Source organism: Patiria miniata, unplaced genomic scaffold, assembly GCF_015706575.1.
Source record: "Patiria miniata isolate m_02_andy unplaced genomic scaffold, ASM1570657v1 HiC_scaffold_3, whole genome shotgun sequence".
Lineage (NCBI taxonomy): Eukaryota > Metazoa > Echinodermata > Asteroidea > Valvatida > Asterinidae > Patiria > Patiria miniata.
In genome coordinates, this window is record NW_024037069.1 from 2,933,503 (window position 1) to 3,054,127 (window position 120,625).

Genomic DNA, 120,625 nt, shown 5'->3' on the forward strand with positions numbered 1-120,625 from the left:
GGATTTGGTGTAAAACGCGAATACGTGTACCATTATATACATGTTTGAAAAGCTCCCCATAGAGTCAGGTGGCGTCGACCCGCCCCCCCCCCCCTCGCTTTACGAATGCCCATGCTACTTGCCCCCTCAATGTTGACAAGACATCACCGCCGGTGCTTGAGTGTAAACGGATGTCGCGACCCGAGCTTAAGTCAAAGGAAATGCAGATCAAAGGTTTGTTTAAATTTACAACGACACGTAATTTGACATCATGTATGAGACCCAATCGTTTCAGGTTTAAAAGAAAAACTTTTTTTAACGTAATACTTTATAGGCCTACCTCTGCAAATTAATGCAACTAGGGCCGAAACGTTTGCGAAATGACGCACTAGCATAAACGCGTGCGAATTAACGCAATATTTTTTAACAGTTAACGAAATAGGCGTGATGGAATCGTTTAGCAAAATTTATTAAAAGCAATAAAACTTTTACAGATTAACCCAATAGCTTTGCAAACTAACTCGATATAGTTTTTTTTTTCCAACACAAAAATATTGCATTAAACGCATAGCGTATAAATACATCAAGTTCTGTCGCAAAACTTTTGCTATAATAATATCACAATCAAAGCAATACTTTACTTATTTAAACAACGACACGTAATTTGACATCATGTATGAGACCCAATCGTTTCAGGTTTAAAAGAAAAACCTTTTTTAACGTAATACTTTATAGGCCTACCTCTGCAAATTAATGCAACTAGGGCCGAAACGTTTGCGAAATGACGCACTAGCATAAACGCGTGCGAATTAACGCAATATTTTTTAACAGTTAACGAAATAGGCGTGATGGAATCGTTTAGCGAAATTTATTAAAAGCAATAAAACTTTTGCGAAGTAACGCAATAGCTTTGCAAACTAACTCGATAGTTTTTTTTTTCAACGCAAAAGTATTGCGTTAAACGCATAGCGTATAAATACATCGAGATCTTTCGCAAAACTTATGCTATAATATTATGAAAAAAAGGAAGACTGCTGCAAACTGCTTACTGACTGGGTGGACCTGACATATATAAATCTAAAAATTAATGTGGCCTGACGTTGCGAACTTAGCAAGTTCTTCTTCAGAGGCTAAAACAGAAATGACAGAGGTACATACATTAACATGGGGGTGCACACAAACATGCAGGGCTGAAAGAAGAAACACAAAAGGAGGATTAGGTGGGAAAGGTGTGGAAAGATGCAGGGGAGGGTGGATGAGAGAACAAAGAAACAAAGGGAGATGGCAAACCACAAGGGGTCTTGTGTAACCAGGGGAGGGACCAGAAAGGGGAAGGATCAAAGGTCACAGGGAGTTGAACGGACAAAAGAGTGTGAGAGTGAAGGGGGATGATGCGGGGGGGGGGGGAGGGACAGTATAGAGGCGGAAAGGGATGAAAGATGGGGGAAGATGGGTAAACACAAACAAGGAAGACCAGGTGGATTATCTGTAACAGAAGACAATGGTGGAAGAAAAGGATTAGTCATTTCCAAGTTGGATGTTGAGACCATGTGGTTGAATAGTTCGAAGACGATTCATCCACACTTTCTCTCTGCTGAGGCGAACTGAGTCCTTGCGATGGCCAAGAGATTCAATGCCCTGCAAAAATCATATCAGAAATGGAGTGGTTAGGCAGGTTGAAGTGATGACCAACAGGGGTGTCTATTTTTTTGGTGTTGAACGTTGACCGGTGGGCATAGAAACGCTTCTTGAGCGTATTCTTAGTCTCACCTACATACTGCACTCCATAGACCCTGCAAGAAATGAGATATATGACATTAGAGGTGTTACAAGTGATGTTACCAATGGTTCTGTGGGTAGTGACAGAAGAGTGGCCAGAAAAGGAGTCAGACTCCTGGATATGAATCTGGCAGACAACACATCTGGAACTGCACTTGAAAGTACCATGCTGGGTGGCAGGGGATGCATCTAAGGATGGGACTTCAGCTCGAACAATCAAGTCCCGTAGATTTCGAGGACGCCTGTAAGCCTATGTGGGGCCGTTGGGGATGGCGCAGGCAAGGCGATCTGAAGTATGGAGGATATGATGATTGTCATTAGTGATTTTGCGAAGGGGAGGGAGATTGGGGTGAAACGTGGTAACCAAATGAATCATGGGTTTGGCCATGGCATCAGGGGCCTTTCCCGTTGTATATCTCGACAGAAAGTGCATGTGGGGTCAGAGTCAAGGCGGGTATAGTTAGTGCGATTATCCAATTGGCGGTGGGCCTCATCAATGTACTGCTAACGATCCATGATGACCACAGCTGAACCTTTATCTGCTGGCTTGATGATGATGTCGGTGCGAGAGCGCAAGGAGTTGAGAGCCAGGCGCTCCTCTCTGGGGAGATTATCATGAGTCCTGTGGGGGAAGTTGTTCGGGTTAGTGACTTGGGAATTGATAACTTGAACGTATGTCTCTATGGCTGGCACACGATTCTTGGGGGGTACCCATGAACTCTTGACTCGAAAAGGCTCTGGCTCACACGGTTCACTGTCCAGGAAAAACTCACGCAGACGGATTCTACGGTAGTATTCCGTGAGAACTTGGCTGAGCTGAACCTGGTTCACAGAACGGGGAGCGGGACAAACATTGAGACCCTTGGAAAGAAGTTTGTGCTCTGCGTCAGGTATTGATGAGGAAAAAAAGATTAACTACAGTGTTGACAGTGGGTTCTGGCGGTGGCGTGGTAGATGGGGACCTAGGACGTCTGAAACGTCTGTGTCTGCGTTGCTGTTGCTTGGCAAGCAAGCCACCATTCTTCTTGTTTCTCCTGTTGAGTAGGACAGAATCAAGGTTAGACAAACCCCTTTCAATCTCATCATGGAAATTCCTGTACGTGGAATCAGAGCAACTGGATTTGAGTTGGGAGTCAAAGCGGGAAATATTCTGATGGAGGTCCTCACGTGTAAATTGACACTGCTGAGAGAGAATATTGATGAGTTTAATAGAGGCACCATGTATAACTTGATTCCATCTCCTTTGAAGGTGTGGTGGGAGGTTTCCTTAGCAGGGAGTGTGAGACAGTTATAATATTATCACAATAAAAACAATACTTCACTTATTAAACCTGGAACGATTGAGATTCAGTACGACAGCGGCGGCGGAACGGGTTTGAAACTGGAAGGGGGGGGGGGCATTACCAAAAAGGGGAACTTGCTCAGCATTTTTTTTTCACATCCGTGCTGAAAGGTCGACACGTGTTTTTTACCGGACACTTGGCCTCAGTAAAATCAAATAGTGAAATTGTCTTAAATTCCCTATGTGGACTTGTGAACAAAAGATGTCCACATAATGCAGGTTGTGTTAATGTTATGTGGACTAGGCCGTGTCCACATAACGTTTTGCGCTTTCTGGAAAACAGGTTTAGAGGCATTTTTGGGTTAGGTTTATCAGTAGCAGAATGAAGAGAAACACTATAGGGAATCATAGAAAAAAAATTGGGTTAAAAGAGTTTTCACAGTTTAAGTAAAGTTGTTTTTTTGTACCGAGTTTTCTTAACTACACGAAAACAAAGCAATGTCCACACAAGGTATGTAACGTAAGTCTGGGTGCGCGCGTGTGTGTGTGTGTGTGTGTGGGGGGGGGGGGGGGGGGGGGGGCTTGTACCATCTTCCAACATAGGGGGCGCTCTTCAAAACTGATGATTATATGCTAACTAGGCATTATGTGCCCCTGTGCCCCTTTTCAGGGCGTATTGTATGGGTTTTGGGGGCTTTGTTTTCATATTCCTCGTTTATATCAAAACTATCTATATCATTATTGGGAAATGGTTACTTCTAAGACATAGAAATATACTTTGAGGCTTTTTTTTTTCGAAGGGGCACTTTTCTGCTGGAGGCGAGGGGGCACATTATTTTATGACCGCAAAAGGGGCACCCAGCCCCCCCCCCCCGGTTCCGCCGCCCCTGCCGTCCGATTGGCCTTCTGTTATTCACTGTCCATTTTGAATGTGAAAACTGGAGAATAGATCTTGACAGGATCCTAGGCTCACCTGTACGGTCTGTCCTCTGTCAGTTAGTTTCTGCCAATCATTGGACTCGCCGGTATTACTGTAGTTTACAGCAAAGGTTCGGATATGTAGCGTACTGTGTCCCTGTACGATGACCCCCGTGATGGCCGTGTACTGACCGAGGTCTACCTGGATCCATTGACCCTCGGGCTTTCCACGCGGGCATACCCACCAACCAGTGCCTGTGGGGAATAAAACAAAAGACCATGGCATTCAAAATAAAATAGAACCCAATACTACAGGGTTTCCTTAAGAAAAGTACAACCGTTACGGAGTGATTATGACAATTATACAGTGGTAGTTTTACGGGGGTCGGTGGCGGCTGGATGGGTAAGCCCCCCCCCCAAAAAAAAAAAAAAATCGTCGTGAGAAGGGTGCATTTGTACACTTTTAGCAGGCGTGGTTCTGGAGCCAATATTTTTGGGGGCTAGCAGGTTGGATCTATATTTTTTTCAGGGAGACGTGCTGAAAAGTAGACCGTTTTTTTTCTTCGGACACTTAGGCCTCTGAAAATCAATAAGTGGGTGGGTGGGGGGGGGGGTCTCGTGCCATATTTTTAATGGGGAGTGCTATAAAATCCTACAATCAGGCACACTATATTAATTACAACTGTACAATTGTACCCTTCTCACGACGATTTCTCTAGGGGGAGACCGTTCCCATGTACGTCACATTCTTACATTTCGCTAGTGCAATTTTGTTTTGATGGATTTTTTTTCGGGGGCGGGGGGCTAGTCAAAATTTTTGGGGCTAAACTCCCCCCCCCCCCAGCCCCCACCCCCTAGAACCGCCACTGACTTTAAGTTAATATAGTGTGCCTGAGGCTGATTGTAGCATTTTATCAGCGCTCCCCATTGGAAATATGGCACGAGCCGCCCCCCCCCCCCCTCCCCGCCACACCTATTGATTTTCGGAGTCCTTAAGTGTCCGGAGAAAATAACCGGTCTACATCTCAGCACGCCTCCCTGAAAAAAATCTGGATCCACTTTGAATAGCCCCAAAAAATATTGGCTCTAGAACCGCGCCTGCAATAATGCAAATGTTGTATTGGAAGTTGCGCCTGTATTAAAATTGGTTTTAATTTGAAGTCATTCCTGTTCTGGAGGACCGAGTATAACTCTTTGTTTATCCTGAGGGACCCGGACCCCCAGTGTTTTTGTTAGATGTTAAATGAGGAGAGTGAGGTTTTGCCAGAGGCTGCTCGCAAGGCCAACACGATTCTTGAACGCTTCATAATTAGCGATGAGGCAGGATTTTCCATGAATGACGAGGTAAATACCCAGAATGTAAGACAATATTCTCCACAACCGACGAAATACACAACCGTTTAATTCTGAAAGGAATTTGAGGTAATGTTCTCATGATTGGCCCTTTTTTCATCGAGGAAAACATACAAACTAACATTTACTTCGATATGATAAATAATGGGGTCGATCCAATCCTTGCAGCATTTTTTCATCGTCTGATTGGAGGAACTTGTCAATATCTGTGATGAGCACAATCATAAAGCGTTTCCTGTACAGTCTTCGCCAAAATGCGAATGCGCATCGAAGCAGAGGCACGCCAAACTTATTAGGCGCGCAGTGGCACAGCATAGACGGGCCTAGGAATGCATCATCAGGGACGGAGGACTATATGGAATGAGTTGGTCAATACGAACAGTCAAATTGTTGTATGAGCATGAACAATGCGGCCGCCAAGGAAACAACCAAGAAGTTGACGATACAATGTGAAATTTAAGTTTATTCAAAATTAAATGTTTGTGAAATCAAGGGTTTTGTCATTACTTAACATGTATTAATTCACAATTAAGATCCCACAGAATAAACAAAGATTACTTATCCAGAACAGAAATGACTTGCAACAGGCATGACCTGTGTACTGACGCAACTTCAAATACCAAATTTGTATTATTGTCCTTTATTTCAAGGTCTTTGTTATCACAATTTTCCTAACTTTTTCGTTGTTGCGGAGCCTAAAGGATCAGTGACAGGAATTCACGCTAGAGACTTGAGTTAGAGATGTTGATTTTGTTTTAATGACAGTTACCCAGCTGGGGCATGAGAACACTGTTACAGAACAAGTTAATGCAATGTCAAATAAATCGCAGCACGGACAGAGTGACACACAGAATCGGTTTTTATTTGGTTAAGTTTATGGTGAATGCATGGACTTTTCTGGGGACAACCTTATCGCCCATCCCTGGCCAAAAAAAGTGTGCAATAAATTGCTTGGATTTAAATAAGCACTTGAATACAGGATATACGCGGTCTGACTGTAGCATGAGTATTGCTGCTTTCATGTAACGGGAAATTGTCATATACATGCGGCGTGGTGTGCTCACACACAATCACTTCCATGCATCTTTCTCTCAATGTCAAGAACAGTTTCAGATTATTCAAGCTTTCTAGGAATACAGGGTTCAAGCAATAGTTCAAATAAAATATTGAAGAAAGTAAGCTGACTTGCGGAGATTATCCGGAATCCACGGAGGCTTTTTTTTTCTTGTTGGTTGACCTCTTTTTATATTTAGAAACTAGACAAAACAACATTTTATGGGTTAAAGACAGGTAGGATCATTTGCATGTATCTCAGAAGTAACCAACCGAATTATTATCAAATATTTTTGGCTTAGAGAGCGTAGGGTACTTACCACCACGTGATATTATTTCGTTTGGCTTGCTGCCATAGCGAAGAAGTCAAGAAATGGTGGTGACTTCCAACGATCAGTCAATCGCCTTTTTTTTTTAAATACAGAGTACCATGGGCGAAATCGTGTTTTTCGTGGTCAAAAGTTAGTGCATGGTTTTTCAATGTTTTTGCGAAAAAAATTAGCTGAAGCTTAAACTGGTTAGGTTTAACGTTCAAACATTCATCTTTTAAATTTGAGAGGTGTTATTATTGAAAACGAACAACGCATGAAAAGCAAATGAGCCTAAAGCCTTGAGAAAGAAAGGGGCTGGTCATATTGACCAGGAATGGAATCCATAATTAAAACATTCAAAATGCATCGATAATTAGTATTTTTTTTTACAAGTTTCTAGTTGTTTTTAGAATCGGGCTTATACAATTCCTATGTCTTAACTCACAAAAAGGGGGAAAAACACAAAGTAAGCAACAGTTGCAGACTATGGCAATAAGAGACTGAGTAGCAATCGATGAGACTTACTATTCAGTCGGGCCTTGCTTGGGAGATAAGATGAGCTGGATGAGCCTGACGCCGTCAGGCTGGAATCAGGGATGGCCCCACTGGCCATCCCCAGTGGAGAACTCGTACACGAAAGACCTGAAATGACACAAAATATATCGAATACAAGATATCGTTTTTTCATTCTCATTTTGCCTGCCAAATAAATTTGTTTATGGGACCACAGCATGAATTTTACACTGGAACATATTTTTTCGCAACCTTCCGTTTCTCTAAAATGCAAGAAAACCATAAAACATCATTTCTAGTTTAACAGTTTTGCATTAAACATTCAAGTATTCAATGTTTTTCCTGACAACTGATTGCGATGTTGCAAACCGCTTCAGCCCGAGTTTAGGGAATTTCTGTCCAAATTGAGATAGGAACCAACGAATTTGCTCATTGAATGATGAGTGCAGAACGTTTGCTCATTGACTTACTGTTATTTACTGAAACAATCACGAATTGCACCAAACACCCAAAATTTACTTCTGCAAAAAGTCCCAAATTCTGACATCTTGTCGTGCTGAAGCAGCTTTATAGGGAACGGACACCATTAATTTTTGCAAAATTCAAGAAGAAAAATAAAAGAAATTATTAAATATCATACTTGATTGTAAGTAAATAATAGGATCATGCACCGAGTGAAATCAGTGCGCTTAGTTTGCTATCATTTTCGAGAAAAGAGTCATTATCATCATTTAATCGGAATGGTTACGACAAAACCATTGCACTTTTACCGGGAACCTATGCGTCGAGAAAAATGAAGTTACATTTTCAAGTATATTTACTTTGCTTGGTTTTTAATGACCTTCTTCAGATGGATTGTATCGGTATTTCTTGAATGTGATAGGGCCTATATCCCCGCTCCATTCCCTTTCTTGTTTTCTATTCCGATCAAATCCAGAGAATTGGGACTGCATAAAGCCACGGTATAGCTTCATATTTGTAGATATGGTTTAAATTACAGGGGTGGGGATAAAATGGGTCATTATATTTGTTCTTGCACAGATAATAACTATTACTGCATGTGTTCCCTCACTCAAAGGAATACGAGAGGAGTGGAACACCCCCCCCCCCCCCACCCACCATCGGAACGCCACACGGCAAACACAAAGGGGTACAGACAAAACATTAATGTTACAATTAAATAATTATCAGCAGTTTCATGTGCTTACCTGATATGCTTGAGCTGCTTGCCTGGTCTTGTGACGTCACATCTTGCACTACAGGATGGGCCGAGCATAATTCTAAAATACAAAGTCGAAATTGGGATACTTTAATTTTCATTCTTTTTAACTGGAATAAACATTGACAGACAAAAAGGTAGGCGCAAAATGCGTCTCTTGTTTTCAGGCAATGGTTTGGGCATTCTGACAGCGCCGAATCCAATGGATTCACTTATATTGTACATAAACTATACGGATACAGTAGTAAAAGTGATGAGGCATCAACTAGCGAAACTATGTTCAATACAAATAAACTATGAAATGAAAACTAACATGACGAAAATGTTTTCAAAATGTACCGTCCCAGTTATTTTCAATTTTCAGCCCAAAAATAGATTTATTGTTACGTGTGCACACGTTTTGTGCTGGGATCGTGATGCTTGTAACTGTAAACCGCAGACATAGCCTACACAGTTTCAGCTATAGAAATCAGTTGCCTGCTTACAGATTTCCATGTGTTGGTTTTTGTTTTGTTTGCAACAGAAAATAATCTGTAAAATTACAGTTGACAACGAAAAGTTCAATTCAATTTCACACTTACGTGAGGGCGCAGTGATGGTGATCAGCGTGGCAGCCAACACCAGCAGATTTGATGCAGAGCAAGACATTGTTTAGGAATACGATGAGAGAAAGGAATACAAACGTCTTCAAGAGAGATCAGCTGGAGCCGAGTGTGAACCGACGGAGGTTGGTTGATCTGTTTATATATCATGGTGCTGGGCATGATGTGTCGGGGTTAAAAGGTGCCGTTAGCTGAGCAGATATATAATCCGTCTGGCTTCCATGGAACGAATCCCCCGAGACGTTGTCTACGTGGGTCTATTTGTGTTGCTGAGAAGCTATATCGGGGACTTACGACTTGGGTTAAACGAGGGCGTAGTATCCGGGGGGGGGGGTTACGGTGGCATTTACCATCCCCTTCCCCAACATTTCGCAACGAGTGCCCTTTTTAACATTCTGCGAACGTCGAACGATTGATCAATATTAAAATCTACGATCCTGCATTCTAAGGCAGTTCAGTAACTTTAGCATTCCATTCATTATTTTGGACCCCATTTTACTAGTATCAACATTAGTCAGCGGCTAGCGGTTGGGGTTGGGCGGAGGGATGGGTATTGCAAGCCCCAACCCCCTCTAGATCCGCTACTGGATTACGAATACATATGTTTCATCTATTATCACTCAGTTGCACAAAATCGCCATGACAAGTCTGTCATATAGAAACCTGACTATAGGGACGATTTAACTTGTTTTTAAAAATCTGGTCACACAGTGAAATTTCACGTGAAAAGTATGTCTACTCTAGATCTATACTTTTTATTATTATGATAATGGTTTTTCAAAGTTGAACATAGAAACTGACTTGAGCAGGGTTGCACCTGCGACCTAATTTCATTAAAATTGAATAAATATACTACAGAACAACCTAATAAGGAAAGTTATCAATGTGTTATACAACATTATAATTCATTGATGTGCAGCAGAGCTGGGCGGGACCAATATGGCAAGGTCAAATGGGTGAACATTGGAAGTCATTTCTTCATTTTCTTGTGACGCATGTGTTCTGGCACTAGATCCAACGCGCACATTAAGACAAGCCAGCAACTAAAAAGTTCAAGGATCTTTCGCAAAGGTTAACATTCATTTCCTTGTGACGCATGTGTTTTGACACTGGCTCACAGTTACCCTATGTATGACGATCCTGTAACGAACATGCATGTTCAAGATCGACGTTCATCCAAAATAGACTTAACCTCTGACATTGTCTGGGCAATGTATCAAACATCTGGTAGTGGCGTTGCTGTGTAGAGTACCAATGCACCAAATCGCTCACGTAAGGAGCTAGGGCAAAAAACAAGTCCCGGCTTCAAACATTCATTTCCTTGTGACGGATATGTTTTGACACTGGCTTTCTGGTTCATAGTTACCCTCATGTATGACGAGCCTGTAACTAACATGCATGTTCAAGACGTTCATCCAAAACAGACTTAACCTCTGACATTGTCTGGGCAATATATCAAACATCGGGTAGTGACATTGCTGCGTAGAGTACCAATGCACCAAATTGCTCACGTAGGGAGCTAGGGCGGAGCCGAAAACAAGTCCCGGCCTAGACATTCATTTCCTTGTGACGGATATGTTTTGACACTGGCTTTCAGGTTCATAGTTACCCTCATGTTTGACGAGCCTGTAACTAACATCCATGTTCAAGACGTTCATCCAAAACAGACTTAACCTTCAAATGTTCTGGGCAATATATCAAAAATATCTGGCAGTGACAATGCAGCAACATGTGGTTGCAGAGCAGTAAGTAGGCCCCAGATCAGTTGCCCCCTTTATTCAATTAATTTCAAACACATTTATTACCTGTTCATGACAGAAATGGAAAATAATATAAGTATTGAACAGGATATAAAGGCGGCTAAAGGTGGCAAAACCTCGAAAGAACAGCTTGTATCAGGCGCGCCATTACACATCACGATTGGTTATATACTGCCAAGGGGGGGGGGGGGGGGTCATCAGCAAATCAATGCTAAAAATGTAACACAGGGTTTTTTCCTCTGGACACATTATTGGCCTCCGTAAACTTTCAATGGAGGCGCTGTTTAAATGCGATGATGCCCCCGTATCCCAGCTGGCTCAGTCCGAATGTTGTGCACAAGCGGACATTATTACCGGTATATAGTCACAGACTAGAGGTTTTACATTATTCATAATATATTTCTATGCAAAACATAAAATGTGAGTCAGAGCTGGGGTTCCCCACTCCCCCATCGGCATGAAATTGGGTGACTTTTCATGTAACGTTTATCAGGGGTCAATGAATATGGTATCAAAAGCAATTCTGTGCGATGGTCATGGTTGGGATGGCAATCGATTTAAAAACATTGGTAATCAATTAATTTTGGTCCTTTTTGTAGTCCCCGAGGGGCCAACCTACAATCTTCTTTGTGCTTGACTCACTGTCTCTCACTTGTGAAATAGACTTGCATGAGTCTCACCTTGGTCCCCAAAAAAATTACTCTGCTGGTCCCAGAGGGCCTGACTACGGTCTTCTTTGTACCTAACACACTGACTGACCCACTCACTGACCCAAATTGTTCAACTAGTAGTTCATAGAGACCCCAAAGTCAAAATTTGTATGCTGTATTCACGCACGGTTATTGCATTAAAAAGAAAGTAAATAATCAATATTATAAAACAAGACAAGCATTTCAACGTAATGAATCGTAAACAAACCAACAATTATAAGAATCCACCTGGGGGTCTGGCTATGACAAGGCAAGGAGGCCTCTTAAGTGTGTCCAGTTAATTATTTTTTCTTTTTATTTTGGTAATATGATAATCAAGTACTAGGTCTATAACAAGTGCAGTTATAAAGTAATTGAAAATCTAATAAATATTACTCCTAGATAAAAAGGACAGGTTTATTCTAACATACGATTAAGGCAAATATTATACATGGCACAATAACACAACAATTATTAAGTTTATCAACCATAGTATTTGACAAAGTTTCTTCACCGTCACGTATTCTACCTCAAACGCAACATCGTAGCTTTTCCTGAAATAAAAATTAAAGTTTATCGGTGTATCAGAGTGTAAGAGAGTCCACAATTTTCACCCTCACTACTTATCCACTGTGCTTTGACTTTTCGTTCCCCAATTTCATTTGAACGTATTTATATCAATGGACTCATTCTACTGAGTAGCTGACTTTGAAAAATATCTAAATTGATGCAAGTTCAAAAATATAATTGATTATCGATTCCACTCCTGTTCCGTTTTTCGGGTGGTCTTTTGTGTAGTTTTTTGGTGTTTTCTTATTATCATTTTGTATATATATATTTTTCAAACAAACAAAGAGACTATGATTGTTGCATGCTTTTTATGCGCATTGTATATGCTGCACACAAACATACATTGACAACAAGAAAGCTTCTGCCTCTGACTCAAAACTACATCTAGCCAGTACGCACTGTTAACAAAGACTGGTGTCATAGATTGCGCAGTCATTAATATTCTGTACAATGCCAAGAGAAGCGAGTTACCACTCTCCATATAATTTTGTTACAGCATGCACGGGTTATAGGCCCAGGCCAGTCACGTGACTATAGACGAAGTCGACCAGCAGTTCACGAGGGGCGCTTTGATGGTCCGAAATACCATGGAAGAAATAGTGTCCCTTTGCAAGGACATGAGTGTGTATGATGATGTATGGTGCCCTATCCCTCCTGATTGCTTAGCTTTCGTCACTTGTTGGTTGTTACGGGGTTTTCTGCAGTAATACAAAATCGAGAAACAAAAACTTTGCAACTAAGGTTGTTGAAAATTACTGAAAAAATCAAAACAATTTTCAATTAAAAAAACTTGAGTCCTAACAGAAACCTTGATCTACAATCATGAGGCCGTAGCACAGAAGTCAATAAAATATTCTTTCTGAACGATTTTCCAGATGCGCAGACGTAAATGAAATAAACAATCTGGACTTGTTCAAGAAACCCATGCAAATATTGATTAAGGCATCAACCGATTATTGCTAGGCCACCAATAACTTGAACACACATTTGTACTATTCGAGCTTTTGTTCATTCGGATGAATGCACAATGATAATTTTTACTGTCAAATTGGATGGATTGTTAGTTCTTGAATGACGCAAGAACAAATCCATCTTTCTAATAATAGGAATACGCAGAGTATTTTCTATGATGATTTGAATCCTTGACAAGGTGGTGTAGGTTTCGTTACACTGCCCTCATTGTTCGCTTACCATCACTACAGATCACTCCAGCATCGTGTGAGTGGCTACAACTTGTCTCTTCCCAGCAGTGGGAAGGGCAGTCGGTAATTTTCTCTTCGGAGCCTTCGCACGCCACACCGTCCATATGGACGGGTCCGCTACCCTGCCCGAAGTGGGCAGCGGACTTGGCCTCCAGTACGCCTGAAAAACCGAGCTGTCGGCAGACGATCCCCGCATCAGTCTGGTTCCAAGTTGTATCACAGATGGTGCCCCAGCTGCCGCCACGGTATATCTCCACTCGGCCGCTGGTGCGAGATCCGCCGACCAACCGAAGCTCATCTGATCATTTCACAATAAAGACATCATCTCAATTTAGAAAACAAGGCGAGTTACAGTCTGACGCCTACACTGTGGAGTGGTGTAATGGAAAAGGGACGGATAGGTAGCCCGCCCTCATGGTTAGAAGACCTCCAAATCCCCTCTTCAGCTGGAAATACAGGCTGATAAAAATATGTCACGTAGCGATCAGAATCAAATTACCTGTCTGTCAGTGACAGTGCCCCAAAGAACCCATAGGCCTACTGAGGACATCAAGTGGGCCTATATTCAAGAATCGTTCCCCGTGCTATTAACAAGTTTTATCCAAAAAAATAGATTCATTTTCTAAGTTATTGCTATTTTTTTTTATAGCAATACGAATGTTATTAACTTTTGAATGAGACGTCGAGCAAAAAAATCAGCCCGTTTAGTTGTTGAATCATTATTACTTCACAGTTTCGAATTATTTCCTTCCAGACAATAATTTTATTCTCGCGGGTAGGCTGGTCCCCGTCCCACAATAAGCCTCTGTACTAATGACGTCACACTTTGTTTACATGTGTGCTTTCCTATGGTGCTCAGTGGACCATGGGACCCCACTGGCTCCATAGGAAAGTGCACATGTAAACAAATGTGACGTCATTAGTACAGAGGCTTATTAGTATGGATAATGTACGGACCGGAAGCCAGTCTGTTCGCAAAGTGAATCTGTTTGAGTCCAAAGCAAAACCTGTTTTTTTTCTTTAGAGGGTTGCAAATAGTCCAAAAAGTGAAAATGAAAATTTTGGTTGGAATTAAACATGTAAGTTGCAAATTTATTTATAGAAAAAATATATCATATGTTGGCGAGCAAGGGGAATGCAACCTTAAAAGAATGTTTGGTCCAAATAACCAGCATTGGGAGGCACCAGTAAGGTTTTGAATTCCTATTTTTTGTCTATTTTGTGGGTGTAAGATCTAACAATAAATATTTCAGATTTTTCATTGAGTTCATCAGTATATTTTTTAGGAAGTGCTTTTGTTTGAAGAATGGGGTTGAGTACCTCCTTAATTTAGTGGACTTTTATCATCAGAGAACGCTGAAATGTCGTAAATATCTGGAGATGATTTGATAACACAAAATGTACTTGTGTAATAAGCTGACGTTTAGGACACAAAGTCGGATGTGAATGACAGGAAACTAAAGAGGGCGGAGTATTTCTTACCAGGTCTTGGTTTACAAACGACTCCTGCTACAGTTGAGCTGCTGCATTGCTGAGAGCCGGTACAGACAAACGGACAGTCAGCCAGCCGTCGTTCAGTTCCAGTACAGGCGACTCGATTCATCACGATCGGCCGGTCACTCTCTCGGCTGGACAACCCCGTTTTAGCCTCCAGAGCCTCGATGAAGCCGAGCTGATGACAAACGGTGGTGGCGTCCTTCATATCCCAACTGCTATCGCAGACTGCACCCCAAGCATCATGGCGGTAGATTTCCACTTGACCGCTCCATTTGTCGTCACCGCTCACCAATCGAATCATGCCGCTAGTGACTGTTGGGATCGAGAATTAGTTTCTTTCAGAATTAGTTCGCGAATGACATGTGTGTTCCGATTTTGAACAACAATAAAACGTAGGTCTAACTCTCGATAACAATAAGTCTTGTAAGTTTCAAACTCTTTCATTAGGTTCACTTCTTGGCCGACTGTTTGTGAACGACAGCCTCTATAATCGTACTATAATTTAAACACAAAAACGCGCAAAAGATGCTTGTGCAAATACATATCGTTCGTTTAACTTTTTTCCCAAACTCGAGGTGCCATATCATGGCCCAAATCGTGTAATCAGACGTATTCACCCTTCCAATGATGACTGTTGTCTGGCAATAATGACCATTCCTTTGTCTTTGTCTACATGCATCCAGGCAACTCAACTCGGATCCCCCACTCAGTTCGCAGTATGAAGGTCTTTATCCAATTTGTGATCCAACTCCATCGTTTCTTATGATTTGTACTGGGCATTGTCAGAATGCAACAGCGCTGGACCAGCACGTGTCATCAATCAGAAAAGAAACGAATGAACACACCCAGCAAGTGATATCAGCTGACAATACCATCATCCCAACTCCCAACCCTCTAACTTCCATGACCTGAATACTGACACAGGTTTTATGAGAGTCGAAGAAACAGACACTGCCAAAACAGCAGTGTTAGATTTAACACCGGTGGTATCTTTGTTGGACCATGAGTGTTATATATTCACACCGTACCTTTGATTTTTTACAGGGTAGACGACCGGAAATAACTGAATGAAAACAGTCAAATATGATCGTTCGGCCTGCATCTGAGTCGCACTGTCACAACGAATGAGTTCAAAATAATTATACATATGACTTGAATTAATACACCTTCCCCTGAGTTCTAATGACGGTTCATCCCAACATGAAACTCTAGTCAGTGCTCGAATTTGGTTCTTACAGAGTTGGAAGAAGCCTGGACCTTCCAAAACTAACAATTTCCCAACATTTACACCGTGAAATAACAAGTGGTATCATTGCCTTTCTATTCATGACGGCGACGTAGATAATTTAGATGGACATATTTTTATTACCTCGACATCCGAGCACTTCGAACCTCAGATAATAATAAGGATTGTTACTCCATGTGAGTGGAAGTATGCGGAGGAATCTTGCCATCAGTACCACGGGGAACGTCACATTCACAGGTTGGCTATCACCATTGTGCCCATTCAACTGAAAAATATAACGATTTACTATATGACCACCAACACAACATCCGGTAGTTCAAATATTCGTCAGACGTCTTTGCTATTGGAAGAGCTAACTGCACCCATGTAGGGAGATACTAAACTTTAATGGCTTTATTACCTTTTAACATGAAAGTCCATTGCGTGCATGTATATACCTCGGGTGAACGAGGATGCAATTCAGAGTGGCTTTTGACAAATTAACAATCGTTACTCTTTTTGATGGTGTATGCCGATGGCGATGCCCCCCTCCAATAATTTGTCCCAATGAATATAGATTGTTTTACCATTTACAAATCTTTATAATATTATTCTGTACGTGTAATAGCGCTAAAAGATATTGGTCTTGAATGGTCTTCCAACACCCATTTTATGTAAATGTACACACTGGGAGCAATTGGCGCGCAACACGAATGCGTACATAGCTCCTGCTAGAGTCAGGTGGCTTAAAACACCCCCTTACGAATTTTCTATACTGCTTTCCCCCCCTCAATGTTGACATGAAACCGTCGTCGGTGCTTGAGACTAAAATGGATTCTGCGACCCAAGCTCCAGTCAAAGGACATGAGGTTTGTTTTTAATTTTTAAACAATGTTATTTGACATTAATCCATTATACGGGAGCCCAATTGACTCAGGTTTGCCCGACATGTCTATTGCCCTGAAAGATGTCAACCAAACTTTGTCAAACGTATCAGTAGCCACGTACGCCCCAACATGTCACATGACCAAACTAGGGTCAAAGGTCATCATGGGGTCAAGGTCAAAATAACGTCAAATTTCAAATAAGCTGAAATGACAAAAGTAACGCTGTCAACATGTTGGCCTTGGTCAAACATTAAAAAAGTGTCCATGTTGACGGTCGTCTGACCTACAGTTATGGGTCAAAGGTCAAAATAAGGTGAACACGCCTTCGTTGGCCGGCTGCACTTAGCTTCTGAGATCCGATCGAGCTGGTCAGATACCAAGCTAACGCTATGCCATTTCAACATAACGCAATTAAACCGTCACCGACACCACGAAGTAACACTCCATTGTGTTAACCATATTTTTTTCCTCGATTTTCAGGTTTTTTTTTTTTTCATTTTTCATCAAGGCCTACCATTGCACGAAGTTTCAAAGCTTCAAGAGCTTTACTTTCATAATTACGCAAATTATCCATGGAAATTTTTGCGCAAAAGTGACAATTTTCGTTTTCACGAAGTAACACTCAAGTTCCATTTACCATTGCAATGCATGGCGTGCACTCTGCTCAAATGTGAGCAAAAACGTTTTCATGAAGTAACACTCTCCTTGTATGAGCGCGCGCGCGCTGACCTAAGTTGCACTTTCCTCGTGTTGATGTATGAGCGCGCGCGCGCGGACCTAAGTTGCATTTTCCTCGTGTTGATGTATGAGCGCGCGCGCGCTGACCTAAGTTGCACTTTCCTCGTGTTGATGTATGAGAGCGCGCGCGCGGACCTAAGTTGCACTTTCCTCGTGTTGATGTATGAGCGCGCGCGCGCTGACCTAAGTTGCACTTTCCTCGTGTTGATGTATGAGCGCGCGCGCGCTGACCTAAGTTGCACTTTCCTCGTGTTGATGTATGAGCGCGCGCGCGCTGACCTAAGTTGCACTTTCCTCGTGTTGATGTATGAGCGCGCGCGCGCGGACCTAAGTTGCACTTTCCTCGTGTTGATGTCATAGATATAGAACTTAAAAAAACTAGATCGGACGCGCGTATGATACGCGCGTTTTGACAGGACGCTGCCATTGGTCACGTGAATAGGGTCAAAAATTTAAACGCGCATTTCTTCGGCATGACGATCACTTGTACTCCATCACTGCTTGAAAATGGTGGCAATCTGTGCGGCAGCAAAGTTCAACTAAGACGGAGAAGGGGACCCGGAGGACAGTCTCTCAAGAAGTTAACATCATGTGTGAGTAACTTTATACACAGAATTTATCTCTTGAGAGTACATTTCGAACAAGACAGCTTTTATAAAAAATAACTCAATATAGGCTACGTTACGCAATGCCGAATGGGCATAAATCACAGGAATGGGTGTGGAGAAAAATCCCCCATGACTTTGTGTGATCCAAAGGATCCTCCGAATTTTGTAGTAACCGCGCAGGGCCTACTTAAAATATTTTCAGTGTTTTGTTTTAAAAGTTAAGATGGTACTTCTGATCCTGAACATTGAATAACAACATTAGGGCCTATTTCTGGCCTAACATCACCCTCCCCTCTCCTGCTTTTCAATAATAGTCCGAACGAGGATTGCGGGGGAACGAGGATTGGGAGTCACTTTTTGTTGTGGGATGTGGGTGATTAAAGAAAATGCACCATTCTCCTAGAAATATTCCAAATGGCAGCAAATGGAATCCAACAAAGCACGATCGTCTTTGCAGGGTGTCGATGCCATACCGTCAATCTTTGAAGACTACCCGACTCATTTGAAGCCTGTAAGTATTACAATGAGCCTTGGGGCCAGGATAGGCTATCGATAATTACTGTCATGTATTTAAAGGCCTATCATGTGCTTTATTTGTTTTATTTCGTAGAAAGACTACAGTCTCGTGTATGGACTTCAGCACGAGAGAGAAAAGCTGCCAACGGCAAGGAAAGAACCGACCCAAGCCCCCGTCGAAGATATTGCTTCAGTGCATGGCTGTACCGGCGAAACAAACATCAGCGATAGAGCATGCATACAGTCTACCACCAGAAATGGATCTACCCTCGGAAGTAGCAGGAAGGCTATATAATCCAAGCTTGAACAGGAAAACAGACAACTCCGGCAGGAAAATCGACGATCATGTCAAAAAAGATCTTATCCGTCAGAGAGGTGGTAAAAGGCCTGTAAGAGGAGCAACTTGTTACTCCAGAGACGGCCGACCAGATGGAAACACAGTTTCCTATTCTGCAATTGAAAGTCACTTTGCTGGAGCTTGGAAAACTGCGCCTTGCTCAACGAATCACAATCATAGTGAACAGATGAAGAAGTTTGCACTGCTCGACAAAAGCGTACATCTTCGTCAGAAAGAAGATTGCACTGCCGACTGTGCGTACAGTGAGGAGATAGCTGGCAACGCATGCATAACTGGGCCTCGTGCGTGGACCATAGCTAAAATTTAACAAGTTTCGCTTAGTATTTCGTTATCGTCTTATTGTTGCCCCTCAGAAATTGAAAGATTGAATAGCCCTCTGTTGGCGTTCATGCATATGAGGAAGATATATTGGATTACTTATTCTGGTTCATAAATTTATGGGAAGCAATACTCACCTGCTGGTGGTTGCATAGGCTAGACCTTCACATAAATATTCGAATGGTGACAACCAAATGTATTTTTTTCATGAGCAATGATATTCTTGACATCTTGATTAATGGAGGATATGGATATGGAACTGCCATTTCATCAGATTATTTATTAGCTAACGAGTAAGTTTTCATTGTATATAAATTGTTTATTACCTAAAAGTTATTTAAGTATTAGTTTGTTCAGTACTCACAACAGATGGCCAGAGACTTGTTTTTGTAGTCATCCATACATTTCAAATGTAATGTTCCTATTGAGGTTAGCAGTATTAATTGATGGCCCATTGAAAATCATCTGTCAGGTGACATGGCTACCCTCTGTAAATAAAGCTATTATTATTATTAAAGCAACGCAATATTTCGAGTGCCCGTTTTTATCGTTGCTCATTTACAGAATGATTTTCTGTTATTTCATTTTGATGTTGGTAAAATTAAAAGTTTATGTTTTGTCTTTAAAAAAGAGGGGAAAATCTCATGAAACAGGTTGACATTTAACTACGCCTTTGACATTTGCCTTTGTTAAAGATATAAGAACACAATGTGGCTACTTTTCGGTACAAATTGGTATTCTTGGCTGAAAATCAATTACCTTCAACACAGTCGCCAATTTGGCCCCAAATAAGACACAGAGGCAAACTCATGTGTAACTTTTCAAAGGAATATGAAATGTCACATTGTCAAAAATCGTAGTTAAAAATGTCAACCTGTTGTTAAGAACTTCAACGCATAGCTGAATTCAGGTGGGGGTGTTGGCGATATTTTTCCGTCCAGGATTCACCAGCTGCCCTTTGCGCGTGGCCCTATTCACATGACTTTGCAGCGCGTCCATGAAGAACCCAGAAGTTTTGTGCACAGTGAATGGCGCGTTCGAACGCGCGTCCGATCTAGTTATTTTAAGTTCTATATCTATGGTTGATGTATAAGCGCGCGCGCGCTGACCTAAGTTGCACTTTCCTCGTGTTGATGTATATATATTGAAGAGTGTTACTTCGTGAAAACGAACATAACAGTTTCGCAGCTTGTTTCACGGACTAACACTCACCTTTTTTCTCTGATTTCTTGTTGATTTATTACACAACGAATGAAAAACAGTAGATTTAATAAATTCAATTCATCAAGTGTCCACAACGAGAAACCAACTGAAAATACTCTGCTGTTTTGACGCAAAGGGTTGTTTAAGAAGTCGTTCAACTTTAGATGCCGTTTTCTCCGATTGCTAGTTTTACTGGTATGTACATGGGTGTTACTTGCCAAACAATGCTTGACTACATAGCATTTTACTATTAGCGCAACAATTGTTTACGAATAAACGCAATAATTTGCGATTTAACGTAAAGGTTTGCGGGAAAAGGCCTAACAATGCAACACTTTAAGCGATATTTAAAGCAATGCAACTTTTACAAATTAGCACAATAGTTTTGCAAACTAACTATAATAGTTTTTTTCTTTATTTCTTAAAAGCATTGTGCTATTTTACAATCTTATTGCGTTAATTAATAAAAGCATTGTGTTATGTCGCCAATATGTAATGAGTTTATTTCACAATGTACCAAAATTCACTAGTTTAAACCTGGAACGATCGGCTTCCGTATAGGATTGGCTTTCTGTGATCCACTGTTCGTATGGAATGTAAAAACTAGAGAATAGTTCTTGACGGGATCATTGACTCACCTGTACGGTCTGTCCTCTGTCAGTTAGTTTCTGCCAATCATTGGACTCGCCGGTATTACTGGAGTTTACAGCAAAGGTTAGGATATGATTGCCTCCCGGATATCCCTGTACGATGACCCCTGTGATGGCCGTGTACTGACCGAGGTCTACCTGGATCCATTGACCCTCGGGCTTTCCATTTGGGCATACCCACCAACCAGTACCTGTGGGGGATAAAACAAAATACGGAAGAGGGATAGTGCCAATCAATAAGTCTGTATATATTTTTCTGTACGTGTGAAATATTTTTCTGTACAAAAAAAATATTTTCACACCTCCAAAAAATATATTCCGACTTATTATCTGGCGGCCGCCACTTATCACGTGGCGGCCGTCACTTATCACGTGGCGGCCGCCACTTATTATCTGGCGGCCGCCGCTTACTGAGTGCGTTCGATTACTTGCGCCTGTCTCCTTGCGTGATGACAGACATGCGCAGTGGAGCTAAATACGGGTGTTTAAAAAAAAAGGAAATCCAAATTCAAAGAATGAGTATGGACAGACCATATGCTTACTGGCTATAAAACATCTGAAAGCGTAATCTCTATGCTTTTCAATGATAGGGCCCTGTCACACTTCTGCGTATCCTAATTCCTTATGAGATGCGCATTGACATTTTTTTCATACGCAGTCGTACACACAATACGCACCTCATATACATCTCTATTGTTTTGTGTAGGTTTTATGTACGCAGGCATACGCTTGTTACGGTCCAGTACGCCGTATAGTTTTGGGCATGCACAAAACTACGCTGCGTACGCTGTTACGCAGGTCATATGTTATAAATACGCAGTGCATCGGTCCCGCATCGTCGAGCGCGGTACGAGTACGTTATGTGTTCGTGGGGATAAGCGGTTCATACGCGGTAATACGCTGACCTCCCGGCACGCACCCCGATACATGGCGTTCTTGCATCGCAGATACAACGCACGCTGAACGAACCCATAGCGAATGCCGACGTATTGCACGAATTAGTACGGCTGGTCCTGCGAGCGGGCAGCGCATTGTACTTATTCGTAACTTATGAGAAACGCACAGATAGCAACTCATACGCATCTCATACGCAATGGGTGCGCTGAATTCGTTACTTCTACGCTGGATGTGCGTCGCACGTAAGTCAAAGTAATCAAAAAAAAAATTCGAGGTTTTGAGCGTGCGGCTGCGTATTGAAAAAAAATTGATAAGGAACTCATAAGGAATTAGGATACGCAAAAGTGTGACAGGGGCTTTAAGGTTTTCTGAGTCATGCATCACTGAGCACCATTGTCTTGAAAACTGGATGCAAAAATGCAGTTGGTTCACTTTCATAAAAAGAAAAACCACTAGGCATGGTGTGCCTATTGTTACAAAAATGTGTGTGAAATGGCTTGAATGTTAAAACTCGGGAAAATGGCGCACTGTTTTGAACGTGGCTTGGTCAAAACGAGAAATTCATGACGAACAATAAAATCCAGTTTTGAAACCAATCCGACTTGTTTTTGGTTTATCTTTTTATGCACTCGTGTCTTCTTCTTGATTACTTATTCTCATGCACACCACGCCTATTGTGTTTGACATGAAAGTGAACCAACTGCAATTTTGCATCAAAATCTCATGACAATGGCGCTCTGTGATGCATGACCCTGGAAATGTAAACAATGTATCATTGAAAAGCATAGAGATTACATAGAGATTGCGTTCGATTACTTCCCCCAGCTTACTCGCGCATGACTCCTTCGCTCGTACCCCCCGCCCTGCAAACAGGACGCTGGGATACTCTGATGAGTTCACGCTCTGATTGGTTGGATTTTGCGTGACCTGTGACCTGCGCGTCATCACGGTCATGACTCTGCAAAGTTTGAAACGGCCGTTAAGAATGACTCATTACTCTTTTATTCCAGTTTAGAGATGTTTGTTTTTCGTTGAAAAAGCGTAATAATGTAGGAAATTCTGTAAAACTTATATGTGTTGTAAATGTACAATTCCCGTCACATCCCGGATCGAATCTGATGTACATAGCAGCGGGTACCGCATAAACTGTTATCTTATAATAGTTTATGCGGTACCCGCTGCTATGTACATCAGATTCAAACCGGCCACCCGATCCTGTTAGCTCGGTGGTCGAGCAGTAAGACATCTGCACTAGAAAGCAGGAGGTCGTGGGTTCGAGTCCCACCCGAGTGATTTTTTCCAACTTTCACTCGGGAGGTAACATACTGAGTATACAGTGTTTAAAAAACGTCGGTGAAGGGCAAAAAACCTAATTTGAGTTTCAGATTATTCAAGCTTTCCATGAATACAGGGTGCAAGCAATAGTTCAAATAAAATACTGAGAAAAGTAAGCTGTCTTACGGAGATTATCCGGAATCCATGGAGTTTTTTTTTGGGGGGGGGGGGCTGACCAATTTTTGTATTTAGAAACTTAGACAAAACGACATTTATGGGTTAAAGACATGTAGGATCATTTGCATGTATCTAAGAAGGTTTTTTTTTGGATTAAAGATCGTAGAGTACTAACCACCCCGTGATATTTTTTCGTTTGGCTTGCTGTCATTGCGAAGAAATCAAGAAATGGTGGTGATTTCCAACGATCAGTCAATTGCCTTTTTTTAAATACAGCGTACCATGGGCGAAATCGTGTTTCGTGATCAAAAGATAGTGCATGGATTTCAATGTTTTCGCGAAAAAAATTAGATGAAGTTTCAACTGGTTAGGTTTAACGTTTAAACATTCATCTTTAAAATGAAACGAACAATGCATGAAAAGCAAATGAGCCTAAAGCCTTGAGAAAGAAAGGGGCTGGTCACATTGACCAAGAATGAAACGAATAATTAAAATAATCAAACTACATTGTTAATTAGTAATTGTTTTTAGAGTTGGGGTATACATTTCCTATGTCTATAACTCACAAAAGGGGGAAAAACACCAAGTAAGCAACAGTTGCAGACTATTTGCAATGAGAGTAGCGATCAATGAGACTTACCATTCAGTCGGGCCTTGCTTGGGAGCCAAGATGAGCTGTATGAGCCTGACGCCGTCACGCTGGAATCAGGGATGGCCCCACTGGCCATCCCCAGTGGAGAACTCGTACACGAAAGACCTGAAATGAAACAAAATATATCGGATACAAGGTGTCGTTTCTTTCATTACTATTTGGCTTGACAATGAAAAATGTTTGGGCGGTTTTTAGGACTATGTCAAGACTTTTACACTTAAACATTTATCTTGAGCAACTTTCTCTAAAATGCAAGAAAACCATGAAAAAAAAGGTTTTAGTATAAAACGTGTGTAATGTTCAATTTACAAACCCACACATTTGCTGATTGAATTAATATTTAAAATATTGACTATTGCCAAAAGAAACAGGAAATTCTGGCAACTTTTCTTGTTGAAGCAGTTTTAACATCGAAGTTTCTGCCTCGAATGGCATCACAATTTTGCTCATTATGGAAATACACATAGCATAAAAAAACCTTGCAAATAGCAAGAAACTATGAACATTGAAAATAAAGTTTAACAGGACACAAAGGTGCATTTTCAAGGATTGCATTCAAACGTTCCATTAAATTGGCTCTTAGAGTGTCATGAGATGTAAGAAAATGTCAAACGAGCAGTGGTGATGATTACCTTCGGTGATGAAGGATTGAAGGATTTTTCTAAGGTATGTATTTCATCCAAATAACCCCGGCTAAAAAAAAATCATCCCCCATCAATTCCTCTGCAGACGACAAAGTGTTTTAGTAATATATGTGTGTAAGTTTGTTTCTGCATTCAATAGGGGTCGTTGAACAATATGGAGGACAAAAGGGTCCACGGTCCCCAATTTGGATTCGTGTACAAAACATTATGGGAGGAATTATACATTGTAGTACAAACAAAAGAGGGACAAGGGGTCCCAGATTGCAGTCAAATACACACTCGGTTGAGTTTGTGCTGGTCCCTGAGGGGCCAGCCTATAGTCCTCTTTGCACCAGACTGACTAACTGACCGACCGACCAACCGACCGACCGACCGACCGACTGACCGACCGACCAACCGACTGTCACTCGTGAATTAGACTTGCTTAAGTCTCACCTTTGACAAAAAAATTGCACTAGGATTACATCGTAACGCATAAAATTGTCTGAATCCGGCCAAATGATCTAAATCCGGCTTGCCTTGTTTTGTTTGTAATTAGATTTTATGTGATTTAATGCAATCGGGTATATATTCCTTGTTTCATTCCTTTTTTTGACCATCAAATTAAGAAAATCAAGACTGCATAAAGACATGGAATATAGCTTCATAATTATTTGTAGAGATCGTTTGAATGTTTTTTTTTTGAGAGTTTGATACAACCTGCCATTTATCACACACAGTTAACAATGTCAACGAAGGTGTCCCTTCATTTAAAGAATTGTGAAGGGTATACCTCCCCCCCCCCACCCACCCACCATCGGATCGCCACACGGCAAACATAGGGGTGCCAAAATATATTACATTTTACAATTAAACATTAGCAGTTTCAAGTGTCATTTACCTGATATGTTTGAGCTCCTTGCCTGGTCCTGTGACGTCACATCTTGCACTACAGGATGGGCCGAGCATATTTCTAAAATACAACGTCAAAATTGCGACTTGTTAATTTTCAGTCTTTGTAACTGGAATCAACATAACCAACAAAAATAAAGGCACAGAATCGTCTCGTGTTTTCAGGCTAAGATATAGTTTGGGCATTCTGATAGTGCCGAGTCCAGTGCGTTGTTAATATTGTACGTACGGATACAGCAGTAACACTGATGAGGCATCAACAAGCAAATTACAATGTGGCCAATATAAAAATATGAAACTGTCAGTAAATGTTTCAAGATGTATTGTGCCAGTTATTTTTTCAATTTTCAACCCCCAAAATAGATTTCTTGTTAAATTCAAATTGCTATTTTTGTCGAAATAAAAAAGCTATTTACTTTTGAATAAAAAAAGCCATCGATATGCAGTGGTTACTTTTAAAGTTTGAATTGGTTTCGGCCAACAATTAATAATTCAGTTCTCGAAGGCTAAACAGGTCCATTAGGACGGGCATTAGTACATTCACATGGATTTGTTTGTGGAAAAATAAAAGCTTGCCGTTCAGAGGATTGCGGACGCTCAAGGGAGGAAAAACAAAGTAGTTTGTTTTATTAAAATAAACAAATGAGTTTTAAATTTCGTCAGTAGAAAACCAATACTTAATTCTTTGAAAAGCACAGACGGCATTATTAAAAAGAAAATATATTAACAAAAGATGCACACCATAACTTTTGTCAAATTCTTTATCTAAAAGAGACGTTTATATATCTTATAACGTAACAATAATTTGAGCCTTCTGTTTGCTGGTAGTTTCTCGGAAAGCACTGAAGAAATATATCCAAGTAAAATCGCTTGGGTACACTGTTGAATATTGAAGCCAGACATTCAAGTTACTCACTGTAGACATATTCAAGGCCAGGTCAGACCCTGGATGACATTGTTAATATTTAGTGCTATATATAGTGCGGCGCTATACATACCAATGCCAAGCGCCAATGCCAATGCCTCACGCACGCATACGCTGAATGCCCAGGGTAGTAATGTTATCAATAACAACTGCAAACGCACGCGTGATATGAATCAAATAGCCACTTTAAAATGATATGCGGGGACTTTGACGTCAACTCAAAATGATGCTCTACAATTTACATAAACAATAACATTTGATAAAAACGCGCAAAATCCATCACTAACATTGCGAGAATAACTATCACGTTTTGTTTGTAAATAGTAAATACGAAGCATTAGGCTAAATACACATTCTTGACAAATTAAAGGGTAATGCCGAACTGGAACGCATTTCTGTAGCGAAATAATACCGGTAAAAGTTGTGAGAAGATTTTTCCAAAAGTTTAAAACTTCCATACAGCTTGAAAAATTGTTGTTTTCATGAAATCATCACACGAAGGAATTTCGATCTTCAGAACATCGAGCCATTTCAGCGCTAGTTGTCATTCCAGTTACACATGATTCATAAACAAAGTACGTGTGCACAAGATTTGAGCTAAGTTGTTTGCAACCTGCAAATCTTAGAAATTCAAAGTTTCAGCTATAAAAATCAGTTGCGTGCTTACAGGTTTCACGAGTTGTTTGCAAAATAATTTAACCACAGTTGATTCAGTTTCACACTTACGTGAGGGCGCAGTGATGGTGATCAGCGTGGCCGCCAACACCAGCAGATTTGATGCAGAGAAAGACATTGTTTGGGAATACGATGAGAGAAAGTAACACAAACGTCTTAAGGAGAGATCAGCTGGAGTCGAGAATGAACCGACGGAGGTTGGTAGATCGGTTTATATATCATGATGCTGGGCTTCCCGATAAGGGTGTGTCGGGGTTATTGGTGGTGTTAAATGTCTGAGCAGATATCCGTCTGGTTTCGATGCAACAAATCCTCCGAGACATTGTCTCCGGGTCTGTTTGTGTTGACAGGAAGCTAACAATCTGTATCGTACAGGGACCTGGGGTGCAAGGGCGTGATAGCATATGTGGGGGTGGGTGGGTGTTAGGAAGGTATTGACACCCCCCCCCCCCACCCAATATTTACCTTTATTTTTAACATCCCGAGAACGTTGATCGATTTCGACTCGAGATATCTCAAGACGGATTTCAAGACATTTCTTATTTTTTGAGAGATATATCTAAATGAATTTAACAACATCGTTGGTGTGGATAAGTGTCACATATGCGCGCCGTCAATCGGTAATAACCAGACCACGATATTGAACTTGGCAACAGATCAAACATCTGGCAGTGACATTGCTGTGCAGATCAATGCACCAAGGGCGGAGCCGAAAACAAGTTCTGGGTTAAACATTCATTTCCTTTTGGCGGATGTGTTTTGGCGCTGGCTTATAGTTACCCTCATGTATGACGAGCCTGCAACTGACATGATCAAGATGATAATCCCAGACAGTCTTTAACTTGAAATGTTCTTGGCAATACATCAAACATCTGGCAGTGACATTGGGCCTCGTCGGGTCCGCACCCCCCCCCCCTCCCGCTTCCTGTGAGTTGTCTCGATCTGCCACTGCAATGCAGTAATATGTATCGTGTAGACCCAATAAATAGACAACTGAACCCAAACTGCGTCTTATTACACCAATTACATCAAAATAATAATACATAAATAAATAAATATGCCAAAACATTTCATAAATTGTCATTATGATTCGTATTCATGTGCCATGAGATTGAACTTAACAAGCATCCGTTATTGGGCTGTGCGGACTGTGTAGTGGCGTAACTAAGGAAGGGGGGGGGGCATAGGGGCAACTTCCCCTGTTCGAGGCCAGTGCCAGCCGCTTGTGGTCCTTAACTCAGAATTATCCACACTTATGTGACTTTCGTATTCCGACCTTTAGTTGCCGGATTTCATTTGAATGCGTTTCTATCAGTGGATTCATTATACTGCGAGTAGCTGACTTTGAAAAATATCTAAATGGATGGGAGTTCAATAATATAATTGTTTATCGATTGCACTCCTGTTTTCCGTGTTTTTTTTAATCATTTTGTATAATTTTTTCAACAAATAAAGCCACTGTATGTATAGAGTATTCCTCATTTGCAGTATACGTGTTCAAAAACTTTGCACATGCAAACGATCCAATACCAGGCCGAGAGAGCAGGTAGTGGTGGGCTCGTACTGGTCGACACCCTGGGGTCGAAGTTGCCGAAGAGTCGATATAGGAAGCGCCCGCTTTGCAAGACTAGCTACTACCGAGAACTGGGTGGGACCAACTATGGCAAGGCCAACATGGGTGAACATTGGAAGTGACGCGTGTGTTTTGACACTGGCTCATATTTACCCTCATATAAGAAGATCCTGTGACGAACATCCATGTTCAAGACGTTCATCCAAAACAGACTTAACCTTTGACATTTTCTGGGCAAAATATCAAACATCTGGTAGTGGTCGACATAGTTGTGTGGAGTACCAATGCACCAAATTGCCCACGTAAAGGCGGGTGTCCCTTCATTTAAAGAAATGTGAGGGGTGGACTCCCCCCCCCCCCCCCCCATCGGATCGCCACACGGCAAACATAGGGTTGCCAAGATATATTACATTTTACAATTGAACATCAGCAGTTTCAAGTGTTTATTTACCTGAAATGCTTGAGCTCCTTGCCTGGTCTTTTGACGTCACATCTTGCACTACAGGATGGGCCGAGCATAATTCTAAAATTGCGATTTGCTAATTTTTTGTCTTTGTAACTGGAATCAACATAACCGACAAAATAATAGGCACAGAATCGTCTCGTGTTTTCAGGCAAAGTTAGGCCCCCCAAAAAAGTCTCCGGTTTCTGGTATGGAGCTTGACCCAAAAGTGGTGCGACGACGCGGCTTTTTTTTTTTTTTACCTTTTTTTTTTTTTTTGGCTTCAAATGTCGGCTGATGACTGCAAATGGTGCCCGACTCAACTTAGTGCAAATATATGGGAGACCAGAGAGGCCACATAAAGCTTATTCTCGATCATAACCCCATCTAAAAACACGTTAAAATTGTGCAGCAGCAGAATTCCAGTCAAACCAGTGAGTTTGGCGGTTTTGAGACATCATCTTGTATTGAAAAAAAAAACTTTTTCATTTTGCCGACGCGCTTGGCTGCGGCGACGCGCGCGCATACCAGAAACCGGAGACTTTTTTGTTTTGGCCTTAGTTTGGGAATTCTAATAGCGCCGAATCCAGTGCATTCGTTTATATTGTACGTACGGATACAGCAGTAAAACGGATGAGGCATCACTGAGCAAATTAAAATATGGCCAATATAAATATATGAAATTGTAAGTAACATGACTAAAATGTTTCAAGATGTATTGTGCCACTTATTTTCAATTTTCAACCCCAAAATAGATTTCTTGTTAAATTTAAATTGCTATTTTTGTCGAAATAAAAAAGCTATTCACTTTTGAATGAAAAAAACGATCGATATGCAGTAGTTACTTTTAAAAAGTTCGAATTGGTTTCAGCCAACAATTAATAATTCAGTTCTCGAAGGCTAAACAGGTCCATTAGGACGGGAATCAGTATATTCACAGGGATTTGTTTGTGGGCAAATAAAAGCTTGCCTTTTCAGAGGGTTGCGGACGCTCAAGGTAGGAGGAACAAAGTAGTTTTTTTGATTAAAATAAACAAAATGAGTTTTAAAATTCGTCAGTAGAAAAACAATCTAATTCTTTGAAAAGCACAGACAGCATTATCAAAAAAAGATGATTAATAAAAGATTCACACCATAACTTTTGTCAAATACTTTATCTAAAAGAGACGTTTATATATCTTATAACGTAACAATAATTTGAGCCTTCTGTTTTTTTTGGTAGTCTCTCGGAAAGCACTGAACACATATATCCAAGTAAAATCGCTTGGGTGCACTGTTGGAATATTGAAGCCAGACATTCAAGTTACTCACTGTAGAAATGTTCAAGGCCAGGTCAGACCCTGGATGACATTGTTAATATTTAGTGCTATATATAGTGCGGCGCTATACATACCCATGCCAAGCGCCAATGCCAATGCCTCACGCATGTATACGCTGAATGCCCAGGGCAGTAATGTCATCAATAACAACTGCAAACGCACGTGTGATATGAATCAAAGTAGCCACTTAAAATGATATGCGGGGACTTTGAAGTCAACTCAAAATGATGCTCTACAATTTACATTAACAATAACATTTGATAAAAACGTGCAAAATCCATCACTAACATTGCGAGAATAACTATCACGTTTTGTTTGTAAATAGTAAATACGAAGCATTAGGCTAAATACACATTCTTGACAAATTAAAGGGTAATGCGGAACTGGAACGCATTTCTGTAGCAAAATAATACCGGTAAAAGTTGAGGAAAGATGTTTCCAAAAGTTTAAAACTTCCATACAGCTTGAAAAATTGCTGTTTTCATGAAATCATCACACAAAGGAATTTCGATCTTCAGAAAATTGAGCCATTGCAGCGCTATTTGTCATTCCAGTTACACATGATTCATATACAAAGTACGTGTGCACAAGATTTGTGCTAAGTTGTTTGCAACCTGCAAATCTTAGAAATTCAAAGTTTCAGCTGTAAAAATCAGTTGCGTGCTTACAGGTTTCACAAGTTGTTTGCAAAATAATTTAACCACAGTTGATTCAGTTTAATACTTACGTGAGGGCGCAGTGATGGAGATCAGCGTGACAGCCAACACCAGCAGATTTGATGCAGAGTAAGACATTGTTTTCGAATACGATGAGAGAAAGTAATACAAACGTCTTAAGGAGAGATCAGCTGGAGTCGAGAATGAACCGACGGAGGTTGGTAGATCGGTTTATATATCATGGTGCAGGGCTTCCCAATAAGGGTCTTTCGGGGTTATTCGTGGTGTTAAATGTCTGAGCAGACATCCGTCTGGTTTCGATGCAATAAATCCTCCGAGACGTTGTTTCCGGGTCTGTTTGTGTTGATAGGAATCCAACAATCTGTATCGTACAGGGACCTGGGGTGCAAGGACGTAGCATGATAGCATAGGTGTGTGTGTGTGGGGGGGGGGGGGGGAGGGGGGTGTTAGGAAGGTATTGACACCCCCCGCCCCATATTTACCTTTATTTTTAAACATCCCGCGAACGTCGATCGATTTCGACTCGAGATATCTCAAGGCTGATTTCAAGACATCTCTTATTTGTTGAGTGATATATTTAAACAAGCTGATTTACCCGATCATAGATCGGGTAGGGCGTAGTGTCGGGGATGAAAATTTGGGGAGTTAAATGTAAATGGGGATATAGTTAAAAGGACATGCAGTTATAGAAAAGCAATTTCTGAGTGGTGTGATCTGAGGCAATTTCTGACCACTAAAACCAATTTCAGCAAAAGATCCCAGAGGTGATCCCAGAGGTGATCCCAGAGGTGATCCAAGCGGAGAACCCAGAGGAAAACCCAGAGGAGACCCCAGAGGTGACCCCGGAGGAGACCACAGAGGAGACCAGGAGACCCAAGCGGATACCCCAGCGGAGGCGCCGCCTTGTTCGGGGACGAACAAGAGTCCTCGGAGGGGGCTGTGTAACGGCGGTACCGGGCCGCCGGCAGAGGGCGCCAGCACTGACCCACGGTGCAACCGTAGCGTTGGGACCCCTGCTGCTGAGCCAGGGAGACCCGTTGCCAGACTGCGCCGACTCAGTAGTGTGACTTTTATATAGCGTCTTTTTTGTTGTGAGTTGTATAAAGAGAGAGCCTCGTGTAAAGAAAGTGGCAAGCATAAATGGCCGGAGAGCCCCGAAACCCTGAAGAATAGTCGTCACCGTTTTCACGAAGAGCCACATATCTCCAAAATTACAATTTTGTTCGATTTTGATTTTTTTCGATATTTCGCATTAAAACAATGTACTTAACCATTTTGGCATGTTTCTGTAAGCAAAACATCATTAATTTCCAAGTTACATTAATGTTGCAAGGGGCAGAAATCTCCATAACTGCATTTTGCGTTTTCACGAAGAGCCACATACATTTTGGCCCTTTGAACGCGTACAAACCCATTGCACGGAAATACGTAAAAGTAGGTCAAATGAGATTTGCGTTTTCACGAAGAGCCACATATCTTTGTTACATTTTCAGGCGCGCGCGCGTACTCACGCGCGCCTATGGAAATACACGTTGAACAGAAAGGGCCAATATGTCGGAAACGTGAATTTGCGTTTTCACAAAGAGCCACATATCTTTACTAATTAATTTTCACTAATTAACTGCTTTATTAAGTCTTATTACCGGGTTTATGTAAAACTTCAGCTCACGTAGAATCGTGTGATGGTTTTCTTGCTCCACAAAGTTGTTGCAAAGTAGTATTTCTTGCAGTTTTAAAATATGAGAAACTTCTTTTGTGATTATCTCGAAAACACTTTACTTCAAAATCAACATAATATATATAGTATGTGGCTGTTTGTGAAAACGGTGACGTAGTGTCCGTGGTTTCCTTCGTCTGGCGTGTGAGAACCCCAGATTCGTTCTATGTTACAATAGGACACAATCAGATGATTCTGGAAAATTGCAGATTGTTAGGGCTTAACCCTGTATTTCTAGCAAAATTGGGCAAAAAGAAATGTTTATGAAAAATTTTAAATTGTAAGAGGTGTACCTTGTATATTTAGTAAAATTTGGCAAAATCAGATTTGTATGAAAAATCTAAAATGGTAAGGGGTTAACCTTGCTTTTTTAGCAAAATTTGGAGCATATTTTACTAAAATTGGGCAAAATCAGATGCTTCTAAAAAATCCAGATGTAAAGTTTCCACAAAAACAGCTGTTGAAAAAGAGCCCAATGTTGAATTTTACTGAGTCTGAGGTCTATCCAGGGGACGATCCTTATTTCATCTCCCGGAGATTCGCTGACAGTCTCTATATTTCGAAAGTCGAAATAGCTGAAGAGGGAGGTGAGAATCTATATGTGCCCAGATACAAAGAGTAGAAATCTACGCGTCTGCCTTTTGAAAATACACAATTGCGGTGTTCATTGTTGCGTAATGATCCGCCTAGCACACGACTGTTTTGCACATTAGGCTGTGTTATGCAGCTTCCTAACAAACCAAACACACTGGGCTCATTATATTGACTTGTTTTTACCCATTAAGGTAAAGCAAATGGACCCGGTAATCTTACTGGCGCGTTTGCTCACCTATAAAGACAACTTTTCTCAGTTTAAGGAAAATTCTAAGGTAACGAAATGGCCGAGTGGTTACGACTCGTCGTCCACGGTTAGCGAGGTCCCGGGTTCGAATCCCGCTGGTGTCTTTTTGGTTTTTAACGTATGAGTTCAATTATTCACTATAAGAGATTTAATTTCCCGTCGTAAAGTACCAACAGTACCTTAGCTTAATCGGTAAGCACTGCTGCTGGTACTGTCCGCGAGTTCCAGGTTGGCGCCTTCGTACAGGTTCAGGGCATGTGGTCCACTCGGAGGATCAGGGCTTAGGGGCCGCCCTGTTCCTCCCTTAGCTCTTTGCTTTTACATGGTGCCTGGCCCTCCGGGGTTATATGGATGAATAGGGAAGGAAGTGTGTATTGGTCGGGGACGCCGAGACCCCGGAAGAGAACTAAGGGATCGGCTGGGGCATTGTTATGGCTCAGACCGATCCCTGAAAGCTTGACTAGCACATAACTTTTTGATTTTTTTTACCCTCTATCTTTTATACTTTGGTTTAGTTTGATATCTACAGCTGCTCGGCAGGTCTACGGGTAGTATCAAAATTGAAACAAAGGTGTATGTCATAAATCAATGAATATTTCATAATTGACTATAATCAAAACGGAGTTTCGTTTGATCAATTTGACTATCATTATATAATGACGCGATTGCCAATTGACGTAAGAAACGCCATAAATTATACCGGGAAAGAATAAAGATGTACATTGTAATATAAATATTATTTATACATCTTTCAAATAACGTGTCTTTAATTGTGAGCATTCCAAACAATACAGTAATTCGCAATAGTAATAGAATGGTATATGATAGCACGATCAATGCGTCTCTATTAAATTAAAAAAAATATAATTTAGGCCCCTATGTGTGAAATATTTTTTGATTGACTATGAGCATTCCATACGAATGAGTTTATTCGCAAAATATAGCAAAAACAAAAGAGAAGGGAAAAAGAGAAAATTCCTTTACCCTAAAAACTGGAAAAATAATTTGTTTAAAAAAAGTCAAATGGAACACTTCATGTATTGATTTAACAGTTTGCAAGGGGTTAACCTTACATTTGAGCAAAATTTGGAAAAATCAGATGTTTCTGGAAAATTGCAGCTTGTAAGGGGTTAACCTTGCATTTTTAGTAAAATTTAGATGTTTATGAAACATTTCAAATTGTAAGGGGTGAACCTTGCATTTTTTAGCGAAATTGGGTAAAATCAGATCTTTCTCGAAAATTTCAACTTGTAAGGGGTTATTAACCTTGCTTTTGTAGTAAAATTTGGCAAAATAAGATGTATATGAAAAAATTTCAAATTGTAAGGGGTTAACCTTTCTTTTTTAGTAAAATTGGGAAAATTTAAATGTTTATGAACAATTTCAAATTGTCAGTGGTTAACCTTACATTTTGTAGCAAAATAGGACAAAATCAGGTGTTTATGGAAAATTTCAGATGGTAAGGGGTTAACTTTGCATTTTTAGCAAAATTGGGCAAAATCAGATTTGTATGAAAAATCAAAAATTGTAAGGGGTTAACCTTGCCAAATTAGGGCAAAATCAGATGCGTCTGTAAAATTGCAGATTGAAAGGGGTTAACCTTGTATTTTTAAGCGAAATTGGGAAATATCAGATGTTTCTTGAAAATTGCAGATTGTAAGGGGTTAACTTGGCATGTTTAGCATAACTGGGCAATATCAGATTGATATGAAAAATCTCCAATTGTAAGGGGTGAACCTTGTATTTTTAGCGAAATTGGGCGGAATCAGATCTTTCTGGAAAATTTCAGATTGTAAGGGGTTAACCTTGCTTTTTTAGTGATATTTGGCAAAATAAGATGTGAATGAAAAATTTCAACTTGTAAGGGGTTAACCTTGCTTTTTTAGTAAAATTTGGCAAAATAAGATGTGTATGAAAAATTTCAAATTGTAAGGGGTTAACCTTTCTTTTTTAGTAAAATGGGGAAATTTAAATGTGAATGAAAAATTTCAACTTGTAAGGGGTTAACCTTGCTTTTTTAGTAAAATTTGGCAAAATAAGATGTGAATGAAAAATTTCAACTTGTAAGGGGTTAACCTTGCTTTTTTAGTGATATTTGGCAAAATAAGATGTGATTGAAAAATTTCAACTTGTAAGGGGTTAACCTTGCATTTTGTAGCAAAATAGGGCAAAATCAGGTGTTTATGGAAAATTTCAGATGGTAAGGGGTTAACTTTGCAATGTTAGCAAAATTGGGCAAAATCAGATTTGTATGAAAAATTAAAAATTGTAAGGGGTTAACCCTGCCAAATTAGGCCAAAGTCAGATGTTTCTGGAAAATCGCAGATTGAAAGGGGTTAACCTTGCTTTTTTAAGCGAAATTGGGAAAAATCAGATGTTTCTTGAAAATTGCAGATTGTATGGGGTTAACTTGGCATTTTTAGCATAACTGGGCAATATCAGATTGATATGAAAAATCTCAAATTGTAAGGGGTGAACCTTTGCCCAATTAGGGCAAAATCAGATGTTTCTGGAAAATTGCAGATTGAAAGGGTTTAACCTTGGATATTTAGCAAAACTGGGCAATATCAGATTGTTATGAAAAATCTCAAATTTTAAGGGGTGAACCTTGCATTTTTAGCACAATTGGACAAAATCAGATGTTTCTGAAAAATTTCACTGAGATGTAAGGGGTTAACCTTGCATTTTGTAGCAAAATAGGGCAAAATCAGGTGTTTATGAAAAATGTCAGATTGTAAGAACCCCTTACAATCTGACATTTTTCATAAACACCTGATTTTGCCCTATTTTGCTAAAAAATGCAAGGTTCACCCCTTACAATTTGAGATTTTTCATAAACATTTAAATTTGCCCAATTTTACTAAAAAAGCAAGGTTAACCCCTTACAAGTTGAAATTTTTCATTCACATCTTATTTTGCCAAATATCACTAAAAAGCAAGGTTAACCCCTTACAATCTGAAATTTTCCAGAAAGATCTGATTCTGCCCAATTTCGCTAAAAATACAAGGTTCACCCCTTACAATTGGAGATTTTTCATATCAATCTGATATTGCCCAGTTATGCTAAACATGCCAAGTTAACCCCTTACAATCTGCAATTTTCAAGAAACATCTGATTTTTTCCCAATTTCGCTTAAAAAAGCAAGGTTAACCCCTTTCAATCTGCAATTTTACAGACGCATCTGATTTTGCCCTAATTTGGCAAGGTTAACCCCTTACAATTTTTGATTTTTCATACAAATCTGATTTTGCCCAATTTTGCTAAAAATGCAAAGTTAACCCCTTACCATCTGAAATTTTCCATAAACACCTGAATTTGTCCTATTTTGCTACAAAATGCAAGGTTAACCACTGACAATTTGAAATTGTTCATAAACATTTAAATTTTCCCAATTTTACTAAAAAAGAAAGGTTAACCCCTTACAATTTGAAATTTTTCATATACATCTTATTTTGCCAAATTTTACTACAAAAGCAAGGTTAATAACCCCTTACAATCTGAAATTTTCCAGAAAGATCTGATTTTGCCCAATTTCGCTAAAAAATGCAAGGTTCACCCCTTACAATTTGAAATGTTTCATAAACATCTAAATTTTACTAAAAATGCAAGGTTAACCCCTTACTAGCTGCTATTTTCCAGAAACATCTGATTTTTCCAAATTTTGCTCAAATGTAAGGTTAACCCCTTGCAAACTGTTAAATCAATACATGAAGTGTTCCATTTGACTTTTTTAAAACAAATTATTTTTCCAGTTTTTAGGGTAAAGGAATTTTCTCTTTTTCCTTTCTCTTTTGTTGTTGCTATTTTTGCGAATTAACTCATTCGTATGGAATGCTCATAGTCAATCAAAAAATATTTCACACATAGGGGCCTAAATTATATTTTTTTAAATTTAATAGAGACGCATTGATCGTGCTATCATATACCATTCTATTACTATTGCGAATTACTGTATTGTTTGGAATGCTCACAATTAAAGACACGTTATTTGAAAGATGTATAAATAATATTTATATTACAATGTACATCTTTATTCTTTCCCGGTATAATTTATGGCGTTTCTTACGTCAATTGGCAATCGCGTCATTATATAATAATAGTCAAATTGATCAAACGAAACTCCGTTTTGATTATAGTCAATTATGAAATATTCATTGATTTATGACATACACCTTTGTTTCAATTTTGATACTACCCGTAGACCTGCCGAGCAGCTGTAGATATCAAACTAAACCAAAGTATAAAAGATAGAGGGTAAAAAAAATCAAAAAGTTATGTGCTAGTCAAGCTTTCAGGGATCGGTCTGAGCCATAACAATGCCCCAGCCGATCCCTTAGTTCTCTTCCGGGGTCTCGGCGTCCCCGACCAATACACACTTCCTTCCCTATCCATCCATATAACCCCGGAGGGCCAGGCACCATGTAAAAGCAAAGAGCTAAGGGAGGAACAGGGCGGCCCCTAAGCCCTGATCCTCCGAGTGGACCACATGCCCTGAACCTGTACGAAGGCGCCAACCTGGAACTCGCGGACAGTACCAGCAGCAGTGCTTACCGATTAAGCTAAGGTACTGTTGGTACTTTACGACGGGAAATTAAATCTCTTATAGTGAATAATTGAACTCATACGTTAAAAACCAAAAAGACACCAGCGGGATTCGAACCCGGGACCTCGCTAACCGTGGACGACGAGTCGTAACCACTCGGCCATTTCGTTACCTTAGAATTTTCCTTAAACTGAGAAAAGTTGTCTTTATAGGTGAGCAAACGCGCCAGTAAGATTACCGGGTCCATTTGCTTTACCTTAATGGGTAAAAACAAGTCAATATAATGAGCCCAGTGTGTTTGGTTTGTTAGGAAGCTGCATAACACAGCCTAATGTGCAAAACAGTCGTGTGCTAGGCGGATCATTACGCAACAATGAACACCGCAATTGTGTATTTTCAAAAGGCAGACGCGTAGATTTCTACTCTTTGTATCTGGGCACATATAGATTCTCACCTCCCTCTTCAGCTATTTCGACTTTCTTAAAAAGAAAAATAGAGACTGTCAGCGAATCTCCGGGAGTTGAAATAAGGATCGTCCCCTGGATAGACCTCAGACTCAGTAAAATTCAACATTGGGCTCTTTTTCAACAGCTGTTTTTGTGGAAACTTTACATCTGGATTTTTTAGAAGCATCTGATTTTGCCCAATTTTAGTAAAATATGCTCCAAATTTTGCTAAAAAAGCAAGGTTAACCCCTTACCATTTTAGATTTTTCATACAAATCTGATTTTGCCAAATTTTACTAAATATACAAGGTACACCTCTTACAATTTAAAATGTTTCATAAACATTTCTTTTTGCCCAATTTTGCTAGAAATACAGGGTTAAGCCCTAACAATCTGCAATTTTCCAGAATCATCTGATTGTGTCCTATTGTAACATAGAACGAATCTGGGGTTCTCACACGCCAGACGAAGGAAACCACGGACACTATTCTTCAGGGTTTCGGGGCTCTCCGGCCATTTATGCTTGCCACTTTCTTTACACGAGGCTCTCTCTTTATACAACTCACAACAAAAAAGACGCTATATAAAAGTCACACTACTGAGTCGGCGCAGTCTGGCAACGGGTCTCCCTGGCTCAGCAGCAGGGGTCCCAACGCTACGGTTGCACCGTGGGTCCGTGCTGGCGCCCTCTGCCGGCGGCCCGGCACCGCCGTTACACAGCCCCCTCCGAGGACTCTCGTTCGTCCCCGAACAAGGCGGCGCCTCCGCTGGGGTATCCGCTTGGGTGTCCTGGTCTCCTCTGTGGTCTCCTCCGGGGTCACCTCTGGGGTCTCCTCTGGGTTGTCCTCTGGGTTCTCTGCTTGGATCACCTTTGGGATCACCTCTGGGTTCTCCTCTGGGCCCACCCCGGGGTCTCCTCTCCATTGACTCCTGTGCGGATCAACTCCATCGGCTCCGCTCCATTGAGTCCCGTGCGGAGCAACTGCGCCGGCTCCACTCCATTGACTTCCGTGCGGAGCAACTCCACGGTTCCGCTCCATTAACTCCCGTGCGGAGCCACTCTGTCGGCTCCGCTCCATAGACTCCCGTACGTGCGGAGCAACCTCGCCGGCTCCGCTCCATTGAATCCCGTGCGGAGCAACACTACCGGCTCCGTCCCCTAGAGTCGTGCAGTGCGGGCCTGCTCCGAGTGGTTGTCAGGACTCGCCGTACTGCGATAGTGGGGATGAACGTACTGCTGGGGGAGATCCACTCCCGGTCGTGCCGCCTGAGGCGCGCTCGGACAGTTTCCCGCCCCCGGTATATGGGCAAATCCAGCCCGGGGGGCGCCCCGAATGGGAGGCCGCACCAGTCGTATCCATGTTAGCACTGAGTTGTGCTTCCATGTGGGGCCTAGCACTATTTTTATGAGCGTAGGGGTTGTGGGTTGCCCCAGGACGAAAACCCGCCCCCGCTGCATCAACCAGCACAGCTCGGAATCGCTCCGAATGGAACGAGACGTCTGCTGCGCCAGCGTCTACAGCACGGGGCGGCCCCTCGCGGGACCTGGCATGTACTGTGTTATTACCAGCAAACTGGGGTATGTCCCGACTAAGCCCCGCCCCCGCTGCATCGGACAGCACAAATCGGGATCGCTCCGAATGGAACGAACCGTCTGTTGCGCCGTCGTCTACAGCACGGGGCGACCCCTCGTGGGACCTGGCACGTGTGTTGATGCGGGGTGTCTCCGGACGATCAAGCCCGGCCAGCCCTGCTTTATTATCAACAGGCGCAACTCGGCAGTGTTCTGAGTGGAACAGAGCGTCTGTTGCGCCGTGGTGCACAGTAGGGCGCGATTTCCCATGGGTTTTAGCATGTGGGCCTAGCTGGCTCCCCGAAACCCTGAAAAAGTCCAACTCCGAGTCATCCAACGTGACGAACGCTTTGCTGGCCATCTCACCAGGTTGGTTACGCTCTGCGAGGCCCCGATCCAGCGTGCGTACCCGCCGCGTGGCGAGTCGGACGCCAGACTAACTCGACCCGGTGTATTCATGGCGAAAAACACTCCAAATTCTACCTGTTTTTCCTCCATCAGATATGCCATTGCTGCCACCAATGTAACGTAGAACGAATTTGGGGTTCTCACACGCCAGACGAAGGAAACCACGGACACCATTCTTCAAGGTTAACCCCTTACAATTTGAATTTTTTTTCATGAACATCTAATTTTACCAATCTTATTCAAAAAGCAAGGTTAACCCCTTATAATCTGCAATTTTCCAGAAACATCAGATTTTTTCCCCAATTTCGCTTAAAAAATGCAAGGTTAACCCCTTATAATTTGAATATTTCATAAACATCTAACTTTGCCAAATTTTACTAAAAAAGCAAGGATAATCCCTTACATCTGAAATTTTTCGGAAACATCTGATTTTGCCAAATTTCGCTAAAATATGCAATCATGATGTTCACCCCTTACAATTTGAAATGTTTCATAAACATCTAACCCCATACAATCTGCAATTTTCCAGAAACATCTGATTTTGCTAAAAAAAAAATGCAAGGTTAACCGCTTACAATTCGATTTTTTTCCATAAACATCTAATTTTGCCCAATTTTACATCAGCTTATGCTAACAAATTATCAGGTAACTGGATCATTAAACGGGACAGGTGCAAATCGGCCTTGGAGCTCAGACCATGTGTCATGCACTCCTCAATGCATAGATGATGCACATAACACTCTGGGTAGTACCAACCTCGTCCCCAGGGTATCGAGCAGTACGCGCCCACCACTACCTGCTCTCTCACCCTGGTATTGGATCATTTGCATGTGAAAGATTTTTGCACACGTGTGCAAATGAGGAACAGTCTGGTGCCTGGATATGCGTTACACATTAGCGTTTGTTTTTGTATGCGGTGTCTGGGGTAAAAACAGGGTCAATTCGTAGCAGCACGAGCACGGCTTGAGTTACGAAAACACAATTTGTGAAATCAAACTGTTACGATCTTATTTTCGAGAAGGCGTGGACGAATGATCGCGAAAACACGTACTGCACGTTTTGAATAATAGCACCAAGTACACGATAAAAATCCATTACTAGCCAATTGCGGTATCCAATCAGGATACAGGAAGAAAGTTTCCTATCCAGGGTTTACTATTGGAAACGCGGTTGGAAATAAAGTTAGCACTGGGGATGAGGTTGGGGTAGTACAGGCGCAGCTGGGGCAACCTCGTCCCCAGTGCTTACTTTATTTCCAACCGCGTTTCCAATAGTAAACCCTGGGTAGGAAACTTTACGTGCAGTACGTGTTTTCGCGATCATTCGTCCACACCTTCTCGAAAATACTAATTTTCTTTCCAATTTAATTGCTCATGTTAATATGAAATATGATACTGCATGTTGTCTCGATATAAGATCGTAACAGTTTGATTTCAAAAATCGTGTTTTCGTAACTCACACCGTGCTCGCGCTGCTACGAATTGACTCTGTTTTTACCCCAGACACCGCATACAAAAACAAACGCTGAAGTGTAACGCATATCCAGGCACCAGACTGTTCCTCATTTGCATACGTGTTCAAAAATCTTGCACATGCAAATGATCCAGTACCAGGGTGAGAGAGCAGGTAGTGGTGGGCGCGTACTACTCGACTACCTGGGGACGAGGTTGCAGCTGGGGGTACTGCCCGAACATTGATGAACGCATTGCGTATGCTTAAAGAATTACCCACAACTCCGGTTTTTACCGTTTAGGTCTGGCTCTTATCACTTTACGCGATCCCCTGACTTTCGCGGTCTAGTAACCAGACTTTGACTCTTAACGAAACATCGAATGAAAAGGGAAACATCAAATGCATATTGCAAAAGATCGAATGCAAACATACCGATGAAACATCGAATACAAATAGCTCGAAATGTCAGACATATGTGTAAAACATATTGCTCACATATTTGAGAATATCGCAAATATATTGTAAAACAACACACACAATTGTATCGAAAAGCATCGCACATTTAATGCAAAAAATCGAACATAATATTGAAAAAAATAGCACATATATATCGTCAAAAACATCGCACATATAAATTGAAAATCGCATATAAATTTTAAACATCGCACACATATATAGTAAAACATCGCACAAATATATTAAACATCGCGCAAATAATGAAAAACATCGCACACTTATATTGAACATCGCACATAAATGTAAAAGATAACAAACACATATTGAACATCCAACATATATATTGCAAAATATTGAATGATTGCAACGTTTGACACGCCATAGCGGGCAGCGAACTCACAACGCTCAGCCTTGGTGGTGGAAGCATGGAGCTGTAAACACATTATGGAAGCAACAGCATTCATCACGCGACGTCACATGCTTGCGCTTCAAATAGCGAGCACCGTAGACCCAACCTCGTTTCCAGGGTGTGGAGCAGGCTGCAGTACGCGTTGCCATCGACAGTTTTGCATAGCCCGGAAATACTACGCAGTGTAGACTTTCGATTGGTCAGACCGCGCAAGGCATACTAATGTGTAGTCCTTCTGAGTATTCGTTGCACTCGGCGCAGGGGCGGCAAGCAAAGCACATGCAAGAATAGGGACACTTGGTGGCCACGCACCATGCCAAGGTCACCCCATGCTACCGTTTGGTGAACACTTTTGCAGAACAGCCGAGTAGAACACGTAAACGCAACCCCTAATTCGAAGCCGCTGACCTCGCACAGTCTAGACACGCAGAAAAGCCAACACAGGGGGCGGCCAGGCAGTCAACGTGAAAGCGCACACGACGGCAAATTCCTGCGCAAAACGCAGTCACGAAAAATCGACGAAACGGATCGCCGGTCCGTACGGGAAAATCAGGACGACCCGAAGTGTCCGACCCGGCAGAAGACACCCTCCGCATTTTTCCACGGACGTTGATTTTGGCGCCGCGGGAGCCCGCGGTCTTGGATCCTTTCATGAGCAAACATCGTCTCGGAGGCCGAGGCTGGCTCATAGTTACCCTCATGTATGACGAGCCTGCAACAGACATGTTCAAGATGATAATCCCAGACAGACTTTAACTTGAAATGTTCTTGGCAATTCATCAAACATCTGGCAGCGACATTGGGCCTCGTCGGGTCCGCACCCCCCCCCCCCCCAACTTCCTGTGAGTTGTCTCGATCTGCCACTGCAATGCAGTAATATGTATCGTGTAGACCCAATAAATAGACACCTGAACCCAAACTGCGTCTTATTACACCAATTACATCAAAATAATAATATTACATATGCCAAAACATGTAATAAATTGTCATTATGATTCGTATTCATGTGCCATGAGATTAAAATTGACAGTCCAACAAGCATCCGTTATTGGGCTGTGCGGACTATGTAGTGGCGTAACTAAGGAAGGGGGGAGGGGCATAGGGGCAACTTCCCCTGTTCAAAGCCTGTGCCAGCCCCTTGTGCTCCAACTCAGAATTATCCACACGTATGTGACTTTTCGTTCTCCGACATTTCGTTTCCGGATTTCATTTGAATGCGTTTATATCAGTGGATTCATTATACTGCGAGTAGCTGACTTTGGAAAATATCAAAATGGATGGGAGCTCAATAATATAATTGATTATCGATTCCATTCCTGTCTTCCGTGTTTTTTTTATATTTTTTTTATCATTTTGTATATTTTTTTAAACAAATAAAGCCACTGTATGTATAGAGTATTCCTCATTTGCAGTATACGTGTTCAAAAACTTTGCACATGCAAACGATCCAATACCAGAGTGAGAGAGCAGGTAGTAGTGGGCTCGTACTGGTCGACACCCTGGGGTCGAAGTTGCCGAAGAGTCGATGTAGAAAGCGCCCGCTTCGCAAGACTCTACTACCGAGAACTGGGCGGGACCAACTATGGCAAGGCCAACCAGTGAACATTGGAAGTGACGCATGTGGTTTGACACTGGCTCACAGTTACCCTATGTACGACGATCCTGTAACGAACATGCATGTTCAAGACGTTCATCCAAAACAGACTTAACCTTTGACATTGTCTGGGCAATATGTCAAACATCTGGTGGAGACATAGTTGTGTGGAGTACCAATGCACCAAATTGCTCACGTAAAGGGAGGCGGAGCCGAAAACAAGTCCTGGTTAAAACTTCGGGGCCGTATCATAATTCCGACGCCTCATAGGTCCGACGTCGGAAAAACGAAGCGTACGAGGCGTCGGAGCTATGAGGCGTCGAACTTATGAGGCGTCGAACTTAAGGACCTTTATTTGGTTGGGGGATGCGATTTTGTCGGAGCTATGAGGCGTCAGACCTATGAGGCGTCTGACTTATGGGCAGACCCCAAAACATCATTTCCTGCAGTTGTGACGGAAATATTTTCTCACTGGCTTTCGGCTCATATTTACCCTCATGTATGACAAGCATATAACTAACATTCATGTTGAAGACAATCATCCAAAAGACTTATCTTTGAAATTGTCGGGACAATATATCAAACATTAATTTGGCAATGACACTGCAGTAATGTTTGGAAGGCAGGTTTAAGGCAACCCTCCTAATAGACGGAAAACTCTGATTCCAAACCCGTGCAGGTGGGGCTCGTCAGCCTTGGTTGGCTTCCCACCTAGGAGAAGGCTACCTCGGAAGTATAAAACCATACCGCTATTACTCCACTCCTGGGCGGCCTACCGGATGAGGTTGCGCGTTGGGCCAGCGGGCCAGCGACCCACCGTGTAAAAAAAAAACCACGCTTGCTACGAATAGCTTAGCTGATTCTAATGGTATGACCTCGGAACGTCTCGACCTAAGATGACGAAAATCCTCTTAACCACTTAAAATTGCGACCTGGAATGTCTTTTAGATTGTCCGCCGCCCCCTCCCACTCTCCCCTACTCCCAGTTTGACAAGAAATCACTGCTCCTGCGCTGAAAAACATATTGTTGGATATGGCAGTTAAGTATAGTTTTCAATGAAATCCGAGAAAGTCTGAGATTTTTTTAAATGCGCAGTTAGGCAACTCTCTGCCCGATTTTGTGCAAAGTTTATCCTGCACATCTATCCTGCTGATTTTTTGGACGAATCCTGGCTCACCTGATCACTGTATACACTCACGAGGCCCCCTTCAATGGAGAAACCATTACGCATGCTATTGCACAAAACAACTGCATGCCTCGTGCTGGATTATCTGAACAATAGCTAGCACAGGGCTTTCGCCATTGCAAGGGGCCTTCGTGATAGGATTGTTATCGTGCTCGGATATGTCTGTACACAACCGAGGGCGTAGGGGATGCTAATAATGCAATCCTTGAAAATGCACCTTTATTTTCAATTATGGTTTCGCAATTTGTAAGGCTATTTTGGTATCATTTTGCTCATGCAAATTTTCATATTCAGTAGCAAAAGTGTGATTTCAGGCAGAAAGCTCAATGTTACAGCTAGCAAAAGTTGTGCGAATTTGTGATGATTTGCTTTCGAAATCGTTCTTTCTTTGTCGATCCGTTATTGTGTCAGTACATGGCAGTAAGGCGAGTCAACTTTTCTCACAAATGTTTTCAATGAGCACATTTTTGAGTTCACGATTTTGAGCAGAAAACCCCACAACTGAGCAATGTCTTCCTAAAATGACATCACAGCAACAACGCTCTCGGTTGTCCGAAAAAGTATGGAAACATTATAAATGTTTAAAGAAGTGCACTTTTTGATAAAAATTAACCAACAAGGGATCATACAAGTGGTTTTCATGCATTTAAGAGGAGAAGAAAGTTTTAGTTTATTTTTATTTTTATTTTTATATTGGCAGCATGATAATCATGTAGGTTTACAAATTGCTTCAATAAGTGCTTTCTTGTGTGTTGATATAAAGCTATTAGAAATCTAATAAGTACTATCCTATTTAAAAATACAGGTTTGTTCTAACATAATATTATGGCAAGCATTATACATGGCTAAAACACACAATTATTCAGTTTGGCAGCATGATAATGATATAAGTCTTTAACAAGTGCTTTCTTGTGTGTAGTTATACATTTATTAAGTGTTATCCCCAGCTAAAAATGCAGGTTTATTTTTTAATACTATTACGCCGAATATTATGCGTGACAAAAGTCATACGAAATTATTTATTTTTAATTCAACGTATTTGGCAAAGTTTGTTCACCTTAAAGTAAGACTATTCTACGCCGTATATACGCAACATCCTTAGCTTTTCCTGAAATAACAATTAAAGTTTGTCGGTGTATCAGAAGTATAAGAGAGTCCAACATTTTCACCCTCAGTATGTATCCACTGCACTTTAACTTTTCGTTTCCCAATTTCATTTGAATGTATTTATATCAATGGACTCATTCTACTGTGAGTAACTGACGTTGAAAAATATCTAAATTGATGCGAGTCCAATAATATAATTGATTATCGATTCCACTCCTGTTCGCATATTTTGGGGGTTTTTTTGGGCGGTCTTGTGGTGTTTTCTTATTATCATTGTGTATATTATACAAATAAAGCCCCCATGATTGTTGCATGCCCTCTACATAATGCTGCACAAAAAAACATATATTGACAAATAGAACTCAAAACTACATCTAACCAAAATGCACTGTTAAAATAGATTGGTGCCGTACATTACACAGTCAGTAATATACAACAATGGCAAGAGAAGCAAGGTACCACTCTCCATAATTATAATGGCTTTACAGCATGCATGGGTTATAGGCCGAGACCAGTCACCAGACTACAGAAGAATTCGACCAGCAATTACGAGGGACACTTTGATGGTCCAAAATACCATGAAACAAATATTGTCCCTTTACAAGGATGATGTGTGGTGTCCTATCCTTCCTGGTTGCTTGAGCGGTTTAGCTTTCGTCACTTGTTGGTTGTTACGGTGTTTCCTGCAGTAATACAAAAGCGAAGAACAAACAGTTTGCATCTAAGGTTGTTGAAGAAAACTGGAAAAGTAAACAGTTTTCATTTTTAAAAAAATGTGTTCTAAATAAAATCTAAACAGGAACCTGGCTCTATACAATCATAAGACCGTCTTTACACAGAAGTCAATAAAATATTCTCTCCGAACGATCATCAGATTCGCAGACATATGCAAAATTTAGAATCGGGACATACTTTCATGCAAGAAACCCTTGCTAATATTGATTAAGGTATCAACCGATTATTGCTAGGCAACTAATAGTTTCAACACATTGTACTATTTCAGCTTTTTATCATTTAAATCAAGGTATACGGTTGCACAATAAAAATCGTTACTATCTAATTGAATGGAGCACTCGTTCTTGCATGACGCTAGAACAAATCCATCTTTCTAATGATAGGAATACGCGGAGTATTTTCTATGATGATTTGAATCATTGACGATGTGGTAAAGGAATCGTTGCACTGCCCTCATTATATGCTTACCATCACTGCAGATCACTCCAGCATCGTGTGAGTGGCTACAACTTGTCTCCTCCCAGCAGTAGGAAGGGCAGTCGGTAATTTTCTCTTCGGATCCTTCGCACGCTACGCCGTCCATATGGACGGGTCCGCTACCCTGCCCGAAGTGGGCAGCGGACTTGGCCTCCAGTGCGTCTGAGAAACCGAGCTGTCGGCAGACAATCCCCGCATCAGTCTCGTTCCAATTGGAATCACAGATGGTGCCCCAGCTGCCGCCACGGTATATCTCCACTCGGCCGCTGGTGCGAGATCCGCCGACCAACCGAAGCTCATCTGATCATTTCACAATAAAGACATCATCTCAATTTAGAAAACAAGACGAGTTACCCTCTGACGCCTACTCTGTGGAGTGGTGTAATGAAATAGGGACGGATAGGTAGCCCGCCCTCATGGTCAGTAGACCTCACAATCCCCTCTTCAGTTGGAAATACAGGCTGAAACAATATGTGACGTACCGACCAAAATCAAATTACTTGTCCGTCAGTGACAGTGCCCCAAAGAACCCATAGGCCTACTCATGACATCCAGTGGGCCTGTATTCAAGATTCGTTCATCGTGGTATTTATGAGTTTTATCCAGAAAAAAATAGATTCATTTTCTAAGTTATTGCTATTTTTTTATAGCAATACGAAAGTTATTCACTTTTGAATGAAACATTGAGCGAAAAATCAGCCCGTTTAGTTGTTGAATCATTATTACTTTACAGTTTCGAATTATTTGCTTCCAGACAATAATTCTATTCTCGCGGGTAGGCTGGTCCCCGTCCCACAATAAGCCTCTGTATTAAGACGTCACACTTTGTTTACATGTGTGCTTTCCTATGGTGCTCAGTGGAGCATGGGCCCCCACTGGCTCCATAGGAAAGTGCACAAGTAAACAAAATGTGACGTCATTAGTATAGAGGCTTATTATAGTATCGATAATGTACAGACCGGGAGCCAGTCTGTTCGCAAAGTGGGTCTGTTTGTGCCCAAAGCAAACACTAATTTTCTTCTTTAGAGAGTTGCAGACGTTCAAAAAGTTAAAAGGAAACATTTTGGTTGGAATGAAACATACAAGTTGTAAATTTATTTATAGAAAAAAAATATAGTATGTTGAAGAGCAAGGGGAACTCCACCTCAAAAGAATCTATGGTCCAAATAATCAGTATTTGGAGGTACCAGTAAGATTTTGAATTCCTTGTTTTGTCTATTTTGTGGGTGTAAGAGATAACAATAAATGTTTCAGATTTTTTATTGAGTTCATCAGTATATTTTTCCTGTATTTATTAGGAAGTGCTTTTGTTTGAAGAATGCGTTTCGGGGTTGAGTGCCTCCTTAATATAGTGGACGTTTATCATTAGAGAACGCTGAAATGTCGTAAATATCTGGAGATGATTTGATAAAACAAAAGTTACTTGTGTAATAAGCTGACGTTTAGGACACAAAGTCGGATGTGAATGAAATGGAAACTAAAGAGGGCGGAGTATTTCTCACCAGGTCTTGGTTTACAAACGACTCCTGCTACAGTTGAGCTGCTGCATTGCTGAGAGCCGGTACAGACAAACGGACAGTCAGCCAGCCGTCGTTCAGTTCCAGTACAGGCGACTCGATTCATCACGATCGGCCGGTCACTCTCTCGGCTGGACAACCCCGTTTTAGCCTCCAGAGCCTCGATGAAGCCGAGCTGATGACAAACGGTGGTGGCGTCCTTCATATCCCAACTGCTATCGCAGACTGCACCCCAAGCATCATGGCGGTAGATTTCCACTTTGCCGCTCCATTTGTCATCACCGCCAATCAATCGAATCATGCCGCTAGTGACTGTTGAGATCGAGAATTATTTCCTTTCAAAATTAGTTCTTGAATGAACTGTGCGTTCCGATTTTAAACAACAATCAAACGTAGGCCTAACTCTCAATAATAATGAGTCTTGTAAGATTGACACTCTTTCATGAGATTCACTTCTTGGCCGAATGTTTGTGAGTGATACGACCAGCCTCAATAATCGTATCTATAATTTGAACGCAAAACACGCAAAAGATGAGTGTGCAAATGCATATCATTCCTTTAAATTCTTTCCCTATCGCGAGGTGCCGTTTCATGGCTCAATTCGCCTAACCAGACGTATTCCCCCTTCCATTGATGACTGTTGTCTGACAATAATGATAATTCCTTTGTCTTTGTTTATTAAAGGCAACTTAACTCAAATCCCCCACTCAATTTGCAATATGAAGGTCATTATCCAATTTGTGATCCAAACCCATCGTTTCATGTATGATTTATACTGGGCACTGTCAGAATGCAACAGAGCTGGACCAACACGAGTCATCAATCGGAAAAGAAACGAATAAACACACCCAGCAAGTGATATCAGCCGACAATAACGTCATCCCAACTCCCAACTCACAACCCTCCAACATTCATAACCTTGATAGCCTACTGACACAGGTTTTATGAGGGTCAAAGCAACCCACATTGCAAAAATAGTGGTGTTAGATTTAACACCGGTGGTATCTTCATAGGACCACCGGTGTTCAATTTACACCGCAATTTTTATAGTGTAGACCTAAAATAAAATTAAAACAGTCAGATACCAACTTGATCATTCGGCCTGCATCGGAATCACTGTTGCATCAGTATGAGTTCAACGTAATTGTAGATATGGCTTGTATTAATACAACTTCCTCCGGGTTCTATTCATTTTTCATCACAATATGAACATCAAGTCAGTGCCCGCATTTGGTTCTTACAGCGTTGGAATGAGCATAGACCTCTAAACTGATCCAACCATCAAAACAATTTTTATTTACACCAAAATGACTAGCGGTATCATTGCCTTTCTACGGCGACTTAGATTGTTTAGATGGGCACATTTGTATTACCTCGACATCCGAGCACTTCGAACCTCAGGTAATAATAATCAGAGTGACTCCATGTGAGTGGAAGTATGCGGAGGAATCTTGCCATCAGTACCACGGGGAACGTCACATTCACAGGTTGCCCACTACCATTGTTCCCATTCAACTGAAAAAAAAATATAACGATTTACAATATCACCACCAACGCAACATCAGGTAGCTCAAATATTCGTTCTACGTACGTCGGGCTCCTTTGCTATCTGAAGAGCTGCGCTGATATAGGAAGATGCTAAACATGTTTTTGGCGCTATCTCCTTTTAACATGAAATTCCAATTACATGCCTGTAAACACCTTGGGTTGGGTGATGTGAATGATGATCTGATTTAGAGTGGCTTGTGACAATTAAAAAATATCACTTGATATAAGTTTCACTCTAGAAATTTTCACTTCAGAAATTATGTTCAAATTTCCATAATTCTTATGTCACTTCCGTTTCTAAGTCTGAGATGTACGCGACGTGAGGAAAACATAATTATAAACAATGTATTCGCCTTGATACCATTGGCGTCGATCTGGGGGAGGGGGGAGGCGCCGGGGAGGGGGTTGATCCAAATAATGTTTGCGCTGCAGGGGAAGACGGCGATGGCGCTGCCCCCCAATAGTTTATCACAGTGCATATAGATTATTACCAGTTACATAATTATTATATCTTACCAATATTATTCGGTACGTGTAATAGCGCAAAGATATTGGTCTTCCACACCCATTTCATGTAAATAAAAACACACTGGAAGGATTTGGGTTAAAACCCGAATACGTGTACCATTAAATACATGTTTGAAAAGCTCCCCGTAGAGTCAGGTGGCGTCGACCCCCCCCCCCCCTCGCTTTACGAATGCCCATGCTACTTGCCCCCTCAATGTTGACAAGACATCACCGCCGGTGCTTGAGTGTAAACGGATATCGCGACCCGAGCTAAAGTCAAAGGAAGTGCAGATCAAAGGTTTGTTTACGTTTACAACGACACGTAATTTGACATCAAACCAGTACGAGACCCAATCGTTTCAGGTTTAACAGAAAAAAAATGTGTCCCTTTTTAATTGCGAGTTAACGTAATACTTTATAGGCCTACCTCTGCAAATTAATGCAACTAGGGCCGAAACATTTGCGAAATGAAGCACTAGCATAAATAAAACGCGATAGTTTTGCGAATTAACGCAACATTTTGTAACAGGCAACGAAATAGGCGTGATGGAATAGTTTAGCGAAATTTATTAAAAGCAATAAAACTTTTACAGATTAACCCAATAGCTTTGCAAACTAACTCTATAGTTTTTTTTTTTTCGCATAGCGTATAAATACGCATAGCGTATAAATACATCAAGTTCTTTCGCAAAACTTTTGCTATAATAATATCACAATAAAAGCAATACTTTACTTATTTAAACCTGGAACGATCGAGATTCCGTACGATTGGCCTTGTGTTATTCACTGTCCATATGAAAAGTGAAAACTAGAGAATAGATCTTGACAGGATCCTAGGCTCACCTGTACGGTCTGTCCTCTGTCAGTTAGTTTCTGCCAATCATTGGACTCGCCCGTATTACTGTAGTTTACAGCAAAGGTTCGGATATGACGCGAACTGTGTCCCTGCACGATGATTCCCGTGATGGCCGTGTACTGACCGAGGTCTACCTGGATCCATTGACCCTCGGGCTTTCCATTCGGGCATATCCACCAACCAGTACCTGTGGGGAATAAAACAAAAGACCATGGCATTCAAAATAATATAGAACCAAATACTACAGGGTTTCCTTAAGGAAAGTACAACCGTTACGGAATGATTATGACAATTATACAGTGGTGGTTCTACGGGGGTCGGGGGGAGGGGCTAGGGGGGTAAGCCCCCCCCCCCCAAAAAAAAAAATCCATAAAAAAAATGCACTAGCAAAATGTAAGCCGAGAATGTGACGTTCTTGCGAACGGTCTCCCCCCAAATAAATAGTCGTGAGAGAGGTGCATTTGTACACTTTAGTTAATATAGTGTGCCTGATTGTAGCATTTTATCAGCGCTCCCCATTGAAAATATGGCACGAGCCGCCCCGCATCCCCCCCCCCCCCCCACACACACACACAGCTATTGATTTTTGGAGGCCTAAGTGTCCGAAACAAATAACCGGTCTACATTTCAGCACGCCTCTCTAAAAAAAAAATCTGGATCCACTTTGCTAGCCCCCCAAAAATATTGGCTCTATAACCGCGCCTGCAATAGTGCATATTTTGTATTGGGATTTGCGCCTGTAAATAGGTTTTAATCTGAATTCACTCCTGTTCTGGGGGACTGAGTATAACTCTTTGTTTATTCGGAGGGACCCGGACCCCAGTGTCAGTTGTTAGATGTTAAATGAGGAGAATGAGGTTTTGCCAGAGGCTGCTCGCAAGACCAACACGATTCTTGAACGCTTCATAATTAGCGATGAGGCAGGATTTTCCATGAATGACGAGGTTAATACCCAGAACGTAAGACAATATTCTCAACAACCGACGAAATACACAACCGTTTAATTCTGAAAGGAACGACAGTCGCACTTAACTCACTGTTTGTTTAGGAATTTGAGGTAATGTTCTCATGATTTGCCTTTTTTTATTTGAGAAAAAACATACAAACTAACATTTACTTCGATATGATGAATAATCGGGTCGTTCCTGTCCTTGCAGCAAATTTTCATTGTCTGATGTTGGAGGAACTTGTCAATATCTGTGATGGGCACAATCATAAAACGTTTCCTGTACAGTCTTCGCCAAAATGCGAATGCGCATCGAAGCAGAGACACGCCAAACTTATTAGGCGCGCAGTAGCACATTTATGCATAGACGGGCCTGGGAATGCATCATCAGGGACGGAGGACTATGTGGAATGAGTTGATCAATACGAACAGTCAAATTGTTGTATATGAGCATGAACAATGCGGCTGTCAAGAAGACTACCAAGAGGTTGACGACACAATGTGAAATTTAAGTCAATTCTAAATTAAATGTTTGTGAAATCAAGGGTTTTGTCATTACTTAACATGTATCAATTCACAATTGAGATCCCACAGAATAAACAAAGATTACACATCCCGAACAGAAATGACTTGCAACAGGCATGACCTGTGTGCTGACGCAACTTCAAATACCAAATGTGTGTTATTGTCATTTGAAGGTCGTTTGTAATCACAAATTTCGTAACTTTTTCGTTCTTGCGGAGCCTAAAGGATCAGTGACAGGAAATCGCGCTAGAGACTTGAGTTAGTGATGTCGATTTTGTTTTAATGACAGCAAACTAGTGACGATTTTTTGTTTTGTACCCAGCTAGGACATGAGAACACTAATGTTACAAAACAAGTCAATGCAATGACAAATAAATCGTAACACGGACAGAGTGATGCATAGAATCGGTGTTTATTGGGTCAAGTTGATGGTGAATGCATGGACTATTCTGGGATAGCCTTATCGCCCATCCCTGGCCAAAAAAAGTGTGCAATAAATTGCTGGGATTTACATAAGCACTTGAATACAGGATATACGCGGTCTGACTGTAGCATGAATATTGCTGCTTTCATGTAACGGGAAATTGTCATATACATGCGGCGTGGCGTGCTCGCACAGAATCACCTCCGTGCATTTTTCTCTCAATTTCAAGAACAGTTTCAGATTATTCAAGCTTTCCAGGAGTACAGGGTTCGAGCACTAGGTCAAATAAAAAATTGAAAAAAGTAAGCTGTCTTGCGGAGATTATCCGGAATCCATGGAGTTTTTTGAGGGGCCGACCTATTTTTATATTTAGAAACTTAGACAAAGCGACATTGATGGGTTAAAGACATGTAGGATCATTTGCATGTATCTCAGAAATAACCAACCGAATGATTATTATTTTTTTTTTTTGGATTAAAGATCGCAGGGTACTAACCACCCCGTGATGTTATTTCGTCTGGCTTGAGGCCATTGCGAAGAAATCAAGAAATGGTGGTGATTTCCAACGATCAGTCAATTGCCTTTTTTTTTAATACAGAGTACCATGGGCGAAATCGTGTTTCGTGGTCACAAGGTAGTGCATGGTTTTTCAATTTTTTGCGAAAAAAATTAGCTGAAGTTTCAACTGGTTAGGTTTAACGTTTAAACATTCATCTTTAAAATTTGAGAGATGTTATTATTGGAAACGAACAATTCATGAACAGCAAATGAGCCTAAAGCCTTGAGAAAGAAAGGGGCTGGTCATATTGACCAAGAATGGAATCCATAATTAAAACAATCAAAATGCATCGTTAACTAGTATGTTTTTTTACAAGTTTCTAGTTGTTTTTAGAGTCGGGCTTATACAATTCCTATGTCTTAACTCACAAAAAAAGGCAAAACGCAAAGTAAGCAACAGTTGCAGAATATTGCAATGAGAGACTGAGTAGCAATCAATGAGACTTACTATTCAGTCGGGCCTTGCTTGGGAGATAAGGCGAGCCGTATGTGCCTGACGCCGTCACGCTGGAATCAGGGATGGCCCCACTGGCCATCCCCAGTGGAGAACTCGTACACGAAAGACCTGAAATGACACAAAATATATCGGATACGAGGTATCATTTTTCATTCCCATTTTGCCTACTAAATAAATTTGTTTAGGGGACCACAGCATGAATTTTACACTGGAACATATTTTTTCGCAACCTTCCGTTTCTCTACCATAAAAGAAAACCATAAAACATCATTTCTAGTTTAACAGTTTTCCATTAAACATTAAAGTATTTAATGCTTTTCCTGACAACTGATTGCGATGTTGCAAACCGCTTCAGCCTGAGTTTTTGGAATTTCTGTCCAAATTTAGATAGGACCCATCGAATTTGCTCATTGAATGATGAGTGCAGAACGTTTGCTTATTGACTTACTGTTATTTACTGAAACAATCACGAATCGCACCAAAAACCCAAACATTTACTTCTGCAAAAAGTTCAAAATTCTGACCTCTAGTCGTGCTGAAGCAGCTTTATAGGAAATGGACACCATGAATTTTTGCAAAATTCCAGTAGAAAAATAAAAGAAATCATTAAATATCATACTTGATTGTAAGTAAATAATAGGATCATGCAACGAGTGAAATCAGTGCGCCTTGCATGCTATCATTTTTGAGAAAAGAGTCATTATCATCATTTAATCGGAATGGTTAGGACAAAACCATTGCACTTTTACCAGGAACCCATATACTTTGCGTCGAGAAAAATGAAGTTACATTTTCAAGAATATCTACTTTACTTAGTTTTTAATATTGTATCGGTGTTTCTTGAATGTGATAGGGCCTATATTCCCGCTCCATTCCCTTTCTTGTTTTCTATTCGTATCAAATTCAGAGAATTGGGACTGCATAAAGCCACAGTATAGCTTCATATTTGTAGATTATGGTTTAAATTACAGGGGTGGGGATAAAATGCACAGATAATAACTGTTACCGCATGTGTCCCCTCATTCAAAGGAATACAAGGAGTGGACCCCCCCCCCCCCACCATCGGAACGCCACACGGCAAACACATAGGGGTACAAACAAAATATTAATGTTACAATTAAATATCAGCAGCTTCATGTGCTTACCTGATATGCTTGAGCTGCTTGCCTGGTCATGTGACGTCGCATCTTGCACTACAGGATGGGCCGAGCATAATTCTAAAATACAAAGTCGAAATTGGGATACTGTAATTTTCATTCTTTTTAACTGGAATAAACATTGACAGACAAAATGATAGGCGCAAAATGCGACTCTTGTTTTCAGGCAACGGTTTGGGCCTTCTGATAGCGCTGAATCCAGTGGATTGGTTTATATTGTACGAAAACTATACGGATACAGTAGTAAAGTGATGAGGCATCAACTAGTGAAACTATATTCAATACAAATAGACTATGAAATGAAAACTAACATGACAACAATGTTTCTAAAATGTACCGTCCCAGTTATTTTCAATTTTCAACCCCAAAAGCTAGATTGATTGTTACGTGTGCACACGTTTTGTGCTGGGATCGTGATGCTTGTAACTGTAAACCGCAGACATAGCCTACAAAGTTTCAGCTATAGAAATCAGTTGCCTGCTTACAGATTTCCATGTGTTGGTTTTTGTTTTGTTTACAACAGAAAATAATCTGTAAAATTACAGTTGACAACGACAAATTCAATTCAGTTTCACACTTACGTGAGGGCGCAGTGATGGTGATCAGCGTGGCAGCCAACACCAGCAGATTTGATGCAGAGTAAGACATTGTTTAGGAATACGATGAGAAAAAGTAATACAAACGTCTTCAGGAGCGATCAGCTGGAGCCGAGTATGAACCGACGGAGGTTGGTAAATCGCTTTATATATCATGGTGCTGGGCATGATGTGTCGGGGTTAAAAGGTGCCGTTATAGCTGAGCAGATATATAATCCGTCTGGCTTCCATGGCACAAATCCCCCGAGACGTCGTCTACGTGGGTCTATTTGTGTTGCTGAGAAGCTATATCGGGGACTTCCGACTTGGGTAAACGAGGGCGTAGAATCCGGGGGGGGGGGGGTTACGGTGGCATTTACCATCCCCTTCCCCAACATTTCGCAGCAAGTACCCTTTTTTAACATTCTACGAACGTCGAACGATTTCTCAATATTAAAATCTACGATCCTGCATTCTAAGGCAGCTAGTTCAGTAACTTAAGTATTCCAATCATTATTGTAACGAGCGTTGCCCTCGTCCTCAGCCAGGCCCCTATGGCGTTTTAGCTCCTGCGGTTGTATGCCACAACACTGGGCGACGGTCCAACTTCCAGACCTTGGTAGCGTAAAGCAGACTTGGAAAAGTGCACCAGTGGAACTTTATTAGGGGGGTTGGGTGCAATACTGGTGGGTTGGGTGGATTACCTTGTGGATTTGGTGGATTACTTGTGGATTGGGTGGAATACTGGTGGATTGGGTGGATTACTGGTGGATGGGGTGGATTACTGGTGGATTGAGTGGATTACCGGTGGATTGGGTGGATTACCGGTGGATTGGGTGGATTGCTGGTGGATTGGGTGGAATACTGGTGGATTGGGTGGATTACTGGTGGATGGGGTGGATTACTGGTGGATTGAGTGGATTACCGGTGGATTGGGTGGATTACCGGTGGATTGGGTGGATTGCTGGTGGATTGGGTGGATTCAGTGGATGACCCGGCTGGTATAACAATTGATTGGACACGGGATACTGATTTGACTTCTCATTGGTCTCACTCCATCATAAGTCGAAGGAAAAGAAGAAGTGAGGTTTATTAGATCCTGCTCTTCCTTTTATACAGTCCTGATCATATGTCAGTCATAATATCTACATGTACAAACAGTGTATGGCATTAGCAAGTGCACAAAACCCATTAACCAATCAGAATCCAGTATTCCCACAGAGTGACTTAGAACCCGCCCCTTACACAATACAAGCCAATCAGAATCCACTGCTCATATGTGAGTGACTTAGCATGACTATTTGATCATACAATGCACGTTTGGCACATGTAACTTATTTATTTAAAGTTAATAAATGGCACATCACATTATTTTGACCCCATTTTACTAGTATCAACATTAGTCAGCGGCTATATTGGGTGGGGTGGAGGGTGGGGTATTGCAAGCCCCAACCCCCTCTAGATCCGCTACTGGATTACGAATCCAAACGTTTCATCAATTATCACTCAGTTGCACAAAATCGCCATGACAAGTCACTCATATAGAAACCTGACTATAGGGACGATTTACGAATAAAAACTTGAGCAGGGATGAACCTGCGACCTAATTTCATTAAAACTGAATAAATATACTACAGAAAAACCTAATCAGAAAAGTTATCAATGTGTTATACAACATTATAATCCATTGATGCGCGGCAGAACTGGGCGGGACCGATATAGCAAGGTCAAATGGGTGAACATTGGAAGTCATTTCTTCATTTTCTTGTGACGCACGTGTTCTGGCACTAGATCAAACGCGCACATTAAGACGAGCCAGCAACTAAAAAGTTCAAGGATCTTTCGCAAAAGGTTAACATTCATTTCCTTGTGACGCATGTGTTTTGACACTGGCTCACAGTTACCCTTATGTACGACGATCCTGTAACGAGCATGCATGTTCAAGACGTTCATCCAAAACAGACTTAACCTCTGACATTGTCTGGGCAATATATCAAACATCTGGTGGAGACATTGCTGTGTAGAGTACCAATGCACCAAATTGCTCACGTAAGGAGCTAGGGCAAAAAAAAACAAGTCCCGGGTTCAAACATTCATTTCCTTGTGACGGATATGTTTTGTCACTGGCTTTCTGGTTCATAGTTACCCTCATGTATGACGACCCTGTAACTAGCATCCATGTTCAAGACGTTCATCCAAAACAGACTTAACCTTCAAATGTTTTGGGCAATATATCAAAAATATCTGGCAGTGACAATGCAGCAACATGTGGTTGCAGAGCAGTAAGTAGGCCCCAGATCAGTTGTCCCCTTTATTCAATTCAATTTAAACAATTTTATGTCCTGTTCATGACAGAAATGGAAAATAATATAAGTATTGAACATGATATAAAGGCGGCTAGAGGTGGCAAAACATTGAAAGAATAGCTTGTATCAGGCACGCCATTACACAATCACGATTTGTTATATACTGCCTAATCGGGGGGGGGGGGGGGGTTCATCAGCAAATCAATGCTAAAATGTAGACAGGTTTTTTCCTCCGGACACATCATTGGCCTCCGTAAACATTCAATGGAGGCGCTGTTTAAATCCGATGATACCCCCGTATCCCAGCTGGCTCAGTCCGAATGTTGTGCACAAGCGGACATTATTACCGGTATCTAGTCACAGAGTAGGGGGGAGGGGGGTTACATTATTTATATTATATTTCCTATGCAAAACATAAAATGTTAGTCAGAGCTGTGGGTCCCCCCCCCCCCCCGCCCCATCGGCAAGAAATTGGGTGACTTTTCATGTAACGTGTATCAGGGGTCAATGAATATGGTATCAAAAGCAATTATGTGGGATGGTCATCAGTGGTTGGGATGGCAACCGATTTAAAAAAAAAAATGGTAATCAATTAATGTTGGTCCTTTTTGTAGTCCACGAGGGGCCAACCTACTATCTTCTTTGTGCTTGACTCACTGTCTCTCACTTGTGAAATAGACTTGCATAAGTCTCACCTTGGTCCCAAAAAATACTCTGCTGGTCCCAGAGGGCCAGACTACGGTCTTCTTTGTACCTAACACACTGACTGACACACTGACTGACCCAAATAGTTCAATAGTTCATAGAGACCCCAAAGTCACAATTTGTATACTGTATTCACGTACGTTTAATGCATTAAAAGGAAGTAAATAATCAATATTATAAAACAAGACAAGCATTTCAACGTAAGGAGTCGTAAAAAAAAAAAATCATAAGAATTCACCTGGGGGTCCGACTATGACAAGGCAAGGAGGCCTCTTATGTGTGTCTCGTTAATTATTTTTAGTTTTTATTTTGGCATTATGATAATCAAGTACTAGGTCTATAACAAGTGCAGATATAAAGTAATTGAAAATCTAATAAATATTACTCCTATTCCTAGTTAAAAAGACTGGTTTATTCTAACATACGATTATGGCAAATGTTATACATGGCACAATAACACAACAATTATTAAGTTTATCAACCATAGTATTTGACAAAGTTTCTTCACCGTCACGTATTCTACCCCGTACGCAACATCGTAGCTTTTCCTGAAATAACAAATAAAGTTGATCGGTGTATCAGAGTATAAGAAAGTCAACAATTTTCACCCTCACTGCTTATCCATTGTACTTTAACTTTTTGTTCCCCAATTTCATTTGAATGTATTTATATCAATGGACTCATTCTACTATGAGTAGCTTACAAAATGGATGCAAGTTCAATAATATAATTGATTATCGATTCCACTCCTGTTCCGTTTTTTGTCTTTTGGTGTTTTCTTATTATCATTTTGTATATATATTTTTTTCGAACAAACAAAGCCACTATGATTGTTGCATGCTTATTATGCGTATTGTATATGCTGCACACAAACATACATTGACAACAAGAAAGCTTCTGCCTCTGATTCAAAACTACATCTAGCCAGTATGCACTAACAAAGACTGGTGTCATAGATTGCGCAGTCGCTAATATACTGTACAATGCCAAGAGAAGCGAGTTACCACTCTCCATATATTTTTTTTACAGCATGCACGGGTTATATGCCCAGGCCAGTCACGTGACTATAGAAGAAGTCGACCAGCAGTTCACGAGGGGCGCTTTGATGGTCTGAAATCCAATGGAACAAATATTGTCCCTTTTAAAAAAGGAGATGAGTGTGTATGAGAATATGGTTGGTGTCCTATCCTTCTTGGTTGCTTGAGCGGTTTAGCTTTCGTCACTTGTTGGTTGTTACGGTGTTTCCTGCAGTAATACAAAAGCGAAGAACAAAAAGTTTGCAACTTAGGTTGTTGAAGAAAACTGAAAACAAAACAGTTTTCATTTTAAAAAAAATGTGTTCTACATAAAATCTAATCAGGAACCTGGCTCTATACAATCATAAGACCGTCTTTACACAGAAGTCAATAAAATATTCTCTCTGAACGATTATCAGATTCGCAGACATATTCGAAATTAAGAATCGGGACATACTTTCATGGGAGAAACCCTTGCAAATATTGATCAAGGTATCAACTGATTATTGCTAGGCAACTATTAGTTTCAACACATTGCACTATTTCTGAGCTTTTTATCATTTAAATCAAGATATACGGTTGCACAATAAAAATCGTTACTATCTAATTGAATGGAGCACTCGTTGTTGCATGACGCTAGAACAAATCCATCTTTCTAATGATAGGAATACGCGGAGTATTTCTATGACGATTTGAATCCTTGACGATGTGGTATAGGATTCGTTGCACTGCCCTCATTATATGCTTACCGTCACTACAGATCACTCCAGCATCGTGTGAGTGGCTACAACTTGTCTCTTCCCAGCAGTAGGAAGGGCAGTCGGTAATTTTCTCTTCGGATCCTTCGCACGCTACGCCGTCCATATGGACGGGTCCGCTACCCTGCCCGAAGTGGGCAGCGGACTTAGCTTCCAGTGCGTCTGAGAAACCGAGCTGTCGGCAGACAATCCCCGCATCCGTCTCGTTCCAATTGGAATCACAGATGGTGCCCCAGCTGCCGCCACGGTATATCTCCACTCGGCCGCTGGTGCGAGATCCGCCGACCAACCGAAGCTCATCTGATCATTTCACAATAAAGACATCATCTCAATTTAGAAAACAAGACGAGTTACAGTCTGACGCCTACACTGTGGAGTGGTGTAATGAAAAAGGGACGGACAGGTAGCCCGCCCTCATGGTTAGTAGACCTCCCAATCCCCTCTTCAGCTGGAAATACAGGCTGATAAAAATATGTCACGTAGCGATCAGAGTCAAATTACCTGTCTGTCAGTGACAGTGCCCCAAAGAACCCATAGGCCTACTGAGGACATCAAGTTGGCCTATATTCAAGAATCGTTCCCCGTGCTATTAACAAGTTTTATCCAAAAAAATAGATTCATTTTCTAAGTTATTGTTTTTTTTTTCTATAGCAATACGAAAGTTATTCACTTTTGAATGAGTTATTGAGCGAAAAATCAGCCCGTTTAGTTGTTGAATCATTATTACTTGACAGTTTCGAATTATTTGTTTCCAGACAATAATTCTATTCTCGCGGGTAGGCTGGTTCCCGCCCCACAATAAGCCTCTGTACTAATGACGTCACACTTTGTTTACATGACATCCTATGTTGCTTAGGGGACCGTGGGCCCCCACTGCCTCCATAGGAAAGTGCACATGTAAACAAAGTGTGACGTCATTAGTATCGATAATGTACGGACCGGGAGCCAGCCTGCTCGCAAAGTGGGTCTGTTGTGCCCAATTTTTTTCTTCTTCAGAGGGTTGCAGACGTCCAAAATGGAAAATTTTAGGTTGGAAGAAAACATACAAGTTGTAAATTTATAAAAAGGAAAAAAAATAATATGTTGAAGAGCAAGGCGAAATCAACCTTAAAAGAATAATGGTCCAAATAATCAGTATTGGGAGGCACAAGTAAGGTTTTGAATTCCTATTTTTGAATGAATGCCTATTTAGTGGGTGTAAGAGATAACAATAATTGTTTCAGATTTTTCATTGAGTTCATCAGTATAATTATTATTTTTCCTATACTCATTAGGGAAGTGCTTTTGTTTGAAGAATGTGTTTCAGGGTTGAGTACCTCCTTATCTGACTTTTATCATCAGAGAACGCTGAAATATCATAAATACCTGGAGATGATTTGATAACACAAAATTCACTTGTGTAATAAGCTGAGGTTTAAGACACAAAGTCGGATGTGAATGACATGTCATGGAAACTAAAGAGGGCGGAGTATTTCTTACCAGGTCTTGGTTTACAAACGACTCCTGCTACAGTTGAGCTGCTGCATTGCTGAGAGCCGGTACAGACAAACGGACAGTCAGCCAGCCGTCGTTCAGTTCCAGTACAGGCGACTCGATTCATCACGATCGGCCGGTCACTCTCTCGGCTGGACAACCCCGTTTTAGCCTCCAGAGCCTCGATGAAGCCGAGCTGATGACAAACGGTGGTGGCGTCCTTCATATCCCAACTGCTATCGCAGACTGCACCCCAAGCATCATGGCGGTAGATTTCCACTTGGCCGCTCCATTTGTCATCGCCGCCCACCAATCGAATCTTGCCACCCCAGACTGACAGTTCAAATGGAAATTGGGATTACTTTTGCTACTGATGCTTGAGGACATTTCTTGGTCAAATATTTGTGAATTTTAGATAAGCTTCTGAGGGAAGGACATAATATATGATTGCAGAAATCTTTCCCCAAACTACGTGTGAAACACAAAAACACGCACTAGATGATTGTGCAAATACCGTCAATTCTTTAACGTCTTACCCTATCGTGACGGTGCTGTTTCATGACTCAAGTCGCCTAACCAGACGTATTCCCCCGTTCAATGATGACTGTTGTCTGACAATAATGATCATTCCTTCGTCTTTGTTTACATCCAGGGAACTCAACTCAGATCCCCTCCTCAATTTGCAATATGAAGGTCATTTTTCAATTTGTGATCCAAACCCATCGTTTCATATATGATTTGTACTGGGCATTGTCAGAATGCAACAGAGCTGGACCAATACGAGTCATCAATCAGAAAAGAAACGAATAAACACACCCAGCAAGTGATATCAGCCGACAACACCATCATCCCAACTCCCAACCCTCCAACATTCATGACCTGGATACTGACACAGGTTTTATGAGGGTCAAAGCAACCCACATTGCAAAAACAGCGGTGCTAGATTTAACACCGGTGGTATCTTTATGGGACCACCGGTGTTCAATTTACACCGCACTTTTTTTAGTGTAGACCTAAAATAAAATTAAAACAGTCAGATACTAGCATGATCATTCGGCCTGCATCGGAATCACTGTTACATCAATATGAGTTCAGCATAATTATAGATATGACTTGTATTTGTACAACTTCCTCTGGGTTCTCATCATTTTTCATCACAATATGAAAATCAAGTCAGTGCCCGCATTTGGTGCTTACAGCGTTGGAATAAGCCTAGACCTCTAAATTGATCTAACCGTAAAAAAAAAAAAAAACATTTACACCAAAATGACTAGCGGTATCGTCGCCTTCATACGGCGACTTAGATTGTTTAGATGGGCACATTTGTATTACCTCGACATCCGAGCACTTCGAACCTCAGGTGATATAAAGGACGACTCCATGTGAGTGGAAGTATGCGGAGGAATCTTGCCATCAGTACCACGGGGAACGTCACATTCACAGGTTGCCCAGTACCATAGTGCCCATTCAACTGGAAAAAAATATAACGATTTACAATATCACCACCAACGCAACATCAGGTAGCTCAAATATTCGTTCTACGTACGTCGGGCTTCTTTGCTATCTGAAGAGCTGCGCCGATATAGGGAGATGCTCAACATGTTTTTGGCGCTATCTCCTTTTAACATGAAAGTGCAATTACATGCCTGTAAACATCTTGGGTGATGTGAATGATGCTTGTGACAATTAAAAAATGTGACTTGATATAAGTTTCACTCTAGAAATTTTCATTCTAGAAATTATGTTCAAATTTCCATAATGCTTTATGTCACTTTCGTTTCCAAGTCTGAGATGTACGCGACGTGAAGAAAACATAATGAACAATGTATTCACCTTGATACCATTGGCGTCGATCCGGGGAGGGGGAGGCGGGGGGGGGGGGGGGGGTGATCCAAATAATGTTTGCGCTGCAGGAAGAGACGGCGATGGCGATGCCACCCAATAGTTTATCACAGTGCATATAGATTTTTACCAGTTACACATTATATCTTACCAATATTATTCGGTACGTGTAATTAGTTGGGTCCAAAACATAAGTTCCGTGACCATTCTCTGGCTAGGATGGTTTGACGATGGATTTGACTTCTATGGACCATTTATAAAGAAATTAGCCCCCCGGTCCCTCCCAAAAATCCCGGCATTTTTCGCTAGGGGGCCAAATCCAAGATGGCCGCCGGCGCCATCTTGAAAAATTAACTTTTGAACCAGAGCACCTAGAATCATGTATGAAGACACTTTTTCAGGTAAGTCGACCATGAGGATTCCGATTCCGACATCAGTTTGACGCTATGGCATCATTTTGACCCAGAAATCCAAGATAACCCCCATTTGATAGAGCAAAAACATAACTTTTGAACGGGAGCACATAGGATCATGAATGAACACATTATTTTGACAAAATCGTTGCGCTGATGCAATTTAAGAAGGTCCTGGACCCATCCAACATAAGATGCAAGGTCCTAATGGGATCGAGGACCTTATCGGCTGGATTTTGTATAAACTTGTTTAGCACAACGACGTTCTGAGTTGTTTTAACAAAGCGCACTTCCTTTTTTAGGTTGTGTCCCTAATGAGGCTACGGCAATCATCATAATCATCATCATCATCATAATCACTACATATATGTTGGCACCAAATTATTCTTTTTTTTATATATTTTATATCACAAAACACTTCCGATACTTCTTACTGTTATACGTTTCCTGGAATTGTTACGCGTACTGCAATGATGCTGTAGTTTCGGTGGTTTGAGATGAATTGGGAACGTGCATGTATCTTACGACAATGTCCATCGTTCCATGTGCCCTCCAGTGTGGTAGGCTTTGCGACAAGGCCACCGATTCTATGACCTCAAATGAGAGGTTGGACAATGTCAAGAAAAAGGCCCTGTAATGGAGCGGTCTGGACAAGTTTGGAGATGTCCACGCAACTGACAATTCGGATAAAAGCCCTGTCGGACAATATGTGTCCGTGATGCATGTAGCTTGACCTTATGAAATACCAAGAAACTGGAACAGGCCAACAAAAGACAAGAAAAACAAGAGGGTGATGAATGCCAATTTCAGTCTTTGTCTATGTCTGTTGTCTAGTTCTGTTGCCCAGCTGCGGCTTCAGCTGCCAAGGAGCTGCAATCGAGTTTGGCGGCAATACATCATAAAACAAAGTGCCAATGGTGCTGTAAGACAGATTCAGCAAAGCACCCAGAATCAAAGCCAATCCTGATTTCGTACGATCACGCCAGCTTTCAAGAGACAGAGTGGCCTTGGAAGATCAGAGCCTGCAAGATAGAATCAACTGTCTGATCGATCCTGCAGCTGATCAGCCCTACGCGCTTGAAATCAGATATCACCTCAAATGTCGTTTGAAATAATGCGTTGCTATCAGAAAATAAGTGAAGATGACAAACTCCCACGCATGCTCAATGTAACTCTCTATAAGGTTCAGACCACCTTCTTTGGTTATGTAAGAACAGTAACCCTAACCCTAACCCTAATCCCAACATCCAGGGTCAAGTCATCCTATATAAAAGATATCCTAACCCAGGAGTTTGAGGGCAAGATCGGCTTTCGCTCCAACCCTCGGAGGAACCTGAGTGATCTAATCCATGACACGTCTGGGGGGGTCTTGTAGAAGTAGCTCTGTCCTCTATCGGTGTCGGCATAGTAGTAAGCAATTGGTGCGCAATGTGGCTGAGCGGCTCAAAGATGTCATCAGTTCAATCCAACTCGTCCCAGAGCTGGAAAAGGGGGAGCAACTCTCGCTTCTCATGGTGCAGCAGATATCTGCTTTGCGTGGGAAGAGGGGGTAGATCTGTCCCCAAGCACACTCTCTCTCACCTCTCTCATCACACAGTACGTCATAAAGTGACCAACCACATCCGCCATCAATGCCACCGTCACCCTTCGCGGGATGACTTACATGCAGCAATGAGCGTGTCGGCTCTTAGTAGAAGCTGGTCATGGGGTTCAGCTACCCAAGCGTGCTTCTCCTGCAAGACGTCTGAACCATGTATGACCTGGAGCGGTGCTCGGTCTATCCCAAGGAAATCGCTGATGAAGAACCAATCATCAGTGACATTGACACTGATGACTTTCTCAACAACAACTTTATAGGAGGAGGAAACGCACCGCTGTAACTTGATGTTTCTGCAGCGTCTAGAACCTCTTGTACATGAGAAAAAGGCAAATATCCAGGATGAGCTTATGCGCATCAAAGACGCAAAGACTGTCTCACAAATACTGGCTGATGAGGAGGCTGAGATGAAAGCAGGTACGTCATTAAGGACCACACGGCGCTGTGAGCCGCCCATCCACCCTAATCATGCAACAAAGAGCCATGCGCTTAGTGCCGATGATTAAGACAGCTTGTCTTTGACATGATTCACAACTGACTTGTTGAGCAGTCAGTGTAAGCCTTGCGCTTCCCCTGCTCCATATTCAAGCCATCATGACACCGAATAGTTTGCTCGGCTGCATCAGGTTGCTTAGTTCTCCTTCAGCGATCTCCTCAGGAGAGACCGAGCACCGCTCCAGGTCATGCATGGTCTAAAGGCCGCGGAGGAGAAGCACATTAGGTAGCTGATCCCCATGCCCAGCTTGTAGTAAGAGTCTAGTATAAGCTCCTTGCTGTAAGTCATCCCGAGAAGGGTGATGGTGGCACTTCTGGCAGATGTGGTTGGTAGCTTTATGACATACTGTGTGATGAGAGAGGTGAGAGGGGGAGTGCTCGGGGACAGATCTACCCCCTCTTCCAAAGCAAAGCAGATTGCAAGCAGAACTCCTTCTCCTCCTGCTCTAGCACCTTGACCCTCGGTGCCTACGGAACGAGTTTGATTATTCATTCCTAAGCCAATCAGCCACATTGTGCACCAGTTGCTATCTGCTATGCTGACACCGATGGAGGACACAGCTGCTTCGACATAAGAACCACCCTCCCCCCCCCCCCCACAGATGCGTCACAGTCTAGGTCGCTATGTCTCCTTTGAGGATGGGAGTGGAAGGCAATCTTGCCCTCGCATGAATAGGGTGACTTGACCCTGGATGTTGGGAAGCCATATACACAGAGAAGGTTTATCCTGTCATCTCTGAGGAGGCCCTTAGCTTATGTTCCTCAAAGATAACTGTTCTGATGTGGTCAAAGAAGATCGTTTGATCCTCATGGAGAAAGGCATAGTGCATTCGGGAGAGTTTGTCATCTTCACTTATTTTCTGATAGCTACGCACATAAATTCAACCGGCATTTGAGGGTGATATCTGATCTCAAGCGCATAGGGGTGATCATAATGCAGGATCGATCAGACAGTCGATTTTGTCTTGCAGGCTCTGAACTTCCATGGTTAATGTGTGTCTCTTGAAATCTGGCCATGCGTGATCATACAAAATCAGGATTGGCTTTGATTCTGGGTGCTTTGCTTAATTCATGTTACAGCTCCATTAACATTTTGTTTTATGATGCATTAAACCCAGACTCGATTGCAGCTCCTTGGCAGCTGAAGCCGCAGCTGGGCAACAGAACTAGACAACAGACATAGACAAAGACTGAGATTGGCATTCGTCAACCTCTCTTTTTCTTTTTTTGTAGGTCTGTTTTAAGTTTCTTGTCTCGTTTCTTGGTGTTTCAAAGGGTCAACCTAAATGTATCACAGACACACTGTCCGACAGGACATTTATTGCAAATGACAGTTTTGTGGACATCTCAAAACTTGTTCTGACCGCTCCATTACAGGGCCTTTTTCTTGATTTTCCCAGATCTCAATTGAGGTAATGGGGTCGGTGGCCTTGTCGCAAAGCCTACCACACTGGAGGACTCATGGAACAGTGGACATTGTCGTAAGCTATGTTCTCAATTCACATCACAAACCAGGGAAACCACAGCATCATTACAGTGCGCGTACCAATCCGAGGAAACAATAACAGTAAGAAGTAGCAGAAGTGTTTGTGATATAAAATATATAAAAAGCGAATAATTTGGTGCCAACATACATGTAATATGCAGTGTGATGATTATGATGATTGCCGTAGTCAGTAGGGACAAAACCTGAAAATGAAGTGTGCTTTGTTAAAACAAGACAGAACTTCATTGTGCTAATCATTTTTAAAACCAGCTGATATGGCCCTCGATCCCATTCGGACCTCACTCCTTAAGAACCATTGGCCATCATGTCTGGCTGCGGGTTCTCGCTCCATTTATGCTGGATGGGTCCAGGACCTTCTTAAATTGCATCAGCGCAACGATTTTGCCAAAATAATGTGTTCATTCATGATTCTAGGTGCTCCCGTTAGAAATTTATGTTTTTGCTCTATCGAATGGGGGTCATCTTGGATTTCTGGGTCAAAATGACGTCATAGCGTCAAACTGATGTCGGAATCGGAATTCTCATGGTCGACTTACCTGGAAAAGTGTCTTCATACGTGATTCTAGGTGCTCTGGTTCAAAAGTTAATTTTTCAAGATGGCGCCGGCGGCCATCTTGGATTTGGCCCCCTAGCGAAAAATGCCGGGATTTTTGGGAGGGACCGGGGGGCTAATTTCTTTATAAATGGTCCATAGAAGTCAAATCCATCGTCAAACCATCCTAGCCAGAGAATGGTCACGGAACTTATGTTTTGGACCCAACTAAATAGCGCTAAGATATTGGTCTTCCACACCCATTTCATGTAAATAAAAACATACTGGAAGGATTTGGTGTAAAACGCGAATACGTGTGCCATTAAATACATGTTGAAAAGCTCCCCATAGAGTCAGGTGGCGTCCCCCCCCCCCCCCTCTCGCTTTACGAATGTCCATGCTACTTGCCCCCTCAATGTTGACAAGAAATCACCGCCGATGCTTGAGTGTAAACGGATATCGCGACCCGAGCTTAAGTCAAATGAAATGCAGATCAAAGGTTTGTTTAAATTTACAACGACCCGTAATTTGACATCAAACCAGTACGAAACCTAATCGTTTCAGGTTTAACAGTTCCTTTTCAATTGCGAGTTAACGTAATACTTTATAGGCCTACCTTTGCAAATTAATGCAATTAGGGCCTAAACGTTGGAGAAACGGCGCACTCCGCACTAGCATAAACGCGATAGTCTTGCGAATTGACGCAGTATATTGTAACAGTTAACGAAATAGGCGTGATGGAATAGTTTAACGAAATTTATTAAAAGCAATAAAACGTTTACAGATGAACCCAATAGCTTTGCGAACTAACTCGATCGTTGTTTTTTCCAACGCAAAAACATTGCGTTAAACGCATAGCATATAAATACATCAAGTTCTTTCGCAAAACTTTTGCTATGATAATATCACAAAAAAAGGAATACTTCACTTATTTAAACCTGGAACGATCGAGATTCCGTAAGATTGGCCTTCTGTTATTCACTGTCCATATGGAATGTGAAAACTAGAGAATCGATCTTGACAGTATCCTAGGCTCACCTGTACGGTCTGTCCTCTGTCTGTTAGTTTCTGCCAATCATTGGACTCGCCCGTATTACTGTAGTTTACAGCAAAGGTTCGGATATGATGCGAACTGTCTCCCTGCACGATGACCCCCGTGATGGCCGTGTACTGACCGAGGTCTACCTGGATCCATTGACCCTCGGGCTTTCCACTCGGGCATAGCCACCAACCAGTACCTGTGGGGAATGAAACAAAAGACCTTGGCATTCGAAATAATATAGAACCAAATACTACAGGGTTTCCTTAAGGAAAGTACAACCGTTACGGAGTGATTATGACAATAATACAGTGGCGGTAATACAGTGGTAAGCCCCCCCCCCCAAAAAAAAAAAAATCCATAAAAAATGCACTAGCAAAATGTAAGAATGTGACGTACATGCGAACGGTCTCCCCCCAAATAAATAGTCGTGGGAAGGGTCCATTTGTTCAATATAGTGTTCCTGATTGTAGCATTTTATCAGCGCTCCCCATTGAAAATATGGCACGAGCCGCCTCCCCCCCCCCACCCCACCACACCTATTGATTTTCGGAGGCATAAGTGTCCGGAGAAAATAACCGGTCTACATTTCATGAGGTTTTGCCAGAGGCTGCTCGCAAGGCCAACACGATTCTTGTACGCTTCATAATTAGCCCTGAGGCAGGATTTTCCATGAATGACGAGTTAATACCCAGAACGGGAGACAATATTCTCCACGAGCGACGAAATACACAACCGTTTAATTTGGAAAGGAACGACAGTCGCACTTAACTCACTGTTTGTTTAGGAATTTGAGGTAGTGTTCTCATGATTGGCCTTTTTTTCATTGAGGAAAACATACAAACTAACATTTACTTCGATATGATAAATAATCAGGGGGTTCCTGTCCTTGCAGAAAATTTTGGTCGTCTGATATTGGAGGAACTTGTCAATATCTGTGATGGGCACAATCATAAAAGCGTTTCCTGTACAGTCTTCGCCAAAATGCGAATGCGCATCGAATCAGAGACACGCCAAACTTATTAGGCGCGCAGTGGCACATTTATGCATAGACGGGCCTGGGAATGCATCATCAGGGACGGAGGACTATGTGGAATGAGTTGATCAGTACGAACAGTCAAATTGTTGTATGAGCATGAACAATGCGGCCGCCAGAAGACAACAAAAGAAGTTGACGACACAATGTGAAATTTAAGTTTATTCTAAATTAAATGTATGTGAACTCAAGGATTTTGTCATTACTTAACATGTATCAATTCACAATTGAGATTCCACAGAATAAACAAAAATTACTCATCCCGAACAGAAATGACTTGCAACAGGAATGACCTGTGTACTGACGCAACTTCAAATACCAAATTTGTATTATTGTCATTTGAAGGTAGTTTGTAATCACAATTTTCGTAACTTTTTCGTTGTTGCGGAGCCTAAAGGATCGGTGACAGGAATTCGCGCTACATACTTGAGTTAGTGATGTTGATTTTGTTGTAATGACAGTAAACCAGTGACGATTTTTTTGTTTTGTACCCAGCAAGGACATGAGAACACTAATGTTACAAAACAAGTCAATGCAATGACATATAAATCGTAACACGGACAGAGTGATACATAGACTCGGTTTTTATTGGGTCAAGTTTATGGTGAATGCATTGACTATTCTGGGGAAAGCCTTATTGCCCATCCCTGGCAAAAAAAAAGTGTGCCATAAATCGCTGGGATTTACTGCTTTCATGTAACGGGAAATTGTCATATACATGCGGCGTGGCGTGCTCACACAGAATCGCTTCCATGCATCTTTCTCTCAATTTCAAGAACAGTTTCAGATTATTCAAGCTTTCCATGAGTACAGGGTTCAAGCAATGGTTCAAATAAAATATTGAAAAAAAGTAAGCTTTTTTGGTTGGCCTCTCTTCATTTTAGAAACTTAGACAAAACGACATTTTTGGGTTAAAGACATGTAGGATCATTTGCATGTATCTCAGAAGTAACCTACCGAATGATTATTTTTTTTTTTTGGATGAAAGAGCGTAGGGTACTAACCACCCCGTGATGTTATTTCGTCTGGCTTGTTGCCAATGCGTAGAAATCAAGAAATTCCAACGATCAGTCAATTGCCTTTTTTTAAGTACAGAGTACCATGGGCGAAATCGTGTTTCGTGGTCAAAAGATAGTGCATGGTTTTTCAATGTTTTCGCGAAAAAAATTAGCTAAAGTTTCAACTGATTAGGTTTAACGTTCCAACATTCATCTTTAAAATATGAGAGGTGTTATTATTGAAAACGAACAATGCATGAAAAGCAAATGAGCCTAAAGCCTTGAGAAGAAAGAGGCTGGTCATATTGATCAAGAATGGAATCCATAATTAAAACATTTAAAATGCATCGTTAATTAGTATTTTTTTCCTTAAGTTTTGTTTTTAGAGTCGGGCTCATACAGTTCCTATGTCTTAACTCACAAAAAAGGGAAAAAAACACAAAGTAAGCAACAGTTGCAGACTACTGCACTGAGAGTAGCAATCAATGAGACTTACCATTCAGTCGGGCCTTGCTTGGGAGATTTGAGTCAAATGAGCCTGACGCCGTCAGGCTGGAATCAGGGATGGCCCCACTGGCCATCCCTAGTGGAGAACTCGTACACGAAAGACCTGAAATAACACAAAATATATCGGATACAAGGTATCGTTCAGTTTCATTCCTATTTTGTTTGTTAAAGAAATTGTTTGGGTGATTATTTAAGGGACCATGTTAAGGGACCAGATTTACACTGAAACATTATTTTGAGCAACTTTCTCTAAAATGCAAAGCACGAAACAAAAGTTTTAGTTTAAACCGTGTGTAAAGTGCAGTTAGTGGTTTTTCGTTCAATTCACGGACCCACACATTTGCTGATTGAATTAATTTTTAAAATATTTACGACAACCCCCCCCCCCCAAAAAAAACCCAATCTGGCAACTTTTCTTTTCTGCAACAGTTTTAACATTGAAGTTTCTACCTTGAATGGCATCACAATTTTGCTCATTATGGAAATGCACATTGCATAAAAAACTTTGCAAATAGCAATATAATATGAAAATTGGGATGTAAGAGAAACGAGCAGTGGTGACGATTACCTTCGGCGATGAAGGAATGAAGGATTATTCTAAAACAGTTTTAGTCGTTAAATACCTCAATCAAGGTATTTCACCTAATAAGCCCAGTTTTAACAGCTGAAAATAAGTCACCGGAAAAAAAAAACACCCCCATCAAGTCCTGCCGACGAAAAAGTTGGTGTTAATTAGATGTGTCTAAGTTTGTGCTGGTCCCTCAGGGGCCAGCCTATAGTCCTCTTTGTACCTGACTGCCTGCCTGACTGACTGACTGACTGACTGACCCCCCGTCTCTCGTGAATTAGACTTGTTTAAGTCTCACCTTGGCCAAAAATGTTGAAGTAGGATTACACCGTGTAACGCCAATGAATGGTCTAAATCCGGCCCATTGTGCTCATCGCATGAATGAAGGGACTTCCAGTGCATAGCCATTTTGAATCGATTGAACAGAAAGTTATTCGTTCTGGGCTCATCTTTAATAGGCTTGCCTTATCTTGTTGGTAGTAAGATTTGATGTTTTTTTTATAATGCAAAATGGCCTACATAAAGACATGGAATAGGTTCATATTTTGTAAAGATCGCATGATTTTTTGTTGGGGGGATAGAGTTTGATACAATGTGCAATTTTATCACACAGTGTTATAAATGTTACCGCAGGTGTCCCTTCGTTTAAAGAATTATGGCCTCCCCCCCCCCTCCCCCCCCCCCCCCCCCCCACACACACACACCATCGGATCGCCGCACGGCAAACATAGGGGTGCAAACAATACATTACATTTTACAATTGAACATCAGCAGTTTCATGTGCTTATTTACCTGATATGCTTGAGCTGCTTGCCTGGTCTTGTGACGTCACATCTTGCACAACAGGATGGGCCGAGCATAATTCTAAAATACAAAGTCGAAATTGGGATACTTTAATTTTCATTCTTTTTAATTGGAATAAACATTGACAGACAAATGATAGGTGCAAAATGCGTCTCGTGTTTTTAGGCAACGGTTTGGGCATTCTGATAGCGCTGAATCCAGTGGATTCGTTTATATTGTATACGAAAACTATACGGATACAGTAGTAAACGTGATGAGGCATCAACTAGCGAAACTATATTCAATACAAATAAACTATGAAATGAAAACTAACATGACGACAATGTTTTTTTAAATGTACCGTCCCAGTTATTTTCAATTTCCAACCCCAAAATAGATTGATTGTATACGTGTGCACACGTTTTGTGCTGGGATCGTGATGCTTGTAACTGTAAACCACAGAAATACAAAGTTTCAGCTATAGAAATCAGCTGCCTGCTTACAGGTTTCCATGTGCTGTGTTTTATTTTTGGTCTACAACAGAAAATAATCTGTAAAATTACAGTTGACAACGAAACATTCAATTCAGTTTCACACTTACGTGAGGGCGCAGTGATGGTGATCAGCGTGGCCGCCAACACCAGCAGATTTGATGCAGAGTAAGACATTGTTTTCGAATACGGTGAAAGAAAGTTATACAAACGTCTTAAGGAGAGATCAGCTGGAGCCGAGTATGAACCTACGGAGGTTGGTAATCGGTTTATATATCATGGTGCTGGGCATGATGTGTCGGGGTTAACAGGTGCCGTTAGCTGAGCAGATATATAATCCGTCTGGCTTCCATGGCACAAATCCCCCGAGACGTTGTCTACGTGGGTCTATTTGTGTTGCTGAGAAGCTATATCGGTGACTTCCGACTTGGGTTAAAACGAGGGCGTAGAATCCGGGGGGGGGGGGGGGGGGGGGGTTACGGTGGCACTTACCATCCCCTTCCCCGACATTTCTCAACAAGTGCCCTTTTTTAACATTCCGCGAACGTCGAACGATTTCTCAATATTAAAATCTACGATCCTGCATTCTAAGGCAGTTCAGTAACTTAAGCATTCCATTCATTATTTTGACCCCATTTTACTAGTATCAACATTAGTCAGCGGCTATAGCGGTTGGGGTGGGGTGGAGGGTGGGGTATTGCAAGCCCCAACCCCCTATAGATCCGCTACTGGATTACGAATACATATGTTTCATCTATTATCACTCAGTTGCACAAAATCACCATGACAAGTAAGTCATATAGAAACCTGACTATAGGGACGATTTAACTTTTAAAAAAAATCTGGTCACACAGTGAAATCTATTCGTTTTGTTATAATCATAATGGTTTTTCAAAGTTGGACACAGAAACTGACTTGAGCAGGATTGAACCTGCGACCTAATTTCATTAAAACTAAATAAATATACTACAGAAAAATCTAATAAGGAAAGTTATCAATGTGTTATACAACATTATAATCCATTTATGTGCGGCAGAACTGGGCGGGACCAATATGGCAAGGTCAAATGGGCGAACATTGGAAGTCATTTCTTCATTTTCTTATGACGCACGTGTTAGCTTGCAATAGATCAAACGCGCACATTAAGACGAGCCAGCAACTAAAAAGTTCAAGGATCTTTCGCAAAAGGTTAACATTCATTTCCTTGTGACGCATGTGTTTTGACACTGGCTCACAGTTACCCTATGTATGACGATCCTGTAACGAACATGCATGTTCAAGACGTTCTTCCAAAATAGACTTAACCTCTGACATTATCTGGGCAATATCTCAAACATCTGGTAGTGACATTGCTGTGTAGAGTACCAATGCACCAAATTGCTCACGTAGGGAGCTAGGGCGAAAACAAGTCCCGGCTTCAAACATTCATTTCCTTGTGACGGATATGTTTTGACACTGGCTTTCTGGTTCATAGTTACCCTCATGTTTGACGAGCCTGTAACTAACATGCATGTTCAAGACGTTCATCCAAAACAGACTTAACCTTTGACATTGTCTGGGCAATATATTAAACATCGGGTAGTGACATTGCTGTGTAGAGTACCAATTAGGCACTAAATTGCTCACGTAGGGAGCTAGGGCGGAGCCGAAAACAAGTCCCGGCCTAGACATTCATTTCCCTATGACGGACATGTTTTGACACTGGCTTTCTGGTTCATAGTTACCCTCATGTTTGACGAGCCTGTAACTAACATCCATGTTCAAGACGTTCATCCAAAACAGACTTAACCTTGAAATGTTCTGGGCAATATATCAAAAATATCTGGCAGTGACAATGCAGCAACATGTGGTTGCAGAGCAGTAAGTAGGCCCCAGATCAGTTGCCCCCTTTATTCAATTCAATTCAAACACATTTATGTCCTGTTCATGACAGAAATGGAAAATAATATAAGTATTGAACAGGATATAAAGGCGGCTAGAGGTGGCAAAACCTTGAAAGCATAGCTTGTATCAGGCACGCCATTATCACGATTTGTTATATACTGCCAATGGGGGGGGGGGGGGGGGGGGGGGTCATCAGCAAATCAATGCTATAATGTAGACAGGTTTTTTCCTCTGGACACATTATTGGCCTCCGTAAACTTTCCATGGAGGCGCTGTTTAAATGCGATGATACCCCCGTATCCCAGCTGGCTCAGTCCGAATGTTGTGCACAAGCGGACATTATTACCGGTATATAGTCACAGAGTAGGGGGGGGGAGGGTACATTATTAATAATATATTTCTATGCAAAACATAAAATGTGAGTCAGAGCTGGGGTCCCCCCCCCATCGGCATGACATTGGGTGACTTTTCATGTAACGTTTATCAGGGGTCAATGAATATGGTATCAAAAGCAATTCTGTGCGATGGTCATGGTTGGGATTGCAACCGATTTAAAAAAAAAAGGTAATCAATTAATTTTGGTCCGTTTTGTAGTCCCAGAGGGTCAACCTACTATCTTCTTTGTGCTTGACTCACTGTCTCTCACTTGTGAAATAGACTTGCATAAGTCTCACCTTGGTCCCAAAAAATTACTCTGCTGGTCCCAGAGGGCCTGACTACGGTCTTCTTTGTACCTAACACACTGACTGACCCACTCACTGACCCAAATTGTTCAACTAGTAGTTCACAGAGACACCAAAGTCACAATTTGTATGCTGTATTCACGTACGGTTATTGCATTAGAAAGAAAGTAAATAATCAATATTATAAAACAAATAAAATCATAAGAATCCACCTGGGGGTCCGACTATGACAAGGCAAGGAGGCCTCTTAATTGTGTCCAGTTAATTATTTTTCTTTTTATTTCGGTATTATGATAATCAAGCAAATAACAAGTGCAGTTATCAAGTAAATGAAAATCTAATAAATGTTACTTCTAGATAAAAAGACGATTATGGCAAATATTATACATGGCACAAATAAAACGACAATTATTAAGTTTATCAACCATAGTATCAGTGACAAAGTTTCTTCACCGTCACGTATTCTACCTCAAACGCAACATCGTAGCTTTTCCTGAAATAAAAATTAAAGTTGATCGGTGTATCAGAGTATAAGAGAGTCCACAATTTTCACCCTCACTGCTTATCCACTGTGCTTTAACTTTTCGTTCCCCGATTTCATTTGAACGTATTTATATCAATGGACTCATTCTACTATGAGTAGCTGACTTTGAAAATGTCCAAAATGGATGCAATAATTGATTATCGATTCCACTCCTGTTCCGTTTTTCGGGTGGTCTTTTGTGTAGTTTTTTGGTGTTTTCTTATTATCATTTTGTATATATATATTTTTCAAACAAACAAAGAGACTATGATTGTTGCATGCTTTTTATGCGTATTGTATATGCTGCACACGAACATACATTGACAACAAGAAAGCTTCTGCCTCTGACTCAAAACTACATCTAGCCAGTACGCACTGTTAACATTGACTGGTGTCATAGATTACGCAGTCATTAATATACTGTACAATGCCAAGAGAAGCGAGGTACCACTCTCCATATAATGTATTTACAGCATGTACGGGTTATAGGCCCAGGCCAGTCACGTGACTATAGAAGAAGTCGACCAGCAGTTCACGAGGGGCGCTTTGATGGTCCGAAATACCATGGAAGAAATAGTGTCCCTTTGCAAGGACATGAGTGTGTATGATGATGTATGGTGTCCTATCACTCCTGATTGCTTAGCTTTCGTCACTTGTTGGTTGTTACGGGGTTTTCTGCAGTAATACAAAATCGAGAAACACAAAAACTTTGCATCTAAGGTTGTTGAAGAATACTGAAAAAATCAAAACAATTTTCAATAAAAAAACTTGAGTCCTGACAGAAACCTTGATCTACAATCATGAGACCGTAGCACAGAAGTCAATAAAATATTCTTTCTGAACGATTTTCCAGATGCGCAGACGTAAATGAAATAAACAATCTGGACTTTTTCAAGAAACCCATGCAAATATTGATTAAGGCAGCAACCGATTATTGCTAGGCCACCAATAACTTGAACACACATTTGTACTATTCGAGTTTTTATTCATTCGGATGAATGCACAATGATAGTTTTGACTATCAAATTTGATGGAGTGTTAGTTCTTGCATGACGCAAGAACATGTTCTTGCATGACGCAAGAACATGTCCATCTTTCTAATAATAGGAATACGCGGAGTATTTTCTATGATGATTTGAATCATTGACAAGGTTGTATAGGTTTTGTTACACTGCCCTCATTGTTCGCTTACCATCACTACAGATCACTCCAGCATCGTGTGAGTGGCTACAACTTGTCTCTTCCCAGCAGTGGGAAGGGCAGTCGGTAATTTTCTCTTCGGATCCTTCGCACGCTACGCCGTCCAAATGGACGGGTCCGCTACCCTGCCCGAAGTGGGCAGCGGACTTGGCCTCCAGTGCGCCTGAAAAACCGAGCTGTCGGCAGACAATCCCCGCATCGGTGACGTTCCAATTTGTATCACAGATGGTGCCCCAGCTGCCGCCACGGTATATCTCCACTCGGCCGCTGGTGCGAGATCCGCCGACCAACCGAAGCTCATCTGATCATTTCACAATAAAGACATCATCTCAATTTAGAAAACAAGACGAGTTACAGTCTGACGCCTACACTGTGGAGTGGTGTAATGAAAAAAGGGCGGATAGGTAGCCCGCCCTCATGGTTAGTAGACCTCCCAATCCCCTCTTCAGCTGGAAATACATGCTGATAAAAATATGTCACGTAGCGATCAGAATCAAATTACCTGTCTGTCAGTGACAGTGCCCCAAAGAACCCATAGGCCTACTGAGGACATCAAGTTGGCCTATATTCAAGAATCGTTCCCCGTGCTATTAACAAGTTTTATCCAAAAAAATAGATTCATTTTCTAAGTTATTGCTATTTTTTTCTATAGCAATACGAAAGTTATTCACTTTTGAATGGGACATTGAGCGAAAAATCAGCCCGTTTAGTTGTTGAATAATTATTACTTAACAGTTCCGAATTATTTGCTTCCAGACAATAATTCTATTCTCGCGGGTAGGCTGGTCCCCGCCCCACAATAAGCCTCTGTACTAATGACGTCATACTTTGTTTACATGATATCCTATGTTGCTTAGTGGACCGTGGGCCCCCACTGCCTCCATAGGAAAGTGCACATGTAAACAAAGTGTGACGTCATTAGTAGCACAGAGGCTTATTAGTATCGATAATGTACGGACCGGGAGCCAGTCTACTCGCAAAGTGGGTCTGTTGTGCCCAATTTTTTTCTTCTTCAGAGGGTTGCAGACGTCCAAAATTGAAAATTTTAGGTTGGAAGAAAACATACAAGTTGTAAATTTATAAATAGGAAAAAAATTAATATGTTGAAGAGCAAGGGGAAATCAACCTTAAAAGAATAATGGTCCAAATAATCAGTATTGGGAGGCACAAGTAAGTTTTTGAATTCCTATTTTTGAATGCCTATTTAGTGGGTGTAAGAGATAACAATAATTGTTTCAGATTTTTCATTGAGTTCATCAGTATATTTTTCCTATACTCATTAGGGAAGTGCTTTTGTTTGAAGAATGTGTTTCAGGGTTGAGTACCTCCTTATGTGACTTTTATCATCAGAGAACGCTGAAATATCATAAATACCTGGAGATGATTTGATAACACAAAATTCACTTGTGTAATAAGCTGAGGTTTAAGACACAAAGTCGGATGTGAATGACATGTCATGGAAACTAAAGAGGGCGGAGTATTTCTTACCAGGTCGTGGTTTACAAACGACTCCTGCTACAGTTGAGCTGCTGCATTGCTGAGAGCCGGTACAGACAAACGGACAGTCAGCCAGCCGTCGTTCAGTTCCAGTACAGGCGACTCGATTCATCACGATCGGCCGGTCACTCTCTCGGCTGGACAACCCCGTTTTAGCCTCCAGAGCCTCGATGAAGCCGAGCTGATGACACACGGTGGTGGCGTCCTTCATATCCCAACTGCTATCGCAGACTGCACCCCAAGCATGATGGCGGTAGATTTCCACTTGGCCGCTCCATTTGTCATCACCGCCAACCAATCGAATCATGCCGCTAGTGACTGTTGAGATCGAGAATTAGTTTCTTTCAGAATTAGTTCTTGAATGACACGTGTGTTCAGATTTGGAACAACAATCAGACGTAGGTCTAACTCTTGATAATAATGAGTATTGTAAGTTTCAACTCTTTCATAAGGTTCACTTCTTAGCTGGCTGTTTGTGAACGACCAGCCTCTATAATCGAACTATAATTTGAACACAAAAACGCGCAAAAGATGCTTGTGCAAATACATATCATTCGTTTAACTTTATCCTAACTTGAGGTGCCAATTACATGGCTCAAATCGTTTAATCTGACGGATTCTCCCTTCCAATGATGACTGTTGTCTGACAATGATAATTCCTTCATGTTTACATCTAGGCAATTCAACTCAGATATCCCACTCAATCGGCAATGTGAAGGTCATTATCCAATTTGTGATCCAACCCATCGTTTCATATGATTTGTACTGGGCATTGTCAGGATGCAACAGAGCTGGACCAACACGTGTCATCAATCAGAAAAGAAACGAATAAACACACCCAGCAAGTGATATCAGCTGACAACACCATCATCCCAACTCCCAACCCTCCAACGTTCATTACCTGGATACTGACACAGGTTTATGAGGATCAAAGCAACCAACGCTGTGCAAAAGCAACGGTGTTAGATTTAACACCGATGGTGTTAAATATTCACACCGTACCTTTTTACAGTGTAGACGACCTGAAATAACTTAAAGAAAACAGTCAAATACCAGCATGATCGTTCGGCCTGCATCTTCATCAATGTTACACTGAATGAGTTCAACATAACTATAGATATGAATTGTATTAATACAACTTCCCCCGGGTTCTAATCACTGCTCATCAAAACATGAATCGCAAGTCAGTGCTCGCAATTGGTTATTACAGTGTTACAATTTCCCAAGACCTTTAAATCTAACCCATTTATGTGTAACATTTACACCAAATGACAAGTGGTATCATCGCCTTTCTACATGTGACGTCATTTAGCATTTTTAAATTGGCCCACATTACCTCGACATCCGAGCACTTCAAATCTCAGACAATAATGATCTTGGCTAGTCCATGTGAGTGGAAGTATGCGGAGGAATCTTGCCATCAGTACCACGGGGAACGTCACATTCAAAGGTGGTCCACTACCACTGTGCCCATTCAACTGGAAAAACAACAACGAAATGCACATAATTATCGATAATTCAGAGATTTCGTTACGTCTGGCTTCTTTGCTATATAAAAACCTGCCCCGATGCAATATAGATGCGAAACAATTGTTGGCGGCACTATATCCATATAACATGAATGTCAACAACAAACAGTGTATATGGATCTGATACCTTGGATGTACATGGATCTGATACCTTGGGAGAACGAGGATCTTTTTCAGAATGACTTTTGATGTGGGAACAAACTCACTTGATATAATTTTTAAGGAATTGGTTTAATGTCACTTCCTCTTCCAAGCCTGAGTTGTAGGCGTGAAGAAACAGTATTAAACGAGCCTAGTAAAGCTGGTCCTAGATCAATTTTGGTTTAAGGTGTCTACGTCAGTGGCGTCGCCAAGGGGGGGGGCCAGGGGGGGCACGTGCTGGAAAACCTAGTGCCCCCCGAGTGCCCCCCATCTGAGATTTGGGTTGGTAAAAATATATATATATGTTGTTATATTCAACTCCCATCATCTGAGTTGGTTAAATAGCAATTTCTGGAGATATCTTCAGATCGAATTTAGCATCAAATGTGGCACCATTTTGCATCTAGCCCATCCTCCGTATGCGAAAATTTTCCAAAGGGGAGGGGGGCACTCCCCTTAGACCCCTCCCCAGGACGGCGATCCGTATCCACCTAAGTGCCCCCCATCAAATTCTGGTGCCCCCCCCCCCCGTAGACTGAAAAGTCTGGTGACGCCACTGGTCTACGTAGTCATCGTATAGTCACAGTTGCGGGCGTGAGTGAGACTTATGCAAGTGTAATTCACAAGTAACAGTCAGTCAGTCAGTGAGGTAAAAATAGGACTATCGGCTGTTCATTCTGGGACCAGCAAAAATAATGAACAATGCAAGGACTTGACAATGAGGGCATTGGTGGGAATCCCGAGGCGGGGGACATGCAGGCTACACTGCAGAAACTATGTTTATCAATTAAACACTTTTCTAAATACTTTCTTGCTCTCAGTTTGTAAACGTGTCTAACATGTCTACATACTAAACATGTTTAGAGCATTCGTCGTCGTTCGTACGACGCTTCCATATCTAAATCACACGGGAATGTCCAATTCTTGCAGCCACTTGGCTGTATCTTCCTCTAGTTCAATCAGGCCGGTGGGACCGTGAGGGCCGGGGCTTGAAGATTGGGCAGGCTTGCGTGATGTGTTCTATGGTCTGTGGTAACCCACTACGGCAGGTGTCATCGTCACAAGCACTTAAGGAAGGAGCGGCTCTTTCCCCACCCTGTGCGGAGGCGGTTCAGGTGGATCCCTACAGAGCATTGATGGATAGTGCTTATCGCGAATTGAGCTTTCAAACATGGTTCGAAACAGTTTTTAGAGTTTAGTATCCCATTGCTACGGATTTTCACCTGTTATCTATGAGTTCCGATTGTGTGACGTCAAAGATCATCCGATTGTCCCCTGATGGGCCACCATTGTAGTAATGGTTGCATTGCAGGCGACTTAAAATGCCATACTTTCAGAATCTGCCACTATGGACTCGGCGTCCTCCATGTCGTTACAGTGCTGCAGACGGTGGCGGAAGGCGCGTGCTGCAACTGAAGGCTTCTGAAGGATTGAGGAGGTGTGCAATGGCATGAGTAGCCTTTAGTCAAGGCGCGCGTGTCTACCTGGACGCGTGGTGCCCCAGATTCTGGCACGAAAAAAGACCAGTCGAGTGGCGAAGCCACCTCGCGGCTTCGTCGCTCGTGCTATAGTCTTTTTACGTGCCAGCATCCAGGGTGCAGGTGCGTTACGTGTCCGGATAGGCGCGCGGGACTTGACATTCCTTCAGAAGCATTCGGCGGCAGCACGCGCCTACCACCACCGTCTCCAGCGCTGTACGTCATTGCTGAAACTCGCTCCATAAAATTGTCACGCCTTGCTTACATGATCTGAAAGTTTGGTTTAATTCCACAGGTAAACAGTATAGTTGAATACGATTCAAAGTTGGACTTTTTGACACGTAGGAGTACCTGTGCCGTGTACGTTTGTCAAAATCGTGAAGACATAGCACTCGGTATTCACGCAACATTTCCTAACGTTGTTTGTTATTAATCGTTATGCATATTTTTAAACGGTGACGCAAACGTGTTGATTCAACTTCCAATCGTCGTTGCATATTTCAAACACCTACTTAACTTTTCAAAAACCAGCAAAATGTATGCGTTAATTGACGAAACTGTTGCGTCATTTTATAATTAAAAAAAAAAACATTATTCTTTTGTGTTATTCTTGGCACGACCGGGCTTCCATATACGATTTGGCTTCTGATTATAGAGAATGCTATTATAACAAGATCCACACGGGATCCTAGGCTCACCTGTACGGTCTGTCCTCTGTCAGTTAGTTTCTGCCAATCATTGGACTCGCCGGTATTACTGGAGTTTACAGCAAAGGTTCGGATATAATAGCCTCCCGGCCATCCCTGTACGATGACCCCCGTGATGGCCGTGTACTGACCGAGGTCTACCTGGATCCATTGACCCTCGCGCTTTCCAAACGGGCATACCCACCAACCAGTACCTGTGGGGAATACAACAAAACACCATGGCATTCAAATATGTAGAACCAAATCCTACAGGGTTTCCGTAATAGAAATACAACCGTTACGAAAACTGTGATTATAGCAAAAAATTAGTATTGTAAGTTACGCCAGTACACAGGCTTTGATTATTTTGATGTCATTCCTGTTCTGAATAATTGAGTAACTCTTTGTTTATTATGAAGGACCCCAAGTGTCCGTTGTTACACGTTAAATGAGGAGAATGAGGTTTTGCCGGTGGCTGCTCGCAAGGCCTACACGATTCTTGAACGCTTCATAATTAGCGATGAGACATGATTTTCATAGAGGAAAACATACAAAGTGATTTTACTTGCAGAGATAAATAATCAGGTTTATCTGTCCTGGCATCAAATTTCCATTGTTTGATCGGAGAAAATTTCAGAAGGGGCGTAAATCCTGGGGGGGGGGGGGTATATATCCCCCCACTTTTTGACCGGGGGGGGGATGGCCTATTGAATCATCAACCCTCTTGTCCGTTATGAGAAAAAAAATATGCGGATGTCGAGGTATTTGTCGAACATCCCAACAACCAAAATGTATTCAATAGCACTGAAAGTGGAGAAACAAAATACAAAAGCTTTTTAAATGCGCCGTTTTCATATAAGTGCGAGTAAACATATTGATATTATATTCTGAAGAACGCCTCCTAGTATAACTTGGCACCGTTTTGATGTAAGCGCGAGTATACATATTGATATATTTCCTGAAGAGCGCCCTCTAGTGTAATGTGGTGTCCAGTTCAGTAATTAGGCCTATTATGTTTGTGAAATCAATGTTTTGGGTTTCTACTTTTCATTTCTTTAACATGTAACAATTCACATCTGAATTCCCCAGGATAAAGAAAGATTACTCAGTCATCCAGATTAGGAATGACTTGCTACAGCCATCACATCAAGGCCTGTGTACTGGCGCAACTTCTAGTACCAAATTGCATCATTGCCATTTGGAGGTCGTTTATAATCACAGTTATGCATACTGTTCCGTTTTTTGCGGAGCCTGGAGAATCAGTGACAGGAATTCACGCCAGAGACTTGAGTTAGTGATGTTGATTTTGTTTTAATGACAGTAAACCAGTGACGTTTTTTTGTTTTTCCCCAGCTGGGGCATGAGAACACTAGTGTAATGTTTAATACAAAACAAGTAAAAATATCAATCGTAACACGGACAGAGTGATAGAATCGATTTTTGGTCAAGTTTATGGTGAATGCATCGACTACTCTGGCGACAACCCTATCGCCCATCCCTGGCCGAAAAAAAATGTGAGATGTAATTCCCTAAGTCGATGGGATTTACATAAGCACGTGAACACAGGATAGGGGCCTATGCGGTCAGACTGTAGCATGAGTTTTGCTGCTTTCATGTAACGGGAAATTGTCATATACATGCGGCGTGGTGTGCTCACACAGAATCACTTCCATGCATCTTTCTCTCAATTTCAAAAAACAGTTTCAGATTACTCAAGCTAGTCTCCAGGAGTACAGGGTGCAGCAATAGTTCAAATAAAATATTGAAAACAAAATGAGCTGACTTCCGGAGATTATCCAGAATCCATGGATTTTTTTTTTGTTAATTGACCTCTTTTTATATTTAGAACTCAAAGAAAACGACATTTACGGGTTAAACGCATGGCATTTATCCCAAAAGTACGGAGCTCTAGAAGTGTCATCCGACTTGTTGAGATCCTGAGATATTTTATCGCTCGATGACGACATATTACAGGCAAGATGACGACATCCTGAGATAAATTGTCATTGCATGACGACATCCTGAAAATAGGATGACGACATCCACCCTCAAAATGCATTCTGACGTGAAGTATCTCTGGATGTCGACATCAACTAGTCTTAGGATGCTGTCATCCTGTGACTTTCAGGATGTCGGCATGTTTCCTGTAATATTCCTAAGATAAAATATGTCAGAATGTCAACAAGTCGGATGACAAGTCTAGAGCTCCGTACAAAAGTAACCTACCGAAATATTATCAAAAAGCTTACTTGGATTAAAGATCGTAGGGTACCAACCAATCTGTGAAATTAGTTCGTCTGGCCTGCTGTCATTTCGAAGAAATCAAGAAATTTAGGTAATTTCCAATGATCAGTCAATTGACTGCATGATTTTTGAAATGCAGAGTAATATGGACAAAATCGTGTTTCGTGGTCAAACGATTGTGCATATGGGTTTTCAATGTTTTCGCGATAAATTTCGCAATAGGTTTCAACAGGTTAGGTTTAACTTTTGAACATTCTTCGTTAGAATTTGAGTGGTGTTATTATTGGAAACGAAAAAAACGCATGTAAAGCGAATGATCCTGGTTTTTATCAAGAGTGTAATCCATAATTAAAACAACTGCTAAAATACAAGGTTAAATTGTAATTTAGACAGGTTTCTAGTTGCACATTTTCTGGATCGGGCAAATACATTTCCTATGTCTGAACTCCCGAAAAGGAAAACAAAGTAAGCAACAGTTGCAGACTATTGCAATGAGAGTAGCAATCAATGAGACTTACCATTCAGTCGGGCATTGCTTGGGGGATATGAGACGTGTGAGCCTGACGCCGTCAGGCTGGAATCAGGGATGGCCCCACTGGTCATCCCCAGCGGAGAACTCGTACACGAAAGACCTGAAATGACACAAAATATATCGGATACAAGATATCGTTTCTTTCATTCCTATTTTGCTTGCAATGAAAAATGTTTGGGCGATTTTTTAAGGGACCATGGCATGAAATTTACACTGAAACATTATTTTGAGCAACTTGCTCTAAAATGCAAGAAAACCACGAAACAAATGTTTTAGTTTAAAGCTATAGTCCATCATTTGCAGTCATCCGAAAAAGTAACTGGCGTATTATTGTTGAAAAACATACTTGGTTGAAAGATAGTAAGTGGACTAAACTTCCTGTGGAATTAATCCTTCTGGCAAGCTATCATTTTGAAGTAATCAACCAAAGAAGGCCTTTCCAACGGTGCGTCTTAAGACGCACCGTAGAAACATTTTAATTAGTATAGTTCGTTTTGTTTTGCGGCGTAGCGCGCGAAAGCATTGGCACGACGCACAGGCGCGCGCGGTTGCTATAATTCGTCGGATCAGTGCGCGACATCGCGTATAGCTGCAATTCAAAACAATTCAAAATATGATTCAGCAACTCTTGATTTGAAATTGAGTTCCTAGAATGCTGTTTTTCTTGGAACATACAGCTGAAGCTGAGCTAATTAAACTTCATCAGGTTAGTTGTTCAGTATCCTTCATTAGATTTTGAACACTTTTGTTGCTTCAAACGAACAAAATGCACAAATTACAAAATAATGATGGACTACATCTTTAAAACGTGTGTAAAGTGCCGTTATGGGTTTTTCGTTCAATTTACGGACCCACACATTTGCTGCTTGAATTAATGTTTCAAATATTTACGACAACCCCCCCCCCGAAAAAAAACAATCTGGCAACTTTTCTTTTCTGCAGCAGTTTTAAACATCGAAGTTTCTACCTTGAAAGGCATCATAGTTTCGCTCATTATGGAAATGCACATAGCATAAAAAAACCTTGCAAATAGCAGTATGCTATGAACATTGACAAACAAGTTATACAGGACACAAGGTGCATTCTCAACGATTGCATTCGAACGTTCCATAACATTGGCTCTTAGAGTGTAATGGGATGTAAGAGAATGTCACACGAGCAGTGGTGACAATCGACTGACTGGCTGACTGACCGTCGCTTGTGAATTAGACTCGCTTAAGTCTCACCTTGGCCAAAAATGTTGAGGTAGGATTAGGCCCAAAACAAAAAAAAAGTCGGTCTCTGGTCAGCGCGCGCGTTGATTTTAATCATGCGCGTCAATCTTTTTTTTTTCCCCAAAATGTTCTGCGGTAGCTCCAACAGCGCCCTCTATTGCCTCACCTCCTCATTTTTTGTTACCAAAGTGCACCAAGGAATGGGAAATTGCATCAAGGCAAATGATCGAGAGCACCAAGGCAAATTATGGAGGACACCAATGTACATGAGGATACCAAATAGCAAAATAGTACCCCACCTTGTCTGTACAATCCAAGCTTGAAGAAAAAGACCCCCCCCCCCAAAAAAAAAAAGCCACGTCCCCGCGTCAATTCCGGAACTTTGGTCTGACCAGAGACCAAATACTTTTTTTTTTGGCCTTACACCGTGTAACACCAATGAATGGTCTAAATCTGGCCCATTGTGCTCATCGCATGAATGAAGGGACTTCCAGTGCATAGCCATTTTGAATCGATTGAACAGAATGCTATGCGTTGTCGGCTCATCTTTACTAGGCTTGCCTTATCTTGTTGGTAATAAGATTTAATGTTTTATTTATAATGCAAGATGGCCTATATCCCTTGTTTAGTTCCTTTTGTCCCCATCTCCATCCACATGGAATAGCTTCATATTTTGTAAAGATGGTATGAATTTTTTTGGATAGAGTTTGATACAATGTGCCATTTATCATACAGTGTTAATAAATCTTACCGCAGATGTCCCTTCGTTTAAAGAATTATGTCCCCCCCCCCCCCACACACACACACCATCGGATCGCCACACGGCAAACATAGGGGTGCAAACAATACATTACATTTTACAATTAAACATCAGCAGTTTCAAGTGCTTATTTACCTGATGTGCTTGAGCTGCTTGCCTGGTCTTGTGACGTCACATCTTGCACTACAGGATGGGCCGAGCATAATTCTAAAATACAAAGTCGAAATTGGGATACTTTATTTTTATTCTTTTTAACTGGAATAAACATTGACAGACAGAATTAATGATAGGCGCAAAATGCGTCTCGTGTTTTCAGGCAACGGTTTGGGCATTCTGATAGCGCTGAATCCAGTGGATTCGTTTATATTGTACGATAACTATACGGATACAGTAGTAAAGTGATGAGGCATCAACTAGCGAAACTATATTCAATACAAATAAACTATGAAATGAAAACTAACATGACGACAATGTTTTTTTAAATGTACCGTCCCAGTTATTTTCAATTTCCAACCCCAAAATAGATTGATTGTATACGTGTGCACACGTTTTGTGCTGGGATCGTGATGCTTGTAACTGTAAACCACAGAAATACAAAGTTTCAGCTATAGAAATCAGCTGCCTGCTTACAGGTTTCCATGTGCTGTGTTTTATTTTTGGTCTACAACAGAAAATAATCTGTAAAATTACAGTTGACAACGAAACATTCAATTCAGTTTCACACTTACGTGAGGGCGCAGTGATGGTGATCAGCGTGGCCGCCAACACCAGCAGATTTGATGCAGAGTAAGACATTGTTTTCGAATACGGTGAAAGAAAGTTATACAAACGTCTTAAGGAGAGATCAGCTGGAGCCGAGTATGAACCTACGGAGGTTGGTAATCGGTTTATATATCATGGTGCTGGGCATGATGTGTCGGGGTTAACAGGTGCCGTTAGCTGAGCAGATATATAATCCGTCTGGCTTCCATGGCACAAATCCCCCGAGACGTTGTCTACGTGGGTCTATTTGTGTTGCTGAGAAGCTATATCGGTGACTTCCGACTTGGGTTAAAACGAGGGCGTAGAATCCGGGGGGGGGGGGGGGTTACGGTGGCACTTACCATCCCCTTCCCCGACATTTCTCAACAAGTGCCCTTTTTTAACATTCCGCGAACGTCGAACGATTTCTCAATATTAAAATCTACGATCCTGCATTCTAAGGCAGTTCAGTAACTTAAGCATTCCATTCATTATTTTGACCCCATTTTACTAGTATCAACATTAGTCAGCGGCTATAGCGGTTGGGGTGGGGTGGAGGGTGGGGTATTGCAAGCCCCAACCCCCTATAGATCCGCTACTGGATTACGAATACATATGTTTCATCTATTATCACTCAGTTGCACAAAATCACCATGACAAGTAAGTCATATAGAAACCTGACTATAGGGACGATTTAACTTTTAAAAAAAATCTGGTCACACAGTGAAATCTATTCGTTTTGTTATAATCATAATGGTTTTTCAAAGTTGGACACAGAAACTGACTTGAGCAGGATTGAACCTGCGACCTAATTTCATTAAAACTAAATAAATATACTACAGAAAAATCTAATAAGGAAAGTTATCAATGTGTTATACAACATTATAATCCATTTATGTGCGGCAGAACTTGGCGGGACCAATATGGCAAGGTCAAATGGGCGAACATTGGAAGTCATTTCTTCATTTTCTTATGACGCACGTGTTAGCTTGCAATAGATCAAACGCGCACATTAAGACGAGCCAGCAACTAAAAAGTTCAAGGATCTTTCGCAAAAGGTTAACATTCATTTCCTTGTGACGCATGTGTTTTGACACTGGCTCACAGTTACCCTATGTTTGACGATCCTGTAACGAACATGCATGTTCAAGACGTTCTTCCAAAATAGACTTAACCTCTGACATTATCTGGGCAATATCTCAAACATCTGGTAGTGACATTGCTGTGTAGAGTACCAATGCACCAAATTGCTCACGTAGGGAGCTAGGGCGAAAACAAGTCCCGGCTTCAAACATTCATTTCCTTGTGACGGATATGTTTTGACACTGGCTTTCTGGTTCATAGTTACCCTCATGTTTGACGAGCCTGTAACTAACATGCATGTTCAAGACGTTCATCCAAAACAGACTTAACCTTTGACATTGTCTGGGCAATATATTAAACATCGGGTAGTGACATTGCTGTGTAGAGTACCAATTAGGCACTAAATTGCTCACGTAGGGAGCTAGGGCGGAGCCGAAAACAAGTCCCGGCCTAGACATTCATTTCCCTATGACGGACATGTTTTGACACTGGCTTTCTGGTTCATAGTTACCCTCATGTTTGACGAGCCTGTAACTAACATCCATGTTCAAGACGTTCATCCAAAACAGACTTAACCTTCAAATGTTCTGGGCAATATATCAAAAATATCTGGCAGTGACAATGCAGCAACATGTGGTTGCAGAGCAGTAAGTAGGCCCCAGATCAGTTGCCCCCTTTATTCAATTCAATTCAAACACATTTATGTCCTGTTCATGACAGAAATGGAAAATAATATAAGTATTGAACAGGATATAAAGGCGGCTAGAGGTGGCAAAACCTTGAAAGCATAGCTTGTATCAGGCACGCCATTATCACGATTTGTTATATACTGCCAATGGGGGGGGGGGTCATCAGCAAATCAATGCTATAATGTAGACAGGTTTTTTCCTCTGGACACATTATTGGCCTCCGTAAACTTTCCATGGAGGCGCTGTTTAAATGCGATGATACCCCCGTATCCCAGCTGGCTCAGTCCGAATGTTGTGCACAAGCGGACATTATTACCGGTATATAGTCACAGAGTAGGGGGGGGGAGGGTACATTATTAATAATATATTTCTATGCAAAACATAAAATGTGAGTCAGAGCTGGGGTCCCCCCCCCCCATCGGCATGACATTGGGTGACTTTTCATGTAACGTTTATCAGGGGTCAATGAATATGGTATCAAAAGCAATTCTGTGCGATGGTCATGGTTGGGATTGCAACCGATTTAAAAAAAAAAGGTAATCAATTAATTTTGGTCCGTTTTGTAGTCCCAGAGGGTCAACCTACAATCTTCTTTGTGCTTGACTCACTGTCTCTCACTTGTGAAATAGACTTGCATAAGTCTCACCTTGGTCCCAAAAAATTACTCTGCTGGTCCCAGAGGGCCAGACTACGGTCTTCTTTGTACCTAACACACTTACTGACCCACTCACTGACCCAAATAGTTCAATAGTTCATAGAGACCCCAAAGTCACAATTTGTATACTGTATTCACGTACGTTTATTGCATTAAAAGGAAGTAAATAATCACTATTATAAAACAAGACAAGCATTTGAACGTAATGAATCGTAAAAAAAACCAACAATTATAAGAATCCACCTGGGGGTCCGACTATGACAAGGCAAGGAGGCCTCTTAAGTGTGTCCAGTTAATTAATTTTCTTTTTATTTTGGAATTATGATAATCAAGTACTAGGTCTATAACAAGTGCAGTTATAAAGTAATTGAAAATCTAAAAAATATTACTCCTAGTTAAAAAGACTGATTTATTCTAACATACGATTATGGCAAATGTTATACATGGCACAATAACACAACAATTATTAAGTTTATCAACCATAGTATTTGACAAAGTTTCTTCACCGTCACGTATTCTACCCCGTACGCAACATCGTAGCTTTTCCTGAAATAACAAATAAAGTTGATCGGTGTATCAGAGTATAAGAAAGTCCACAATTTTCACCCTCACTGCTTATCCACTGTGCTTTAACTTTTCGTTCCCCAATTTCATTTGAACGTATTTATATCAATGGACTCATTATACTATGAGTAGCTGACTTTGAAAATGTCCAAAATGGATACAAGTTCAATAATATAATTGATTATCGATTCCACTCCTGTTCCGTTTTTTGTTTTTTTTGTGTTTAGTCTTTTGGTGTTTTCTTATTATCATTTTGTATATATATTTTTTTCGAACAAACAAAGCCACTATGATTGTTGCATGCTTATTATGCGTATTGTATATGCTGCACACAAACATACATTGACAACAAGAAAGCTTCTGCCTCTGATTCAAAACTACATCTAGCCAGTATGCACTAACAAAGACTGGTGTCATAGATTGCGCAGTCGCTAATATACTGTACAATGCCAAGAGAAGCGAGTTACCACTCTCCATATATTTTTTTTACAGCATGCACGGGTTATATGCCCAGGCCAGTCACGTGACTATAGAAGAAGTCGACCAGCAGTTCACGAGGGGCGCTTTGATGGTCTGAAATCCAATGGAACAAATATTGTCCCTTTTAAAAAAGGAGATGAGTGTGTATGAGAATATGGTTGGTGTCCTATCCTTCTTGGTTGCTTGAGCGGTTTAGCTTTCGTCACTTGTTGGTTGTTACGGTGTTTCCTGCAGTAATACAAAAGCGAAGAACAAAAAGTTTGCAACTTAGGTTGTTGAAGAAAACTGAAAACAAAACAGTTTTCATTTAAAAAAAAATGTGTTCTACATAAAATCTAATCAGGAACCTGGCTCTATACAATCATAAGACCGTCTTTACACAGAAGTCAATAAAATATTCTCTCTGAACGATTATCAGATTCGCAGACATATTCGAAATTAAGAATCGGGACATACTTTCATGGGAGAAACCCTTGCAAATATTGATCAAGGTATCAACTGATTATTGCTAGGCAACTATTAGTTTCAACACATTGCACTATTTCTGAGCTTTTTATCATTTAAATCAAGATATACGGTTGCACAATAAAAATCGTTACTATCTAATTGAATGGAGCACTCGTTGTTGCATGACGCTAGAACAAATCCATCTTTCTAATGATAGGAATACGCGGAGTATTTCTATGACGATTTGAATCCTTGACGATGTGGTATAGGATTCGCTGCACTGCCCTCATTATATGCTTACCGTCACTACAGATCACTCCAGCATCGTGTGAGTGGCTACAACTTGTCTCTTCCCAGCAGTAGGAAGGGCAGTCGGTAATTTTCTCTTCGGATCCTTCGCACGCTACGCCGTCCATATGGACGGGTCCGCTACCCTGCCCGAAGTGGGCAGCGGACTTAGCTTCCAGTGCGTCTGAGAAACCGAGCTGTCGGCAGACAATCCCCGCATCCGTCTCGTTCCAATTGGAATCACAGATGGTGCCCCAGCTGCCGCCACGGTATATCTCCACTCGGCCGCTGGTGCGAGATCCGCCGACCAACTGAAGCTCATCTGATCATTTCACAATAAAGACATCATCTCAATTTAGAAAACAAGACGAGTTACAGTCTGACGCCTACACTGTGGAGTGGTGTAATGAAAAAAGGGCGGATAGGTAGCCCGCCCTCATGGTTAGTAGACCTCCCAATCCCCTCTTCAGCTGGAAATACAGGCTGATAAAAATATGTCACGTAGCGATCAGAATCAAATTACCTGTCTGTCAGTGACAGTGTCCCAAAGAACCCATAGGCCTACTGAGGACATCAAGTTGGCCTATATTCAAGAATCGTTCCCCGTGCTATTAACAAGTTTTATCCAAAAAAATAGATTCATTTTCTAAGTTATTGCTATTTTTTTCTATAGCAATACGAAAGTTATTCACTTTTGAATGGGACATTGAGCGAAAAATCAGCCCGTTTAGTTGTTGAATAATTATTACTTAACAGTTCCGAATTATTTGCTTCCAGACAATAATTCTATTCTCGCGGGTAGGCTGGTCCCCGCCCCACAATAAGCCTCTGTACTAATGACGTCATACTTTGTTTACATGATATCCTATGTTGCTTAGTGGACCGTGGGCCCCCACTGCCTCCATAGGAAAGTGCACATGTAAACAAAGTGTGACGTCATTAGTAGCACAGAGGCTTATTAGTATCGATAATGTACGGACCGGGAGCCAGTCTACTCGCAAAGTGGGTCTGTTGTGCCCAATTTTTTTCTTCTTCAGAGGGTTGCAGACGTCCAAAATTGAAAATTTTAGGTTGGAAGAAAACATACAAGTTGTAAATTTATAAATAGGAAAAAAATTAATATGTTGAAGAGCAAGGGGAAATCAACCTTAAAAGAATAATGGTCCAAATAATCAGTATTGGGAGGCACAAGTAAGTTTTTGAATTCCTATTTTTGAATGCCTATTTAGTGGGTGTAAGAGATAACAATAATTGTTTCAGATTTTTCATTGAGTTCATCAGTATATTTTTCCTATACTCATTAGGGAAGTGCTTTTGTTTGAAGAATGTGTTTCAGGGTTGAGTACCTCCTTATGTGACTTTTATCATCAGAGAACGCTGAAATATCATAAATACCTGGAGATGATTTGATAACACAAAATTCACTTGTGTAATAAGCTGAGGTTTAAGACACAAAGTCGGATGTGAATGACATGTCATGGAAACTAAAGAGGGCGGAGTATTTCTTACCAGGTCGTGGTTTACAAACGACTCCTGCTACAGTTGAGCTGCTGCATTGCTGAGAGCCGGTACAGACAAACGGACAGTCAGCCAGCCGTCGTTCAGTTCCAGTACAGGCGACTCGATTCATCACGATCGGCCTGTCACTCTCTCGGCTGGACAACCCCGTTTTAGCCTCCAGAGCCTCGATGAAGCCGAGCTGATGACACACGGTGGTGGCGTCCTTCATATCCCAACTGCTATCGCAGACTGCACCCCAAGCATCATGGCGGTAGATTTCCACTTGACCGCTCCATTTGTCCTCACCGCCCACCAATCGAATCATGCCGCTAGTAACTGTTGAGATCGAGAATTAGTTTCTTTCAGAATTAGTTCGCGAATGACACGTGTGTTCCGATTTGAACAACAATAAAACGTAGGTCTAACTCTCGATAACAATAAGTCTTGTAAGTTTCACACTCTTTCATTAGGCTCACTTCTTGACAGAATGTTTGTGAACGACAGCCTCTATAATCGTATCCATAATTTGAACACAAAAACGCGCAAAAATGCTTGTGTAAATACATATCATTCGTTTAACTTTGTTTTCCCTTACTCGATGTGCCATTCCATGGCTCAAATCGCCTAACCAGATGTATTCCCCCTTCCAATGATGAATGTTGTCTGACAATCCCTGTTGTGTGACAATGATAATTCCTTCATGTTTACATCCAGGGAACTCAACTCAGATCTCCCACTCAATTCGCAGTATGAAGGTCATTATCCAATTTGTGATCCAAACCCATCGTTTCATATGATTTGTACTGGGCATTGTCAGAATGCAACAGAGCTGGACCAACACGTGTCATCAATCAGAAAAGAAACGAATGAACACACCCAGCAAGTGATATCAGCCGACGATACCATCATCCCAACTCCCGACCCTCCAACTTCCATGACCTGGATACTGACACAGGTTTTATGAGAGTAAAAGCAACCGACTCTGTAAAAACAACGGTGTTTGATTTAACACCGGTGGTATCTTTGAAGGACCACCGGTGTTTAATATACACCGCCCTTTTTGTAGTTTAGACCTAAAATAAATTTAAAACAGTCAGATACTAGCATGATCATTCGGCCTGCATCGGAATCACTGTTACATCAGTATGAGTTCAACATAATTATAGATAATGACTTGTATTAATACAACTTCCTCCGGGTTCTTATCACGGTTCATCCAAACATGAAACTCAAGTCAGTGCCCGCAATTAATTCTTACAGTGTTGAAATAAGGCTAGACCTCAACAACTAACAATTTTATTTTTTACAATTAATAACCTTTACACCAAATGACTAGCGGTATCATTGCCTTTCTATGGCGACTTATATTGTTTAGATGGACACATTTGTATTACCTCGACATCCGAGCACTTCGAACCTCAGGTAATAATAAGTAGAGTAACTCCATGTGAGTGGAAGTATGCGGAGGAATCTTGCCATCAGTACCACGGGGAACGTCACATTCACAGGTTGGCTATTACCATTGTGCCCATTCAACTGAAAAATATAACGATTTACTATATGATCACCAACACAACATCCGGTAGTTCAAATATGTGTTATACGTCAGACGTCTTTGCTATTGGAAGAGCTAGCTGCGCCGATATAGGGAGATACTAAACAACTTTGGCGGTGCTATTTACCTTTTAACATGAACGTCCATTGCGTGCATGTATATACCTCGGGTGAACGAGGATCCAATTCAGAGTGGCTTTTGACAAATTAACAATCGTTACTCTTTTTGATGGTAAACGCTGATGGCGATGCCCCCCCCCCCCCAATAATTTGTCTCAGTGTGTATAGATTGTTTTACCATGCAGTTACATATCTTTATAATATTATTCTGTACGTGATATAGCGCTATAAGATATTGGTCTTCCAACATCCATTTTATGTAAATGCACACACTGGGAGGAATTGGCGCGCAACACGAATGCGTACATACAGTTTGTATAGCCCCCCCCCCCCCCCCTAGAGTCAGGTGGCTTAAAACACCCCCCTTACGAATTTTTCTATTCTGCTTTCCCCCCTCAATGGCGACATGAAATCGTCGTCGGTGCTTGAGACTAAAACGAATACTGCGACCCAAGCTGGAGTCAAAGGAAATAAGGTTTGTTTTTAATAAAAAAAAACCCAACATGTTATTTGACATCAATCCATTATAAGGAAGCCAAATCGATTCAGGTTTGCCTGAAATAGTGATTTGCTTTTAGCTGGGGTTAGCAGCTTAACAAATCATCATGTCGCTCCATTAATCCGTCCGCTGTTAGTTAGTTATAGTGTAATTAACGTTGACATGCATATTGCCCTGACCGATTTCGACCATTAAACTTTGTCAAAAGTATCAGTAGCCACGCCCCAACATGTCACATGCCCAAACTAGGGTCAAAGGTCATCATGGGGTCACGGTCAAAATAACGTCAAATGGCAAATATGCTCAAATGACAAAAGTAACTCTGTCAACATGTTGGCCTTGGTCAAACATTAAAAAGTGTCCATGTTGTCGATCGTCTGACCTACAGATAATGGGTCAAAGGTCAAAGTAAGGTGAACACGCCTTCGATCGTTGGCCGGCCGCACTGAGCTTCCGAGATCCGATTGAGCTTGTTAAATACGGGCTCACGCAATACCATTTCAAATTAACGCAATTAATTGTTTGCCAAACAGTGCTTGACTACATAGCATATTACTATTAGCGCAAATAACTTCTACGAATAAACGCAATATTTGCGATTCAACGTAATGGTTTGCGGGGAAAAGGCCTAACAATCCAACAGTTTAGCGATGAATCTAAATCAATACAACTTTTACAAATGAGCACAATAGTTTTGCAAACTAACTATAATAGGTTTTTTTCTTTATTTCGCAAAAGGCTATTTCACAATCGTCTTGAGTTAATTAAAATTTAATAATTTCGCCAATATGTAATGCGTTTATTTCACAACTTATGACAAAATTCACTTGTTTAAACCTGGAACGATAGGCTTCCGTATAGGATTGGCTTTCTGTAATCGACTGTCCGTATGGAATGTAAAAACTACAGAATCAATCTTAACGGGATCCTAGGCTCACCTGTACGGTCTGTCCTCTGTCAGTTAGTTTCTGCCAATCATTGGACTCGCCCGTATTACTGGAGTTTACAGCAAATGTTAGGATATGATGGGTTGAATGTCCCTCTACGATGACCCCCGTGATGGCTGTGTACTGACCGAGGTCTACCTGGATCCATTGACCCTCGGGTTTTTCATTCGGGCATATCCACCAACCAGTACCTGTGGGGAATAAAACAAAAGACCATGGCATTCAAAATAATATAGAACCAAATACTAGAGGGTTTCAGTAAGGAAACTACAACTGTTACAGTGATTATGACAATAATACACATTTTGTATTGTAAGTTGCGCCAATACACAGGCTTGGATTTTATGTCATTCCTGCTCAGGATGACTGAGTAACTCTCTGTTTATCCTGAGGGACCCCAAGCGTCAATTTTTACATGTTACTGAGGATTTGCCAGTGGATGCTCGCAAGACCAACACGAATCATGAACGCTACATAAATAGCGATGAGGCAGGATTTTCCATGAATGACGAGGTTAATACCCAGAACGTAAAGCTCCTGTCACACTTGTCCGAATCTATAATTCCGTTCATAAACCGATCTGAAATATTATTAATTCGGACACGTTCGGAGAGAAATGTCAAAAAACAGCCAGAAATGAAAATACACCGATCATAATCCGGTCTTATTCCGGATCTAATAAGTTGCTATTCCGATTGCAATCCGTCTATATTCAGAACCTCTCCGATCATCACCGGACATGCCAAACTGATTGATCTCAAGACCGACCGCTTTCCGAACATTCCGTTTATATTCGGTGTGTCCGTATTTTGATCGGCATTACAATGGTGTGGGTTCGGAATGAACTCTGAATACATACGTTTATCGATCGGAATCGGAGGCCTGTTCCGTACTCTTCCGTACCTATTCCGCATTGCAACGAATGGCAACGAATGAGTACAGTGCGTATTCCGTGCATTCCGTGCATATTCCGTGTGTATACCGGATACCGTCCGTATTGAGGTTGCCGCGACAATTCGGAGAAATTATTAAACAGGTTCAATAATTTCTCCGAGTTCCTCAGTGCATCACCGAACGTACACGAGTATATAGCGTTGGAAAACCGAGGAAAACCGAGGGAAATCCGTTTGAGTTAAGTTCAAACCGATTAAACACCGAATCCACAATGTTTTACTCGGAATATGAACGGAGTGACGATTCGGACAAGTGTGACAGGGGCTTCAGACAATATGCTCCACAACCGACGAAATACACAACCGTTTAATTTTGAAAGGAACGACAGTCGCACTTAACTCACTGTTTGTTTAGGAATTTGAGGTAATGTTCTCATGATTGGCCCTTTTTTCATTGAGGAAAACATACAAACTAACATTTACTTCGATATGATAAATAATCCGGTCGTTCCTGTCCTTGCAGCAAATTTTCATTGTCTGATTGGAGGAACTTGTCAATATCTGTGATGGGCACAATCATAAAGCGTTTCCTGTATAGTCTTCGCCAAAATGCGAATGCGCATCGAAGCAGAGACACGCCAAACTTATTAGGCGCGCAGTGGCACATAATGCATAGACGGGCCTGCGAATGCATCATCAGGGACGGAGGACTATGTGGAATGAGTTGATCAATACGAACAGTCAAATTGTTGTATGGGCATGAACAATGCGGCTGCCAAGAAGACAACCAAGAAGTTGACGACACGATGTGAAATTTAAGTTTATTCTAAATACAAATGTTGGTGAAATCAAGGGTTTGTCATTACTTAACATGTATTAATTCACAATTGAGAGCCCACAGAATAAACAAAGATTACTCATCCCAAACAGAAATGACTTGCAACAGGCATGACCTGTGTACTGACGCAACTTCAAATACCACATTTGTATTATTGTCATTTGAAGGTCGTTTGTAATCACAATTTTCGTAACTTTTTCGTTGTTGCGGAGCCTTAAGGATCAGTGACAGGAATTCGCGCTACAGACTTGAGTTAGTGATGTTGCTTTTGTTGTAATGACAGTAAACCAGTGACGATTTTTGTTTTGTACCCAGCTAGGGCATGAGAACGCTAATGTTACAAAACAAGTTAATGCAATGACAAATAAATCGTAACACGGACAGAGTGATGCATAGAATCGGTTTTTATTTGGTCAAGTTCATGGTGAATGCATTGACTACCTTGGGATAGCCTTATCGCCCATTCCTGGCCAAAACAAGTGTGCGATAAATCGCTGGGATTGACATAAGCACTTGAATACAGGGTATAGGTGGTCTGACTGTAGCATGGGTTTTGCTGCTTTCATGTAACAGGAAATTGTCATATACATGCGGCGTGGTGTGCTCACACAGAATGACTTCCATGCATCTTTCTCTCAATTTCAAGAACAGTTTCAGATTATTCAAGCTTTCCAGGAGTACAGTGTTCAAGCAATAGTTCAAATAAAATATTGAAAAAATGTAAGCTGACTTGCGGAGATTATCCGGAATCCAGGGAGGCTTTTTTGTTGTTGGTTGACCTCTTTTTATATTTAGAAACTTAGACAAAACGATATTTTTGGGTTAAAGACAGGTAGGATCATTTGCATGTATCTCAGAAGTAACCAACCGAATTATTATTAATTTGTTTTGGATTAAAGATCGTAGGGTACTAACCACCCCGTGATGTTATTTCGTCTGGCTTGCTGCCATTGCGAAGAAATCAAGAAATGGTGGTGATTTCCAACGATCAGTCAATTGCCTTTTTTTTTAAATACAGAGTACCATGGGCGAAATCGTGCTTCGTGGTCACAAGGTAGTGCATGGTTTTTCAAGGTTTTTGCGAAAAAAAATTAGCTGAAGTTTCAACTGCTTAGGTTTAACGTTTAAACATTCATCTTTAAAATTTGAGAGGTGTTATTATTGGAAACGAAAAATGGATAAAAAGCAAATGAGCCTAAGCCTTGAGAAAGAAAGGGGCTGGTCATATTGACCAAGAATGAATCCATGATTAAAACATTTAAAATGCATCGTTAATTTTTTTTTTACAAGTTTCTGGTTGTTTTTAGAGTCGGGCTTATTTAATTCCTATGTCTTAACTCCAAAAAAGGGCAAAAACACAAAGTAAGCAACAGTTGCAGACTACTGCAATGAGAGCAGCAATCAATGAGACTTACTATTCAGTCGGGCCTTGCTTGGGAGATAAGATGAGTCGTATGAGCCTGACGCCGTCAGGCTGGAATCAGGGATGGCCCCACTGGCCATCCCCAGTGGAGAACTCGTACACGAAAGGCCTGAAATGACACAAAATACATCGGATACAAGGTGTCGTTTCTTGCATTCCTATTTGGCCTGACAAAGAAAATTGTTTGGGCGGTTTTTAGGACTATGTCAAGACTTTTACACTGAAACATTTGTCTTGAGCAACTTTCTCTAAAATGCACAAAAACCATGAAGAAAAAAATGTTTTAGTTTAAAACGTGTGTAAAGCGCAGTGAGGGGTTTTCGTTCAATTTACAAACCCACACATTTGCTGATTGAATTGATATTTAAAATATTGACTATTGCCAAAAGAAACAGTAAATTCTGGCAACTTTTCTTGTTGAAGCAGTTTTAACATCGAAGTTTTTGCCTTGAATGGCATCACATTTTTGCGCATAATGGAAATGCACATAGCATAAAAAAACTTTGCAAATAGCAAGAAACTATGAACGTTGAAAATAAAGTTAAACGGGACACAAAGGTGCATTTTCAAGGATTGCATTCAAACATTCCATTAAATTGGCTCTCAGAGTGTCATGAGATGTAAGAGAATGTCAAACGAGCAGCGGTGATGATTACCTTCGGTAATGAAGGAATGAAGGATTTTTCGAAGGTATGTATTTCATCCAAATAACCCCGGCTAAAAAAAATCATCCCCCATCAATTCCTCTGCAGACGAAAAAGTGTTTTAGTAATAGATGTGTGTAAGTTTGTTTCTGCATTCAATAGGGGTCGTTGAACAATATGGAGGACAAAAGGGTCCCCGGTCCCCAATTTGGATTCGTGTACAAAACATTATGGGAGGAATTATACATTGTAGTACAAACAAAAGAGGGACAAGGGGTCCCGGATTGCAGTCAAATACACACTCGGTTGAGTTTGTGCTGGTCCCTGAGGGGCCAGCCTATAGTCCTCTTTGCACCAGACTGACTGACTGACCGACCGACCAACCGACCGACCGACCGACCGACCAACCGACTGACCTCCCGACTGACCGACCGACCGACCGACCGACCGACTGACCGACCGACCGACCGACTGTCACTCGTGAATTAGACTGCTTAAGTCTCACCTTTGCCAAAAAAATTGCACAAGGATTACATCGTAACGCATAAAATTGTCTAAATCCGGCCAAATGATCTAAATCCGGATTGCCTTGTTTTGTTTGTAATTAGATTTTATGTGATTTAATGCAATCGGGTATATATTCCTTGTTCCATTCCTTTTTTTGACCATCAAATTAAGAAAATCAAGACTGCGTAAAGACATGGAATAGCTTCATAATTATTTGTAAAGATCGTTTGAATGTTTTTTTTTTGAGAGTTTGATACAACCTGCCATTTATCGCACACAGTTAACAAATGTCAATGCAGGTGTCCCTTCATTTAAAAAAATATGAGGTGTGAACCTGCCCCCCCCCCCCCCCCCCCACCCACCATCGGATCGCCACACGGCAAACATAGGGGTGCCAAAAATATATTACATTTTACAATTAAACATCAGCAGGTTCATGTGCTTATTTACCTGATATGCTTGAGCTCCTTGCCTGGTTCTGTGACGTCACATCTTGCACTACAGGATGGGCCGAGCATAATTCTAAAATACAACGTCAAAATCGCGATTTGTTAATTTTCAGTCTTTGTAACTGGAATCAACATAACCAACAAAATGATAGGCACAGAATGCGACTCGTGTTTTCAGGCAAAGGTAGTTTGGGCATTCTGATAGCGTCGAGTCCAGTGCGTTCGTTTATATTTTACGTACGGATACAGCAGTAAAACTGATGAGGCATCAACAAGCAAATTAAAATGTGGCCAATAAAAAAGTATGAAACTGTCAGTAACATGACGAAAATGTTTCAAGATGTACTGTGTCAGTTATTTTCAATTTTCAACCCCAAAAATAGATTTCTTGTTGAATTCAAATTGCTCTTTTTGTCGAAATGAAAAAGCTATTCACTTTTGAATGAAAAAGCGATCGATATGCAGTAGTTACTTTTAAAAAGTTCGAATTGGTTTCGGCAGACAATTAATAAATCAGTTCTGGAAGGCTAAACAGGTCCATTAGGACGGGAATCAGTATATTCACAGGGATTTGTTTGTGGGCAAATAAAAGCTTGCCTTTCAGAGGATTGCTGACGCTCAAGGGAGGAAGAACAAAGTAGGTTTTTTTATTAAAATAAACAAAATGAGTTTTAAAATTCGTCAGTAGAAAAACAATCTAATTCTTTGGAAAGCACAGACGGCGCAAAAAAAAAAAGATTATTAAAAAAAAATGCACACCATTACTTTTGTCAAATTCTTTATCTAAAAGAGACGTTAATATATCTTATAACGTAACAATAGTTTGAGCCCTCTATTTTTGGTACTCTCTCAGAAAGCACTGAACACATATCGAAGTAAAATCGCTTGGGTACACTGTTGGAATATTGAAGCCAGACATTCAAGTTACTCACTGTAGAATGTTCAAGGCCAGGTCAGACCCTGGATGACATTGTTAATATTTAGTGCTATATATAGTGCGGCGCTATACATACCCATGCCAAGCGCCAATGCCAATGCCTCACGCACGCATGCGCTGAATGCCCAGGGCAGTAATGTCATCAATAACAACTGCAAACGCACGTGTGATATGAATCAAATAGCCACTTAAAATGATATGCGGGGACTTTGACGTCAACTCAAAATGATGCTCTACAATTTACATAAACAATAACATTTGATAAAAACGCGCAAAATCCATCACTAACATTGCGAGAATAACTATCACGTTTTGTTTGTAAATAGTAAATACGAAGCATTAGGCTAAATACACATTCTTGACAAATAAAAGGGTAATGCCGAACTGGAACGCATTTCTGTAGCGAAATAATACCGGTAAAAGTTTTTGAAAGATATTTTGCAAAAGTTTAAAACTTCCACACAGCTTGAAAAATTGCGGTTTTCATGTATTCATCACACGAAGGAATTTCGATCTTCAGAAAATCGAGCCATTTCAGTAATACATGATTCATAAACAAAGTACGTGTGCACAAGATTTGTGCTAGGATGTTTGCAACCTGCAAATCTTAGAAATTCAAAGTTTCAGCTGTAAAAATCAGTTGCATGCTTACAGGTTTCACGAGTTGTTTGCAAAATAATTTAACCACAGTTGATTCAGTTTCACACTTACGTGAGGGCGCAGTGATGGTGATCAGCGTGGCCGCAAACACCAGCAGATTTGATGCAGAGGAAGACATTGTTTTCGAATACGATGAGAGAAAGTAATACAAACGTCTTCAAGAGAGATCAGCTGGAGCCGAGTGTGAACCGACGGAGGTTGGTAGGTCGGTTTATATATCATGATGCTGAGCTTCCCGATAAGGGTGTTTCGGGGTTATTGGTGGTGTTAAGTGTCTGATCAGATATCCGTCTGGTTTCGATGCAATAAATCCTCCGAGAGTTGTTTCCGGGTCTGTTTGTGTTGATAGGAAGCCAACAATCTGTATCGTACAGGGACCTGGGGTGCTAGGGTGTGATAGCATACGTGGGGGTGGTTGGGTGTTAGGAAGGTATTGACACCCCCCCCCCCCATATTTGCCTTTATTTTTAAACATCCCGAGAACGTCAATCGATTTCGACTCGAGATATCTCAAGACGGATTTCAAGACATTACTTATTTGTTGAGAGATATATCTAAATGAACTTCAACAACATCGTGACTAAAGTGTCACATATGCGCGCCGTCGATCTGTAATACCCAGACCACGACATTGAACTTGGCAACACATCAAACATCTGGCAGTGACATTGCTGTGCAGATCAAGGCACCAAGGGCGGAGCCGAAAACAAGTTCTGGGTTAAACATTCATTTCCTTTGGCTGATGTGTTTTGGCGCTGGCTCATAGTTACCCTAATGTATGACGAGCCTGCAACTGACATGATCAAGATGATAATCCCAGACAGACTTTAACTTGAAATGTTCTTGGCAATACATCGAACATCTGGTAGTGATATTGGGCCTCGTCTGGTCCGCACCCCCCCCCCCCCTTACTGTGAGTTGTCTCGATCTGCCACTGCTATGCAGTAAGATGTATCGTGTAGACCCAATAAATAGACAACTGAACCCAAACTGCGTCTTATTACACCAATTACATCAAAATGATAATAAATACATATTCCAAATTATGTAATAAATTGTCATTATGATTCGTATTCATGTGCCAGGAGATTAAAATTGACAGTCCAACAAGCATCCGTTATTGGGCTGTGCGGACTGTGTAGTGGCGTAACTAAGGAAGGGGGGCGGGGGCATAGGGGCAACTTCCCCTGTTCAAAGCCTGTGCCAGCCCCTTGTGCTCCTTAACTCAGAATTATCCACACTTATGTGACTTTTCGTTCTCCGACTTTTCGTTTCCGGATTTCATTTGAATGCGTTTATATCAGTGGATTCATTCTACTGCGAGTAGCTGACTTTGAAAAAATATCAAAATGAATGGGAGTTCATTAATATAATTGTTTATCGATTGCACTCCTGTTTTCCGTGTTTCATATCATTTTGTATAATTTTTTCAACAAATAAAGCCACTGTATGTATAGAGTATTCCTCATTTGAAGTATACGTGTTCAAAAACTTTGCACATGCAAACGATCCAATACCAGGGTGAGAGCTGTTCTTGGCGATACATCGAACATCTGGCAGCGACATTGGGCCTCATCGGGTCCGCACCCCCCCCCCCTCCCCCCTTCCTGTGAGTTGTCTCAATCTACCACTGCAATGCAGTACTATGTATCGTGTAGACCCAATAAATAGACACCTGAATCTTTGAAATTGTCGGGACAATATATCAATCATTAATTTGGCAGTGACACTGCAGTAATGTTTGGAAGGCAGGTTTCAGTAAGGCAACCCTCCTAATAGACGGAAAACTCTGATTCAAAACCCGTGCGGGTGGTGCTCGTCAGCCTTGGTTGATTAACAGCCTAGGAGAAGGCTACCTCGGAAGTATAAAACCATACCACTATTACTCCATCCACTCCTGGTCGGCCTACCGGGTTGCGCGTTGGGCCAGCGGGCCAGCGACCCACCGTGTAAAAAAACCCCGCTTGCTACGAATAGCTTAGTAGCTGATTCTAATGGTATGACCTCGAAACGTCTTGACCTACGATGACGGAAATCCTCTCAACCACTCAAAATTGCGACCTGGAATTTCTTTCTGATTGTCCTCCTGCCCCCCCCCCGCCTCCCTCTCCCCTACTCCTAGTTTGACAAGAAATCGCCGCTTCTGCGCTGACAAACATGTTGATGGATATGGCAGTGACGCTAAGTATGGTTTTTGATGAAATCTTAGAAAGACTGAGAAGTTCTTTCAAATGCGCCGTTAGGCAACCCTCTGCCCGATTTTGTGCAAAGTTTATCCTGCTGATTTATTTGGACGAATCCTGGCGCACCTGATCACCGTATACACTCTCGAGGCCCCCTTTAATGGAGAAACCATTACGCAAGCTATTGCACAAAACAACTGCATGCCTCGTGCCGGATTATCTGAACAATAGCTAGCACAATGCCTCACCATTGAAAGGGGCCGTCGTGATAGTTGTTAGCGTGCTCGGATTTTGTCTGTACCAGGGGGTTGCTTTAATGCAATCCTTGAAAATGCACATTGGTGTCCCATTTAACCTTATTTTGAATGATCGTTTTGCGATTTTTCAGGCTATTTTGGTACCATTTTGTTTTTTATGCTCATGCGAATTTCCATATTCATGAGCAAAAGTGTGATGTTAATTCAAGCAGAAACCTCCATGTTACAGCTATGTCAGCATCAACAGTTGTCAGAATTTATCACGATTTGCTTCGAAATTGTTCTTTTCTTTGTCGACTACATGGCATTAAAGCAAGTAAACGTTTCTCGGTCACAAACGTTTTTAATGAGCACATTTTTGAGTTCACGATTTGAGCAGAAAACTCCTTAACTGAACAGTGTCTTTCGAAATTAACATCACAGTGAAACAAAGCCCTCGGTTGTCCGGAAAAAGTATGGACAATCATAAATGTTTAAAGTGCACTTTTCAATAAAATTTAACCAAAAAGGGATCGTACAAGTAGTTTCCATACATTGAAGAGGAGTAGAAAGCTACACAAAATGTGTGCCTAAGAAAAATTCATCTCATGAACATTTTATTACGAGGACCACATTTTGAGTTTCAAGATAAAATTGTTTTTCTTTTCCTTTTTATTTTTGCAGCATGATAATCATGTAGGTCTACAAATTGCTACAATAAGTGCTTTCTTGTGTGCTGATTTAAATATATGAGAAATCTAAAGTATTATCCCCAGATAAAATTCAGGGTTTATTCTAATGGCTAACATTATACGTGGCTCAAGGGCAAAAATATTATGTTTGATAATGATATAGGTCTCAAGTGCTTTCTTGTGTGCAGCTATATGTACATTTATAGGAACAATTTAAGTGTTAACCCAAGCGAAACACGCACGTTTATTTTTAAATAATATTCCGCCGAATATTATGCATGAAACTTATCAAACAAAATTATTTATTGTTTTAATTCAACGTATTTGGCAAAGTTTGTTCACCTTCAAGTAGGCCTATTCTACGCATTATACGCAACATTGTTAACTTTACTGAAATAACATAATTACAGTTTATCGGTGTATCAGAGTAAAAGAGAGTCCAACATTTTTATCCTCACTGCTTATCAACTGAACTTTATCTTTTCCTTCTCCAAATTTATTTGAATGCATTTATGAATCGACTATCCAAATTGATGGAGTCCAATAATATAATGACTATCGATTCAACTCCTGATCACATATTTGGTGTTTTTTTTTTTTTGGGGGGGGGGGGTTGGTCTTGTGGTGTTTTCTTATTATCATTTTGTATATTGAACAAATAAAGCCCCCATGTTGTTGCATGCCATCTTATGTGTATTACATAATGCTGCACAAAAACATACATTGACAAGAAGAACTCTCATTCAAAACTACATCTAACCGAAATGCACTGTTAACACAGACTGGTGCCGTAGATTACCCAGTCAGTAATATACTACAATGCCAAGAGAAGCGAGGTACCACTCTCCATATATTGGCTTTACAGCATGCACGGGTTATAGGCCCAGACCAGTCGCGTGAGTATAGAAGAATTCGACCAGCAATTACGATGGGCGCTTTGAATGGTCCAAAAATACCATGAAACAAATATTAATTGTCCCTTTAAAAAAAGGAGATGAGTTGTGTATAATAATATAGTTGGTGTCCTATCCTTCCTGGTTGCTTGAGCGCCTTAGCTTTCGTCACTTGTTGGTTGTTACGGTGTTTCCTGCAGTAATACAAAAGCGCAGAACAAAAAGTTTGCAATTTAGGTTGTTGAAGAAAACTGAGAACAAAACAGTATTCATTTTAAAAAAAAATGTGTTCTAAATAAAATCTTAACAGGAAACTGGCTCTATACAATCATAAGACCATCTTTACACCGAAGTCAATACAATATTCTCTCCGAACGATCATCAGATTCGCAGACATATGCGAAATTTAGAATCGGGACATACTTTCATGCAAGAAACCCTTGCAAATATTGATTAAGGTATCAACCGATTATTGCTAGGCAACTAACAGTTTCAACACATTGTACTATTTCAGCTTTTTATCATTTAAATCAAGGTATACGGTTGCACAATAAAAATTGTTACTATCAAATTGAATGGAGCACTCGTTCTTGCATGACGCTAGAACAAATCCATCTTTCTAATGATAGGAATACGCGGAGTATTTCTATGATGATTTGAATCCTTGACGATGTGGTATAAGATTCGTTGCACTGCCCTCATTATATGCTTACCGTCACTGCAGATCACTCCAGCATCGTGAGAATGGCTACAACTTGTCTCCTCCCAGCAGTAGGAAGGGCAGTCGGTAATTTTCTCTTCGGATCCTTCGCACGCTACGCCGTCCATATGGACGGGTCCGCTACCCTGCCCGAAGTGGGCAGCGGACTTGGCCTCCAGTGCGTCTGAGAAACCGAGCTGGCGGCAGACAATCCCCGCATCAGTCTCGTTCCAATTGGAATCACAGATGGTGCCCCAGCTGCCGCCACGGTATATCTCCACTCGGCCGCTGGTGCGAGATCCGCCGACCAACCGAAGCTCATCTGATCATTTCACAATAAAGACATCATCTCAATTTAGAAAACAAGAGTTGTGGAGTGGTGTAATGGAAAAGGGACGGATAGGTAGCCCGCCCTCATGGTTAGTAGACCTCCCAATCCCCTCTTCAGCTGGAAATACAGGCTGATAAAAATATGTCACGTAGCGATCAGAATCAAATTACCTGTCTGTCAGTGACAGTGCCCCAAAGAACCCATAGGCCTACCGAGGACATCAAGTGGGCCTATATTCAAGAATCGTTTCCCGTGCTATTTACGAGTTTTTTTTTCCAGAAAAACAGATTCATTTTCTAAGTTATTGCTTTTTTTCTATAGCAATACGAAAGTTATTCACTTTTGAATGAGACATTGAGCGAAAAATCAGCCCGTTTAGTTGTTGAATCATTATTACTTTACAGTTTCGAATTATTTGCTTCCAGACAATATTTTTATTCTCGCGGGTAGGCTGGTCCCCGCCCCACAATAAGCCTCTGTACGTCACACTTTGTTTACATGACATCCTATGGTTCTTAGTGGACCGTGGGCCCCCACTGGCTCCATAGGAAAGTGCACATGTAAACAAAGTGTAACGTCATTAGTATCGATAATGTACGGACCGGGAGCCAGTCTGTTCGCAAAGTGGGTCTGTTGTGCCCAAAGCATTTTTTTCTTCTTCAGAGGGTTGGAGACGTCCAAAATGGAAAATTTTAGGTTGGAAGAAAACATTCAAGTTGTAAATTTATAAATAGGAAAAAAAAATAATATGTTGAAGAGCAAGGCGAAATCAACATTACAAGAATAATGGTCCAAATAATCAGTATTGGGAGGCACAAGTAAGGTTTTGAATTCCTATTTTTGAATGCCTATTTAGTGGGTGTAAGAGATAACAATAATTGTTTGAGATTTTTCGTTGAGTTCATCTGTATATTTTTCCTATACTCATTAGGGAAGTGCTTTTGTTTGAAGAATGTGTTTCAGGGTTGAGTACCTTCTTATGTGACTTTTATCATCAGAGAACGCTGAAATATCATAAATACCTGGAGATGATTTGATAACACAAAATTCACTTGTGTAATAAGCTGAGGTTTAAGACAAAAATCGATGTGAACGACATGTCATGGAAAGAGGGCGGAGTATTTCTTACCAGGTCTTGGTTTACAAACGACTCCTGCTACAGTTGAGCTGCTGCATTGCTGAGAGCCGGTACAGACAAACGGACAGTCAGCCAGCCGTCGTTCAGTTCCAGTACAGGCGACTCGATTCATCACGATCGGCCGGTCACTCTCTCGGCTGGACAACCCCGTTTTAGCCTCCAGAGCCTCGATGAAGCCGAGCTGATGGCAAACGGTGGTGGCGTCCTTCATATCCCAACTGCTATCGCAGACTGCACCCCAAGCATCATGGCGGTAGATTTCCACTTGGCCGCTCCATTTGTCATCACCGCCAACCAATCGAATGGTGCCGCTGGGAACTGTTGAGATTGGGAATTAGTTTCTTTCAGAATTAGTAGTGGAATGACTAGTGTTTGCTGATTTTGAACATCAATCAGACGTAGGCATAATCTCTTGATAATAATGATTGTCTTGTAAGTTTCAATTTCTTTCATGAGATTCATGACCTTTGACCAAATTTTTGTGAGTGATACGACCAGCTTCTATATAATGTTATCTTATAATGTAATCTATGATTGGAACGCAGAAACAGGCACAAAATGCTTGTGCACATATATATCATTCCTTTAACTTCTTTCCCTATCAGAGGTACCGTTTTATAGCTCAAATCGCCTGGCAAGACGTATTCCCCCTTCCATTGATGACTGTTGTCTGACAATAATGATGATTCCTTTGTCTTTGTTTACATACAGGGAACTCAACTCAGATCCCAACTCAATTTGCAATATGAAGGTTATTATCCAATCTGTGATCCAAACCCATCGTTTCGTATGATTTGCACTGGGCATTGTCAGAATGCAACAGAGCTGGACCAACACGTGTCATCAATCAGAAAAGAAACAAATAAACACACCCAGCAAGTGATATCAGCCGACAACACCATCATCCCAACTCCCGACCCTCCAACTTTCATAACCTGTTTACTGCACACAGGTTTAATAAGGGTCAAAGCAACCGACACTACAAAAACAGCGGTGTTAGATTTAACACCGGTGGTATGTTTGTAGGACCATCGGTGTTAAGTATTCACACCGTACCTTTTCTTTTTTACAGGGTAGACTACCTGAAATAACGTAATGAAAACAGTCAAATATACTGGAATGGTCGTTCGGCCTGCATCTGAGTCACTGTCACAACGAATGAGTTCAAAATAATTATACACATGACTTGTATTAATACACCTTCCCCCGGGTTCTAACCACGGTTCATCCAAACATGAAACTCAAGTCAGTGCTCGAAATTGGTTCTTACAGAGTTGGAAGAAGCCTAGACCTTCCAAAACTAACAATTTCCCAACATTTACACAAAATAACAAGTGGTATAATTGCCTTTCTATTCATGACGGCGACGTAGATAATTTAGATGGATTTATTACCTCGACATCCGAGCACTTCGAACCTCAGACAATAATAAGGATGGTTACTCCATGTGAGTGGAAGTATGCGGAGGAATCTTGCCATCAGTACCACGGGGAACGTCACATTCACAGGTTGGCTATCACCATTGTGCCCATTCAACTGAAAAAATAACGATTTACTATATGACCACCAACACAACATCCGGTAGTTCAAATATTTGTTATTCGTCAGACGTCTTTGCTATTGGAAGAGCTAGCTGCGCCGATAAAGGGAGATACTAAACAACTTTGATGGCGCTATTACCTGGAACATGAACGTCCATTGCGTGCATGTATATACCTCGGGTGAACGAGGATCCAATTCAGAGTGGCTTTTGACAAATTAACAATCGTCACTCATTTTGATGGTGTATGCCGATGGCAATCCCCCCCAATAATTTGTCCCAGTGTATATATATTGTTTTACCATTTACATATCTTTATAATATTATTCTGTACGTGTAATAGCGCTATAAGATATTGGTCTTAAATGGTCTTCCAACACCCATTTTATGTAAATACTGCTTTCCCCCCTCAATGTTGACATGAAATCGTCGTCGGTGCTTGAGACTAAAACAGAACTGTGACCCAAACTAAAGTCAAAGGAAATGAGGTTTGTTTTTAATTTAAAAAAATGTATTTGACATCAATCCATTACACGGGAGCCCAATCGACTCAGGTTTGCCCGACATGTCTATTGCCCTGACCGATTTCAACCAAACTTTGTCTAAAGTATCAGTAGCCACACCCCAACATGTCACGTAAACAAACTAGGGTCAAAGGTCATCATGGGGTCAAGGTCAAAATAATGTCAAATTTCAAATAAGCTCAAATGACAAAGTAACGCTTTCAACATATTGGCCTTGGTCAAACATTAAAAAAGTGTCCATGTTGACGGTCGTCCGACCTACAGTGTGGGTCAAAGTTCAAAATAAGGTGAACACGCCTTCGTTGGCCGGCCGCACTGAGCTTCCGAGATCCGATCGAGCTTGTTAGCTAACGCAATACCATTTCAAATTAATGCAATTAAACGTTTGCGAAACAATGCTTGACTGCATAGCATATAACAATGCAACAGTTTAGCGATATTTAAAGCTATGCAACTTTTACAAATTAACGCAGTAGTTTATTTTTTTCCTTTATTTCTCAAAAGTATTGTGCTATTTTACAATCGTATTGCGTTAATTAATAAGCACTGCGTTATTTCGCCAATATGTAATGCGTTTATTTTACAATGTAACAAAATTCACTTGTTCAACCTGGAACGATCGGCTTCCGAATAGGATTGGCTTTCTGTGATCCACTGTTCGTATGGAATGTAAAACTAGAGAATCTATCTTGACGGGATCCTAGGCTCACCTGTACGGTCTGTCCTCTGTCCGTTAGTTTCTGCCAATCATTGGATTCGCCCGTATTACTGTAGTTTACAGCAAAGGTTAGGATGTGATAGCCTCCCGGATATCCCTGTACGATGACCCCCGTGATGGCCGTGTACTGACCGAGGTCTACCTGGATCCATTGACCCTCGGGTTTTCCATTTGGGCATGCCCACCAACCAGTACCTGTGGGGAATAAAACAAAACACCATGGCAATCAAAATAATATAGAACCAAATACTACAAGGTTTCCGTAAGAAAAATAATACAGTTACAAAAGCTGTGATCATGACAAGAATACATATTTTGTATTGGAATACACAGGCTTGGATTTGATGTCATTCCTGTTCTGAACAACAGAGTGTTTCTTTGTTTATCCTGAGGGACTCCAAGTATCAGTTGTTACATGTTAATGAAGATTTGACAGTGGCTACTCGCAAGGCCAACACGATTCTTTAACGCTTCATAATTAGCGATGAGGCGTGATTTTCCATGAATGACGAGGTTAATACCCAGAACGTGAGACAATATAAGCCTTTTCGGAGTTCCAACTGCGCGCATTCGTAACCTGTGACAACGCACATTATTTGTCTCAAACGCCCTTTGACAGTACCCACAATGCACAAACAGCCTTTTTGTAAAGTCAGTGGCGCGATGATGTCAAAGGCCATTTGAGACAAATAATGCGCGTTGTCACAGGTTATGAATGCGCAGTTGGACCTCCGAAAAGGCTCATTCTCCACAACCGACGAAATACACAACCGTTTAATTTAGAAAGGAACGACAGTCGCACGAATTTGAGGTAAGGCCAAAAAAAAAGTCTCCGGTTTCTGGTATGCGCGCGCGTCGCCGTAGCAATTCGCGACGGCAAAATGAAAAAAAAAAATTCAATAAAAGATGTCTCAAAAACCGCCAAACTCACTGGTTTGACTGGAATCCTGCTGCAGCACAGTTTAAACGTGTTTTAGATGGGGGTATGATCGAGAATAAGCTTTATGTTTACTCTCTGGACTCCCGTACATTTTGCACTAAGTTTAGTCGGGCACCATTTGCAGTCATCAGCCGACATTTGAAGCAAAAAAGTCAGGTAAAAAAAAAAAAGCCGCGTCGCCGCACCACTTTTTGGGCAAGCTCCATACCAGAAACCGGAGACTTTTTTTTTGGCCTAATGTTCTCATGATTGTCCCTTTTTTTCATTGAGGAAAACATACAAACTAACATTTACTTCGATATGATAAATAATCGGGTGTTCCTGTCCTTGCAGCAAATTTTCGTCGTCTGATATTGGAGGAACTTGTCAAGCGTTTCCTGTACAGTCTTCGCAAAAATGCGAATGCGCATCGAAGCAGAGACACGCCAAACTTATTAGGCGCGCAGTGGCACATTATGCATAGACGGGCCTGGGAATGCATCATCAGGGACGGAGGACTATGTGGAATGAGTTGATCAATACGAACAGTCAAATTGTTGTATATGAGCATGAACAATGCGGCTGCCAAGAAGACAACCAAGAAGGTGACGACACAATGTGAAATTTAAGTTTATTCTAAATTAAATGTTTGTGAACTCAAAGATTTTGTCATTACTTAACATGTATCAATTCACAATTGAGATCCCACAGAATAAACAAAGATTACTCATCCCGAACAGAAATGACTTGCAACAGGATGCATGACCTGTGTACTGACGCAACTGCAAATACCAAATTTGTATTATTGTCATTTGAAGGTCGTTTGTAATCACAATTTTCGTAACTTTTTCGTTGTAGCAATAGTTCAAATAAAATACTGAGAAAAGTAAGCTGACTTGTGGAGATTATCCGGAATTCCAAGAGTTTTTTTTTTGTTGTTTTGGCTGACCTCTTTTTATGTTTAGAAACTTACATTTATGGGTTAAAGACATGTAGGATCATTTGCATGTATCTCAGAAGTAGCCAACCGAATTATTATTTTTGTTTTGGATTAAAGATCGTAGGGTACTATCCCACTCCGTGATGTTATTTCGTCTGGCTTGCTGCCATTGCGAAGAAATCTAGAAATGGTGGTGATTTCCAACGATCAGTCAATTGCTTTTTTCATACAGAGTACCATGGGCGAAATCGTGTTTCGTGGTCACAAGGCAGTGCATGGTTTTCTATGTTTTTGCGAAAACTATTAGCTGAAGTTTCAACTAGTTAGGTTTAACGTTTAAACATTCATCTTTAAAATTGAGAGGTGTTATTATTGGAAACGAACAATGGCATGAAAAGCAAATGAGTCTAAAATCTTAAGAAAGAAAGTGGCTGGTCATATTGACCAAGAATGGAATCCATAATTAAAACAATCACAATGCATCGTTAATTAGTATTTTTTAAAAGTTTCGAAGTTGTTTTTAGAGTCGGACTTATACAATTCCTATGTCTTAACTCACAATAAGGCAACATACACAAAGTAAGCAACAGTTGCGGACTATTGCAATGAGAGTAGCAATCAATGAGACTTACCATTCAGTCGGGCATTGCTTGGGGGATATGAGCCGTGTGAGCCTGACGCCGTCAGGCTGGAATCAGGGATGGCCCCACTGGCCATCCCCAGTGGAGAACTCGTACATGAAAGGCCTGAAATGAAACAAAATATATCGGATACAAGATATCGTTTCTTTCATTCCTATTTTGCTTGACAATGAAAAATGTTTGGGCGATTTTTTAAGGGACCTTTGCATGTAATTTACACATACATTTTGAGCAACTTTCTCTGAACCGCAAGAAAACCATTAAACAAAAGTTTTAGTTTAAAACGTGTGTAAAGTGCACTTAGGGTGTTCCGTAAAGATTACGAACCAACAAATTTTACTCATTGAATTAATATTTGAAATATTTATTACAGCCAAAAAAAAACAAAAACAATCTGGCATTTTTTCTTGCTGAAGCATTTTTAACATCCAAGTTTCTGCCTTGAATGGCATCACAGTTTCGCTTATTGTGGAAATGCGCATAGCATTAGAAAAAACCTTGCAAATAGCAATAAACTATGAAGATTGAAGATAAAGTTAAACGGGACACAAAGGTGCATTTTCAGGGATTGCATTCAAACTTTCCATTACATTGGCCGGATTGCAGGCAAATACACACTTGGTTGAATTTGTGCTGGTGCTGGTCCCTGAGGGGCCAGCCTATAGTCCTCTTTGCACCAGACTGACTGACTGACTGACTGACTGACTGACTGACCGTCCTTCCGACCGACCTCCCGACCGACCGACCGACCGACCGACCGACCGACCTCCCGACCGACCGACCGACCAACCGACTGTCACGCGTAAATAAGACTTGCTTAAGTCTCACCTTTGCCAAAAAATATATTGCACTAGTATTACATCGCAACGCATAAAATTGTCTAAATCCGGCCAAATGATCTAAATCCGGCTTGCCTTGTTTTGTTTGTAATTAGATTTTATGTGATTTAATGCAATCGGGCCTATATCCCTTATTCCATTCCTTTTTTTGACCATCAAATTAAGAAAATCCAGACTGCATAATGACATGGAATAGCTTCATAATTATTTGTAGAGATCGTTTGAATGTTTTTAGAAAGTTTGATACAACCTGCCATTTATCACACACAGTTAACAAATATCAATGCAGGTATCCCTTCATTTAAAGAAATATGAGGTGTGGACCTCCCCCCCCCCCCTACCCACCATCGGTTCGCCACACGGCAAACACAGGGGTGCCAAAAATACATTACATTTTACAATTAAACATCAGCAGTTTCAAGTGTTATTTACCTGATATGCTTGAGCTCCTTGACTGGTCTTGTGACGTCACATCTTGCACTACAGGATGGGCCGAGCATAATTCTAAAATACAACGTCAAAATTGCGATTTGCTAATTTTCAGCCTTTGTAACTGGAATCATCATAACCAACAAAATGATAGGCACAGAATCATCTCGTGTTTTCAGGCTAAGATAGTTTGGGCATTCTGATAGCGCCGATCGAGTCCAGTGCGTTCGTTCATATTGTATGTACGGATACAGCAGTAAAACTGATGATGCATCAACATGCAAATTAAAATGTGGCCAATCAAAAATACGAAATTGTAAGTAACATGACGAAAATGTTTCAAGATGTATTGTGCCAGTTATTTTCAATTTTCAACCCCCAAAATAGATTTCTTGTTATAAATTTAAGTTGCTATTTTTGTCGAAATAAAGAAGGTTTTTACTTTGAATGAAAAAGCGATCGATATGCAGTAGTTACTTTTAAAGTTTGAATTGGTTTCGGCCGACAATTAATAATTCAGTTCTCGAAGGCTAAACAGATCCATTAGGACGGGAATCAGTACATTCACAGGGATTTGTTTGTGGGCAAATAAAAGCTTGCCTTTCAGAGGAATGCGGAATCTCAAATTTGGAAGAAAAAAGTATAAAAAAGTATTGTTTTTAAATTAAAATAAACAAAATGGGTTTTGAAATTCGTCAGTAGAAAAACAATCTACATGTAATTCTTTGAAAAGCGAAGACGGCATGATTAAAAAAAGACTATTAATAAAAGATGCACACCATAACTTTTGTCAAATTCTTTATCTAAAAGAGACGTTTATAATTTATATCTTATAACGTAACAATAGTTTGAGCCTTCTGTTTTTTGGTAGTTTCTCGGAAAGAACTGAACACATATATCCAAGTAAAATCGCTTAGGTACACTGTTGGAATATTGAAGCCAGACATTCAAGTTACTCACTGTAGAAATGTTCAAGGCCAGGTCAGACCCTGGATGACATTGTTAATATTTAGTGCTATATATATAGTGCGGCGCTATACATACCCATGCCAAGCGCCAATGCCAATGCCTCACGCATGTATACGCTGAATGCCCAGTGCAGTAATGTCATCAATAACAACTGCAAACGCACGTGTGATATGAATCAAAGTAGCCACTTGAAAATGATATGCGGGGACTTTGACGTCAACTCAAAATGATGCTCTACAATTTACATAAACAATAACACTTGATAAAAACGCGCCAAATCCATCGCTAACATTGCGAGAATAACTATCATGTTTTGCTTTTAAATAGTACATACGAAGCATTAGGCTATAATAGACATTCTTGACAAATTAAAGGGTAATGCGGAACTGGAACGCATTTCTGTAGCGAAATAATACCGGTAAAAGTTGTGGAAAGATTTTTCCAAAAGTTCTTCCATACAGCTTGAACTATCGCTGTTTTCATGAAATCATACCACGAAGGAATTTCGATCTTCAGAAAATCGAGCCATTGCAGCGCTATTTGTCATTCCAGTTACACATGATTCATATACAAAGTACGTGTACACAGGATTTGTGCTAAGTTGTTTGCAACCTGCAAATCTTAGAAATTCAAAGTTTCAGCTGTAAAAACCAGTTGCGTGCTTACAGGTTTCGCGAGTGGCTTGCAAAATAATTTAACCACAGTTGATTCAGTTTCATACTTACGTGAGGGCGCAGTGATGGTGATCAGCGTGGCCGCCAACACCAGCAGATTTGATGCAGAGTAAGACATTGTTTGGGAATACGATGAGAGAAAGTAACACAAACGTCTTAAGGAGAGATCAGCTGGAGTCGAGAATGAACCGACGGAGGTTGGTAGATCGGTTTATATATCATGATGCTGGGCTTCCAGATAAGGGTGTTTCGGGGTTATTGGTGGTGTTAAATGTCTGAGCAGATATCCGTCTGGTTTCGATGCAATAAATCCTCCGAGAGTTGTTTCCTGGTCTGTTTGTGTTGATAGGAAGCCAACAATCTGTATCGTACAGGGACCTGGGGTGCAAGGGCGTGATAGCATACGTGGGGGTGGGTGGGTGTTAGGAATGTATTTACACCCCCCCCCCATATTTAACTTTATTTTTAAACATCCCGAGAACGTTGATCGATTTCGACTCGAGATATCTCA

The 120,625-nt window shown here is 41.2% G+C and overlaps 5 protein-coding genes and 1 long non-coding RNA gene across 6 annotated transcripts; all 6 read right to left on the reverse strand.

Moving 5' to 3' along the window:
• Positions 1 to 7,241: 7,241 nt before the first annotated feature.
• LOC119738666 lies at positions 7,242 to 9,073 on the reverse strand. The gene is made up of 3 exons (XR_005272486.1): positions 8,989 to 9,073; positions 8,397 to 8,468; positions 7,242 to 7,317 (listed from the first exon to the last, which is right to left on the reverse strand). It is a non-coding gene; the product is annotated as an uncharacterized LOC119738666 (long non-coding RNA).
• Positions 9,074 to 12,205: 3,132 nt separating this feature from the next.
• Positions 12,206 to 22,172, reverse strand: LOC119738169 (scavenger receptor cysteine-rich type 1 protein M130-like). Its single transcript, XM_038212920.1, has 6 exons — positions 22,136 to 22,172; positions 21,219 to 21,421; positions 16,097 to 16,238; positions 14,713 to 15,039; positions 13,220 to 13,528; positions 12,206 to 12,726 (listed from the first exon to the last, which is right to left on the reverse strand). Exons 1-6 carry the CDS (start codon positions 22,170 to 22,172, stop codon positions 12,701 to 12,703), a joined length of 1,044 nt encoding a protein of 347 aa, XP_038068848.1. The 3' UTR covers positions 12,206 to 12,700.
• A 24,633-nt stretch (positions 22,173 to 46,805) lies between these two features.
• LOC119738176 (scavenger receptor cysteine-rich domain-containing group B protein-like) lies at positions 46,806 to 55,773 on the reverse strand (the record flags this gene model as incomplete). Its single annotated transcript, XM_038212925.1, has 6 exons — positions 46,806 to 47,794; positions 48,315 to 48,623; positions 49,826 to 50,152; positions 51,214 to 51,355; positions 52,739 to 52,938; positions 55,653 to 55,773. Coding segments are annotated over 6 exons (1,125 nt in total), but the record flags the coding sequence as incomplete, so codon positions are not given.
• Positions 55,774 to 61,160: 5,387 nt separating this feature from the next.
• Positions 61,161 to 68,085, reverse strand: LOC119738179 (neurotrypsin-like). Its single transcript, XM_038212927.1, has 5 exons — positions 68,043 to 68,085; positions 67,570 to 67,755; positions 63,658 to 63,984; positions 62,170 to 62,478; positions 61,161 to 61,649 (listed from the first exon to the last, which is right to left on the reverse strand). Exons 1-5 carry the CDS (start codon positions 68,083 to 68,085, stop codon positions 61,624 to 61,626), a joined length of 891 nt encoding a protein of 296 aa, XP_038068855.1. The 3' UTR covers positions 61,161 to 61,623.
• A 13,087-nt stretch (positions 68,086 to 81,172) lies between these two features.
• LOC119738183 (probable carboxypeptidase X1) lies at positions 81,173 to 105,942 on the reverse strand. Its single transcript, XM_038212930.1, has 6 exons — positions 105,800 to 105,942; positions 104,153 to 104,224; positions 102,544 to 102,660; positions 99,389 to 99,588; positions 97,672 to 97,813; positions 81,173 to 81,564 (listed from the first exon to the last, which is right to left on the reverse strand). The coding sequence occupies exons 1-6, from the start codon at positions 105,864 to 105,866 to the stop codon at positions 81,173 to 81,175; spliced, it is 990 nt and encodes a 329-aa protein (XP_038068858.1). The 5' UTR covers positions 105,867 to 105,942.
• A 2,900-nt stretch (positions 105,943 to 108,842) lies between these two features.
• On the reverse strand, positions 108,843 to 120,413 carry LOC119737581 (deleted in malignant brain tumors 1 protein-like). Its single transcript, XM_038212036.1, has 8 exons — positions 120,166 to 120,413; positions 118,475 to 118,546; positions 117,195 to 117,308; positions 114,696 to 114,898; positions 113,316 to 113,457; positions 111,913 to 112,239; positions 110,466 to 110,774; positions 108,843 to 109,946 (listed from the first exon to the last, which is right to left on the reverse strand). The coding sequence occupies exons 1-8, from the start codon at positions 120,230 to 120,232 to the stop codon at positions 109,921 to 109,923; spliced, it is 1,260 nt and encodes a 419-aa protein (XP_038067964.1). The 5' UTR covers positions 120,233 to 120,413; the 3' UTR covers positions 108,843 to 109,920.
• Positions 120,414 to 120,625: the final 212 nt, after the last annotated feature.

Bases quoted from the DNA above. Each gene is read 5' to 3' on its own strand.
- LOC119738169 (XM_038212920.1), bottom strand. From the start codon at position 22,172: ATGCAAGAACGCCATGTATCGGGGTGCGTGCCGGGAG. The intron at 21,422-22,135 runs GTCAGCGTATTA...TATCCCCCACAG, and splicing joins ATCGGGGTGCGTGCCGGGAG to GTACTGGTTGGTGGGTATGC. The intron at 16,239-21,218 runs GTGAGTCAATGA...TATATTTTTCAG, and splicing joins ACAGAGGACAGACCGTACAG to TTGAATGGGCACAATGGTGA.
- LOC119738179 (XM_038212927.1), bottom strand. From the start codon at position 68,085: ATGGAGCAGGGGAAGCGCAAGGCTTACACTGACTGCTCAACAA. The intron at 67,756-68,042 runs GTCAGTTGTGAA...CCTCCTATAAAG, and splicing joins TTACACTGACTGCTCAACAA to TTGTTGTTGAGAAAGTCATC. The intron at 61,650-62,169 runs GTAAGCATATAA...GTATTACTGCAG, and splicing joins TGGAGTGATCTGTAGTGACG to GAAACACCGTAACAACCAAC.
- LOC119738183 (XM_038212930.1), bottom strand. From the start codon at position 105,866: ATGTCTTCCTCTGCATCAAATCTGCTGGTGTTTGCGGCCACGCTGATC. The intron at 102,661-104,152 runs GTAAATAAGCAC...GTGTCATTTCAG, and splicing joins AAGGAGCTCAAGCATATCAG to GCCTTTCGTGTACGAGTTCT. The intron at 99,589-102,543 runs GTAAGTCTCATT...TATTCCCCACAG, and splicing joins AAGCAAGGCCCGACTGAATA to GTACTGGTTGGTGGATATGC.
- LOC119737581 (XM_038212036.1), bottom strand. From the start codon at position 120,232: ATGTCTTACTCTGCATCAAATCTGCTGGTGTTGGCGGCCACGCTGATC. The intron at 118,547-120,165 runs GTAAGTATGAAA...GTTGTATTTTAG, and splicing joins CACCATCACTGCGCCCTCAC to AATTATGCTCGGCCCATCCT. The intron at 113,458-114,695 runs GTGAGCCTAGGA...TTATTTTTTCAG, and splicing joins ACAGAGGACAGACCGTACAG to TTGAATGGGCACAATGGTGA.